This window comes from Ambystoma mexicanum, chromosome 11, assembly GCF_040938575.1.
Source record: "Ambystoma mexicanum isolate Mex_15411 chromosome 11, UKY_AmexF1_1, whole genome shotgun sequence".
Lineage (NCBI taxonomy): Eukaryota > Metazoa > Chordata > Amphibia > Caudata > Ambystomatidae > Ambystoma > Ambystoma mexicanum.
In genome coordinates, this window is record NC_090934.1 from 1054897051 (window position 1) to 1055041229 (window position 144179).

The 144179-nt window shown below is 45.9% G+C and overlaps 1 protein-coding gene across 1 annotated transcript; it reads right to left on the bottom strand.

Moving 5' to 3' along the window:
- Positions 1-11551: 11551 nt before the first annotated feature.
- On the bottom strand, positions 11552-99330 carry HAPLN3 (hyaluronan and proteoglycan link protein 3). The gene is made up of 5 exons (XM_069624297.1): positions 99198-99330; positions 71199-71389; positions 44069-44437; positions 17761-18063; positions 11552-13970 (listed from the first exon to the last, which is right to left on the bottom strand). Exons 2-5 carry the CDS (start codon positions 71341-71343, stop codon positions 13687-13689), a joined length of 1101 nt encoding a protein of 366 aa, XP_069480398.1. The 5' UTR covers positions 71344-71389; positions 99198-99330; the 3' UTR covers positions 11552-13686.
- Positions 99331-144179: the final 44849 nt, after the last annotated feature.

Here is a 144179-nt window from a genome sequence, read left to right on the forward strand (position 1 = left end):
TAAACTGCTACCAGAAGTAGTACAATGTGTAGTGCATTTTGCCTTATGTAGGGTGCAAGGATTGAGTCAGGCACACAAGGTCCTAGCACAATGTGTAGAAATTGACACTACAGCATACACAGATAACTACATCAAGATACAGAAGATGGCAGAGACAGAGAGTTCAAAGAAGTTTATACTGAACTATCAGACAACAGGACAGAGGAAAGGGGAAGTTGTCTTTATGGTACTACCCTTGACAGGTGTCCTGAAGACGTAGGACAGGAACAGCTTCAGTGCAAAACAAGACCTCAAATGCAGATGAAAGGTGATGTGTATTATAAATACGAGTGAGTCGAAACACTGATGGGGTGCAAAGAAGGAGGGATGGTTGGACTATCAAAGAGTGCAGTGCTGCAAATAAATGAGAGTTGGTATGCTGTTTGGAGGAAGTATGTTAGGAAATTGACCTGGATAGACCAGCAAGAAAAGCCTATCCAAGTACTGAAACTCACACAATTCACCTTGTGTTTCAGAGGCAACAGCAGTATGGATGTGGGTACTAACACGCAATACAACACGCAAACCATCAATCTCCCAAACATCAGAGGGGTAACAGCAGACCTCATTGATGTATATTGGACTTGTGGGGGTCTGGCATATACCCAATTGCCACCACTCTGGAAGGGCGTGTGTTCCTGGACAACTCTGCAGTCCCCATTGCTTTTTGTCCCAGATGTCAATCACACCACAATCAGTGAGCACCCCATGTCCAAACCAGGGGACCTCATGCATCTGAGGGTTCAGCGCCCTTTGGCTTGCCATGTATGCAGAAACTATTTTCCCCAGACTCTAATGACAGACTAAATTCTATTTCCGAGGAGTTTTAGCTATTTAGTAAAGCTGAGAAAATGTTTACTCTGTTCTTGCTCACTGGGTACAGGAAGCAGTAAATGTAAAATTGCTCTATTTAACCCAGTGGGAAATGCTAGATCTTGTGAACAGAGCATGGACTCAATGCAGATAAAGAAGAAATTAGAGCGATTAGATTTATCACATTCCAAAATAGATGTTTCCTCGATATATTCACCGCCATTGAGGGTGGTATCTGTGCCAAGACAGGTAGTTCCTGTTGTACTTAAATACCTTCCAATGATTCAGATAATGTTTCCTTAACTCAAGCTATTGTGCGTTATGATGGAGAAACAAGGGGGGTGATCACAAGGCCAGACTGGTTTTCATCTATGTTTTCATGGGTACCAGTGTGGTTGGGAAATATATTCAAAGTACTGACTCCTGTCCTTATTCTATTACTTATTGTTCTTTGCACCTGCCAGCTGGCTATGGGTTGCTGCAGGAAGACAGTGTCCAAGGGAATGTCTATGATGTCACCTACACTTAAAACAGGTGAGGCCACTCTCACACACAGACAGACAAATGGAATGGCAAGATTGAGCATCGCATGGTTAGGATATCAGAACCGATCGATCCACCGGGAACATGCTCTGAACCCCCTCCTGACCCAGATAACTATTGGGAAGAATAGATTGACTGCAGAGGGGAGGGGGATTTCTGTTTTCTGACCTGTACACCAGGGGAAAATGCAGTGTGAGGAGGCGGCCTGCGTTATGTTAGTAAGGTATGGGTACTGTGAGGGGTCCGAAATGAGAGGTGGACACAAAGCCAGAATGTTTTCAACATTTGACATTTTTATAAAAAATCAAAAGAATTTCGGATAAAGGCCTAACTGTCTCTATCCTAATAATAGTGTCCCTGCCTATGAAACTAAAACAAAAACAAGCTGACCTTGTGTCCAAAATATATTTGACCCTCAAACTAACATACACAATCAAAAGGTGTCAGGGAAATGTAGCTGTTTCCAACACAAAGAAAATGTACACAAATCCAAATGTGTAATTCTAATAAAGCAATCCTTGTGTCCAGGGGTTGATTCCCTTCCCCTGAACTATTCCAGAAAAACTGTTGAAAGTGTTTTTTTTTTCCAACAATGTTCTGTTAAAGTCAATGAAAATGTATCTTTCACAAATTACTTTCCTCAGGTTGGCAAAGTAAATGCCTCTTCCACAGAACACTTTTTAGAGTATGGTAAAACAAATGCCTTTTCAACAGAAAATCTTTCTCAGGATGGCAAATTTGTTTATCATCAACAACTCCTTCAAATGATAAAGTATCTCTTTCACACAACTGTTTAAAAAAATATTTGATTTCCTGGAAAATGCTTCTGCCAGGAATATCTCAACTGACTCTCAGGAATATCTCAACTGACTCTCTAGATATCCTGGTGTGCTCTCCTGCCAGGCATCTTTTAATGTATCTTTGCCAGGGATTGCCCCCTTCTGGTTCTCGCAGATCCCCTGGTGTACTCTCCTGCCATGTATGTCTTCCCAAATAGGGCTCACTGCCTGATGGGTATCTTTCACCAGGCCTTTTCTACAATGTTCACTTTCGTATAACGGAGTTGCAATTTTTCACTGTTTATACCTTGTTGACTCCAGGTAACACGTGTACCAGCTTCCCCCTTTTTGGTATCCTACATATGGGGGTCAGTTTAAGTTCTGTCTGTCAATTTCTTTCTTAGTGTCTTTCACCATTTGGCAATGCTTATTCTAGGTTTCCCCAAACTGGCCTCTCATATAAAGAGAATTGTACAACTTTTGCCTTTATTTCTTCTTTAGTGTCTCATTCCTTATGGCAATGCAGGTTCCAAGTTTCCCCAAATTGGCATCTCATATAACAATATGTGTACCACTTTTGCCCTTGTCCTTTAATTCTATTTAGTCAGTATTCAAAATAATTCCCCATGTGTTCATTCAGTTGTTGGCATGTCCCTGGGACCCCAACTCTTCTGGGTTGACTCACCGGTATGATGTGCACCTGCAGCAAATGTTTTTTGTTTGGCAGGCTTCCCCTGTCAGGCAGAGTCTTTTCCAGTTCCTGCATCTACTTTTCACCCTTTCACTGATGTAACATGGCCCCTACAGAAGACCGTGTCTCAACTGGTCTCGCGTCAAATGCCTCACTTCTAGCAGTCCCTCCAGGACATCTGCTATGACTTTACCATAGTTTCTCTCCTCTGGTATGATACGCACCCAGGCAGTTGGTTGCCTGTAAGTGTTTTCTTCTTCCTGCATGGCTGGTCTCTGTGAATCTGCCTCTGCCTCTGGGTTCGCATCCGGCTCCGCACTCTCTGCAGCTTTCCTATTCACTCCTTCCAGTTTGCAGGTGATTTTCAACTTAAATGTCCTGCACAACTGATTGTGAACCACCTGACAACTAGAATGCACATTGTACTTGGTATTACTTTCATTCCATATTGGCTCCTTGCTTCCCTTCTTCATTTCAGTACTTGAGGCTTTCTGGGACATGGAGTCTGAAGGAATTTTAGACTGTTTTAAGTTACATTGTTGGACACTTTTGTTAAAACAACAACCTTCATAAACATTAGATGTTAAATGTGTTTTAGAGGTGTTATGTACATATGAAAAGTAAATAGAATTCTGTTTGTTAGAAGTGGGTTTCTGGGTTTTGCAATAAAAGGGTTCTGAACAATGACAACATGTCCCCCATCTTGTCTCGCAGTAGGATTGTTACAATGTCAATATAACCATTTCTTTGTTGTATCCTTATGAATTTCCATCTCCCTCCCACCCCATCTTTTCTTGTTGCACCTCGAAAACACCTGTGTATAGGGCACCTTACAAATTTCAAATACATTAATTTTTTTGTAAAACAGAAACTTTGAAATTCGTGTTTCTTCTTCACAGGAAAGTGAAGAATACCACATCTCTCCTCTTGGAATCACCACTTCGCTCCAACATCCATCTCCTCCCATGTGATCCACCCCCAGGATACCACCCCTAGGGTAAGGATCAGGTAGCATCTGCCTTCCCTTGGCTACATGGGAGGAGACTCTGTGATGACTCCACAGGATTTGTCACAGTACCAATGTCTGATTTTGACAAAATGAAAGAAGCAAGCAAGGTGGTCAATGAATTAACTAAAGGGGGGAATTTTGGAATGCGGGTGCAACACCCTAAATGTGTAGGGAAGTACAAACTGATGAAGTTCTATTAGCATGGAGATGTAGCCATTTTTTTGTGTTAGTATTTCTGTCATTTGCCACAGTGTTTCAGGTCATTTTCAAATGGGTTTTCGTTTTGCTTTAGTTTTATCACATTTTAGTGAGCACTAGGCTACCAAGATCATGGTGCAAAGATGGGTGCAAAAATATTGTTTCTGGCATCCATTAGTTTAAGGGCCTCTTACCACATTAGCCAGGGACCTGCCATTTTGAAATAAGCAACGTCAGATAGTCTAGCTTTCTGTTATTTAGGGTACTATGATGCAGTTCTGAGCCTCTGTCTTTCCATTTAATTAAACTTTATTCCTGCTCTCCCAGCAAGTGTTCAGCAAGCCTAGGTCCATGGAGGAAGGTGAGGTGCAGCACACGTATTAGTTATTGTTGCAGGGCCTAGCTGTTCTCAAGATCTTTTAGTGAAATGTAGAATAACGGTTTGTGTTCTCAACGATAGATAAAATACAATAGTTGTGAAGAACATCTTTTGTTGTACATGAATCCGTGAGTTGAGACATTACCAAAGAGTCAAACCAGATCATGGTTATACTGCCCTCTAGGGAGTGTTGGGACAACTGGCTGTGCATTAGAATGGCTTTGTAGCACAAATAAATATGAGAAATTATTTTCCAAAGAGTGGAGCCCCAGTTACGTTTTTTTACGAAGCCACCTGGTTCCCAAGAGATAGCCAGAAGAATGTGTGCTAGGGATAGCAACATGTTTCAAAACGGGAGTTGCAAAAACTGTTGCATAAGTAAACTACTACAAGGCCTAAGAACTACCTGGGATTGCCAAATTGGATGAGCTCATTGGAGAGGATGTTTCTGTGTCTGATTTGCTGACTTCACAGTTCACACTCACTACATGATTGGGTCGTTTCGGTCGGACTGCACATCAGAAGTTACATGCATTTGTTTTGACCAATAATGGTATGCCATTGTAGTAAATGTTATATGTATAACTTTAGCCAATCAGGATGGAGTATTTTCTGCTGACTGCACGTTTAGTTCATTCGAGTGGGGCTGCACTTAGGATGTTCACAGGTAATGTACTAGCCAATGAGGAGTGCTAATGTATATTGTGTTTTGATTTTTGTATAGGTGAGATCAAATGGGGAATGAGGGATTAACATGTACTTGATATTTGTAATGTATTCAAACGTGGTTTTGTCTTTAAATACTACAACTCAATGCAGGCTGGTCCGGAGCATTTTCAGTTTTCACTTCTACGGAGCTGACTGACCCCCTCGCCTGTAATTTGCATGTATTAAAAAACAGTTTTTCTTGCAAATCATGCACTCTATTATTGCTTCGTTGAATAGTTTTTTCGGTTCCGTTTTTGGGTCAAACGTACAAATGTTTGAATGAATGAATTTGTATTCATTGTACTTTGCAGGCTTTCGTCAAAAGAAAGTTGTCATTAATCACAGACATGTTTAAGCTGCTGTCAGCTCCTTGGTGTGGGGCAGTGAATAAGCATATTGATTAATAAGGTCCAGGGGGGCTCATGTTGGGCGACCTCAGTGATAAACCTATTGGAACCTGCATTAGGGAGCACTCTCTGTTGGAATGTATGCCCCACACAGCTGCCTCCATCAACAGAGGTTATTTACATGTAATGTACTGAATTCATTATTTTCAATCAGTATAACGTGTTGTGTGATGTGATCAGAACACATGGCACCAAACTGCACCAACTGAAACTGCTTGTTCCCCCAATATATTTACCACTTCTGCAATGCACTTTTGCATTTTGAAGCACTAAACTGCACCACTTCAATGCATTTTTGTTAACGTAACACTGGAGGGTTTTCACTGCAGTAAGAAAAACATCATTTTGAAATGGGGCCCGGTACATCTCCAGCCAGGCCTGTTTCCGAGCCGCTTCGCGCTGTGGTGCAAGGGCACGGCACTGCACCTTAATTCTCAGTCCTTAACAGAGCGGATTCAAAATGCAAGGAGGAGGGGGTGTTCAAAAGCAGGCCAGCTGAACTGAGAGCCCACCTTCGGGCAGGACCGTACTTTCGAATGTTAATTGAGAGGAAAAACACATGCGCGCCTTTCCTTCCTCAAACTGCGCAATTGAGGTGTGAAGAAACAGTGACCTCTTGTGTGAGCAGCCCTGCAAGTTAACCTTCTCCGGTCACCTGTTCTGCGGCGCCCTGGCTCCCTTTGGACTTGGTCTCACTGAGTCTTCTGTAACGTACATTTGTCGGTTTGGCAACAGCAGGTCTCTCCACAGAGCCAGGTCTGTTGACGCCCAAGGGCTTTGCAGCTTACCCAGTCAACGTGTGCCCAGGTTTCAAGGCTGCTCAAATTCTCTGCCGCCTTCTTTCATACGAATAGAACGAGAACAGGGTCGGACTGGGGCATACCATTAGTTGGGGCACCAGTGAAAAAGTGGCCCATGGGGTGTTTTGTGGTAAAATATGTTCAACATTGTGCATTTTAAAGAATATTTGGTCAGTAACACTGGTCAAATCTACTAGCTGCAGTGTGAAGTAACACATCAAACTGGCCTACTTTGCCCAAAACACTGGCCCGGTTTGACCCAAAAAATGGCCCAAACTAGAATGTTGGGTCTGCAAGTTGGGCATTGCTCGATTGCTCTATAGGCCAGTCTGAGTCTGAGAGAATCTTCAATCAATACTGAAAATAAATGGTAGCTCGATTCATGATAAGATATGATGGGTTATTTATAACGGGCTTAATACCCAGAGGTTTCTCAGCGCGGACCCAGGGATAGAACCTGTGTTGCTCCATGTCGTCTTGCTTCCAAGGCTACATATGTAAGCTCAAATTTTCATCTAACAGCTTTGATTAGTGCAGGACGAACCCCTCCCCCGCCCCCACAAATGTGACCCCAAATATTCACTTACTACTGCTTCGGAACGTTGTAAAGATACCCATCAAAGAACTGCTCTGCCCACTCCACCTACCCCCATAGAGATGGCACATGACTTGCCTACACTCATAGCACACAGCCCCAATCCATAGGGTTCAAATAACCAATTCCCTCCAGGAGGTTAAATTCAGTCCAGAGTAGGGGTTTTGGGGCCCGCCTGGATAGGTGGCTCCTACCTTTCCTGGCAGGTCCCTAATTAGTGAAGCATGGCATAGGCGAAACTTCACCTTTTCCCGATGATTTTCAATAACAGTTCCAAACCTAACGGGACCCTGAAGCACCCAAAATTCAGGTGGTCCAAGCTATGCCCGAGCTAGCTGCTCAGCCTTGGCACTGCCCATATAAAGGTACTGGCAATGACACCTGGAAGTGTGCTTTGTGATATGGGTATTACTTACAAGCTTGTGTTGGAAGGAAAAGCTCTTTCAAAAATGAAGTAAAATAGCCAGGGGTCAAGACCTAAAAAAAAAGTTGGGGGACGCATTAACATACCAAGGGAATGTGGAGTCACCAGAAATTAGCACATCAAGGTGCCTTCTGAAAACAGTGGGGGGATACGGTCCACTTGCGTGTACCCTCGAGTTGAGCCTGAAAATAGCAGTATAACGAATACATGTATTCCAAATATTAGCAGTAGATGTAAAATAAATTACTGAATAGTATTGAGCAAATTCAGATTGCAAGTGCAAATGTATATTCTTTAACAAAACAGCAATTTGCATGTGTTAATGCCTGCAGACCATTTGTGACGACTCAAAACTGCATTACCTTAGCCAGGGATCTAGTCCTATCCAAGATTAATTACTTTAATGCTCTCTGTCTTGGTACTTACCAACACAACCTAAACAAGTTACAAACTCTCCAGAGTAATGCACTTAGATCAGCGACCAATCACTTCACATCTCAGAGTTGAGATACAGTGTACACTGGCTATCTGTCTCCCAAAGAATCAGACTCAAAACCCTATCAGTTACCTTCAAATGTCTATATAACCTAGCTCCTAAGTACTTCTGTGATAAATTCACACGGAAATCTTCGGACCGACCTACTAGATCCCTCTACTCCAACTGCCTGATCATTCCAAGGTTCAAGCTCCAAAAGGCAGGAGGCAGAAGTTTCCCGGTCCTGGCAGCTAAAATGTGGAACTCCCCACCAGCAAGCCTCAAGGGTGCAAGGTGTGCAACCATCTGCGCACACTCATATGTTCGACTGAATGGTCGAGGGGGAGATAGACCACGCCCTCCAAATGTACATACGCAGAATGGACGTAACTGCGGGAGCGGTCGTGGACAGGAAAGTTAGGGAGAACGAGTGCCACCAGCATACCCACGCTGAGCATGCCGGTACACTAAAAAGAACAAATCGCAAGCTCCTTTCTCCCTCCTCCAGTTTGCCTCCTTTTGGTCAGATTTGAGACTCGATAATTCTGCAGAGACAATTTCCACTTCATCTCAGCGTTTAACTCTGAAAGTGTTACACTTTCCCCTCAGCCCCTCCCCCCTTCTTAAAACACTTTTGGCTGAATTTGTGTCATTTAACTTTTGTCAACAATCCCCTTCTTCCTCACAAGCTCTCTCGCTCATAGAGATTTTCTCCTTCTTTTTAAATCAGGATTCTATGTGGCCAAAGTTTGCAACCGGCCCAAATCATTCACTATCCAGAGAGCAATTGCTGTGCACTGGTGCACTGGTGAAAATGATGGATGCTTGAGTTTGCTACTAATGGGGGTTGCTTGAGTTTGCTACTAATGGTGGATGCTTGAGTTTGCTACAAATGGTGGATGCTTGACTTTGCTACTAATGGTGGTTGCTTGAGTTTGCTACTAATGGTGGATGCTTGACTTTGCTACTAATGGTGGATGCTTGAGTTTGCTACTAACGGTGGTTGCTTGAGTTTGCTCCTAATGGTGGATGCTTGAGTTTGCTACTAATGGTGGTTGCTTGAGTTTGCTACTAATGGTGGATGCTTGACTTTGCTACTAATCGTGGTTGCTTGAGTTTGCTACTAATCGTGGTTGCTTAGACTAATGGTCTGCGCTTAGAAAACTTTGGGTATTAAGTGCGTTGTAAGTAACCTATTTTATATATGTATAGATCAAGTGATGAGTAGAGGTGAACTGACGTGTGTATTCGCATTGTTTATGTGTCGTAAGTGGAGAGAGAGAGATAAATAGGTCCTGTAGCCTGTGTCCCCACAAGTTGCTCTGTTGGGTAAGGTTGCTATAATGGTTCCCGCCGTGCTGCGCTTCCCCTTTTCTCACCTTCATAGGGATCATTTGGACTTTGGCAAGACTCTACTTGGAGCTACTCAACAGTGATGTCGGGCTTCGTCTTGGGATCCCAGTAGGTCCTCAGCTCTAGGCATTTGCTTTTATGGCAGCCTGTATTGTGATCCCATTGATGTTGAGGCACTCAATCCTGAAGCGCTTTCTATCATACGATGGGGTCTCGATGAGCCAAACATTCTATTGCTTTATAACTTCATTTCATAGTGGGGAAGAAACAGACATAAACCGTTTTAAAACGGCGTACACATGTTTAATTCTAGTACTTGTTGCCTCTCAATTACAACCAGTGGTTTATATCTGTCTCATATACAGGGGTGTGCGCCATTAGACCTCACCCGTCCTACTCCTTGAGTGTAGGAGGTGGGAAGGATATGTGGTGGGTTAAAGGATGCAGAAATAGAAGTGACTAGAGGCAGCATATCAACCCGAGCAGACAGGGGTGTGCGCCATTAGTCCTCGCCCGTTACCCACTGCTTGGGTGTTGGAGATGGGAAGGATGTGTGGTAAGTGAGCACATGCAGAAATAGAAGTCAGCAGGGGCAGCAGAGCAAGGGGTGTGCGCCATTAGTCATTGCCTGTAACCTACTGCTAGGGTGTAGGAGAGGGGAATGGTGTGTGGTGGGCGAAAGGATGCAGAAACAGAAGTGAGTAGAGGCAGCGGGTCAACCAGAGAGCACACAGTTGTGCATCATTAGTACTCACTCTATACCTATTGCTTCGGTGTTTGAGATGGGAAAGATGTGTGGTAGGTGAGCGCATGCAGAAACAGAAGTCAGCAGCGGCAGCAGAGCACGTGGTGTGCGCCATTAGTCATTGCCCGTAACCTACTGCTTGGTGTAGGAGGGGGAAATGGTGTGTGGTAGGTTTAATGGTGCAGAAACAGAAGAGAGTAGAGGCAGCAGGTCAACCCTGGAGCAAAGGGATTTGCCCCATTAGTCCTCACCAGTTATCTACTACTTGGGTGTAGGAGAGGGGAAAGTTGTGTGATAGGTAAGAGGATGCAGAAGATCAACCTCCAAATACACGGTGTGCGCCATTAGTCCTTGGCCATTACCTACTTCTGGGGTATAGGAGATGGGAAGAATGTGTGGTAGGTGAAATGACGCAGAAACAGAAGTGAGTTGAAGCAGATCAACCCTAGCACATAAATAAATGAATGAATGAATGAATTAATGATTGTTTATTTGTATAGCACCTATACACAATGTGTTTCAAAGCGCTTTACACAGGGGCCTGCTGCATTAGTCCTCACCCATTACCCACTGCTTTGGTGGAAGGGATGGGAAGGATGAGTGGTAGGTGAAAGGATGCAGCAGAAGCAGAAGTGAGTAGAGGCAGCAGGTCAAGACTAGAGCACGGGGTTCTGTGCCAATAGTCCTCGCCCGTTACCTACTGCTTGGGTGTAGGAGATGGGAAGGACGTGTGGTATTCATTTTGTCAGGGGCGTTGCTAGGCCTGGAAAAGATCAGGGGCTAAGCTAATGTCGGCAATGGTGGGATTCGGGGCTAGCTATAGCCTTTTGGTTGTAGCCCTTGAACTTCTAACCGGGGCTACAACCAAAAGACCCGGGACTATAACCCCGTCAGCCTTCCCTCCACCCCCCAGCAACGCCTCTGCATTTTGTTAACAATAGAATTCTGGATCTCGTGAAGGAAAACAATTTCCTTTCACCAGGATAGCTTCGTTTTGAAGAGTAGATGCTCGACAAATGATGTTTGTTTGTCATGTGTGAAGCTCTTTCCCCGAATTTGTCAGTTCAGGTAGACAAGTTATGATCATTTCCTGTCATTTCTTTTTTTAACCTATTTTTCAGAGTCACATGTCTCTTTATGACTACTGGCAAGTTGGCTCAGTTAATTACATTTTTTCACGGGTGTTAAATTGAATATATTAAATTGGATTAAAGGCATTAGTACAGTACTGAGATTCGTGGGCATACTGCATGAAGCCCTATTTACAAACAGGAAATTATTTGGGTAGTTCACCAACCCCCCATTCCCTTTCTGGTCATTTTGATGAATTAGGTGAATAAAAACATGATAGATCCATGCATCAGTCCTTGGCACATACAACCTATCTAAAAAGCATTCAGTGCCCTGGATGGGCAACCCACGGATACTAAGAAACGTGACCCGGAAGTAATGTAAACATCATGGAGAGTGTTATCAGGAGTTTCATTTAATAATTGCCCATAAAATAACTCTTTCATTAAAAAGGATCTTATGGAAGTTAACATCAACATCCAGGCGTAGTAGGACAACACGAATAGAAATGAGAAAACAAGATCATATTTACAGAACAATTTAATAGCACCATTTTTAATAAAAAAAGATATCATCACATTTGAGTCTGAAACAACACGCAAAGAACCTGCAAATTAGGAAAAGAGGAGAACGAACCAGGAGACAAGGGCCCATCATGAGACGTCAATTCTAGGGCGGAAATAGACTAGAACAATAAAAAGGCGGTCTCTGTTGGGAAGCTCCTCAACGACATTTAGAAAGGAGTGACATTGGTCTGCTTCATAAGAATGTTGACAAGGCCCATTCAATGTGTGCATCAAGGCTAGCTCTGCCATATGTATGCAACAGAAGCAGGTGTTCACAATGCAAAGTAGCCATTGATCGTATGCTGGCGCGCAGTCTATAAGACCTGATGACGCGCAATATGACCAGAGGCAGCATTCGTGCACCTCTTACCACATTGTGGGCTGGCATAACATCCTTTCATTTGATGCTCACATGAAGACACATGCCTATACTTGCTCAGATGGAAAATATTAAGTTAAACCCCGGCCTGAAGAGAGGGGGGGGCGGCATGGGGTGGATCGCAATGGATCATTTAGAGATCAGCATAAATCACTGGTAGGAAATCAAGACCACTTGATTTGTTTGATAAATATCTCACCCTGCTTTCCTTAACAATGGAATCCAAATGTAGAGTTTGGAGTTTCTTCTGCTAGGGGAAAAGTGACAGGACAACAGCTGATTCGTCTGATTTCTGAATTTATAACCAAATTGAACCGAGTAACGATGGAAAATGTTTTTGTGGTTATATCACAAACTTCCATATTGACTATATTACTAACTCAGCTATTACAAAACTGGTGGCGACACTGCAAGAATGGATTCCCCCCTGTGCACAAGGTATTCCACCCAGTGCCAAGTAGCATTGTGCTTCCACCGAGTCCTCTACCCTCTCTTAAAGGCAACATCTAATCCGTGTATGAGCAACATGGCGCCCTCTGCTGGTGACACCCTAGCAAGCATTTTACTCTGGTTTTGCAGTGAATAGCCCTTTTGCTTCAAAATAAATATGGGGGGGTGTTAATTCGACACAGAGCTGGTAATGATGAATGAAGGCAATGCCATGGTCACAGCACCTGTCCTTCGGAGACACGTAGAGGATCTGAGTTCTCTTCTGTCCTGCTTCAACACCCACCTAGACCTAGCGGTTAAACCATCTTTGCCAAGCCTTGCCAGGGCAGCGTTGTCAACTGCCTGCAGAATAGTTAGGGGAGACAGGGCCAGTCCACTCCCCCTTGGTCGCTCAGTGGCAGATAGAGCCCTGAAAGTAGAAAGGACAGGTGATGCCAAAACCGTGGACTCCAGGAATCCGGGGGTCTGCTTCGATTTATAGTACGGATGATGTGGCATGATAACAAGACCTTGCAAAGGTGGGATTCCTGTAATCACACTTCTGCTCCCATAAAATCTATCACACACAAATGCATTGTAAAGATCACATGGGGGAATTGCATGTCAGTGCTACTCAATGGACGAGAATCGCAGTTGGCTTCAGTAGGTCAGACTAAGTCCAGAAAGCGAGACATGACATTGCTTCAAACAAAACTGCGACAAGAGCCCAGCACCCCCAAATATTACATCCAGCTTTCATACACATTGCTTTGTTTTTGGGGGAACGCGGAGTAGAATCGCCACGTTCCACCAAGAGAAGGGTTTTCTCAGAGATCACTATTACATGGCAGGAATCTTCCCAAAACAGTCATACAGAGGGCGTGGCCTTTTTTTAAGAAGACCCCAAAGGAGCCCTCACGTCAATGGACGTCACTGTATTTTTCCTTTTTCTGCGTAATCATGCAAAACGACCAAATGCCATTGCCCCCCGTAGACCAAGCCAAAAATGAAACATATGTATGTTTATGTTAAATAATTAAATATTGAATTTAGAAGGTGGCGAGAAAATATGTAGGCTGCCTGCTACTTTCCAAGGTGCGCGCCCGCATGCGGGTCTGCTATTTCTGCTGCAGTGTGGTCTGGTCCGGGCGGTTGGGTTTCTTCAGCCCTCCAGGTGGACACTGGGAGCTTTCATTCAAAGCGACAAACAGTTTGCGTATCTCGGGAGTGGTCCCAGTACTGGGGGCCATTCAGGGAGGGAAATGTTCGCATAAAGGCAGCCTTTAGCTCCTCTTATAGCAAAAGACCCCGAATTTCTGGTGTTTATTCAGGAAACCAAAGCTCCTAACCCCGGGCTCCGGGGGACCGCAGTTAGGACGGGGGTTGGAGATTGGGTATCGTACACTGCCATCGGCCAGCCACGCGGCATCGCAGCGGTCCAGATCCACGAACTTCCAGGCAGCAAAAAGCTGCCCAATCTTGGCGATTTCTGCTCCATCCTCTTGGCAGGCGGACTTCGCCTCTTCAAAGTTTAGTTTCTCGGGGTGCTCCAGGTAGTACACCTTCCCTGAAAATACACAAAAGACCAACGTATTACATTATGCAACCTAGTACCGGATAACGAAGAAGTGACAACCCTTTATTTCATTTTAGCCATTCCCTTCTACCAGCACTGATACCAGGACGGGATAATTAGCCGAGAGGTCTGTCCACGAACACGTAACGGTGACCCGCTGACCCTAAAATGTTTTTATTTCATATTTATTTCTGTTTTCTGTTTTTCTCCCCTCTGCTCCGCACTTTCCACTCCCCCCACTTCCATGCACTTTTCCCCTTTTCCCTTTTCCATGCACTTGTGCTTTCTTAAATGTCACTGGGCCTAGTTTTGTTTATTTGTTTATTTACTTGTAATGCGCGCCAGACCCAGGGGTATCAGGGCGAAAAAGATACATGAATACTTTCAGCTTAGGGTTACACAGTTATTTACAAACAATAGGCAAAATCAATACATCATTACATAATTTAGCAATAATGTACATCATCAATAGGGCATTTACAGTGCAAGAAAAAGCGTAGTAATAAAAGGAGGGTGGCTGCGGTGCATTAGTGGTCGTTTTCTTTGAGCCACTTAGTGCAGTTATGCCTAAAGTTCAGATAGGTTTGGTCTGCCCTCAAGGAGGGCGGTGGGGAGTTCCAGAGCTGTGCAGCTTTGACTAGGATCGCTGTTTTCTATTTTGTTCTCCCTTGTTCCCCTCCCTTTTTGGCTGGTCGTGCTCTGAATCACTTGTGTACGAGCGCGATATAAATAAAATATCATTATCATCATCAAGGGTCACCTGCTGCCATTCCTTACATCACTAATCTGCTCCTCCCCCTGCCAAGCGCAAACAAGTAGGGGGAGCTTTGGGAAAGCTGGCCGGTGCCACAAGCAATGGCTGCTTGGAACCTGAATTTTTGCTGCTCACTTTTCTGCAAATTCCCCGTAATCTTCAGGCCATGTAAGGTGGAAGGCGTTGATAAAGAGCCTCATTACACGGAAGGCGGTAAGGGTTAACGGTCCCTGGTAAGGGTCCGTTAACCCTTACCGCCTTACTTCGAGGTCCCTTTGCGGGACCCGACCTTAACGCCTGGTTTAGACCAGCCGTTAAAGTTGGGACCCGCAAAGGGACCTTGGTGCTAATTACGGTACCGCAATTTGCGGTACTGTAATTGCCGCCTTCCCCATTCCCATTATGCCCTATGGGGCAAAAATGGGAATGGGGAAGGGCCATGGAGAAAGGAGGAATTACCGCCCCGCCAACCTTGGAATGGGGTGGTAATTCCCCTTTTCTCCATGGTGGTACCGGTATGGTACCGGCGGCAACCATGGTGCTAATAGCATCATGGTTTACCACCTTCTGTGTGATGAGGCCCAAAGACTTAAAGAAGAGCCTGCAATATCCTTTCCATCGGAATACCAGACACTCTCAGTCCCAAATGCTTCATATCTGTTTATCCCTCCTACACGCTTTCTTTTTTACAGCAAGGCCAAGATTTTAGAGACCGCTCTCAAGAAGAGGCAGCGGATACACACAGGTGTCTATTCGCTCCATATCAGCATCAGTGGTGTTGGACTTCAGCTGGGTTGCCTGCTGGTCAGCTGGCTGTCAATTCTCAGGGGCAGTAAGCGGCCGGCAAGTTGCACTATAATTGGCCCAGGCTGGACACACTTGTAAGATTGAGGATCCAGAACCACAATCAAATAAAGGGTCGAGGAAAAGAGCCCTGCTCGTTGTTAGGCCTGTTCCATCTATACTCATTTTACATATTTTAAATAGGGTTCCACAACACTAAGTGCGTAATAAATACAATTGAAAGTGTGTGTTGTTTTAGCTCAAGGGTAAATCTTTACAAATTTCGACCACATCTCCTCCCAAATTTTGGCATCAACCTCGATGAATACACTTTATTGAAAAAGCAGATATGGATCATGCCGTACAATTGCACTTAGGAACTGATATGATAGAATATAATATTTTATTTACAACGCGCTCATACACAAGTGTTTCAGAGCGCAACGAGGCAAAGGAGGGGAACAAGGGAGAATAAAAACAACAATCTTACTAGGCCCAGTGACACTGAGAACGCGCAAGTGCATGGGTTAGGGAAAAGGGGGAAAGTGCGAGGAGGGGGAGGAGTGGAAAGTGCGGCACAAAGGAGAGAACAGAATAAATAAATAACAGGTGCAATAAATAAATAAGATAAATACAGGCAGAGGCAAGTGCGTCATTTTTCAGATAGGGTGTATCTGATAAGTGCAGAGAAATCCCATTCTTATATTTTCCTTGCTGGCTTGGAGCCAGGTCTGAACCATTGGCACTTGCTCTTCTTTGCTTGCGCTTGATTCCGCCGTGTGGGAAACAGTGACGCAAGCCCTGCAGCTTGCCAGCGCTCTAATTGGCATGTGTTTTCATTGATATGTAATATAGTAATAATGGCGATCCAGTTTTTCAGGAAACACAGGCTGGCCCTGGCAAGGGAGGGGCAAGGGAGGGGCCCTTGTGGGGTGGGCTTGGTGGGATGCCGTCCTGACTTTTAGTGTCCCGAGGAGAATGTGGAGAGGCACAGAGAGGGGGGGCTGTGGAGAGGAGCAAGGAAGGACCTGTCAGTGGGGTAGAGAGCTGTGTAGCGTACGTGAGAGGAAAATGGAGCCGAATATGTGTCGAGTAAATCAGAAGGGGGGGGTGCATGCACTCCGAGGCAGCTGATTGGCTCGGCTTCAGCATCAGGATGCTAGTTAAGCATTAATAATGCACAAAGCCGCAAGTTGACTGAGTGGTTAATAGTGCCTTCGACTCGGGTTCCCAGGCATTACCGCCTGGTACAGCACGTGGAGGAGGGCATCGTTGCTAGCATTGCCATAAGCACAGCGGCACAGCGCCAACATGCAAAAGTGACTGGCATAAAAAGAAAATGGGGCAAGTGTGCAGCTCCTATGGAAAATCCCCCTCATGGAAATGAAATCCAGGTATGGGGGTGGGTTTCCATGGTGTGGCAAAGGCATTTTCAGTCAGAGACACTGGCCTGGTGAGGGGCTGGAGATACTAGGGAGTGGCTTGGCCCTGAGAAAAGGAGGGGTGATGGGTGGTGGGGCGGTGGAGATCGAAGAGTACGAGCGGGAGATGGGGCTGACTGACAGGGGGACTGTCTGGGACCCAGTGGGGCAAGAAGCGTGGAACTCAGGCTGGGATTATTCATTTCAGGGCACAGTCCAGGATTACTGTGAAATGATCAGAAAAAAATACCGACTGAGAAATTACCGAATTTTGTTTGGTCAAATTCTTTTTTATAATGTCGGGGTAGACCTCCCTCCACTCCCCCCTACCTTCGCAGAAAACCCTTAACCCACCACATATCTATAAATTATTTAAAATGTACAAAAATACCTAACAAATTCGACCAAATAAATGTGGTCCTTTCTCATTAGGTATTTTTGTATTCGATCATTTCTGCAGATACCCTCAATCCATGCTCCCTGATTCGCCAACTGTGTTCCAAATGGTGCATATATCTGCTATGGAACAAGAAAGGATTGTGGGTACAGGAACAGTGGTAGCTCCGGGTTCTATGGTGCTAAAATAAGGCAGAGAATCTGGTTCCTGTGAATGAGAGACATGTTTCGATTGTTATGCCTACTGATGGAATAGCCATGTCTAGGGAGGATAGCTCAGGGGCAACGTGCTTGCCTTGGAAGCAAGACGACAAGGGGCAGCACAGGTTCGATCCCCGGGTCCGCGCTTAGAAACCTCTGGGTATTAAGGGCGTCATAAATAACCTATCACATCATATCATAGCTGCGATCATCTGCCCACACTTACCTTTCAGTGAGGAGGAGAAGCAGAAGACATCAAATTGGTGCAGCTGCTTGTGACGCTCGCCATAGCTTCGGACTCCTGGCGCGGTCTCCTTTCCACCACAGGGCTCCCTAGGCAAAGCGATGGGGTACTGCACGGTGCCGTCAAGCACCCAGCCAGCGTTGCACCAGTCCAGGCCTTCCTCCCAGGCTCGGAAGAGCTGGTCGAAGGTTGCCATCATGGCATCTTGGTCCTCGCAGGCTTTCTTGGCCGCGTGGTAGTTCAATTTGTAACGCCCGTGATGAGGCTGGTAAGGGAACACAACACCTAAAAGGAAAGGACACAAAAAGATTGCCTGGGTGTTTATCAAAGTAACAGCTTTCTGGATAGTGTACATAATAAGATCATCCATGACACAGAAAGGTTCTCATTCAGAACAGTGCAGCAATGGGAGTGGATGAAGACTTCCTTCCAAGATAGTCCTTATCTTCTTTGAAATTATAGATATTTACATATACACACACAGTGGCATTCCTCTCCCCCTACTATCTAACAGTGGAATAATGGATAAGGGGGAAAGCATTTAGATTCTAAATGCTTTCTCCCTTATCCATTATTCCACTGTAAGGTGGTGAAGGCTGGGGGTTGCTACCAGCCGTTTACCGCTGGCATTATTACTGGTGGTATTCTAGCACCAGCATTATTGCCTATTATGATAAGGTATAAGGAGTTGCCATGAATCAAGATCTGTTCTCCCTTTGGGTAGAAATACAATATACTAAAATTGGGTGAAAACCCAACAGGATGAAATTCTTGCTTTTTCTGTGAACACACCTCTTCCATGCCTACTGGCTGTATTTTCTTTAGTAAGCGTTGCATTCGTTTCAGTCGGCACTGGTACAAGCCTAAGTGGTGATTATGGAGCGAGTGATAAAAGGAGACTTCGGGGGTCATGCCCTGATTGACGGTGTGTGCCGAAAAGCAGGTCTATTTGAACAGTCAGTCTCTCGGATCAGCTCATCTGTGGGAAAGGAAAGGCTGCCTTTGCTTTTCTTCTCCAGGCTTCAAAATTAGCTGTTGCAAACACGGATGTGCAACTTTCCAGCGAACCCTCCACCCCGTGCATCTCACGCACACCCACCAGCACTTCATTCCTCTACTGCAGAGCGTGGACTTTGCACAGCTTTTGCAAACTCCACAAAGCCCCAGTGTGCCTTCATGTAACGTTTGAGGAAAGGGTGACCTCCAGTTCTTATTCTTTTCATGCAGTTTCGGGGCGCATGCAGGAAGAAGACACTTTATTTATTTATTTATTTATTTATTTATTTATTTATTTATTTATTTCAAACACTTGGGGTCAGACGTTCTGTATTGCAGTGAAGCTGATCCATACGTTTTCAGACATGACTATGGAGAATGTGCGCCAAGGGGGAGGCAATTAGGATTGCGAAGCTATTACCAAATGATAAGGCCAATACTTATGATAAAAGCCATACCTTTCTTGTCCAGAAAATATTCCTGTTTGTAATAATTGTGTATATCTTTGACTTTGCCGATTTAACATATCATACACGGGGCAATAAAAGCACATTTTATCTGCACTGGAAAAACACAGTTGTCTGCAATATTTTTCAGGGAGTCAAATGGGAAAGCACTGATGAGATCAGATTCCACATTTTGTGAAAGCACTCGAAAAAAAAACACCAGCATAGTTTAAAGAAAATAAGCACTGGACACAGCAATCCATACATATGGCTGTGCCGTAAGTAGCTTCATGAAGCACACACGGGTTCAAGCTTAATAGGCCAGATGATGCAAGAACATTGCAAGGGCGCGCAACCCTGGCGTATGATGTGTGCCGCAGCCCATAGCAACACGTGTAAGTAACATTAGGAATGAACTGCAAGAACATTGCAAGGGCGCGCAACCCTGGCGTATGATGTGTGCCGCAGCCCATAGCAACACGTGTAACATTAGGAATGAACTGCAAGAACATTGCAGGCGCGCAACCCTAGCGTATGATGTGTGCCGCAGCCCATAGCAATACCTGAAACATTAGGAATGAACTGCAAGAACATTGCAGGCGCGCAACCCTAGCGTATGATGTGTGCCGCAGTCCAAAGAAACATGTGTAACATTAGGAGTGAACTGCAAGAATATTGCAGGTGCGCAACCCTAGCGTATGATGTGTGCCGCAGCCCATAGCAACACGTGTAACATTAGGAATGAACTGCAAGAACATTGCAGGCGCGCAACCCTAGCATATGATGTGTGCCGCAGTCCAAAGCAACTTGTGTAACATTAGGAGTGAACTGCAAGAACTTTGCAGGCACGCAACCCTAGCGTATGATGTGTGCCGCAGTCCAAAGCAACTTGTGTAACATTAGGAGTGAACTGCAAGAACTTTGCAGGCACGCAACCCTAGCGTATGATGTGTGCCGCAGCCCATAGCAATACCTGAAACATTAGGAATGAACTGCAAGAACATTGCAAGCGCGCAACCCTAGCGTATGATGTGTGCCGCAGCCCATAGCAACATGTGTAACATTAGGAGTGAACTGCAAGAATATTGCAGGTGCGCAACCCTAGCGTATGATGTGTGCCGCAGCCCATAGCAATACCTGAAACATTAGGAATGAACTGCAAGAACATTGCAAGCGCGCAACCCTAGCGTATGATGTGTGCCGCAGCCCATAGCAACATGTGTAACATTAGGAGTGGACTGCAAGAATATTGCAGGTGCGCAACCCTAGCGTATGATGTGTGCCGCAGCCCATAGCAATACCTGAAACATTAGGAATGAACTGCAAGAACATTGCAAGCGCGCAACCCTAGCGTATGATGTGTGCCGCAGCCCATAGCAACATGTGTAACATTAGGAGTGAACTGCAAGAATATTGCAGGTGCGCAACCCTAGCGTATGATGTGTGCCGCAGCCCATAGCAACTTGTGTAACATTAGGAGTGAACTGCAAGAACTTTGCAGGCACGCAACCCTAGCGTATGATGTGTGCTGCAGCCCATAGCAACATGTGTAACATTAGGAATGAACTGCAAGAACATTGCAAGCGCGCAACCCTAGCGTATGATGTGTGCCGCAGCCCATAGCAACATGTGTAACATTAGGAGTGAACTGCAAGAATATTGCAGGTGCGCAACCCTAGCGTATGATGTGTGCCGCAGCCCATAGCAACTTGTGTAACATTAGGAGTGAACTGCAAGAACTTTGCAGGCACGCAACCCTAGCGTATGATGTGTGCCGCAGCCCATAGCAATACCTGAAACATTAGGAATGAACTGCAAGAACACTGCAAGAGCGCAACCCTAGCGTATGATGTGTGCCGCAGCCCATAGCAACATGTGTAACATTAGGAGTGAACTGCAAGAATATTGCAGGTGCGCAACCCTAGCGTATGATGTGTGCCGCAGCCCATAGCAACATGTGTAACATTAGGAGTGAACTGCAAGAACTTTGCAGGCACGCAACCCTAGCGTATGATGTGTGCCGCAGCCCATAGCAATACCTGAAACATTAGGAATGAACTGCAAGAACATTGCAAGTGCGCAACCCTAGCGTATGATGTGTGCTGCAGCCCATAGCAACATGTGTAACATTAGGAATGAACTGCAAGAACATTGCAGGTGCGCAACCCTAGCGTATGATGTGTGCCGCAGCCCATAGCAACATGTGTAACATTAGGAGCGAACTGCAAGAACATTGCAGACGCACAACCCTAGCGTATGATGTGTGCCACAGCCCATAGCAATACGTATAACATTAGGAATGAACTGCAAGAACATTGCAAGCACGCAACCCTAGCGTATGATGTGTGCCGCAGCCCATAGCAACATGTGTAATATTAGGAGTGAACTGCAAGATAACTGCAGGCATGCAACCCTAGCGTATGATGTGTGCCGCACCCCATAGCAACACACGTAACATTAGGAATGAACTGGAAGAGCATTGCAAGCGCGCAACCCTAGCGTATGATGTGTGCCACAGCCCATAGCAATACATGAAACATTAAGAATTAACTGCAAAAACATTGCAAGCGCACAACCCTAGCGTATGATGTGTGCCGCAGCCCATAGCAATACGTGTAACATTAGGAATTAACTGCCAGAACATTGCAAGCATGCAACCCTGGCGTATGATGTTTGGAGCAGCCCATAGCAACATATGTAACATTAGGAATGAACTACAAGAACATTGCAAGCGCGCAACCCTGGCGTATGATGTGTGCCGCAGCCCATAGCAATACATGTAACATTAGGAAAAACTGCAAGAACATTGCAAGAGCGCAACCCTGGCGTATGATGTGTGCCGCAGCCCAAAGCAACATGTGTAACATTAGAAGTGAATTGCAAGAACATTGCAGGTGCGCAACCCTGGTGTATGATGTGTGCCGCAGCCCATAGAAACACGTGTAACATCAAGAACATTGCAGTCACACAACCCTGGCGTATGATGTGTGCTGCAGGCCGCAACCCTAGCGTATGATGTGTCCCGCAGCCCGCAACCTTAGCGTATGATGTGTGCCGCAGCCCGCAACCCTAGCGTATGATGTTTGACGCAGCCCATAGCCATGCATGTAACATTAGGAATGAACTCTTCAAAGGACCCATGCGAAAAGATTAGAAAAATTAAGATAAGTCAAATGTCTTGTTATTTATTCCAAAATGAATTTAAGGGCTTTACTTGTGTGATGTTGCAATTTAGTAGGACGAGGGATAAAAATAGCGCAATGTTGATACCATGAATCAATGGTGATTTAAACTTCTCATATAAGTGTCAACTCAAAACATGAACTGAACATCATTCCGCTGCTGCTGAAAGAGAACGTGCAGCACAGCAGGCACAACCATCTGTCCGGTTAGATATTATTCCCCAGCTTAGAGAAATATGTATGGTACTAGATGCCCGAAGGTCTGGACTGAGAGGAAATATGCAGACTGGCTTAGTGGGCTAATGTGGGCCTCGGTGATGGCCCAGTGCACTGATCAGCTGGTAGTTGTGACCAATTTTACTGACATGGACTATTGCTAAAAACCACCAAGAACGACTATAGGCCACGTGTTTTTGGCACCCACTGAAGGTAGACAGGAAGTGCACCAGTTTGACTTGGGGTATAAGACACGATAGGCACATAGATGGTTTTTGGGGGTAGGAATGGTGAAGCACTAAAATGCTCTTGGGGGGAATCAAACACAACGCACTTAGACGCTTGTTTCTTTTGTGGACAGGAAATTATACCATTGGTCTTAGGCCATCGGTGGCAATGTCTTCTTCATTTATTTGCCTATTGCACTCAAAGAATAACACTAGCCAGTTCCTTCCCAATAGTAGTATGCCAACCCCACCAGAAGATGCACTTGAATAACCAGCCTATCGCATTGGGATAAAACCTGACTAAGCGACATCAAAGATAAACTCTGTCCGAGTTTGAGGTGTGTGTAATTGCACCACATCTGTGGACACATGCCGCAGGCACCGTTCTCCATCCATGCACTCTAGAATGTAGCTATGGCTATGTCAAATTCGGTCTAGCTGCTCACATACCTACCACACTGAAACCCCTGATGGGACTCTGCCACTAGTATACAGCCAAATTCCGTCTAGCTGGGCACACACCGAGTCTTCTGCACTAGCACTCGGTCTTGATCACCGACAGCACCTCCCCACATACCTGACCTCTTGGGTTGCTTATTGGAGCCAAGCTGGTCCTCCTAAATCCTAATCCCAGCAGAATGCACACACGCATCTTTAAGTCCACTCTTAGAACGTTTTCCCATACCTGGACGTCGGTCCTCATGGGCTTCCCAACAACAAAGCACATTGAGGCCATTCAAATCAGAAAATGATGCTATATAAATGACGACTACAATACAATACCTGGGCCCATATTTTCCTCTAGTCCACCTCGGACCCTTGCCTTTATTTAGAGGGGCCTGTATTTGTTTTTTTTTTGGGGGGGGCACTGTTGTTTTATATGGTAGAGCTGAGGAAGTCGGTTGTGATGGCTGTGTAATGCACCCTGAAGCAAGGCAGCCGTCAGTGTGGTTCCTTGTCAATATCTCAATTCCCAGCATCCAGCAGATAATTCATCTCAGGTGTCCTGTGCCAGAACCCTTTCCCCATGTCCACTAGTCTCTGATGCCAGAACCCTTTCCCCATGTCCACTAGTCTCTGACCCCAGAACCCTTTCACATGTCCACTAGTTTCTGACACCAGAACCCTTTCCCCATGTCCACTATTCTCTGACCCCAGAACCCTTTCCGCATGTCCACTAGTCTCTGCCACCAGAACCCTTTCCCCATGTCCACTAGTCTCTGACCCCAGAACCCTTTCCCCATGTCCACTAGTCTCTGACCCCAGAACCCTTTCCACATGGCGTCTAGTCTCTGACGCCAGAACCCTTTCCCCATGTCCACGAGTCTCTGACCCCAGAACCCTTTCCACATGGCCTCTAGTCTCTGACGCCAGAACCCTTTCCCCATGTCCACGAGTCTCTGACCCCAGAACCCTTTCCACATGGCCACTAGTCTCTGACGCCAGAACCCTTTCCCCATGTCCACTAGTCTCTGACGCCAGAACCCTTTCCCCATGTCCACTAGTCTCTGACCCCAGAACCCTTTCCACACGTTCACTAGTTTCTGACGCCAGAACCCTTTCCCCATGTCCACTATTCTCTGACCCCAGAACCCTTTCCCAGGTCCACTAGTCTCTGACGCCAGAACTCTTTCCCCATGTCCACTAGTCTCTGACCCCAGAACCCTTTCCCCATGTCCACTAGTCTCTCACGCCAGAACCCTTTCCCCATGTCCACTAGTCTCTGACCCCAGAACCCTTTCCACATGTCCACTAGTTTCTGACGCCAGAACCCTTTCCCCATGTCCACTAGTCTCTGACCCCAGAACCCTTTCCCCATGGCCACTAGTCTCTGACCCCAGAACCCTTTCCCCATGTCCACTATTCTCTGACACCAGAACCCTTTCCCCATGTCCACTAGTCTCTGACCCCAGAACCCTTTCCACATGTCCACTAGTCTCTGACCCCAGAACCCTTTCCCCATGTCCACTAGTCTCTGGCGCCAGAACCCTTTCCACATGTCCACTAGTCTCTGGCGCAGAACCCTTTCCACATGTCCACTAGTCTCTGGCGCCAGAACCCGTTCCACATGTCCACTAGCCTCTGGCGCAGAACCCTTTCCACATGTCCACTAGTCTCTGACCCCAGAACCCTTTCCCTATGACCACTAGTCTCTGACCCCAGAACCCTTTCCACATGGTCACTAGTCTCGGGCGCCATCTTGGCCGGGACGTGCAGCCTTACCCATTATGCGCTCTTTGACAATTCTCAACGTAAACAAATAATTGAGGCGCAACCCTCATCTACACCTGGATGTTGTTTACACCAATCCGACGGGGGTATGAAACTTGTGTGTAGGTGTATATCTAATTAGTGTGAATGGAAAATGCGCCGATAATTGTGCTGTGCAAATGCGGCCGCACAGAGCGTTGGGTGACTTATTTGCACGCGGCGTATGAGAGCCATGGTGGGCGGGAGGCGGGGCAGTTCCCGCCGTTGTGCAATGTTCATCGCTGCCAGCTTGTTTCTGGACAATTAATGTTCAAAATGTAGAACTGGTCCCGTGAGAATAAGTCACTCAAGCATACTCCCATTAGGAAAACGTGTCTCCTCCGGCTGCGCGGACGGGCGTGTGTGCGCGTGCGTGCGTTAGCGTCGTGTTTCTTCCAAACCCATTAGTCCGTCGGCAGAACAACGCACTTATTGCGGTGAGACTCAGACTGCAGAGGACTGCTAGGTGATAAAGCTCAAAAATGTAGATTTTCTCTAATTTTAATCAACTATCACCCAAGTATGGAATAGCTCCTTATTTAATTAGAATACGCCACGGTCTTTGTCTGCTATTAAAGGCAGGGGTCCCCATTCACTGCTTCAAACGAATTCTCCTTGCTTTAGGGGTGATATAGTTTTAGCCGTTTTCCGTGCCGCAAATATTGTTTAAGACTGCCCTCTAGCGGACACAAAAAATGTTTGCATGTGTCTTCCTTCGACGGATTTATTCAGTCTTATGAAGCAGGACATGGATTGCAACTAGCCCTGCCATCTAGAAAATGGCGAGGTAGTTGGCGTCTAAAAGCACTGCACGACCAAATTCATTTAGAGTGACAACGAAAAGGGTGGTTGTCACGTGCCTTCGGCTACGACTGCCACCAGGAGTTATTTACCCGTCCCCTGCTTTAATAGAAGAATGTTATCCAGTGTGTTCAAGGTCTACACGAACGAAAGTTGTCTCAATGCGTGCGGCAACGGCGGGGGTGGTTCCTGAGCAAGAATAGAGGTTCAATTGCGTTTGAAATCAAAGGATTCCGCGTGTGTTCTTTGCAAGTATATTTAAAGTAACTGGGCCAATGCATCTTGCAACGTGTTCTTGGCCTAACTTGATGCCCCTCGAACTTTGATTTGCTTTGAAGACCTTTCTTGGGGGGATGGTGTGTTTCTGGAGTTTGGCTGAACTGCTCCGGCCAGTGCTCTATTTAATGTTTGATGGAGTGCAGAGAAATAAGGGGTGGGATGAGTTGGGGGGCAGAAAGTAAGTGAGCGATTGGAGGAGGAATTTAGTGCATGCGTGGGTTTGTGAGTGAGTGAGCAAGCGCAAATATGAAGTGGACAGCCTGTGCATTCAAGGGGACGCGCATAATGTGCACAGGTGGAGACAGGTCTACTCACCTCTGCATGAACAGCCTGTGCATTCAAGGGGACGTGCATAATGTGCACAGGTGGAGGCAGGTCTACCCACCTCTGCATGAACAGCCTGTGCATTCAAGGGGACGTGCATAATGTGCACAGATGGAGACAGGCCTACCCACCTCTGCATAGGTCACAGAGTGTTTGTTTTGCTCTCTTCGTGGTCTATGTCCCACTTTCTTCACACACCCCTAGACTGTCTCACCACGTGTTGTCATGTGTGTGCTATTGTATAGGCACCCGTTCAGGGAATGCCTCGTAAATGTGTTCTTGTAAGTCATTGCTGATTGGCATCCCTGTTGCTGAAATACATACAAATGCAAATTGGGTGCACGTGTGGGATGCAGATTACTAGCATATGAAAGGTTAGTTAGTCTTACATGTATTAGACTGGTTTAGTAACACCTCCACGTTGGCAGCACAATGAACTGGAGGAAACACCATCGTCAGTCATCGCATGGCCTAAAGGGGGGGGGCATTCTGTTGGCGTCTTTGGGACCTTTGAACCTTTCCACGGTGTTCTCGCATCACCCGTATGTGAGGTTGAGTGTGTGTGTTTCAATCACTACACTAAAGGTAGACCCACGCCACAAAGCATGACGGTCACAAAGCAAACACAGCACTATAAATTGTCAGGCTGACATCAACCAGCCTTCTCCTTCTAGATTAACTGCCATGGGTTACCCCCCCCCCATCCCCAGTGCCAAGGCCTTTTTGGTGATTTCGGTCTTTCACCATTCAAAGCCTTCTAACATGTTCTCCTTCATTAATCCAATTAATCCAGCGCTGCAGCTCTGAAACACGTGCCACAGCTGTGTAGGCAGAGTAAATACAGACTAACCAATCAAGCAGCCACAAAATAGACAGGTGCAGACCCTGAAGCCCAGACAGCCCCCAGGAGAGTATCCACTCACGCATGAAAGGGATGCCCCAGGAAGAGGAGGCGTGGTCATTTGGAGAAGGCTGCAGCATGAGTTTGGAGCAAGTTGACAACTGGAGAAGAAGAGTGAGGAAGAAGTTGATCGAGAGACAGGGAAAAGTGAAGATAGCTGGATAATAATACAAAAAGGTGGTGAGTGGTAGGGCAGAGTGGTGGTAGGAACATCCTTTTAAGGCAATCATGGGTCTGGCCATTGAAAGGGTCATCGAGCCAGAGCTTAATGTCTTGCAGTACGATGATCACTGATGAGGCCCAACATGGCCAAAACTGGGGATGCATGTGGTCTCGCGCAGAAAGGATGTGATCTAGCATTTTGGGCTGGACGGCCCCTTTAGGGGTGGGACCAAGCCTAATTTGCATATAGTCTGTCCCCTTTTGTAATGGCATGTCATGTGAAGACCGATGGTCTGGAGGGTTGCCCAGAGCAATGCCAGAAGGTTAGGATTCATTCCAAACCTTCCAGCCATCTGTTGTGTTTTTCTTTATTACGAGGATTGTATTCAGGATTTTATCAGAAGGTCTAACTCCTCTTTGAGGAAGATAATTCTGTAACCTGTTCCACCGATAAGTCTCACATATTGTTAGTGTTTTGTCTTCTGCTTCATCAGTGCATAAAGGTTGTCAAAAAAGTGCTAAGCAGCATTTGTCTGAAGGAAGTTGGAGGAAATAAGTGCAACCCTCCCATCCTCTTTTATATAATTATTAACCACACAAGAATTTTGTAGCTTTGGCAGAGGAGGATGTCGAGAGTGCTTGTATAATTATCCATCCTATATAATAAAAGGCCAGATATATGTTTGTCTAATGCCGTAATGTGCAGTAGAGGCTGCCCAAACGGCCCGAATGCTCCGCTAGAGGGAGCTGGTGCCTTAGGAAATACAGTGGTCAAATTTGCATAGCTTCGCCTGTTGTCACCACTAGAGGGAGCTGTAGGCTTAGGATATATCGGAGTACTACAGTGTTAATGAAAACCTCTGCTTTGGCCAGTGTACACAAGCTCTTACACTAGTGAACCAATAATTTGTCAATGCCAAGAATGTCGATGTTGCATTTGTCTGTGGTGTGGAATTCATCAGAATTGATCAAGTATTTAGGAAGCTGTGTGCTTACATTTTAAATGGATGAAACTAAATGCACAATAAAAATAAATTTAAAAAAATGTAGAAACCTGATACATGGACTAATTCCTTCTATGGGTATTTCAAGCTACGTGACTTCTTGTAGGTAGGAGCCTTGTTAGAGCTAATCCTACGAGAGAGAACCTGGCTGGATAAGGCATGGCAAATGTCATGTAAGGAGATCACCTAAGGTGCTTTAAGAATGAATGTGTCAGGGGGCGCTGTGGAGCAGCCTACAAAATGGCTGCCTAGTCGTGGAGCTCCGTGCCCAGCAATCCCTTATCTGACACCATCGGCAGCGAAATACCGTATCCTGCACCGAAAATACTTGCTAAGTGTAGCGCTGGTCCTGAGCTACACCCACAACCAAACCCGGGGAAAATCGGGCCGCTGAGGCCGAGTTACGGCACCCTGTCGTCGGGACCGAGAGAACTGCGTGGGTCCTTCCCCGGGTCGCACTGCGCCCGTGCTCCTGGGGCCTGTCAGGTGACCGCCTGGCGTCGTAGAGCCCCGGCCCCTCTGTGGAAGACGCTGCGGCGGTCCTTGTGAGGAACCCACCCTCTCCTCCCCCTTTCCTGCGATCTCTACGGGCCGGCGGGCTGTGTCCCCTCCGTGGCGGAGGGCTGGTCGCGTGCTCTGCCTGGTGGAGCATCGCGGGGGACCTCTGCCGGGCGCCGGCCCCCCCCCGCGCTCCCCCAATGGGGCTACAGGTCAGGCCGAACATCACGGGCGGCCGACGAGGAGTGGCCGAGATCACGCCTTGCCCTGGGTGGCCGGTTCCCGCGGTCACACCAACCACTGCGGAGCCCATACCACGCACTGCCCGAACCGCTGGAACTAGAGGTGAGGAGCTGGGGAGCTGCCGAACTACAACTGCATACATAGCATTACTTGAACGCACAGCCCCGAGCTCCCACACTCGCCTACTAGGGCTGCATTGAGACCCTGCCTCTCCAACATACACCGTGGTCTCTGGTGTTCGCTCCCCTAAGCTCATTCCACCATACGGAGCGGCCTGGACTCTCTGAATGCCTGCCTGACATGAACTAAAGTCCATGTAGCTGATACCACCAGGCGACAAATGGCTGTACTGTTGGAGGAGGGCTCCCCCTCTCGCTGCGCCATACCGGATGTGCGCACCAACCATCATCTACACTGCAACATCACCAGCTGGGGGGGGGCGCTATCCTGAGCCCGTGCCCTGCCCCCGGGTCACGGAAAATCACCATACCTGCTTGGCAGGGCTGACCCGGCGGTCTCCTTGTGCCTCACCTCCAGTGCCCTTGTCAACTCAAACCCCGTGCCAGAGGCCCACTCTGCCTCCAGCCTGAGATAATCCTGTTCAGCTGCCCTTCTTCAACTGTGCTTGGGCCCAGTGCTCCCCTGCTGACCCTAAGTGCCTGGTGCAGCGCCCTGCCCCCAACCTTGCGGCTCCCGCCTGGACCCCTCGCTGGGCCACAGTTAGGACGATCCAACTGAGAGTGCACCAGTGCTAACAGTCGCCTGGACTGCGTCCATTCCCCTCGCCGCCCAGCTCTGCTGCCCCCAGGGCCTACCAGACCTCTCCCGGAACCGCACAAGTAGCGCCTTCCTACATCTACGCTTAATACCACCCACCCTTGGGATGCCCAACAAGCCTCGCGGGGCAACCAGGGCAGGGACCATGGACAAGTTCACCAGACCGACACCCAGGGCGGATCAGGGTGCCGTCTCCTCGAATGACACCGACACAGAGACCCCACTGGACCCCCCTCAACCTGACCTGACCACAATGATGGAGACCATAGCAAAATATTTAGCTTCCTTTCATGATAAGTTAGATGATATAAACACTAATGTGGCCTCACTTAGGTCGAAGTTGGACCAACATGGCACCAGGATCACCGAGGCCGAAACCAGAATGGGGGTGAATGAGGACAGTGTACTCACCCTCCAAAATACTGTGTCAGTGTTGATACGTGACATGAAAAGTGTCAAGGCTAAATGTGACAATCTCGAATCGAGATCACACAGGAACAATATCCGCATTGTGGGGGTTCCAGAGTCCGCACTGAGGGGCCGTATGGAACTGGCGGTCGAATCCCTCCTCAAAGATCTACTTGGCGACCCTCCCCTTTCACCATTCTTCACAAATGAGCGGGCGCATCGCTCACTCGCTCCCTGCCCAAGCCAGGTGACTTCCCAGGCCAATAATGGCAAAAGTCCTCACCTATAGAGATAGAGACCATATATTGCGCCTCGCACATGAGAAGGGTGAACTGAGAATGGGCTCGCAAGTCATTAGAATTTTCCCAGACTTTTCAGTAGGGGTTCCAGGCGGAGTGCAGACAATTTAATGGGGTGAACAAAATGCTTCGTGAAAAGAACATCGAATATGCAATGTTATTCCCGGCACGTCTGAAATTCACCTACCACAATAAGCTATACTTTTTCACGGTTCCGGATGAAGCAGTCAAATTCATTGAATCACAGATCCCACTAAACGCACCTGTTAATGATTTGATGGACAATGACTGAAGTTGTCTACACTTCCAACATACTAGCGATGACCACACCTCTCCATCGTTACTACCATCCTTCACTAATTTTCCATCGTAACACAGTGCATTGAAATTCTGTCGCTGCCCTGGAGGCGCCTTTCGCGCCACACTACTTGCTTAATTGGGTACACGGCAGTGGCGTCCCCCACTGCAATTGCAATTCCAGTTTTTTTGCTTTGTTCTCAGTTTGGCCCTGGTTGTGCAAATGGGTCGGAGTGGCCAGATTGGTCGTGGCACCCTGGCATCTCTGTTAAGGGTGGTGCATACCGAGCGTTGCCAAGTTGGGGACGGCACGCAGTTGGTTGCTCCATGGGATTGTATTATCACACTGCTAGTCTACAACGGGCGGTGAGGGTGGGGGGTGGTAAAGTTTGGGAATGTTACACCAAAAACGGCAGGAAGGAGATGACTGGTTTGGCTGAAGGGCGGATTAAGCCGCCACAACATATATGCTGGCAATCAGAGATAGATCCTTCAGTTGGGATGTTCCTTAAATTATTAGCATGGCTATTAAAATGATGTCATGGAACGTTCGGGGGTTGACCAACTTCACAAAGTCCCGCAGAATCACTGCATACGTGCAAAGACATGGAATCACGGTACTCCTACTACAAGAGAGACATGCTCTGAAACTCCTATCAGCAAACCTAGCACAGTCCTGGGGCCTTAACAGATTCTATACCCAGTACTCCACTCAATCCAGGGGAGTCCTAACTCTGATTCACAAATCTGTAAAATTTACACTCCACACATCCCACATCGACACGGAAGGCAGATATGTGATTCTCCACTGCACCTTGGCCAATGAAGAATGTTTCCTCGTAAACTCGTACCGCCCCAACACTAACTCCCCAGAATTCATAGACGCAGTGACAACCATCCTTATGAGATATGTAGAAGTCCCCATTATATGGGTTGGCGACATGAATCTTATACTTGACAATGTCCTGGATAGAACAACCACTACCCGCAGAATCATGTCCAGAGCTGCCACACGACTCATTACACACATGAGGGCCCTAGACCTACACGACGCATGGAGAACACTCCACACCCAAGAAAGCGATTATACTTTTTACTCAATTGTGCATTACAGCTCTTCAAGAATAGATATGTTCCTGCTATCGGGATGCCGGGTGGGGAAAGTGACATACATCAAGATTCTTGCATGCACGCTCTCTGACCACTCTCCGGTACTATTGCAGATCCAACTGGGAACTACCCCGGCCACCCGCCCTGCCTGGCACTTTAAATCAGAAGCCTTAGCTGACATTGTCTTTAAAGCCGAGATCCTAGCGGATATAGACACCTTCTTCGAGAACAACAACATACACGATATGCCCGAGGGGACCCGCTGGGAGGCATTTAAAGTATACATCAGGGGGATGTGTATCTCGAGAGAGGTGGGGGTTCTCAAAGCCATAAAGCAGGCCCTAAACAACTCCGAGATTAAGCTTAAAACCCTAGAATAAGAATACTCCTCCGCGCCTACGCCGGCAACTCTGGCAAAGATTAGATCAGAACTAGAACTATACGAGTCTCAAGGCCTCAGCGAGGTGCGGTACTATGCTCGGCCCGTTGCTGCAGGACAGTATGGCGAGGGAGATAGACCTGGAAGAACCCTAGCTAAAATGGGGCATGTTGAGGGGGGAGGACCCGAATAGATTGTATTATAGATGAGCAAGGTTCACGACACTGGTCGGACCAAGCCATCATCGACACCTTCGCAACCTTTTACGCCAATCTTTATGGCCCCCAACGAGAACACACTGCCCACGACCTAGACGATCTGCTAGACCGTATTCCTATGACCCTCATCTCCCAAAGCACCAGCAAACAACTTGATGCCCCGTTCACCCTTGACAAGATAGTCCAGGTAATCTCAGACCTCCCAAAGAACAAAGCCCCGGGCCCTGATGGCATCACAACTGAGTTCTACCAGGAACACGTTGCCATTTTAGCCCCTATATTACGCAGGGTCTGGACCGAATCACTCCGGTCAGCCGTCCTCCCTCCTTAAGGGAAGCCCTAATAACCGTCCTCCCCAAGCCAGGGAAACCCCCAGACAAATGCGGCTCCTATAGGCCCTTGTCGCTCATCAACACGGACATGAAAATCTTTGCTAAAATAATAGCGAATAGGTTCCTCCCACTCATGCCCCATCTGGTCCACGCAGACCAAAGTAGATTTGTCCCAGGCCGCTCTACTGCACTTAACATCCGCCAGCTTTTTAATGTAATGTCCAGGATTTACCCTAAGGCTGATGCAGTGGCGGTCACACTAGACGTCCAGAAGGCATTCGACATGGTCTCATGGCAATACCTATGGGCCGTGCTGGGGAAAATGGGGGTGGGACCAACTATGATCTCTTATATAAAACTGCTATATTCAGGACCAATGGCCAGGGTGCTAGCTAACTCCCTTATGTCTTCTCCCTTTTCGCTACACAGGGACACCCGTCAGGGATGTCTGTTTTCCCCCATTCTTTTTGATCTTGCCATTGAACCCATGGCGGACCACGTCAGGGACTGACATACCCGCAAGGGCATCCGCCTACAAGACACGCCGGAAATTATTTCACTGTATGCAGACGATGTACTATTATATGTCAGAAACCCTTACACACACCTCGACCCGATCATCCGTGATATTACCTAAATTGGCAAGTTTTCTTGCTTCATCATCAACTACTCCAAATCAGAAATATTCCCCCTCACTGTAGCAACCAAGCAACCGTCATGCAAATTCCCCCTACGCTGGTCCCCCGGTGGGATCAAGTACCTCAGGGTCCAAGTGTCACTTACCAAGGCCTCCCTGCTGGAAGAAAACTAGGAGGCAACGGCACAGCTTATTGAATCCAAAATGACTAGATGGCGCAACCTCCCACTATCTCTCGCGGGCAGATTGTCCCTAATAAAAATGATTGCTGTCCCCAAGCTCCTCTATATCTTTGCTAACATGCCAGTGTGGCCCGGTAGACAATACTTTAAGAGGCTCCACGCGACGTACACCCAATTCCTCTGGCATTCCAGGGCAGTCCGCAAGAAGTGGCAACACATGACCCTACCCTACGAAAAAGGGGGTTTCACAGCCCCAGACCTAACACTGTACTGGATTGCGGCACAGGCCCAGCATGCCACACTGGTACGCACACTCGAATCCACCCCCACACGTCAAACTTGAGAAATTGGCGGGAGATGGGACCAATATCATAACCCTAATACTACACCGTACGTTCCAAGCAGACGCCCCTGTAGACCCGGTAGCTGCTACAATCAGGGCGTGGAACAGCATCCTGGACCCGCAACATGAGCAAAGTCCATACTACAAATGGCTCCCCATATGGCGCTTTCCCGGACTCTCCCCCACACATGATCAGCATATCCTACAACACTGGGAGAACCTGGGCTATCGAGCACTGATGGATCTATACCTGAATGGTAAATTTATAACCCCACAGACCTGGCGTCCCGAACATTCTAACTCAGCGATAGAGCTATTGCAATACTTCAGGCTGAGAGCGGCAGTCCACGAAATGTGGCCCTCCTACCCAAACGAGCCCCCTGACTCACCCAAACTCCAGTACATAGCAAATTCCACAGGTAGTAGGGGCATAATATCCTTTTTGTATGAAATACAGATGGGGAAATCAGGCGACACATCCCCCAAACCACGGGAGATATGGGCTAGGGAGCTGGAATTGGAAATCACAGAAGGGATGTGGAATAAAATGTGCGCACACATGCACAAAGTCTCACTTAACGCTAGATTCCGGTGCATACAATATAAACTCCTCAACAGACTTTATTACACACCTTACAGAGTAGCGAAATTCACACGCACCTCGACACACATTTGCCCAAAGTGTAAATCTGAAGAGGCAGATCACATACATATGTTCTGGTCCTGTGCTGCGCTAAGTGCGTTTTGGATGGAAGTGACAAAAGCGCTCTCAGAAATAATTGGGTCCCCAGTGGACCTCGACCCACTAGCTCTGTTGTTCGGAATATGGTCCGATGGAAATACAAAAAAAAGTCTAAATTTTTAAATATGAGTGCCATTGTCGCTAAAAGATGTATATTACAATGCAGGAAGCGCCGCTTCCCCCCCCCCCCACCCTCCAGATGTGGCTGAAATCCCTTACTTGGGTGCAGATGTGCGAAGAGGAATACATTGGTTCCCTCCCTGCGGCATCCCGCCCCGGGAACGGACTGAATTCTGTAGCTATCTAAACAACAGAGATGGAGTTGAGTGGAGCTCCACCCCCCCACCGGGTTCACCCGACGGACCATAGGTATCGAGCTGTGAACGCTCCTATGGGTAGTTGGTTCTCCCCCCCCCCCCCAGGTTACACTGTTCAAATTTTATGATACAATTCCTAAATGTGATTATGCGGCTCTGGTATATCTCTGTGAAATATATACTGTACCTCTTTTAACTTCCTGCCAATAAATAAAAGTAAAAAAAAAAAAAATGAATGAATGTGTCAGTCTCCATAAGACCAAAGATGTCATCTTCATGGCTGTTCCGCAATCATGCTCCATCCTGCTTCCCTGATGAACACTCATGATTTTGCTGCATTGGATGCACTTGCTGAAGCCATTTTATCGCCCACGTTTGGTAACTGATGCTCATTGGTTTGTTTCTGCATTAGTTCCTGTGTGATTCTCTATTATCCTAGCATTTTTAGCACTGTGATCGCTCCTGAATTCCAAATGGAGCGTGCTGCTGTATACTGGCCTGGGTCTTCCCATGTTCTTATCGACTTTGATACCTTCTTTACGATAAGTCACCAAGTAGGTGACTTTTTTTCCTGAACCCTAAAATACTTTCCCCAAATATTCCAGGAGGGGTATCATTTCATATTATAAACTCCAATCCTAGAATATTTTGGGAAATTGTTTGTTTTGACTGTGCATGCATTTTTGGGGCAATGTTACCCTCTGGCCGCCATTTCCCAGGTGACATTATCACTGGATGCCTCCTATGCTCCTGGATTTGGTTTTCGCATTCACTGGATCCCCTCTGGGGCGTCTGGCACTCGTTTCCCAGGATACAATGATGTACTTTCTGGAACTCAGGGATTGGGGTCAGTACCATACTCTGCCCTATTTTTGATGTCAAATCAGTTTGTTATTTTGTGTTGCACACCTTTTGGGTCTCAGACAAATGGGTTTGAGGCTGTGTTTTGACACGTTTTAGTTTCCATGTTTATTGCACGGAGCAGTGACTCTTTTGTTATCTACCTACAGCCGGGGCAGCCCTCCGGTTCCATTGGCATATTTAGTTACATATTTTTTTCATTACAGTTTGGTTTGGTTACTTCCAAGAGCTGATCAGGGTAAGCTGCCTGGGTCAGTCTTATGGTGTCCAACAGAAACCCTCAGTACTTGTAGTCACACTTTAGATACCTGAAGGTCCAGCACACCTGAGCTCCAGCCTCAGCCCCTGATAGCAGCACACACTCAGAAACAATTGCAGAAACAATTCCAGAATACAGCACCATATTTTTAACTTATTTAGGAAAACGTGATGACTTTTCATCATCCCCTTTTATGGCTTTAGGGGGCGACTACATTGTAATTGTAATTGGTTATTTATAACGCGCTTAATACCCAGAGGTTTCTAAACGCGGACCAGGGTATCGAACCTGTGTTGCTTTGCGTCCTCTTGCTTCCAAGATGAGCACGATGCCCTGAGCTGTCCTCGCGAGACACATCCAGAGAGAAAAGTTAGGGAAAGTATTAGCTAGGGGTAGTATCATGTGATAGACCCACCTCAAGGAAACAGATGGTTGTTGATATTTGTTGTGCAGGTGGGAAATACCTCACCCACAGACAACTGGTGGGAATGATTAAAATTGGGGGGTAAGATGATTTACAAGATATTTGAAGGAGCCAAATGGCCTTTAATCCCAGCAACCTCAAAACACAGCCCAGCCCTAAAGTGGAGATACCAAACTAGTAACTGGTGGCAGGCGAAAAAGAGGTGATACATGGCTACTGTACCAACAGAGAGAGAATGAAGAGTGTCGTTTGCCATGACCTTAGAGCAGGAAGAGTAGATTAACTGCAGTGTTTAGTGTCTGCAGGCCTCAAAAGGAGTATTGGTGAGTGGGGCAAAGACACCAAACCAGATATCTTGTATTTACTTTATTTTATTGGTAATTTATTATGCACCTATTGTGACGAATCAACTTCCAGGGCACCAGTGGTCCAGGGATGAATATCGGTTTCTAAACCATCAATCAACCCCACACCTCTAGTACACCAGAAGGGATCCAAACAGATTGGAATGCAAGTAAATTATAAGACAACCTTGACCCATTTTTGGTAACGTGGATGGAATGGCAGGCTTATCTCTGCAAGGTCGTGGATCATTGGTTAGTTGCAACAGTAAAAATACAATTATTATCTAATGATAAATGGGACTGTCCATCAAGGTTGTAATTATAGTCCCTAAATTGCAACAGGTCAGATCAACCACAATCTGAATGATTCACAAATTGTTTAGACCACCACTCTATTATTGAGAGCAAACATTTTCATTTATTTAATCCATTTTATACAGCATTAAAAACCTTTATTCAACCTACTTCATGTAGATTGAATAAACATTAACCTCCAGTTGGTCACTCTTTTTAATTTATAGACGGTGGGTGCTACTATGAGATTCACGAACAGCCAGACAGAAAGGAAATATGGCTGTCGACACTGAGGGCAGCACAACAATACAACCTCAACAATATCTGTTCCGGATTATTAATCTAAGGTATAATCTTTTTGCCGGTTAGAATCACAGCCCTTTTTTTGCATTAGAATAAATGAATGTTATGTAACGAACATGAATATGGGTACATATTGACCCACAGGTACGATGAATGACAACTCCAGTTAAAATAAGCACCCAGAGAGCAGCCAAATGGCACCTAGTTTTTCTAAAACGTCCCGAAGAAATTCAAGTACAACACAGGTCAGTCAATAGATGGGGGCAGTAGAACAAAATGCCTTTTCTTAAATAGAAACCACCTATGAACATGTTTTTAAAATATGTTTTTTTAACTTCTTCTAAAGTTTCTTGTAAAGAACTGTGAATTTGGGAAGTATCCACGGCACATGAAATAATTCCTCTGTCCTGAAGACGGCCTTAATCAACTAGACCAACAGCACTGTGAGGGTGAACTGTAGGAGTTATGTTGGCCAAAACATGTCAACTAGATCTGAGGGAACTGTTACCAGCTTGTGTTTCTTCTATCTGAACCTACTTTAAACATCATAAAGGTGTCCCTTTTTTCAAATGGTAACATCAGGCACACCCCAAAAGAATTTGGTATAGTGACACAGAGAGGCTGTACTAAAACATCAAAGAAGAAACAGCTGTCTCTATAAATAATAACGGTTGAATTTATTTGTGAAGGTGAAATCGTCAATCTGAGGGCGAACCTTACTAGTGTACAAACATCATAGATGAACAGCTTCTTTGACTGTATTCCCTTTTTCTGATAAGTTTTAACTGCGGTTGAATTTATTTCTTTTTCTGTGGCCCTGATTGCCAATATCATGGTGCACTGACACCGTTTAGAGTGTAAGTGCTTGTGCGTAAGTGTAGCAATTTCTGTTACTAGGTGAATATGTATAGATCCTTTTCTAAGGTCTTTAATGCTGTATAAGATGGATTAAATAAATGAAAATGTTTGCTCTCAATAATAGAGTGGTGGTCTAAACAATTTGTGAATCATTCAGATTGTTGTTGATCTGACCTGTTGCAACTTAGGGACTATAAGAAGGGGTAGTTGACCTATCTTTATTTTTGTGATATATAAGTCTCCCATTTGATAGTGTCACCCCCCGCCCCGATATCAAAAAATCCAGGAGTACCCCATTGTAAGCATTGTCAAGGTTGTATACAAATATCTACTTTATTATTACTACAACAGACAATTCTAAACACACTACAATTAAAACCCACACTGTAAAGGAACACAGAAGAGAGACAGTCTGACATAGGAAAGGGATGCACTCTGGATACTGAAAGGAGGGTAGTTGGTAAAGCAACCAGTCTTACTGTTCAAGGTTATTTTGGTCCCAGCAACAAATGGGCAAAGGGTCTTAACTGTCTCTAGGGACCTTCGTAGAGGGACCAGGGGGGCAGAACCACAATGTACCTGGTGTTGACGAATTTCTTGGTGCTCGACAGCGTCGAGGCAGTTCTAGGGCACTTTGCAGCCCGTGAGACAGAGTTAGTGGCAGGAGACATCTGCGGGTACCAGGCGGCAGACAGTTCGGCAAGCGAGGCTGGACGGACGTCTGCAGGCTGTCCAGTGGGGCGGTCTCGGGGGCCAAGAATTGTTGTCTCGGTACTGGTTGGCGGATCTGGAATGCTGGTCGATGCGTCTCGGGTGGCTCTGGTGACTGCAGCGTGACAACAGTCAGCGGTGCAGCCAGATTCAGTTTGAGGACTCGACTGTCTCGAAATTGTCCTTAAAAAGATGGATGCTGGATTGGGCTTGTGTGGCACTCCTCCTAACTTCTTCGTAGGGCTTGTGTCCTTTCAAGGCGAACAGCTGAAAGCTCAGGAGGGTGTTAGCAGGCAACAGCCTTGTCCTTTGTCCAGAGACTCTCCGGCACTTCCCACCTAGGAAACTTGCTGTCAGATCTTAGCAAGGCACCCTGTGTACTGGCTGGGAACTGTTTCTGGAACTGCTGGACGGGTCCTCTGAGTCTGGCATCTCCCTCTGTTCCCTCTGTGATGTTTAGGGGAGGAATCTTGCTTCCCTCTTGGAACTCCTGGCCTTCCTTCACTGGCAGAAGATGTAAGGTAGACTGTACCTTCAGCTTAGGTCCAAATGAGTCCTTCTTCTTACTCCTTGCAAAGTCTTCAGAAGATCTGATCAGTGAGGGGCTCAGCCCTCTTTTAAAGCCAAATGGAGCCCAGGGATTGGTTGAGGCCAAGCCTACCTTAAGTGAGCCAATCCTGGGTCTCCACCAACAATCTTTAATGATGCTTCAGGTCATAACTTGGCAACAGACAGGGGAAGGATGGCAACATATACTTCTAAGTCCTACCCATCTTCCTGTCTGCTGTACATCAAAGTCTCTCCCTAATTAACTGATTCCTATGCGGCGCTTGATCACAACATGGCCTCCTTTGAAGTAGGGGGTTGCAGGCAGACTTTGTCTCCTACAATTCACATACTTCCCTACTCTGAATGGTTCCAGACAGGACATTCACTGCCCTTTCCTACCAAGGAGGGGTGTTAGTACCAAGTTGGAACAATGCATTACAAAGAGGTGTTGGTCTCCATTTTCACTCCCTGCACCCAGAACTTCTCTGAGGTCTGCGAAAAAACATTCTTCAGTATTCGCCACCACCAGCAAGATTGAACAATGGGGATGCAAATCTATGGGGCCTTGAAATTCTAATCAGGCTGCCCACAGCCAAAGGCTTTTGATGTACCCATGGCTGTCAGGTGTCAGCTACACATGACAGTGGAGGGTGGCGCTGGTAAGCTGTGTCCTCCCAGAGTACATGACTATTTTTCTGCTGTGCGGTGAGCATGGAAAATATGTGCATCAATGGCCCCACATATTTTCTGAGGTTGTTCTCCCATCATTCATTCTTTTAAATAAACAAAAAAAAGCCCAGGCAAGCGCACTCTTCCTGTGCGGATGGTCGAATCCCTCACACCTATACAAGGCACAACAAGGCAAGGGTGGGGGAACGTTCCTACTAGGCCTTGCACAATTCGGATTGTGCAAGTGCAGGTTATTTATAACAAGCTTAATCCTGAGATCAGTTTCAAGCATGGATCCAGGATTCAAACCTATTTTGCCCAGCATGGTCTTGCTTCCAAGACCTGTGTGTTGCCTCAGAGCTATCCTCCCTTCACTTGTAAGAAAGTATTGTATCGGCACAGGGACGGGCTTGTTGTGTTGCTGTTCTGGAATGTCAGTCTACGCTTTGCCTTGCTGATTGTTTAAAAATGGCTTAGATGTGTGTGGTGTAGCTCCTTTTGAGGGCGTTTAGGAAGCAATTTGGCTTGCAGAGTACCGGGAACATTTCTCAGGGGTGTGTGGCCACTACGTACCCCAAATAGCTTGGGACTGAGAACGGGGTTCACCAAAGAGGGGTCACAAATGAAGTCTTAAGTGTTACCTGAGCATCTCTGTTGGATGCAGATACAATACTTCAGAACAAAGCCAGTAACATGAACCGTCCAGAGCACACTGCAGCTGGTTTCTCTTGAAGAAAGATGGGCAGTCCTAAGATAAGATGGCAGATCCCATCCTGGCGATATCCTCTCGGGAGTTTGGAGTTTCTCCAACCAACAAACTGTCCTCTTTTCTATATTTCTAAAAGAGTGTGTTCGTTTGTGATCAAATAGCATACAGGCTGTAAGAGTATTCTCTAAATGAAGGATGAAGGATTTTACAATATATTCGATTATTTATTTGTGGGTCACGTTGCCTGTAGTGTTAATTGCAAATAATAGTATTTTCCTCGCAATCACAGAGACAGAGTTATTCTCTGGATTATTTATTCAAGGAAATCAGGTAGCTCTCTAAAGTGTTGGGGGTGGGGTAAGTACAGTTATTGGGTGATTCACCTTTGACCATGTCATGAAATTTAAGTTCTAATGTCCCAGGAATGTGCAAAATAGCGGGGGATTACGGAAACACATGGTACTTAAAATTGCAAGCTACAGATACAGCCATCTAATAACAACAAAATAAACAAAAGGTTTAAACATATATTTCTATTTCTAAGAATTGATCTCTGTGTCTGGCAGTGAATTTTTGTGTTTACAAAAATAAATACCAAGGTGTGCCACTCTTTTTATTTATTTATTTGCAGAGTTTCTACTGCATTGCACCGCCATTTTGGTCACGATGGAGGATTTTGAATACCGATAGGAACGCATTGTCCTGGAAAGTCGGAAACCCAACAGTTAAACCTAATGCTTGGAATGACCCCCTGGCCGGCATTAGTTAATGGGTCGCCTGCAGCATCTGGTCTCTCGTCAGGAAGCCAGTTTGAAGAGATCTTTTTTACAGAGGTTTTCTGAACTGCATTCATTGGATCTGGCTCTAAGACTGCATTTGTATTGTATTTCTTGAATGCAGGGTGACATTTTGAACAACAATGGCATGCAAAGGAAAGCATGCAGATGACAGAGACAGAGCCTGCATACTGTGCCTTTACACTAGGATAGAAACATCTGCGTTCGAGTAACTGGTTGCTGCGAGGATTAGGTTAGATATGAAAAGATATCGTTCCCTACCGGCCCAGAGCTATGGCCGCTAGTGATTGAATCTTTGCAAATTTACTACTGGCACAAACGGGGAGGGGAGGACAGGCATTGGTTGTCCAACTCCAGGCCTCGAAGGCTGGCTCCATGTTGGATTTTCAGGGCACCTCTCATTAAAATTCATGAGATAAATTTGCATACAATGATTGTGAATTAATGCACATTTGTTCTCATGAATATTCATGAGGGATATCCTGAAACCCTATCAGGTTTCCGGCCCTCAAGACCTGAAGTTACACAACCCTGAAGGAAGAGAGAGGCCCCTTTGATTTTTAAGTTTAAGAAGACACTCAAGAGTCCCTGCTTACGGCATCTGATGAACCACGGATTAAGCAGGTTGGAGCTAAACAACCTTAACCATCTAGCCAGTATCTAGTTGGAATCCATGGGCATCAGGGCTTTCTGCAAAATATGATATGATAGGTTATTTATAACACGCTTAATACCCAGAGGTTTCTAAGCACGGACCCACGGATTGAACCTGTGGTCCTCCGTGTCGTCTTGCTTCCCAGGTGAGCATGTGGCCCCTGAGCTATCCTCCTGAGATAAATGCAAAAGGCTCTGAAGCACTAGCTCAGCCAACTTCTCATTTCAGGTGCAATGCAGAGGCACATAATAAGAATGCCTCGCCACCTAAACCAACTAATCTTCACGTAGAGGGACAAGTTCATGCAGAGGTTTGCAGAATGGAGATTCAGGATGGAGAGGTGGAAGATGCATTAGGTATATCATGTTTAAGCTATTGGTTATCCTCCTTAAGAATACAAAGTGAAATGCTACTGTAAGGCACCAAATCATTTAATTCATAAATATATATTGTGATTGCTATTTTTTTTATCATTTCTGGTCATTGATAAAGCGCCATCCTTTTCACCAGAATCTATGTCAGCATGAAAATAAGGCCTGTATAACCAGTAAACAATGCAGTGAATGGAATTCTGTCTATTATGCATAGTAAGCAAACCCTAACTTGTACATGTTTGTCAGCCGCCAAAGGTATTTTACTGGTTACATGGACATGGGCTCTATTTGAGTATTTTCGTCAGTTTACAGGGCATTTTGCGATGAGGACATTACTATCTCAAAATGTACTGTCATTTTACAAAGAGTACTAATTAGTGCTGAGATATGTAGTGCATACATCTGAAGGGTAGGAAATGTGCGCGCACAGTTACATTACGCATAGACATAGTAGAAAGACTTCTGTTCACTGCAGTGAATGGAAGTCTTTTTAATGTGCCTGCTTAATGTCATTAACTTCAAGCACTAACTTATATGCAGCCTCCTTGGCCGCATAACACTCCATCTCATTTATTTACCTGTTCATGCATGTCACAGCAGCCCTATAGCCGTCCCCCCAAGCCAGAACACTACCTACAAATGATGCCCCTCCCCCATAGGATTCAACCGAAGCTGTGCTTTTCCCATTGACTCCAAAGGCTGAAAGGTTTTGCGCATGCGCAGAAACAAAAAGAGTGGGGATCACAGCATAAGACTCAATAGCTTTGCAGTGACTCCTAAAAAAAAGTTAAAATGTCCTACTTAATAAGTCCAGCGGCCTCCCCTGCTTATTCTTTTATGTCACTGATTCTCCCAAATTGGTACAACGCAATGAAATAATGGAAAGGCCTCTCTGTAACTCTCCTCTTCTTACCTCGCAGTTCCAACTCCACAATCCCACTTTCGTCCTCCAGACCATCAATCACCTCGCACTTGTATTTCCCATAATCCTCCAGTCGCAGGTCAGAGATCACGAGGGATGCTTCGTGTGGCCCCTTCCGCTGTAGGTGCACACGACTGCGATACTCCCCGTAGCTGCGGTGTTTCAGTCCTATTGCCACTAACACGTCACTGTCCTTTGTGTTGTCTTGGTGCAACTTCGACCATTTAATCCGTATCCTTCGCGGTGTCTCAAGCTTCGGTTCATAGTGGAAATGGCAAGGGAGGGTTATATTGCCGCCACGGTGTGCAAAAAGAGCATCCTCTGGGGTCTTCACCACGAGCTTCACCCCATTGAAATGCACTAGAAGAAAACAAGAATGTTCAGTAAGGACTAACTAAGAAAAAAAGAAACAGAAATCATGCACTGAAATGGCAGAACTTTGAGGAGGAAGTGCATTCAAAATATATTTTTCATGTTGGCTTCCTGTTGAACCCTTGATACAAATAGTTTTAAAACAAATATTTTATGTAACAGCTCTATGGATTATCTGGTTGAGCGCCGAAGAAGCAAGTGGGTGCTTGTGTCCCATCGCCTGCAAAATACTAGACTGAACTGTGTGATTAGTGTTTCCTTTTACGGGGACAGCCCTAAAGTCTTTCTTCTATGTCCATCATTTTACAAAATGAGAAGGCTGAATAAAAGCCCCTGACTGTACCAGGCTCTGTAGGTGGAGTGTTTAACCTGCTACCCATTTCACATTTGGATGTGGTCAGCGTGAGAAATAATGTCCTTTAATAGTGGCCGGCTAGCAGGTGATTGAGGCATTGTGATTCTGTCCCCTGCAATCCCTGCTTAGTCTCTGGAGACTCTAAGTTTTGACACTCTTCTACGGATCTCTGGGGAAGAGCGTGGAGTCTCCTGGATTTCCGGCAATTCACAAAAATCTGCCCACTCCTCGATGTGATGGGCTACAAACACACCGTTTGCGGCCAATCACATTGAGGTGTGTGCAGAATCTAAGGATTGAGGACACATCCCCGCTTGGAATCACGTTATTTGGCATTGGGCTACATTACTGTTACAAATCTTAACACAGATGTGGGATACACTGTCACTCGAGGGAGTAGGCCTTCTTTGTTGTTTACAGGTGAGTTCATAAACCGGTCAGTGTTTTGTTGTCAAGGGAAGTAGCTTGCAGAGTGGAGTTCTGCAACCACCACATGCAGCCCTCTAGAGAAACCCAGATCATCGGCCACATTCAGAAATCAATTAACTAAAAGTGTTTTTGACTGCAAGTGGCTGCCTGGGAAATTATCTGCTTGGTACTGGCGTCCTACAGACATATGAGCTTGAGCACGGGGAACTGCGGCTGCTCAGTGAGGTCAGAATATGGGAGAAGGGGTGGGGGGGGTGATGTGTAGGCTGTGCAGGAAATCAGGATGTCATTCTGGTGCCCAGAACAGTTTTCTAGCGTTGGTCATGTTGATTAGTGCTCCATGACGGGATTTGAAGGATTCTGTCTCTTACATTGGACGAAACAGGATATTCCCAGGGCCAAATATGGATTCAGCCTGAATGCGTCCACCCCCACGCGGGTGGCTTACATTGTTTTTTTTTTTTATAAAGTGGTTGAGGCGGGTGGGCGGGGTCTTGGAAAAGGGGGCGGGCATCAGTGACATCATTCTCCGGGTTTTGTGTTTAGAAACGTAAGTAGGTATGTCCCCTGCACCTCACCCTCCTGTCAGGCCAGGGGATGATCCATACAGGCAGAGACCAGAGAGTGCATGTTCCCCCCTGTTCCCTGTCAATCACCTGAAAATCATGGAAGGCCGAGGAGCAGGCGATGATTAGGGATTTTGAGCCCCTGCACTGACTCACGCCTATCTGTATAACCCCTTCTGCAGTTGGTCCACTGGTCCACACATGTGGGAAGCGCAGGGACACCATGCTCCTCTACCTTTGCCAGTGAACAGGAGTGGAAGAGAAATGCATGAACCCAGCCATGGCCGGCCTTAGAAGCTGCAACCCCCCCGGAAAGCAAATCAAATATTTAGAGCCCCTCCCTCCATGTGCCCCTAATCATGCGGCCTGGGGTGTGGGGAAGCGACCACATTTTTCAATAGGCACGGCGGTTGCCCTATTGTTATTAAATGCACTCCGCTCCAGAGAGCGGAGCACATTTTATTTCAATTGGGCACCTGCCGCACCTTCTCACACCACGCCAGCCCAGGGGGAGACCTTGAATATCTCTGCTGAGCTGGTGTGGCGGTGGTCTAATGGCAGGGCGCCCCGGGCAGCTCCCCAGCCCACCCTGCCTTAAGGCCGGCTCTGGACCTAGCTTCCAGGTGCCTTTATAGTGGGGCCGGAGAGCGCCCCGGGCAGCTGCCCGGCTCACCCTGCCTTAAGGCCGGCTCTGGACTTAGCTTCCAGGTGCCTTTATAGTGGGGCCGGAGAGTTTAGCTTGACAAGGAAGAGTGGCAATGCTGTGCTTCTCCCTTGCTGACATGAGATGGTGGGAAGAAGCGCGTCCGTGATCTTCCCATGCCCAGCCTGGCTCCCAGGAAATGATGCAAGTACCTGCGCATTTGATAGCAATTCATGAAAATGACGTGCGCAATTAGTTACATAATAGCACTACCTGGGTAATATAATGGGAGTCTGAGTGTGACAATACCTGAAAAATGATAGTAGCACTTATGTACATGATAAGAATATCTGGCAAATGCTATCAATGTCTTGGCATATGATCAGAATAGCTTGCAACGTGATCAGTTTCTTCATTGAGCAACCCAAAAGTCCTATATTTGTCAGTTCTCATCTAAACTTTGTTATTTCTCTCTCAACCGGTGCGTCTGAGAATTTGAATGTTAGGAGCAGATTCAGTTACACGTCAAATGGACTTTCAAGATATACGACTGACTCTGCCCCGGCCCTGCTGTCCATCCACAGTCCTGTCTTGGAATCTCTCAATTTCTGAATAGGCCTGTATGCGGAAATCTCTTGGTATAATTCCACTATTTGCAGCGGTTGTATACGAATTGTTCTTTTCCAAATTGCTTGCGGGAGAATTGTCCGCGGGAGAATTGACCAAATTTAAAAGGTCAATTCAGACATATATGCAGGGGGCAGCCCCCCGCAACCCTCCACCCAATTCAAAAAACCCTGTAACCCCCCACCCAATAGCATTATACTAATTTAATTACCCAAACCAACCATATATATATGGGATACATTACTCACCGTAATCGTATTTCTGATGCTTGTATCTGCTTAGATTCACATGCTGTGCATAGGCCGAAATCTAGTGGAAGCTGCGGAGCGTTACAGTTTGTTTTTCGAAACTCGAAAATGGGCGTCGACACAGGCGTGCCAGTAATACTATCCCTAGTGTGACGTCCACTGTACCCAAGATCCCTCACGCGTCTAGGATCCTCAGATTGTATTTTTTCTGACATGAGGAAGCATGAGGAGTAGCGTGAGTACAGATAATCCAAGCAGATAGACAGAAAGGTAAGACTACAAGCAATCATGCGCCTTCTCTCGGAGGGGAGGAAGGGTGGGTCGCATGTGAATCTAAGCAGATACAAGCATCAGAAATACGATTACGTTGAGTAATGTATCCCTTACGAGGCTTGTGGAATCTGCTTAGATCACATGCTGTGCATAGATTAGCGAGCAGTACCAGAAGAAGGAGGTGGGATGTGAGAAGGGTCATGAGCAAACAGGTGTCTTAGAACCGCTTGTCCCACTTGTGTATCTGTCTTGGAATGAGTGTCAATGCAGTAATGCTGAGTAAAAGTGTGAATGGAGCTCCAAGTAGCTGCTTTGCAAATGGTGTCGAGGGGAACATTTGCAATGAAAGCCAGAGTGGCCCCAATGCCTCTAGTAGAGTGGGCTCTTGGCGTAAAAGGCAGAGTTTTCCCAGAAAGAGAGTAACACAGCTGTATACAGTTGATAATCCACTTCGAGATAGCGCCTTTAGAGACGCGATCTCCCTCTCTGCCTGTAGCTACGGAGACAAACAGTTGATCTGTTTTCCTTAGTGGTCTGGTTTTATTTACATAGTAGAGGACCGCCCTACGCACATCTAGGGTGTGTAGTTTCACCTCAGCCGAGCTTTGTGGGTTCTGGAAGAAAGCCGGAAGCTCGATGGACTGGTTTACATGGAACTTTGATATAAATTTAGGTGAGAACCTAGGGTGTGTGCGTAAAACCAGTTTGTCTTTATGGATAGTAAAGAAAGGATCCTGCACTGACAGAGCCTGAACTTCACTGACCCTTCTTATAGAGGTAATGGCTACTAAGAAGGCCGTTTTATAAGTCAGGTGTTTGAGACTACTTTTATGCATGGGTTCGAAAGGGGGGCCCATGAGCTTAGCTAGCACCACATTAAGGTCCCATCCTGGCGGTGGGTTCGAAATAGGAGGGTGAAGTCTCTTTACTCCTTCCATGAAGGCTTTAACTACTGGTACTTTCCACCACAACACTCTGTTATGGGATGTGGTGTAAGCCGAGAGGGCTGCCAGGTGTACCTTTAGAGAGTTAAAAACCAATCCTGCGTCCAGCAGGTGGAGCATGTATGTCACAATGTTGGAAGGAGTGCAATCAACAGGGTTGATTTGTTTATTCTGGCACCAAATAACGAATCTCTTCCACTTGTCAAAGTAACAGTGCCTTGTGTTTGGTTTCCTGGATTCTTTTAGGATGTCCATACACCTCTGTGGTAATTTGAGATGTCCAAACTCTATGACCTCAGGAGCCATGCTGCCAGGTTCATTGAGGTGGATTGCTGGTGCACTGTTTGACCTAGTTGCTCGGACAGTAGGTTGTACCAGGCTGGAAGTTTGATGGGCTCGCACACCGCCATCCTGCGTAGGTGTGGAAACCATGGTTGTCTCGCCCACATGGGAGCAACTAGGATGAGCGTCATTGATTCCTTGTTCATCTTGTACACCACTTTCCTGATGAGAGGAGTTGGTGGAAAAGCGTACGCAAACATCCCTGACCAGTTCATCCACAGGGCGTTCCCTTGGGAGTCTGGCTGGGGGAACCTGGATGCAAATCCTGGGCATTGTTTGTTTTCGCTTGTGGCGAATAAGTCTATAGTGGGGAAACCCCACTGAAAGAAGAGATCTTCTACGATCTTTCTGTGAAGGACCCATTCGTGTTCTTCTGGGAGGGAGTCTCTGCTTAGAGCATCCGCTAGGGAATTGAGCTCCCCTGGAACATGTTGCGATGACAGGAATATGTTCCGTTTGAGTGCCCATATCCAGATTTCCTGGGCAAGCTTGGACAGATTTGGCGAACGAGTCCCTCCTTGCTTGTTCAGATAGAACATGGCTGTCGTGCTGTCCGTCAGGATCTGCACCGACAAGTTTAGTAGATGGGGCTCGAACGCCCGAAGCGCTCTGAATACTGCCAGAAGCTCTAGCAGGTTTATGTGGTTCTTGGCTACTGAGTGAGACCAGAGACCCTGAGCTGTGTGGTGGAGATGGTGAGCTCCCCACCCAGTCAGGCATGCATCTGTAGTCACCACTGCTTGTACTTCGGGATCGTAAAAGGTTTTTCCCCTTGCGAGATTCTCTCTTGTCCACCAGTGTAGGCTCTGTACAAGTGTTGGCGAAACGACCACTAGATCGTCCCGCTGACCACTTGCCTGAGACCACTGTTTCGCCAACCATTCCTGCATGGGACGCATGCGCAGTCACGCGTGGGGGACCTGGTAAATGCATGACGCCATCATGCCCAGTAACCGCATTGCTTTGCGTACCGTTATTTGTTGACCGGACTGATAATGTGGAATTTGCAGTAGTATATTCCGAATTCTTTCTTCCGAAGGGAAGGTCAACCCTTTCTGAGTATCTAGGATTGCTCCTAGGAACTGTTTTGAGGTGCTTGGCACCAGGCTTGACTTCTTCTCGTTGATTGAGAAGCCTAATTCGTGGAGGAGGTCGATAGTCCTTTGAATGTTTGTCCTGCAAATCCCTGGGGTTTCCCCCGTTATGAGCCAGTCGTCCAGATAAGGGTACACTGGGATTGCCTCCCTGCGTAGGTGTGCAGCTGCCACCGCCAGTACCTTGGTGAATACCCTTGGTGCTGAAGTTATCCCGAAGGGCAGTACCTTGAATTGGTAGTGGCGACTGTCCACCTTGAAGCGCAAGTACTTTCTGTGCGCCGGGAGCATGGAAATATGAAAATAAGCATCTTTCATATCCAAGGTTGCCATGTAATCCCCCTTTTTTAGGAGGGGGATTACCTCTTGTAGCGTGGTCATACGGAATTTTTGGGGCTTGACATACTTGTTGGCAGGCCGTAAGTCCAATACTGGGCGCATTGTCAAATCTTTCTTTGGCACAAGGAAGTAAGTTGAATAGATACCCTTGTTTACCTGGTGTCCTGGGACGAGTTCTATCGCGTCCTTTTCTAGCAGAATGGCGATCTCCTCGAGAAGGATCTTCTGATGTTCTAAGGAGTGTACTCTTTGTCGTGGAGGATGGTTCCGGGGACGCTGCAGTAATTCTATACAATATCCTGTGGACACTGTTGACAGCACCCATCTGTCTGAGGTGATCCCTTCCCAAACCTGGGTGAAGTTGGAAATGCGTCCCCCTACTGGGGTTGCGTGAGAAGAGACCCTGAACTGAGCGTCACTGCTTTGGTGGAGGCGTGCCACCTCCCTTGTTGGGGCTGCCTCTGCCTCTCCCACGACCTCTTTTGTTACCCCTGCCGTAACTTTGGGTAGACTGCTGCTGGCTGTTGTTCCACTGTGTACCCTGTCCCTAGGCATAGTTGCCTCTTTGTGAATTTTGGCCATGTGGGCGACGAAAATTACTGTTCCCCCTCTGGTTAGGGGGTTTGTTGGTTAGTTGGCCAAGGGATTTCAGTGTTTCGTATTCTTCCTTGGCGTTTTTTAGTGCGTCTTCGACCACTTTCCCAAACAATAGATCTGGTTCCACCGGCTTATCTATTAATGAAGCCTGAGTTTCTGTTTTGAACCCCGACTGCCGTAACCACGCATGTCTTTTGATAACAGTACCTTCTGCTATCAATCTCCCTGCATTGTCTGCGACGTCGAAAGTTGCTTTTAATATGCAACCAGACACGGCTCTCCCTTCTGCCGAGATCCGAGCCAATTGGCCTTTTAACGGTTCAGGAGCAGAGGCTATGAGTGCCGCGACCTCTTCCCATTGATTGCAGTTGTAGCTGGCCAACAGGGTGGTGGAGTTAGCAATCCTTGCTTGGTAGGCGGACGTTGAGGCTACCTTCCTGCCAAACCCGTAAAGTTTTTTGCTCTCCTTGTCGGGAGGAGCTTCTGACGAAGATAAGGGTGTTCCAGCCCTTTTCCGAGTGTTGGTAACAACTAGGGAGTCTGGTTTAAGATGTCCTCTTATATAGAGAGGGTCAGACTGGGCTGCCCGGAAAAGTTTTTCGACCCTGGGGTTGACTGCTCTGGTGAGGTTTGGGTTCACCAGGTACGGATCTATTCTTCGTTGGATGGATTTAAGGATAGGGATGGTCTGAGCGACCGGCCTCCTCTCTCCCACCAACTCTTCTGCGAAGTCCCTTTCCTCCTGTACACCGTGGGTGTCGATGTGAAAATGTTCTGCCGCGCGAGCGAGAACCTCATTAAGGAGGGGTTGGTTATCGACTGGCGAGTCGGTAATTGGGGCTTCGTTCTCTACCGGGGAATCTACTCTGTAAATTTCCTGCTCATCTTCTCCCTCCTCCTGGTCCTCATCATCCGCATAGTATTCCGCCCCGGTTTGTTCCTCCATAGTTTCAAACTCCTGGTCCCCCTCAGGGAAAGGCTCTCCTTGGTACCTGGGGTGTGGAGTAGAGTATGGAGTAGAGTAAGGCTGCACCTCAAAGGGTTCAGGTCTTTCAAACCGGGCCTTTTTACTTAGGGGGATAGGATCAGTGGAACTTGAGGGTGTGGCCCCCTGAGGGTCATACGAGAGGAAATGCTCTGGATTCTTGTCGTAGAAATCTGCCAAGGAAGACATCCTTGACATGACCCTGTCTATGTCTTCACTGGACCATTCTTTGGAACAGGGGATGACTTTAGTAGGCAATTTTGGGGACTTATCAAGGGTACCCTTGCTGGATGTTGCAGTAGACTTGTATTTGTCTGTGTGCTTTGGGGGAAAGGATGGTCTTACAGGAGTGGAAGAATGTGCTTTCCGCTGTTTCCCCCCTTCCCCGTGAGTGGAAAAGTGTTTTCCCTGTCCCTTGGAGGCCCCGGAGACTTTCGACGTCTGGCGTCGAGGATCGGAAGAGGCATCTGTGTCTTTCGAGCGTGGGGCCTCTCTGGTGTTAACTGCGGGCTCCGTCTGTAGGAGCGCGGCCTGGGGGTGGAAGTCGTCTTCGTCCTCCGACGATCGAACTTCCGTTAGTCTAGGGAGCGAGGCACTCTTGGCAAGAGTGGATGATTGCCTTGCGTCATGAGGCGATCTTGATCGAGAGCGCCCAGAGGACACTGAGTAGGACCGTTCTATTTGTGCCTCTTTCCGAGAAGTCGACGTCGTCGAGGTTCGGTTGGACTTAGTGTGTTTAGTGTGTGTAGGGTGTGTAGCGCTTGCGTCGCCGGGGGTCTTCCCCATAGCCGCCCTGCCGGACGACCTTCCGAGGTCGGGGACCTGCGCTCGGCTGTCTTTCGACGCCGTAATGCCCTCGCCGTCCGAAAGTACGGCGTCGCTGCCATCGCTGAAGGCGCCCTCCGCTGCCATGGCCGCCTGCCTGGCGTGGTGGGCCCAACGCTTTGTCGAACGGTCCTTAAGTGTCTTAGGTTTAAACCTACTACACGCTCTGCAGTTCGCTTCGGGGTGGTCCCTCGGCAAGCAGAGATTGCACGTGGCGTGCCTGTCGACCCAAGGGTATTTGCGGTTGCACTTGGGGCAGAATTGGAAAGGGGTACCCTCCATACGCACCTTGAGGCAGCGGGCTGGTAAGTGTAGGAAATATATAAGGTGTACCTATATATCAAGAGTGAAGAGTATGTACCACCCCCCACTCTCCCTACTTGCAGGGCCGAGGCCAGCGGCCTACTATGCCCGGGCCGAGGCCAGCGGCCTTCCGAGGCCCCGATCCGTCGTGCAGCAGCCGACGGTCAATATCTTCTCTAGCCGTCGTCGAGTGTCGAGGGTCGACGTTGGGGTGGGGAAGGATGTCAATAAGAATTATAAATTTGATTATTAGCAAAAGTATGGCTAAGGCCAGGGGACTCCGCAAAATGCTTCCGACCAGTATGGCGGAAAAAAACAATCTGAGGATCCTAGACGCGTGAGGGATCTTGGGTACAGTGGACGTCACACTAGGGATAGTATTACTGGCACGCCTGTGTCGACGCCCATTTTCGAGTTTCGAAAAACAAACTGTAATACTCTGCAGCTTCCACTAGATGTCGGCCTATGCACAGCATGTGATCTAAGCAGATTCCACAAGCCTCAGAAATATATATATATTCAGTGACAAAAACTTTGTTAAAGGGACGTAAAAAGTTGTGCTACTAAAAACCTATGAAATTCAGTGAAAAGACTTTGTTAAAGGGATGTTATGATTCCAAGTAAAACCGAAAAACCCCTGAAATTCGCCAGTTATGGTAAGCTAAGCAACCATAACTCGTGCCACCACCGTGCACTGCTAAGACTAACACCCACGACATCAAAGATGACATCACAAATGTCATTGATGACATCACTGATGACATCACATGTCTGTCACCCTCTTTTTTCCTTTACTGACATATGTAGGCCACATGGTTTTCTTCAGTAACAGTCAGGAACTAAAAATTGTAAACGTACTATATTTGTAGACTTATCCTTCAAGTATGTTCTTACAGTAATTCTCTTAGGGTCCACTCATATCATATGAAACATATACATAGGGGAAGACACAAGCTTGAAAGACAGCAATCCTTTCTGTGCATGAAAATAATCAGTAGAGTTATCAACACTTTCTGATAATTCTGTTGTTTTTTTTCTTACTATACTATACTTTCCCTGTATATGTTCATATTTGTATACATTGTGCTCACACTACTTTCCTTAGGGTCCAGTCACATCATGTGATACATATACATAGGATAAATAGCAGCTTTGCAACAGAGCAATCATTTATTAGCATAAAGATAATCAGTTAGGTTATGAATTGTTTCTGCTACTACTTCTGCTTTTTTGCTTACTTCACTTTCCCTGTATATACACATATTTGTATGCGTTATTGTGTCTTTGTGTTTTGTCTGTAATAATGCAATTATGTAATACGTGGGTTTTATTTGCTACTTATTACATATTTCACAGTACATAAAACTCTAATAAGAAAACAGTTATCATTTCATTATTCAACATATCAACATTATGAATATTATACCTTCCTCATGTATGCTGTACACAATGCCTAGGTTTCTGCATGAGTAGCTTAGTATACTGGATAGAACTTCATAATAGAATGCTATTTATATCAATGCATTGCTTAATGCACTAATTAGCTCATAATATTTATTCCAATGGTCCTTGACACTTTTTTCTCAACATTTTAATAAGATTCCTTTGTACAGACATTTCATGAAAAGTAAATTCATATGTGATGTCATCAGTGATGTCATCAATGACATTTGTGATGTCATCTTTGCTGTCGTGGGTGTTAGTCTTAGCAGTGCACGGTGGTGGCGCGAGATATGGTTGCTTAGCTTACCATAACCGGCGAATTGCAGGGGGTTTTCGGTTTTACTTGGAACCATAACATACTTTTAACAAAGTTTTTTCACTGAATTTCATAGGTTTTTAGTAGCGCAACTTAACCATAACGTCCCTTAAACAAAGTTTTTTCACTGAATTTCATAGGTTTTTAGTAGCGCAACTTAACCATAACGTGCTTTAACAAAGTTTTTTTACTGAATTTCATAGGTTTTTAGTAGCGCAACTTAACAATAATAAATCTGACTTTATGTACAAGTGACATAGAACATACTGAACCCCCTCTACTGAATTTGATGTCCGCAAAGTCTTTTAATGTCCGCGGACATGTGCGGACAACAGCACCACTACCCAATAAGTCTGGGGGGTATGTTTAATTGTTATATCATAACATATGAACATTTGACAAATTCACAAACCAGCACACATACACATTATATGTAGTAATAAATAAGAATTGTAACCCATATATATAACACACTAACCATTCATTTAAATACAATGGGCCTCATTACGACCCAGGCAGTAAGGGGTTAACGGCGCCGTAAAAGGTGGCGGCACCGTTAACCCCTTACTGCCTAATTACGAGGTCCCTTTGCGGGTTCCAACCTTAACAGCTGGTTTTTACCAGCCGTTAAGGATTGGACCCGCAAAGGGACCTTGGAGGAATTTACAGTACCGCAATTTGCGGTACCGTAACTACCGCCTTCCCCATATCCATTGAGCCCTATGGGGGCAAAAATGGGAATGGGGAAGGGCCAATGGTGAATGGGGAATTACCGCCCCGCCAACCTTGGAATGGGGCGGTAATTCCACCATTCACCATGGTGCAATCGGTAAAATCCCGGTGGCAACCATGGCGCTACTAGCGCCATGGTTACTGCCTGAGTCGTAATGACCCCCAATATGTTCTAAAATGGAATATACCAAAAGAAGAAAGATAGGCTTCCAACATGATTACCTCACAGAAACTCCACAACTAAGAGCAACAGCAGATCTACAGACCACTCAGAACACACCTTACCTGAAGTAGTAAGTGTACTGCATTTTACTCATATATTTGTAAACTTTCTGTATTCAATACAAAAAAAATGTTTTTTTTCTCACAGAAATGTCTAGTACTCTGGAGTGGCTAGAGGAGCATTTCCCACGTGGGGAAATGTCAGAAGATTGTGAATCTAATGGTAGACACTTTACTATATAAACCAATTAATTAATATTATATTATATACATTTAACATATATATTTTTTTTGTACCGACCATACAAAAATTGAAAATACTAAAGAAAAAGCAGTATTGGATAAGACTCTTCAGCACACAGAAGAAAAAATGGACCTACTCTTGGCAAATTTTAATAATTTAAAAAACTTTGTGGAGGATCACTTCAAACAAACAACTACATACCATTGTCCCACATGTACCTGCCCCCCCTCACCATATCCCAGTCAATTATCCCCAAACCCTCTCCATGAACCAAAATGTTTTGCTGAGACTTCCCTTCTTCACCTCATATAAATCCTATTGAAACCCCCAATTCTCCTGTTTTTGTTTCAGTTTCTGCCTCACCTTCTCTGTCATAAATTTAACATACATGTAAAATAAAGTAAAATTATTATATTGTGTCCTAATTCATTTGTTGCTTTTGTTTTTTAAAAAGCAGTTGAGGTGTCCGCAGACAGCGCGGGTGTCTGGAATGTCTGTGAAGAAACGAAAATGGAGGTGTCCTAAGAACACTATATCTGTCTGTACTGTTCGCTAGCAAGTTCAAACTGTTCTAAGAACACACACAGTGTCCTGAAATGTTCGTAAAGAAACAAAATGGGAGTGTCCTGAGGACGCAATGCCTGTCCGTATTGTTCGCAGGCAAGTTGAAACTGTTCTAAGAACACAAGCTGTGTCCTGAAATGTTCGTAATTAAACGAAATAGGGGTGTCCTGAGGACACTATACCTGCCCTTACTGTTCGTAGACAGGTTGAAACTGTTATAAGAACACATCAAGTGTCCTAAAATGTTCGTAGATAAATGAAATGGGGGTGTCCTGAGGACGCTATGCCTGTCCGTACTGTTCGTAGGCAGGTTGAAACTGTTCTAAGAACACATCAAGTGTCCCGGGATGTTCGTAAATAAACAAAATGGGGGTGTCCTGAGGACGCTATACCTGTCCGTATTGTTCGCAGGCAAGTTGAAACTGTTCTAAGAACACAGTCTGTGTCCTAAAATGTTCATAAATAAACGAAATGGAGGTGTCCTGAGGACGCTATGCCTGTCTGTACTGTTCGTAGGCAGGTTGAAACTGTTCTAAGAACACATCAAGTGTCCCGGGATGTTCGTAAATAAACAAAATGGGGGTGTCCTGAGGACGCTATGCCTGTCCGTATTGTTCTCAGGCAAGTTAAAACTGTTCTAAGAACAAACGCCTGTCCGTAATTGTTCGTTACACTTGTGGCACACTTTTAATCACTTCAGGACCCGAACAGTGTCCGTAGAACACCAACGCGCATGCGCAAAACAGTTTCAGTGCATTTGGTGCCCTGCGGACACCCGCTCCCTTCACAAACATATTCGCAAACCTATCATGTGACCGCGCCCATGATCAGCGTATGTTCTGATTGCGAACACTGTTTGTGTCCCCGAGCAATTTAAAACTGCATTTTCAAGTAATCTACAATATTTTTCAATAAAGACTCACCATAGAACAAGTCCCACATAGTAATCCTGAGTTTCTACATACTTTTTGTGACTCTTTGAACCCTTTTTTCTGTTTGATCTGTCTGCGGACAGCGCGCATGTCCGTGAACCGCGCACAAGCACCCCTATAAAAGACCACGCCCTAGAGCTCATTCTCATTGTGTTTCTGGCTATCCTACAGAGCAAAGCGAATTTTGCTGCCAATTTGCAGATTTTCAACGCCAAGCTGATGGCTTCCGTGGCTCCACTCATGCCACCTGGTGCTGCATCTGCCTCAGCACCACCCCCAACCCCTCCACCACAACCACCTCCCCAAGGGCCTGAAGAGGGGAACAGGAGTGAGGATGCACAGGAGGATGAAGAGGATGATGAGAATGAGGTAGTGGAAGTCCCTACTACCAGCACTCGGCGTGAGTCTTGGGTGTGGCGGTTATTTACCATTCATGGAAATGGTCCTAAGGCGCGTGCGAACCAAGTGACCTGCAACAAGTGCAAAATGGTACTCAGTCGCGGGAGGCATGGTTCATACAGCTTTGGGACAACTACAATGAAGCGACACCTAAGGTTATTCCACTCTGGGGCCATTCGCAAGGTTGAACCTTGCGAGGAGCATAGCAGGTTGACTTCCTCTACTTCATCCTCTGTTTCTGATCCTGTCACCACAAAGAACACTCCTGTGGGACAAAATATTCCTCAAGCTGCCTCACAGGTCATACGCAATACTGATGACCTTTACCTTTCGAGGGTCACAGTTGAGTGTATGTACTGCGACGCAGTACTGTGCAGGGGGGAGAGACTTCATAGTACTTTTGAGGCTATCGTCTCAGAGCACGAGAAGGTCTGCTCACTACCCAAGTAAAACCCACTTTACATCTTCCTCTCTCAGCTTGCCCTTTCTAATCCCCGTGGTTGGTGTCCCCCCTTACCCTCCTTTCCCCTCCTCTCCTAGTGTGTCTTGTATAAAAAAACAAAAAAAATATAAAACAACAAAAATAAAAAAAGGCTCTTTTCAGAGCCGCCTTTCACAGTTAAAAAATAGAAGGGAAAATAAATGAAGCAGGTCCCTGTGTATTTTTTAGAAGTCCGCGGACAGTCCGCGGACATCTAAAATGTTGGGGTGCTACCCTATCATAACCATTGCAGTTTTATCTGGGAGGAAGTGTGGCTCTGAAAGAGCCTTTTGGTGGTGTTTGTTTGTGTTTGAAATGCTCAACACCTACTACAAAATTCATGCTGCAATTCCAAAAAAGGTTGCAATGCATTTTGTACATTTCTCAAAAGAAAACTGATTGCCAGCATAAGTAAGATGGACTCCATCTCTGCGAAAAATGTATATACTATGAAACATAATATTTTCATTGTGAAAAGAGGACATGCCAAAATCTCTTAGAATGGCACAAACAGCCTTATTGACATTGCGCCTTGCTTTCTCCATTTGTGGACCAAATGAAGAAGAACTAAGCCACATTTGTCTCTGCGCAATCCATGAATAAATTACTTGAGAATTTGGACACATGTCCATGACCTTCCCCAGTCCTTCTTTCATTGCAAATTGCAAAGAAATTCCAGACACATGTCCTAAACTGTTCCCTCCACAATGAATTACAATTATGTCTGGATGTTGCTCTGTCTCCAAAGTAGCACAGAGAGGTAGCAAGTCCAACCACTTCATTCCACGTACTCCATGCCTGTGCACTTCCACATGTGGGAATCCAAGATCTACAGCTACTCCACAGCTTTCTGCATGCACCTTCAACCAATGTATCCACAAGTCTCCCAAAATCCAAACAATCTGTTTTCTGAAACACACAGCCATAGCTATCTGTTCTTCTCTCAACAAAAAGAGTATCTGAGAAACTCTCTCCTGGCACAACACACCCACTAAACTTTCCTGACCAATCCCTTTATCTGCTCATTCTCATTTGCATGGCTCCCCAACCCAAAAATCCCCGGATGTAACACCCGATGTCCGCGGACCACCGCCATGTCCGCGGACATATCGTAACATGGACAGTCCTTCTACCATTTCCTTTTCACTTTCTGTGCCATTCCCTAATTGGATATAGCTAAGAAGGCACATGAACATCCACCAATCACATCCAAGACCTCTACATCTAACTGAATCATCATAGATCAGCACTTTAAATGTACTGTTAATCTATCTAAGTGCAAGTGTCATTTCATTGGAAAGCACCTTCTACCAGAAATACTGTACAAGTCCCCAAGATTTCTACTTGCAGCTGCATGCATATCCATATGCATGAACACAAACTGCAGGTATGAATAGTTTCTATATAGTACATGTACATTTTTTATAGATTCATATAAACAGATTAACTGACTTTTAGCTTGTATAATCTATAAAATGAATATACTGTCATTTTTTCCATCTCCTAAAATCAACTGTCACTTCCAAACCGATCTGCTATTTAATTTCTTTTTACACACACATTTTCAAAGCAGGTTGAACTAACATATTTAAAGTACAATATGAAGAGTTAACATACTCAAACAAAATTGCATGCACACAGTATGTTCAAAAATCAAACAACAATACTTGTACAAAAACAGAAACATGTATTTACTTATATTTATGTACTGCGCAAGCAGCCCATGGCATTGAGGCACTGTTACTTACAAGAGCTTAGTTACAGAAATATTGGTATTCAGTGGTACATTATGAATTCCACAAGGCATACAAATGATATTTTGGTTGGTACAGTTAGTCATTACAATACAGTTTATGCATTAAGAACATATGATATGTATTCAACTGGTGCGACGCATCTTATGTGAATAAGATAGTTTTCATGATTTTGAGGAAGGAGCTGAGGGTCAATGTCAATTAGAAAAATCAATGTCTAAATTAAAAACAGTGCTATATACAAACAAAATTAATTATTTGTTTCCTTTACAATTGTATTGAAGACCATTCTCCTGAAAAGAAGCAGCCGAATTTGAAGTACAAAGAACAACTAAAGAGAAACCTGCTCATTTCAGAAAACAAGTAAGTTGAATACCACCATATTATTTGTACTATTATTCAAATACACTGTAAGATTAATTCATGCTATTTCTGTGCCTACAAATAGAGATTGTGCACCATTCTGTCTACAAATCCCCATTTCTTAAACAGAGATTTACAGGCAGAATGACGCACAATTTCTTATTTTTCGACAAACAATTAACCCAACTCAACCCCTAGAATTTTGATATTATCGAACAAACAACTGTTTTAATTGTATACCATTAGCTTTACTATTTCTACTTCTCCACACCACCAGCTTACTTTCTACTATCATCTGAACCCCAGTTTAGTAGCACATAAATTCAAGAATACCCATCCCAACTAGTTGTAGTTGCCCAATGCACAATCACACACCATTACATGCATCTTTATCATCTTACTCAGGCACTCATGCACACAGCACACATACATTAAGAACACCCCAACCCATACCTTCTTTATTTTTTTCAACAGACCCTAAAGAATGCCTACCAAAAATCAAGTCCGTAGAAAGCAACGGAAAAGCAGAGCAAATGAAAATAGAAGTGTCCAAAACAAGCATCCATCTCTAGCAGAATTTGCACAAAAAGAAGTTAAAACAAAACAGCTAATACAGTCATTTAGCAAAACAAAACAAGCTTCAACTCCAGAAACGTTGCCTCCTCTATCAAAATGTAAAACAAACCACAAAACAATTAACAAAAAATCAGCTACCACTACGGATAAAACTGCTCCTATACATTTTGATATAGTGCAAACTAAGCATAACAAAAAAAGTCTTTTAGCAAAAATGTTCTGTCACAGAGTCCTTCAAAATCTGATAAAAACAGGAGAGAAATCAAGCTCAACCCTTAAAACGTATCGTAGGAAATGAATCTTAGAAGCGTTGATAGACAGTGCAATCCTTCTCAAAAGAAAGTTATTTATTTTAGTGTTAAACAAAATGAAACCACTAACAAAACTAATGACTAAATTACAATAAAGACTTCTCAATAAATGAAATAACTTCTTAAGTATCTGTGGAGGTGAATGGAGTCACACTACGAGCACAGAAACATACTTTAATGAAGAAGCATACAAACAAAAGCAAAGAAATACAATTGCCATACATAGCAGTGGACGGGGTTAGGAAAAAGTTAATAATACCATAATGGAACAAGAAATACTGCTTACAAAAATATCCCCAGAATTACCCCTCCATTCAACTGAATCAGAACATCTAGTGTACAAATGCCCATGCACGTCAATGTGTAACATTCCCAAAGAATCTTTCAAGTCTTTACGCCAATTCCTCAATCAATATGTGAAAGGCAAAGACAAAATCAAAATTAAACTATTGCAAAATATGGATACCTGTCCAGTGCGCAAGTACACAGGACTTCAAGGACATTCATTGACCAGCATTTCAGGACCTACTTGCAAAACCACCTTCCATTATATCAAAATGATATCAACACATCATTCAACTATAAGAAATCTAGTCTATAAACTGTACTATGCTAAAAGTCCTGCTTTAGCACTAGCCAATTTAAATAACATTCTTCTACATGGTACAGCAAAAGACCTACTTGAAGAAATCGACTATATCCAGATAAAATATTTTGGAAGTTAAAGCCACTTACAGAATGAAATAGCTTTAAAGCAAATTAGTAACAATTCTATGCCTGGCAACCTTTTACTACACACATACAAAAAAGAAATACTGAAATTTAAAAGTACATCTGCTGAAATACCAAACCATGTGTGTGTATGTTGCCGTAGAACTTTTTATAAAAGTAACACAAAAAATGTAGACCTAACATACAAAATAGAAGACAATGAAGATTCTAAATGGTTTGAATTAGCTCTCTACCTTACAGCAGAAAACAAATACGAAATAACTGACCCCTTAATACTTTGCAGTTACTGCACTAAAAAACTTGACAACAACCAAACTCCTTCACGTGCTATCACAAATAATTTGGAATTATTTCCACTACCAAAACCCTACAACAACTGAATTTATATGAGAGCATCATAATTCAAACAGTGCACCCATTTCAAGCAATAATACGCCTTCAACCAAAAACAGCAAAATTACCTCCCTCTGAATTAGTGAAAGGTATTCAGGGAAAAGTAGTGTATTTACCATTAGATCTAAAAGAAAATGTGCACACTCTAGGAGTGCAACATCCAATGCAGCAATCTTTAATAATCTTAGTAAATGGTGTACCTACAAACGACAAAAGAAATTGGCAACAACTGATAGATTTACATAAAGTTAGACAAGCCTTGCAATATCTAAAAGACAATAATGAATACTACAAAGAAATTAATATTGAAGAAAACTTGAAATAATTCAAGAGGCACAAGAAGCTGGTCAATTGAGCTCCTAGATCCTGCCACAATATCCAATACTTTAGACCATTATACAATTCACCCATTGCACTCTAATGACACCGTAGAAGATGCAATAGAAACTTACCAAATGCGTCAAACAAAAGGATTACCAATCAGCATATGGGAAATTCCTCTACTTTTTCCTACTGGCGAAGGAGGAAGGTACGATGATAGACCTATTGAAATAACAGCATCAGAATACCGCTCATTACAGATGTATTCTGAAGATCCCAGATTTAGACAAAATGTGGAATACAAATTCCACCTACTCTTTGAAAGTGAACTAGCAACTTTATGTTACGGAGTTGCACACACATTAAAATCAGGATCCCACTTTCAAAATATGTCAGCTACACAATTATTGCAAAAAGTGCAACAAAAAGATGAGGTTTTACAATCAAATATTACAAATCTATTAGCAAAAATGCGTGGTACTAAAGAGTACTGGTTTCGACGTCATGGAGATGTACGTTGTATGATAAGAAACCTTGGCCCACCCACTTGGTTTGTTACATTAAGTTGTGCAGAATATGCATGGGAAGATTTACATGATTTCCTACACATATCAAACAAAAACAAAACAAACATAGATATACTAACACCTGGAGAACTTTGTTCTCTAGATCCTGTTAATGTTTCAAGATATTTTCACCATCGCTTCATTGCTAAACTACACCTTATTTTTCATAAAACTGCTCCTCCCCTCGGAGAAGTGCAACACTTCTTTTGGAGAAATGAATACCAAGCCAGAGGAGCACATCATATCCACATGCTTTTATGGATTAAAGATGCTCCTAAATTTGGTCAAGACAGTGATGCCAAAGTTTTACAGTTTATTGAAAAATATGTCACTTGTGAAATTCCATAATAAGCCAAAAATAGTGATTTTCATGCACACATTTTACAATTTCAAAGACACAAATGTGGCAAATATTGTCGTCGCAAATACAAAAAGAAAGGGAAATACTACACCAAATGCCGCTTTGGTTTCCCTAGACCGATTACAAAAACAGGTCAAGTGAACAACTTCATGTCTTCAGTTAGACATAGTCTTAAAGGTAAATCACCTAAAAATACATATTACATAAAAAGAACAGAAGAAGAAAAATATATCAATGATTACAATGCAATCACTGCCCACTTATGGAATGTAAACATAGATGTGCAGTACATTGCAGACAATTCCACTGCAGTTGCACGATATATTACAGCATACTTAACCAAAGCAGAAAAAACAGAGCTCCAAGACCTCTGGAATGACCTGTCATCAGACAAAACACTGTCTCAGAAATTATACAGCTTGGGCATAAAAATGCTCTCCCATAGAGAATGTGGCTTCTATGAAGCAGCAGATTGTTTAACTGGTACTGCTTTGTATGGAAAATCTAAAAATATAGTATGGCTAAGTCTTGGTCCTGCTAAATCTAGAAAAAGAGTTCTAAAATCATACGAAGATATAGAAACAATAGCCAAACATGATCCCAACAGCCAAGACATTTTAAAAAACAAATTACTGGACACATACTACCCAAACAGAAGTACCACTTTGGAAACCATGTGTCTATACCACATAGCCCAAAACTTCACATACAAAAATAATATAAAACCCGATGAAAAAAGGTCAATACAGAGTGACGAATTGTGAAGGCAGCTTAGTAAAACTCACCAAACCAAATTTAATTAATCATATCAAATTGTCATTAAAGACTCCTCAACATAAAGAACTATATTACATGTCCCTGCTACAACTCTTAAAACCATGGAGAAAAGAAGAAGAAATACTAGATAACTAGGACTCCTATGAAGACGCTTTCAAAGCAAATGAAAGCACTATAACTGATGTAAACTTTACACAGTACAAAACAATGTTGCACAATGAACAGCAACACAAAGAAGAACTGCAGGCCCAATTAGATTAGGGCACTCCTGACAGTAGTCAACCTTCTGTAACAGGAAGCCAAGAACCACTGGGAGAGCCACTAATAACAAATGAGGCAGAATTTGCAATGACAGAAGTAGAAAACACCATGTGTCAGTATGAAGATAAAGAAGACTTAACTATACTACAATCAAAACTAAACAATGAGCAATGTAGCATTTTTGATGAAGTAACAAAAGAAATTGCACATTGTGTACAACATGAAACCAAAGAATGCAACTGCCAAAATTACAAACCTATACTACTGTACATCAGTGGTGAAGCTGGTTCTGGAAAAACATTCTTAATCAAAATCATCAGTAAATTCCTTCAACAATTGACAAACAACAAACTGTCAGCTGTTGTCACTGCCCCCACAGGTTTAGCTGCCTACAACATAGGCGGTGTCACTTTACACCGATTACTACTCCTGCCAGTAGAACACCAAACAAATTAGACTATTACAAACTTTCTACAGAAGCTGCAATGTAACTACGCAGAGTATTAAAACAAATGAAAATGCTACTAATAGATGAAGTGAGCATGGTCTCCAACCTAATGTTGGCCTTGATTCACCTCAGATTACAAGAAGTACTCAAAACAAACTACAAAAGAGCTCTTTTGGGGAAAACACATTATTGTTTTCGGAGATCTTCTTCAATTGACACCAGTGAAAGGTGAGCCTATTTTTAAAACCTTAGGACACAAACTTTGCGTAAAACTGTTGGCAGCATTGGAAATGTCAACCTTTGGCAACATTTCCAATACAGAGAATTAACAGAAAACACGCGGCAATCTGCAGATTTCACTTATGACAACATCTTAAAAAGTATTAGAGTTGGTATATTATCTCAAGAAGCACAAGCAATATTGAAAACCCGGCACATGCATGCACTTTATGGTGATAATGCATGTGCTATGAATGTTATCGAACAATTAGCCCACAAAAATGTCAATTGTATGGCCTTAATGCCAACTCTTGCAAGCCGTTTCAAATTCAATGGAACAATGTTAAAAAAAAAGAAATGCAACCAATAATTGAAATTAGCACCACAGACCAACTAGACATACATGGTATGACACTACCCATGTGTGAACAAGCCACAACAAGACTAAATAGTTTAGAAAATTCAATCTCCAACACAGCTGGATTGGAAAAAATATTAAAATTATCCTTAAATTGCAGAGTAATGCTTAAACGTAACCTTGACGTGGATCAAGGACTAGTTAATGGAGCACTGGGTACAGTTGTTGGCTTTCAAACATACCCACGTGACAACAACATTCAGTTTGTCAATATTGTCTTTGACAAACTTTCAGAAGTGAAAAGGATAGGACGCTCAACAGCTCGATTCCTTCTCTTCAAAGACATGTATGTACGAAGAGAACAATTTTCTCTAACTCTTGCATACGCAGTCACCATTCATAAATCACAAGGTCTTACCCTAGACAAAGCATTGATAGACATTGGTAACACAGTCTTTAAAGAAGGCATGAGCTACGTAGCTCTATCACGCTTACGTACACTTGTCAGTCTATTTCTAATCAACTTTGATGCAAGTAAAGTAAACGCTGATATTCCTTGCATTTCACAATACAATAGACTTCGTTCACTATACACCCCTCATCTAAAAACATATCCTATTCCACAAAAAGTAAAATGTTCTAAAAGAAAACTAAATCAAACAGAAATGCAACAGGACGTCACTGCAAATCCTCCAAAGAGATTAAAAGAAACTAATACTTCATCATGTACCACAATCAAAAAAGAACCTATTAGGGAAAGTAAACTAGGTACTTCTTCAAAAAAGGAAGACAAACTCCAAAAAAAGCACTCAGATACAGAACTACCTGGTCCATTTAAACTTTCAAATGTAATTGGTGTAAGTTGCTACGCAAATGTAGCAATGAATATTCTATTTCAATTACCACCAATAGTTGACAACATTTACTTACACAGTACAGACCAATTGTGTTTGCAAATGTGAGTACTTCATGGAAACGCAACAAACAAAACTGACAACACGTATAGTGTTTATGGAATAAGACAACAATTGGACTACTGTGCTGGAATGGTGAAATTCACTATAAACTCACAGGAAGATCCACAAGAATTTCTAATGTACTTACTACAAGTACTGGAAAACAAAAACATACCTATAAATGAAATCTTCAAGATTTCATACATGTTGAAATATACATGCAGAATGTGCAACAATGTGACACAAGAACAAATCCCCAATGAGCGCTTTGTGTATGTATCAATACCTAATTGTGAATCCGTTCCATTTCAGCAACTTGTACAAAATGCAAACCATGGTAGATTATGTACTGCCTGCAATTCCGTTAATCGCTCCACCTTACTAATACAAACACATAGTAAATACGTAATACTAATGCTTCTACGTTACAATGCAGATGGTACCAAAAACAACTGCAAGCTGACTGGATTCAAACATGGTCAAGTATCACTTGGTAAAAAAACCTTCACAACAATAGGTATAATCTACCACACAGGAGCCACAACCAATGCAGGTCACTATACTGCATATATAAAAAAAAATGTGGATGGTTCGAATGGAATGAAAGTACCATTACTCTAAAGCAGAGATTACCTGCAAATCTTACAAACGCTCATTTAATGTTCTTAAAACCAAAATTTATTAACTAAACTGTAATTAAACATTAATTAAACTTCTATTAAAAAACTATAAACTGTTACAATATGCCAACAGCTATATAACAGCCCCAAGATTCTACAACAACTAAACAGATAAATGAATACCACTAAATTATATCAAACAATAAACAGTTAGAATACGCCAACTGGTATCTAACTACCCCAAGATGTTCAATAACCAAACAGATAAATCATTACCACTTCATTATAACAAAAAATAGACTGTTAGAATATGTCAACAGGTATCTAATTGCTCCAAAAATCTGCAACAAGCCAATATATAGAGCATTAGCCAGAAACAAGTCAACACTGAAAACAAACAAACAAATAGACTGTAGCGTAACAAAAAAAGGGTTTCTTTTATCCAGCATGGATTTTTTTTCTCCCACAGACTCAATGATTTTAGCAACAAACACAGAAACTGAGCAAATTGCACAGCACACTGGTTTGTAATCTACTAAATATGAAAGTAAAAAAAAAAGTTGATTATTCAATGTTATAAGTTGTTACAAAATACCAATACCAACATGATCTCTTCTTTTATCACAAAAATAAACAAGAAATACATGTACTCCAGTTACTAAACTAAACAGTAAGTATATTATATTAAGTACAACCATCACAGCAAATCACACCCATAGTGACTTATAACTTTGCTGCCTATAAATTTTATCTTGTCCATGCACCCAAGACTATAGGCCCTGCCCACAAGCACCACAGCATATCACACCCATAGTGGCTTACAACTTTGTTGCTTATAAATGTGTTCTTGGATCCCAAAGTTATAAGCCACCATGGGTGTGATTATTTGAAAGCTTTTTATTTTTTTCTTTACAGTAAATATTCAATATTGAATTCATAAATTAAACGTATGGCCATGCAGCCAAGACTCTATGCCCTGGCCACAACCACCACAGCATATCACACCCATAGAGTCAAACATTTTAACTAAGCCATATTGGCACTTTTAATGTCCGCGGACATGAGTGTTCTTAGAACAGTTTCAACTTGCCTGCGAACAGATAGGCATAGCGTCTTCAGGACACCCTCATTTTTATTTACGAACATCCCAGGACACATAATGTGTTCTAAGAACACTTTCGTCTTGCTTGCAAACAATACGTACAGGCGTAGTGTCCTCAGAACACCCCCATTTCGTTTATTTACAAACATCCCAGGACACTTACGAACATTTCAGGACACTGCATGTGTTATTAGAACAGTTTCATCTTGCCTGCGACCAAAACAGACAGGCATACCGTCCTCAGAACACACCCATTTTGTTTATTTTTGAACATTTCAGAACACCTTGAGTGTTCTTTGAACAGTTTCAACTTGCTTGCGAACAATACATACAGGCGTAGTGTCCTCAGAACACCCCCATTTCATTTATTTACAAACATCCCAGGACACTTCATGTGTTCTTAGAACAATTTGAACTTGCTTGCGAACATGTGTTCTTAGAACAATTTGAACTTGCTTGCGAACAGAACGGACAGGCATACCGTCCTCAGGACACCCCCATTTTGTTTATTGACGAACATCCCAGGACACATGATGTGTTCTTACAACAGATTCAACTTGCCTGCGAACAAAACGGACAGGCTTACTGTCCTCAGAACACACCCATTTTGTTTATTTTCGAACATTTCAGGACACCGCAAGTGTTCTTAGAACACTTTCAGCTTGCTTGTGAACAATACGTACAGGTGTAGTGTCCTCAGAACACCCCCATTTCGTTTATTTAGAACATTTCAGAACATCCGCTTTGTCCACGGACAAAGCGAACACAACAGGGGGATCTACCACCTAAATAAATACAACATTTAACCCATCTCTTACTCCCCCGCCCTCCCCAAACACTTTTACACACCAACACACTCTACTAAATACTATTTTTTCCACCAAGTTTCACAGCGATGTCCGCGGAGGTCCGCGAATCCAAGATGGCGGGCGTTCCGGAAAATCTGACGTGCTTCACGCTCTTCACCGTCCAATCAGCTAACACGTTGCATGTCCGCGGACATGACGCAAGCCGGTTGGCCAATCACGACACTACCTGTGGAGTGAACAGGGAAATGTGTCCGCAGACCGAACATAGATATCACTAATTTTTTGTGACCCCCTTTTTGGTCATTTTAAAAAAAAAACTACTGGATGGATTTTCACCAAATTTGCAAAAGCATGCTTTCGGGAACAAGCCGCTGCTCCTGGTCCAAATTTGGTGAAAATCCATCCAGCGGTTTGGGCTGTAGGCGTGAGCAAAGTTTTTTCCCCATTCAGTCTATAGGAAAAAAGAAGTTTTGGGACCCCCCCTATAACTTTGTCCCCCCTGGACTAGACCTCACCAAACTTTGCAACTAATTCAGAGTGACCCATATACTTTTTTTTGCAAAGTTTGGTGAGGATTCGTCCAGGTGGAGCAAAGTTATAAGCCACCCAAAAAGGGCTCTTCCTATGGAAACAGCAACTTAACCATAACTACACAGCCACTACCGTGGCTGTGTAATATATATATATATATATATATATATATATATATATATATATATATATATGGTCAATTGGGTAAAAGGTCAATTAGAGCCTTTCAAATTTCGGTGAATTTGGGCAAATGGTCAATTCTCCTCAATCAATTTGGGCAATACCTTTGCAGCACTAACCATAGAGTTCTCGCAATGCCCGTTTGCCATTAGCTTTTCACAATCTCCACGCTAACCTCTGCCACGTTCCTTCTTCCCTTCCCTCCTGACAAGAAAAATGTCAAACTTTTTGGAAGAAGATCCTACTTAAGACTTGAGAGTCCTGATTGGATACAGATTTTACGCTGATGTCCACGGGAAATTTAGGTACTGTGATCTGTTCGAAAAATCAGCCAATCAGCTCAAAACTCAGCAGAGATTTGAAGAGGTCTGCAAACCTCTGGACAAGAGATTTGTTCAAAAATGCTCCCAAAGACCTGCCAAAGAGTAGCTACAGCTCCCCTCAAGCCACCCTCCACCCGCTCCTCCGATGCCACTCTCTCGAATCTCCTGGTGCCCGTTAATAAAACTCTGTAACCTTTCACCTAACAGACTCTATAAACACATATTTCTAAATGTAGTTCACAAATATAAACATATAATAGTGAGCAAGAAAGAAAAGTAACATCTGTTGGTGCCAAGCCTGTGTCTCGTTCATTTTTCCAGCAGTTTGCCAAATAACTGTTTTTCAAGTAAATAAATGCCGAAATGCCCAGCGGTAAGACAACAGCTGTGCACATTATTTCATGAAGTTGAAAATGCCTTGGGGCTTCGGCGTGCGTCGCCGCAAATGGTCAACTCTTAAGCACCAACTCATTTTTGAGCAAATATTACGAGAAGGGAAACATGGCGTGATCATCCAATACACATGATGTAGGCTGGAAAGTCTGTCTGTGAAACCCACATAGAGGGAGCAGGGGGGCCAGAGCGCAAGCAAATTGAAACAGGAAATGTTGTGACATGCTCCGCAGCTGTTGGACCTGGATGCTAATCGGAGCCACGCCGCGATATCATCGGAAAACACTTTGGCGCAATAATACAAAGATTTATACCCCAGCCATTTATTAGAACGGCTCGTGCTCCACTGCCGACTCAATAACAGCTCGGCACAGCATGCAACCGGTAAATGCCGACAAAAGTGAAAGAATGTGTATCGTGCAGTGGCTGGATCTTTGCATCGCAGTAAATCCTTAATTGCACACCAAAACAAATGATTTGGGCTACACTCACCTTCGCCGTTTCCGTTTCCGTTCCCAGTCCAGTTTCCATTGCCATTCTGGATGTGGTCATAATAGAATCCGTTGTAGAATGGCAGGCCGTTACAGCTGAGCGACAGCTGCAGGGTCACCACCACCACCACCGTCGCCAGGTGCATTCTTCGTGTGTTTTGCGCAATCTCGTCGACCAGGATGCAGAATATGCTGCAAGGGGAAAGGAAAGGAAAGGAAAGGTAAGGGCAATCAATCAACACTGTTTCCTGAGAGTTGAGCTTTGCGTTCTGGGTTAATACCTATCTAAATAATATAATAATTTAGCATTTATATAGCGCTACGAACCCTCAGGTATCTGAGCGCTGCTTATTATTACCCAGGCTGTGTGGTGCTCATTTATCGACCTCGGAAGGATGAAAGACTGAGTTTGGCCCTGCCGAGATTTGAAATTGCGTCAGCAGGCTCTGTAAAATGTTAAAGGAAGCGCTCTACTCGTTGTGCTATTGGACCAATGTCAACTCACTTCTTGAACTATCATCTCCATGTTACTATGAAGGCATGTGCGTGTATATCTGCATCCTCGATTACTCTTGATCGCATATTGATGCAAGTTCATCAGTGAAATGGCTTCATAGGCCTGAAGCATTGGCAAAGCCAAAGGTTAGAGTTTTCTAAATGTAATGATATGATATGTTATTTATAGCACGCTTAATACCCAGAGGTTTCTAATCGCGGACCCGGGGATTGGGCCTGTGTTGCTCTGTGTCATCTTGCTTCCAAGGAGAGCACATTGCCGCTGACCTATCCTCCCGAGACAAATGTAGAAGGTGACACCTCCTTTGTCATGTGGGGGCTTTATAAACACACTTGTGCCCTCTGTTTTTGCAAAGCCAGACCTATTGGCATTGCCGATACATTTTACGGTGGCCATGATGGATTGGGAACATGATAGGGCTTATATAGGTGGCCCCCAATCCATCATGGCTGTATTCTTTAGCCACACCAACAGTGGTGACCATAGTTATCAGTAACAGTAATTATTACCACAACAAAAATAACAACGCTAGGTAATGCAGCACAAACGTAGGAAGCACATCAATGTACTAAACATTATGAAACAAAAGAAGCTGTTAAAAGTAGGACTCAACAACTCTCTTCACAACTTAAACAGCTTAATTCGCTTTTATGCAATGCATACCACCATAACAGAGCATTTAACATAATGCACTTTTTTTTTCATCACACAGCAGTTGATTAACAAAAAGGTCCCTCGGGTATGTATCTTCAGGCGCTCAACCGGAGAGCTAAAGATTTTTTAGAAGGACCCAACCAGGAACAGGACTAAATACATAGGTAGAATTGTGAGCGTGTCATAAACATTCAATGCACCAGGGGGCATCAAAGCTCACAGTTGGTTACATTATTCTATGTGCAGTACAGCATGTAATAAGGTAGCTGTGCTTTCAAAAACGCCCCTAAATGTTAAGAGGATTTAGATTACTCTCAAGAGACCCAGGTTAAGAACAAAGACCTTTGCACTAGTGGAAGGGTGCCTCCAGCCAATCAGATGGCTGAAACAGCGGGAGAGAATACACAATCCCGCCCGCTGTCCCAGCCACCGGAGGCCCTTCCCTGGGTGGGGCTTTTTTTTCTTCTTTTTTTCAGTGCACGGAGGCTCTCCCTGCTGCCCCCCCCCCCCTTGTCCCCAAATCCCCTGATTCCCCTCCCCACCCACTTCACTTATCTGTGGGTCCCAGGGCTCTTTCCGTGTGACCACCTTTTTTTTTTTTTTATTAGAGGATCGACTGCGCATGCAGCGTGAATCTCCCGATGACATTTTTTGATAAGCCATTCGCACCCCGGACAAACCCTAGGGTGCAGATAGCTTTCATGCCCTTCCAGGAGGGCGGACATGGCCTTTAATGGCCCACAGCCCAAGTTGAGGCCCTCGCTTCGCTCCGAGCTGCCTTAGCTCGGGCTAGCAGGACGTTGAACGCCATGTCCGCTCTCCTGGCAGGGCACGAAAGCCGTATTGATGCTAAAACAAAGAAGTGAGACTGGACAGCCAATAGTTTGAAAGTTCGATATGCATATTCAACCTAAGAGCTCAGAACCGGTAGTACTTGCCAAAAATCATACGGTTATGCCGCAGTGCACAACGCCCACCTTACAGTATTTACTGCTTTCGTCCATATGAGCTACTAACAAGGCACCCTGAATGGCTTCAGATGGAGACAAGGAAGTGGGCCTTGGCAAGCATTGTGTACACCTTTCTCAGCACCCCAGCATAACACATCCAAAGCACTGCTCATTGCAGCCCTTCACTTTCCACATATGATAACATTGAGGGGCCTCAAGCCACAGAGGCCAACAGAAGCGTGCAGTTATGAGAACAAGGCCATGTAAAGAGGTGCTGGACTCAGGAGTGGAGTGGACTGGCCTATAGGGAACTCTGGAGATTTCCCAGTAGGCCTCTGCATCCTGGGCCTCTTTTGTGTGGTAACTATTTTATGTACACATTTTCTCATAGAAAAAGGGGCTGGGTTTGCTGGAAATATGGGGCCACTTTGAACATTATTTACAAGGCCTCTTTTGGTTCCCATTCCATCCCTGGCACATTTCACTATGGTACAATTCAGCTCCTCCAAGGGCAGTTGCAATTTAGTGAAGAACCTGTAAAAACGGATTCTCACTCACTCATGCCCTGGAGACACTTTGAAAACAGTATCCCACTATAGTTCAAACTGTCCATGGTGGGGCCCGAAGCCCACTGTGCTTCACTGAAGACAGGGTGAATGACAGCCTGCAGCTGCAGCCTGTATAGACGCTTCCACTGCAGGGCGGGGCATTAAGCAGGAACGTCAATTCAACAAAATGGGGGGGGGTGGAAGTGATGTCCCACACATTTAGGACATTAAGGGATGTGACATCACGGGACCTTTCACCCTGATGACATCACAGGAAGTATCTCGATTTGGCCGTTTCCCCTTGTAACAGGAAACGGCTTTGCAGATGTAAGAAAAACTTAAACAAGCTTACGATTAATAGAATTATAATTATAATTGTTCGTTTATAAGGCATTTTGATACCAGAGTGGTTTCCAAGCACAAGAACGGGATTCGAACCTGTGTTACTATGCATTGGGGGTCATTACGACCCTGGAGCTAAGGGGTTAACGGCGCCGTAAAAGGCTGCGGCGCCGTTAACCCCTTAGCGCCTAATTACGAGGTCCCTTTGCGGGACCCGACCTTAACGGCTGGTCGTTAAAGTAGGGACCCGCAAAGGGACTTTCGGGGTAATTACGGTACCGCAATTACCGCCTTCCCCAGTCCCATTGAGCCCTATTGGGCAAAAATGGGAATGGGGAAGGACCAATGTTCAATGGGGAATTACCGCCCTGCCAACCTTGGAATGGGGTGGTAATTCCCCATTGAACATTGGCGGACTCGTTACAATACCGGCAGCAACCATGGTGCTAATAGCGCCATGGGTTACCGCCAGTGTTGTAATGAGGGCCATTGTCTTGCTTCCAAGACAAGCACGTTACCCCCGAGCTATGCTCCTGGCCCAATAACAAATATCCTGAAGACTATTTTAGTTACCAACCACATTTTCATAGTGTGCTCCCTTGATGGACCATTGATGGTTTCATGATATGGCACAGGTAAACATAGAACACCACAGTCCATGGGCACCGCCCCCAAATGACATTAAAGCCGCTAGTTATCTTATGGCATTTACAGCATCACATGGCAGGTATAGTCGACATACAATAAATACTGCTGCACATTCCAATGCGCTGCCACATCTATATGTGCCATAGCCTCACTTATGCAAGATACAAGTGGACAAATCCCCAGGAATCCATCGCATGCCTGGTGCTGCCTCACGTGCTTCAGAACGACAGTGAAAGGCCCATATCTCGGGAGGATAGCTCTGGGACAACGTGCTCGCCTTGGAAGCAAGACGACACGGAGCAACACAAGTTCGATCCCCGGGTTCGCACTTAGAAACCTCTGGGTATTAAGCGCATTATAAATAACCTATGTTATCGCATGTAAATATGCCCGTTAATAGTGACCATGTGTAATGTGCAGCCTCATGCCTTGTTGCTGCCATCATATAGCAACAGAGACTCCCATGTGGCCCAACACATCATGAACATGATATCGGAACCATATGCAATGGGCAGACACACTTGACATAATTTGGCAGCTATTGGCAGCTAATGGCAGATACAACCTCGAATGCTGCAGTAATGCCATCCAAGCCCAGTGAAGAAGCACGGGTCCTGCTGTCGGCATGAAATGCCAAGCGAATCCTCAAATGCCCATCCAGTGCCTCCGGTGCATGGCATAGCCCCCACATGTAAGCTGCAGCCTTCCATGTACAGGTACTCACGTTATATGCCAAGTGAAACTCCAAACGCCCCAGTAATGCCATAAAAAGGTATCCGGTAATATCCCCATAAATGTGGTCGCTGGGAAAATGTAGTGGCAACATTATATATGGTAAGCATATATATGGGGTCAAGAGGAGCAGGGCCCCCAGTGCGCTTGAAAAAAATAGGGTTTGAGGGTTTCGGGGGTGGCCCCCGCACGTTCAATGTCATAATGTCCCTGCAAAGAAACAGCCATTTTTAGGCGACTTTTTGGCGGGGACATTATCACATGGAACCCATAAAATGACTCATGAACATAGTATAGTCATCATATGTAATGTGCACCCTCATGTCCAGGTGCTGCTATTATAAGCCAAGTATAGCCTGAAATGCCTCATCAATGACATCCAGTGATATTTAATGGGATATGTGCATAAGCTAGACATCCTATATAATGTGCAGGGTTACATGTAGAGTGTCTGCCATCCCATGCCAAGTGCACCCTCAGATGGTACAGAAATGCCATGCAATGCCAGTTAATGTCGTAGATGCATAGTTTAGTCCCTAGATATCAGTGGTCGAAGTGAGCGGGAGCAGTTGGGAGTGGCGCTCCTCTACTTTTTAAAAATGTTTTACTGTTCCTATACTTTTATTTTAAAAAGAAACCGTTCTGGAATGGTTTCGTTTTAAAATAAGAGTGTAGGAAGAATTTGAAATGTGCACTTTTTGAGTGCACTGCACTGAACATTCCCTTAAACAGCAGGTGCATTTGTTTAGGGATTTTGATTGCGCGTGGGAGGGGGGTGGCAATGGGGTTTGTGGGGAGCGGGGGCAGGTCACATATCCATGCCCAGTGATGTTATCCAAACCCTCACATATCCAAAGTCTTCCATCTGTTATGAAGTCCCCTGTCTGACCCGGAAAGGATGGGACAGCCACCGGGGCCTGGCTCCACCCCAGTGCTGTGGTGCTGGGCCTGTGGGGGACAATACCCTGGCCATCCACGACACCCTGTGTGATGCTAACTGGCGCTTGTCATATCTGTCCGCTTGAGGCTATGCCCCTTTAATAGATTCAGTGACTGAAGCCGAAAAGAATAACTAAAATGACTGATAACCTGACCATCCCTGATAAGAGGTTTGCATGAAGACATTCTTGGCCCAACAGTTCTCAAACGGTATTGAAGAAAAATAGACTCAGGCTACAATGATCCCCCTCTGTTGTAAACTCTCACCATATCCACAGACCTAAAAGCCAGTAGGGATGAGGGCAGCCAGCAACAGTGGCACGTGCTTAGCACTAGGGCTATCAGCCCATTCACATGCATAAGCAGCGTATCATTTCCAAGCTGGTAGATGAACCTCTTACAGGCTTGCTTTGAGTGTCCTGCAGGCTTCTTGCCCCACGCCCCCACCCCCACCCCCTCCCACACTTAACAGGTGTAACAAGTAACCTGCCCATAATTCCCAAATCACACGCCAGGAGTAACTATAAACCTCAGGAGAAAACCCTTATGCGGCGCCTATCCCTGTGGGAAGGACCAGAAGCCTATTTAAGCCAGGGAAACGACACTGAATGTGTGGGTTTTTACAGACAGAACAGGAGAAGCTAGAGAAAGCTAGAGGAACAGAGATTGGCAAAATGTTGGAGGAGGTGGCAGGAGAGAGGAAAGAGGTGATTTGGTGGTGGAGAGCGAAGGTGGTAGAGAATAACAGCGGGAGAGAGGTGGTGGCTGGAGAGAGGAGAACAGTGACTAGGAGGAGGAGAATGGAGGCCGAAGAGAGGAACAGCAGGTGGTGGCAGGAGAGAGAAGAACAGTGACCAGGAGGAGGAGAATGGAGGCCGAAACCTAGCGGGCTAATAATTATTTACCAGCTAATCACCAGTCCAGTCTTTTTGTCTTTGCCATCTCTAGGTGTCAAATTCCTTTTAGAGGCTTATGTGAGGACTGTGCCCCAGATAGACCTTCTCTTTTGAGTGACTCCCCCCAACAGGTAGACCCATGCTCTCTATTGTCAGATAAGAAAGCATAGTGTTGGGTCCCCTCTCCAACTGGTATTGAGAGGTCTGTGAAAGCCTCGAATGCAGAGACCCCTGAAAAAAGTGTTGCTTATGGGCATGATGGCGGCGCTCTATGTTAATGTGGTACAGCTTTTAACACTTGCCAGATTTGGGGGCTTTATTCTCTTGAAACAGTACATTAACATTTCAACAAATCTTTTCACTGAATTTCAAGGATTGTGTTGCATTTAACTAATTTAACCTGTATCTTGACTAAGGATGTTGTTTTGCTTAAACTTGGGGAAATAAAGTTTTTTCTTTTAGTATCATAACTGGTGGCATATGCCATATTGTAAATTTGCACACCATGAGGTTTTTCTTCCCGTTGCCGAATACCATGCTGCATGCCTAACTTTGCCACCCGACTAGGAAGGGGACAAGGGACTGGGACAAAGAAGAGGGACCAGGAAGTGGAACAGGGACTGGGATGAGGAACGGTGTCATGACCATGGCAATAGAATACAGAGGGGAACCCATTGTGGACTGGGACTCCAAATTCATCACCATCATATTCCCAGGACAATACCATCCAAATGACTCACTTTACATTTCCTGTGCAAGGCTTTGTAATTTCTCTATTTCATTTCACAAACTACATATCCCATAAAGCCACTTCAGGAAGTTCTCAATACTGGCTATTCTTTTGCAGCGGTCCGAGAACTACAATGCCCAGACGTCCTATAGATCAGGGCTGCTTTCATTTTCTGAGATACAGAGATGCAGGACAGATAACCTTCAGCTGTGGCAGGCCAGGTCCTACTAACAAGCCTGTCAGTATTTAAACAGCTGGCAGGAGGAGCACAGTGCTCTTGCTTTCACTTACCTCCCTGCCTCCCCTGCTGTGAACCTTGGTGTTACGCTGTGTCATGTTGCTGATGTTTTCAAATCTTGCTCCTGTGCCAGCCCTGTTCCCTCTGCTGTTTCCGGACTCCGCTCCTGTTTCTACCCTGTACTAGCTGCGTGCAGCCCTCTGCCCACTACCTCCAACCCTGTGCGCTCTGCCTACAGAGTTTCAGTTCCTGGTTACCAATCTGCAGCACAGTGCTTGTTATTCTAGTGCAGGGATTCTTTCTCTTAGACTATAGTGCAGTTTACTGTTCCTTGATTCTGGCCCACAGTTTTCTCTCTGCACTTCCAGTCCACAGCTCCCTTGAGCTTAAATTGAGTCCTCTTGCTTATGCTCGTACTTCTTATTCTCTCTCTTGAACCTTGCTTACTTCGACTTCCTTTTCTTCCCTAGATATTTCTGTGAGGGCTTGTGCTGCTGTCATTATCCTCATTGCTGCTTGTGTAATTCCTTTGTCCAGAGTACGGCTGCTGGCAATCTTTGCCCTTAACTTTCTCACATTTTTGTATTGTCCATCATGACACAGACGTTGACAGAATTCTTGTTTCGGTTTCAGGAGGTAGCCACTGTTCTGTTCCTGCTGGACCCATACAGGAATCAGCCTTGTGACTATTGTTTTCTTGTGTGTGGCTTAGGGTCCAGACAGGAAGCATTTAGAGTGGTTCCCTCTAATATCAATCTGCTCAGAAGGCTAGAATTGCCATGAACTTGTGGGAAACTATTCCCCATCCCATCTGTGTGCACCCAGAGTCGGAACCAGATATGTTTTCTTGTTTCTGTGCCCTGCCCCTTTCTGTTCACTGCCTTTGCTGTCCATCTATAGTTATTGCCTGTCCTTTCTTGTTTGCAGGATTTCTTCCACTCCTCCCTCTTGTGAACTATTATCCCATCCGTTTGGGGCACTGGTCTGCCTTCAAGCCTCTGGCAAAGAGGGACTGTTGTGACGAAGAGAGACTGGGACGAGTGAGAGGATGGGGATTTGTGATGAGGAAGAGGAAGAAGAACAGGTATGATGAAAGGTTGAGAGAATGGGAGGTGAAAGAGTAGATGGGACTGGGACGAGGAAGAGCATGAAGTACTGGGAAGATGAAAAGCATGAGGGACGGGGATGAAAGAGAGGATGAGGGGCTGGGATAAGGAAGAGCATGAAAGACTAGGACAAGGAAGGGCATGAGGGACTGCGGTGTGGAAGAGCATGAGGCACCGAGGCAAGCAAGGGCATAAGGTACTGAGATGAGTCTGAGCTTGAGGGACAGGGATGATGAACATCATGAGCAGCTATAATGAGGAAGAACATGTGGTATTGATATGAGGAAGAGCATGAGGGGCTTAGATGAGGAAGAGAGTGAGGGACTTGGAAAAGGGGGAGCAAGAGGAACTTAGATAAGGAAGAGTATAAGGGACTGAAACGAGCAAGAGTGAGTGGGATGAGGAAGAGCATGAGGAATTGGAATGAGGAAGAGCATGATGGACTGGAAAGGGGAAGTGTATTAGTAATTGGAAAAGCATGATAGTACTGAGACTAAAAGGAACATCATGGACAGGGGATGAAAAGCATAAAGGACTCAGATGAGGAAGAACATGTGGCACTGGGACAAGGTAAAGCATGAGGAATTGGAATGAGGAAGAGCTTGGTGGACTGGTATGAGGAAGTTCATTAGTAACTTGGAGAGTATAAGGGACTGGGAAAAAGAAGAGCATTATGGGTACGGGTGACAAAGAGCATGAGAGACTGAGATGATGAAGAGCATGAGGAATTGCGACAAAGTAGAGCATGGAGGACGGTGGGAGTGGGAGGGACTGATGTGAAGAAGAGATTTAGGCACTGGGAAGAGGAAGAGCATGAGGAAGAGCACTCTTTCTTGACGCTGTTTTTCTATGTTCTTCCTCATCCCAATCCATCATCGCTGAGAGTTAAATGTAATCCATATTTAAATCCTTTTGGTTGCTATCAAATTATTTTCCATTGAATCGTTTTCATACTGATGTGTGTACTGACAAAATTATTTCATTAAATACGGGGAAGAACAATGTTCTTTTGATTGCAAAGGAACTTACCATAGATAAGATATTGAATTTGACAGGAAGCCTTCAGCTACTTACAACGAGGTGAGTTTGAGTGATATTCTGACCAAGTTGTGGTGGAGAGTAAATGGAACAGTGGACTTATATAAATTAAGGACAACCAACATTAGACATTTTTAAGTGCGGGCAGGTGGTACGGTCAACTATGTTAGGGTTGTGACAATGCTGGAGGATGTGTTAGAGTAAAGGCAGAGAAAGTGAGAGACAGAGGCAGGTTAGAGGAAAGGAAAAAATATCAGGACAAATGCAGATGAGAGGTAGTTCAAGAGAATAATTTGCAGGCAAGGAGGTAGGGTTTAATTTGGCTTTGAACAAATCAGTGTGGACTGTTTCTCGGATAGCCAGGGGAAGAGAATTCCATGCAAGTGGAGAAAGAAGTGAGAAAGAGCGGAAGCCAGAGGAAGCACAGGGAGGGCAAAGTGCCACAAGCGTAGTCAAGGAGGCAGAGCAGAGATTACGAGAAGGCTTATGCAGTTGGCTAGAGAAAGTTGGATCCACAGTGCCTTACTGTGGAAAGATGTGTGAACCAGGAGAAGACATTTAAATCGGGCCCAATTTTGCATCATCAGTCCTCCAGCCTGGTGACGGTATGGGGAAGTAGGTGTCAAGTGAGGGAGTTCAAAGAGAGTCCTGGTCGCAAAGTTAATGATCTTATTGAGCGGACAGAAAGCATAGGTGGGGAGACCAAAGAGGATGCTGGCACAGAAGTCCAGTTAGAGAAGAAAAGCGTGGCAGTGTTGAAAGGAAGCAGGTGCCTGATTTTCCAAATATTCAGGAAGTTGGGTCAATCCGCCAGTGCAGTTTTGGAGTTGGAAGTAGAGAAAGTGTGAGAAGAGTCATAGATGTTGCTGACGTTTCTAGCTGACGAGGAGTAGGGGAGAGTGTCAGGTGGGAACTGGGCAGGCAGGGGAGGAGATGAGAGAGAGTATTTGGCAGGGAAGAAGCGTCCCCTGTGGTGGAAGATTTCAACATCTGAGAGGGCAAAGCCTTCCAAGATTTAATGGCAGACAGACCGTTTAAAATGTTTATAGAGAGATTAGAGGAGAGTTCATGAAAAGAGAGGAAGATGTGGGTGACGTCTACAAAGAGTTGGTATGAGTTCCCAATGGGTGAAGATTAATGCCCCAAGAGCATAGGTGTAGAGGGTAAAGAGGAGAGAGCCCAAGACAAAGATTTGTGGAACACCAACAGTCGAGGTGTGAATTTAGAGGTGCTGTTGTTCAAGGATACATATTTGGCAAGGTGCTAGGTAGGATTCAATCCAGGCAAGTGCTGATTGGTGAATCCCAAGAAGAGAGAGAACATTAAGGAGATCAGTGTGATCAACAGTGTCCAAGATAGCGGACAGGTCAAGGAGAGTCAGGATAGAGGGCAGGTTGGAATGCTTAGCAGAGGCAATAAAGTTGAATAGATTCTTGAGAACAGTTTCTGTGGAGTGACAGGGGCAGAAACCTGCTTGCAGGGGGTCTCAGATGTTGTGGATGTCTAAGAAATTGGTAAGACGGTTGAACATAACCCTTTCCAGCACATTAGAGTAGCACAGAAGGAGAGGCACAGGGCAAAACTTTGACAGCAGGTTCGGATCAGCCCCTTGATTTTTAGAAGAGGGATGACCGTGGCCATTTGGAAAATAGAGGGAAAGCAAGCAGAGTCGAAGGACAGGTTGAAGAATTTAGCAAGATGAGAGGCCACTAATGAGGTGGTTTGACTAGCTGAGGATCAAGAGTGTCTGATGGGGCACAAGAGTGGTTATCCTTCATCGATAGAGCTAGTACTTCTTCAGTGTTAGTGTGACTAAAGTGGGAGAGGGAGGCAGAGGTTGATGGTAGAGTGGGCAGAGTGTAGAATATATGAGAAAGGAGTGTGAGCAAGGTCAGGAGAGTGTTTCTAATTCTGGAATTCTTTGCAGCTACGTATTCAGCTAGTCATTACCTGTGAGAGTGGAGTTGTTAGCCATAGATTTAGGAGGAGTGAGTTTAGAGTGACCCTTAGCCAGGGAGGATGGATGGAGTGAGAGTCAATGAGGGTAAGGCAGAATTCCCCTTTCTCTATATCAAGAAAGGACTTGATAGTGTTCAGGGCAGAGAGGTAGAGTTGCATGTCCTCATGCGAGTGAGTACACCTCCATTTACCCAGCAGCCGACACATGTCTGTGTAGAGACACCATATGAAAATGGTGTGGCCCCTGGTTGAGGACCATGAAACTTAGGGATGAAAGTAAGCAATGGGAAGCGAGAGAAGAATGAGACATATAGGATGGATTGAAAGCTGGAGAAGGCAGTGATAGTGGAAGAGGCAACAGCTGTGAAAGAGGGAATTGAACCATAATGTTGCCACAATTGTAGCGACATTACTACAATTGCACCAGAGCGCAGTACAAAAATCCTGACTGCCATTACTGCGCCCAAGCAGAGCAGGGGTTGAAGAGGTGTCCCCGCTCTCCTTGGGCTCAGTAACGGGGATCAGGGGTTGTGCGGGTGTTCCTGGCCTACCATTGCGGTAAGCGGGGATAAGATTTCTTTTCAAAGAACGGTGCGGTGTCAGCACCGCCCCACGTAAGTGGGAGAAGTTGACGCTGCATGGGTACACGAATGCCAGCAGCACACACAGGAGTGGGCTGAAGTAAAGGTAAGTTGTAGGGCATGGGGGTTGTGGTTTTAGGGATTGCGGGCCTTGGCAGGTGGGCAGAAGTGATCTATCTGATCACTGAGCCATGCCATAATTACAGTTGACATTTTCATTGGTGAAATTACGGGCGGCGCAGTGATCACATAGATCCCTGAGGGAGGAGAGTGAGGCCTGTAGGTCAGAGAGAAAGGGAGGAATGGCAGTAGGATTACATTTCTTTTTAGTAATGGGTAAAACAAGGGGTGAAGAGAGGTCACAGGGTGGAAAGGAGATGGTCGTGGAAACAATGGAGTGATCAGGTAGGGATGGTGTGACAGTAGAATTAGCGGCTGGGAGAGAGAATGAGATGAATGAGAGATCCTAAAGATTACCCCCCATGAGGGTTGGTATGTTCTGGATAGAGTAGAGAGTGTGGTCACTAAGAAAAGACTGAAGTTAAGATTGCTGAGGCGTGGTTGGAGAGGCAAGGTTAAAGTCAACTAAGAGAATGAGGTGATGTTTAGTGACAAGAGAATCAAGGAGTTGCCCAAGTTCATCAAAGAACAGTCGAATGGGACCAGGACGCCGATAGATGGAGATGATGTGGCACAAAAGTAGAGAGATGAGGTAGAAGAGAACGTGGCATTGGAGATTTGTGACGTGATGAGGTGGGAAGCAAGTAGGTGTTCGACACCTACACCTCAGCAAGTAAGACGAGGAGGGTGAATGAAGAATAATTCAGAGTTGTGTGCGGCTTCCAGGGTGGCAGTGTCAGATGGAGAAATCCAGGTTTCAGTGATAGCAAAGAGGTCTAGGGGAGGAGAGCTCCCATGTTTCGAGATGTGAGTTGTATGATAAGTATGGGAAAGGAGAAAGTTGTTTGATGATTGGAGAAAGTGTAGGGAGAGTTGTGTAGAGTGAGCAAAAGGAGCAGCGAGAGCAAATGCATTACAGGTGAGTACCGCTGTGTGGAGAGAAAGCACAGTAATTTGCAAGCTAAGCGTACTAACAGGTGAAGCAGGTAGGAAGGCAAACCAAAGGCGAGGAGGCAAAGAGGCTATGAACCACATGCTAATACTTTAACCACAGACACCTCGATCAGTAAAGATTGAGGTAGAAATATGAGACATTCTGTGATGAGTTTAGTTATCTAGAAAGTATACTTAGTTCTGACACTATTGATTGAATAAGAAAATGATAGGAATTGCATTTGTTAATTTCAGCACTCGACAAAAAGAGTGTATCCTGAAAAATGTTAGGCATGTGCAGTATTTGATTAGAGCACAAACATTCCCACGAATTAAGAATATCTGAGCATGACAGGACTGTGACGATTTAAAGCATTGTAGGAATTGTTTTTGTAACCCATGAAGCCACGACTACCATTTGGTCTTTGAAATATAAACAATTTGCATAAGCGTGTTAATATTTGAATATGGTTCCTTGTTGAGAGCGTGCAAGCGAGGTTGGGAAAAGATGTTAGCCGTATAATTTAGAATAAGCGTCACATAAGACAAAACAGTGTGGTTTCTGCTCCTCTCAATACTTACCCTTTCCCATTCCTGCGTCTTTACCCTGCTCTTTTCTTCTGCAGACTAAGATCTGGATACTCCTGGTGCGTGGACACGCGACCTTCGGGCAAGCCTAGGCACTCTTAATACACTACGGTGGAGATTTGGGGCAGTACAAAAAATAGTAACATAGCATAACTTTGCTGTGTCTACCCAGGATTTATTTATTTGGCCGTTTTGTCGGCATGAAGCTTCCCCAATAGGGGAACATGCACTACCTAGAGGTCAAGGTCTCTGCCTAACATTACTGAATTAGACCTTCAGAGCGCATGGCCATTTTTTTGGCCGAACTTCTCTGCAGGGTATTCTTAAAGTAGGACCATATACACGTGATGTCAGTTGAAGTCATCGGTGACATCATCAGTCATTTGTGATATCTTGTGTCGGCAGGAGCAGTGCATGCTGGGGGCGCGCGTTATGGTTGCGCAGCTTACCATAACTAACTGCTATGGTTTTCAAACTTTGCACTGCAACCATAACGCTACTTTTGCACCGAATTGTCATGGTTTTCAAAGTGTAAGTGGTCCAGTGGCACAACACCATTGAGCTGACCGTGCTTCAGCCCCCCACTGCAATTTTGGGCTATGTTTACTCAACATGGCTGACCTATAGAGCCGTGGCCGGATGGGACAGGATGCAGATGTTAAACGGTACCTGGGCTTCGCTGTTAACAAAGGCTGGGCAATAACTAACATAAAGCATGTCATTGTTAGCACCTGCACTGATATGCATACGTTTTCAGGCAAATGGAATCGTGATGTGGTGTTACTACTTGCATGCCATGGGAGGGATTAGTAAGGGTAGGGGGGCAGGAAACCGCTCATTGTCACAGCAGTCCTTAAGTGGGTGCTTTCAGACGTAAAGGGGAGAGTTAACTGTTTGTAACATTAAAGCTGCACTAGAACAGTCTCTCTAGAATGTGGAAAGAAGTTAGATGCCCCCTAAGCAAATAAGTTTGCCCCTCCCCCACTGTCTCCGAAGTTTGCGCTTAACTGGACATTTGAAGGGTTAGCCGACCCGACACCCCCGAAATGTAGGTTTTGTTGCGCCTCAAGTGGTCCTCTTAACAAAAATACTTTCCACTGTATATGTATGATAGATACTATGGAGACTGCAAACAAAATGGATGCTCCGTTTTATATGTGCGTATAGAACCTACAAACACTCCTAAATTAAAGAATGTTTTCATTAAATAGCGGAAAGGCTTTGGGGGGGGAAGGAAGGGGGGCTTTTTCCAATTTTGCAAATCTATGGTGTCCATCGGAAATAACGTAATCAGAGAAAGCGTCTCAAAAGTGACGATACACTCCTCTTCTTGTTGTGTAGCCGGAATCTTTTGCGCGCAAACAACACGCCGAAGAACGTGCCCTGGAAAATATGAGCGCGCGGGAATGCGCGCGCAGAGGCGCGCATTTCATGCAGATGTCATTTCCAAGGGCGGCGGAGCGCCCGCGGCCTCTCGTGCACACACGCGCCTTTGTCTCTGCCTGTCAGTGCGACCCCAGAGCCTCTCCAGGGCACAGAAGCTTTGTTGTGGGGCAGCACTAACATCAAAGCAGAGGAAATCTATGTAATTAGGAGTTGATGACGGCGAGACTTGAAACAACGAGCCCTTTTGTACTTTCGTGACCTGTAATTTGCGTCCCGCTGACCCAGCTGGTACATAGGCCTGTTTCTGCAGGCATCTACGTGGCTTCCTGCACGTGGGACGACACCGCTGCCGGTAAGGTAGTTCAGTGAGTTAATGCACCTGCTTGGGTGAGTGTAACGTGAAAGGAACGCGCTTGAATCATACAGTTGACCCAAGCTTCTATACTTCAAACGTTGCTAAATCAATTTGGCCTGAGTTTGACCATAGTAACTCGGTTTCTAATGGCGAGATATTATATGGCATTTATAACGTGCCTGTACACAAGTGTTTCAAGGCGCAAAACTTTGTTCTAGGGAACAATTAAACAAGAGCCGCTTATTATATTATTACGTGTATATTGTCTTAAAAGGGTTAACTGGTCGCAGTGAAAATATCCAGAGTAAGCAATTGGCATTGATCCCTTCTTAAATGGAGATTACTCATGTATAAACGACCAGAAAGACAGGGCCCATAACCATGGTAACTGGGTGTTTACAAAGCGCCTTGAAGCACAGGAAATAGCCGTACCCAATGTATTGCCTCTTATGTTATTAACACTGGAGAGATCCCAACAGAATTCCAACCTGCAGGTTTCGCACAGCTCTCTGCAACATGTGGCTGAACCCACTGAGTTATCGTGCCCTATTGTTTAGCATCCAACGTGGAAGTTAGGCTGAACTCCCCCCAAAGCCTTGGAGGCATGCTTGCGGTGGCGTGTCCAGACTCTTTTGACTGTGTTGGCCCAAGTGGGGCACTGACTTATGCAGGGGTGGCATGAAGTACATAATGATCATAGTTTCGGATAATGGGGTGGCCAATCAGATTCCAAGGGACACCCCGTGAACACGCCACAGCATGCTTGCAATCGCCCAGGATCTAGTGCGGTTTAAATAGGAGTTCCACAGTAAATCCAGAACCTTGAGGACAGCAAGGCACTTCTCTGCATCCAAAGACTATGAAAGACTTAACCCATTGAGCTCCGACTGTCTCCCATCGTCTTCCAAAGAGAGTGCACGCAAGCCTTCCCTTTTAGGGTGTTCTCAGCCACTGAGCACTAACACCCACCTCCCACCCCCCATCCAGTTGGCGTCACCGTCATGTAGCAATTCTGATATCCCCAGGACAGTGATCTAAGTGGGGGCGGCAGCAAGCACTGGGCTCCACCCTTTGATGGACCTAAGGTTCACCCATTGAAGTCCTGCCCGAATCAGGACACTCACTCCTTTATGTGTGTTTGAGATTCACCAGGATAAGCCTCCACTAGCTCCCTTACTCACCGTACACATGACCGCCGGCCCCGGGCTAACCCCGCTGTCCTCCATATACCATATATAGTGAGGCACTTCCTGTACCAGAGTCTCCCCTCCCCGGGGAAACATAGAAACGATGTACAGGAACCACCACCACTCCACCCAGTACCAACGCAGTCTTTCTTCCCTTTCCACTCTCTCTCAGCCATGCCAAGATTCCATAGGCCAGTGATGGTGAGGTCATCCCTCCAAGTTTCACCCATTGATGGGCCCATGTCTCCCCCAATTCCAGACCTACCGGTGAAGGACTACTCGTCTTTACTGCATCACCCCTCATCTATCGTGGGCCGTTGGAGCAAGTCTCTCAATCCAGCAAGTCGTTAACAGTGACATTCGGCCCGCTGTCCTTGGCTGTGCACTAAAACTCAACATTGATTGGTTACTCTTCATTCAACCAACCTTGAGAGGGGAAAAAGTCTCCTCTCATCAATGTCTCGCTCAACATCCCTAGTGATCATCTGCTGAGCGCCACCCTGCCGGCTGGTCCCTCTGCATCTGGGTACTCTTCACATTTGGTCTCTCCGTTACATGCTCGGTGGCGAGGCAGGCGGCCAGGTAAGGGCCTTGTGTGGTGGGGGGAAGTGGTGGGGCAGCAGGAAGCCACGTAGGTGTCTCTGTTCCCTGGGCGGTCAGAATGCAGGACATCATGTGGAGTCTACAGCTTTGGGGGGCTAGGGGTGCGGCAGCAGGACGCTAATTATCGGGTCTTATGGGGTGAGAGAAAGGGTGGGGAGGAAGGCTGGCAGCTAGGGTTCTTGTGCTGTTGAGAGGTGAGATGAGAAGGCGTCTTTAGATGTGGGCTCTGCCTCACCCTTGAATTCTCCGGCTACCCCGCCCCTACCCTTCTGTTATGATACATTTCAGGAGGTACTGCCTTTCACTTCATTGTCCCAATGACCTGAAACGTTGTCAAATGTTACGATTAGCCGAGGAGCTCATGCACCTCCTGTCTTAGTCTGCAGGCCAGACCCTTGAGAAACTTCACGAGTAAGTGAGTGAGTGACGTGAGTGAGAGAGTGAGTGAGCCAGCAAGTCATGAGTAGAAAAAGAGATTCACATTTAAGGTAATGTACAGCCTACCGTAAATTATAAGAGTATTCCAAGTTAGCAAAACTTTTTGTGACAAAATAGGGGAATGAGGCCGAAGGTGACTTGTGATATTCTTTTTAGGGGGCGCAGGGTGTATTTTATATGTTTTAATCATTCCCCCTTTTAATAGTTGGACTCTTGCTTAATCGAATGCAAGAGATTTTCCAGTATTCACAGAATTAATGCAATCTACTCAAGTGAGAAAATGCACTAGTAGGCAGTGAGTAGCATGCTGCAACAAAAGTATGCCGTTGAATGCGATGCATGTTAAAGCTGTTTTGTGGTTTAAAATAACTGATACAAATGTACATAGAGTCTTGCTCTCCTGTGGTACACCCCAGGAGTGCAGAAAACAAACACATTACAATGAACAGTTCCTTGAATTAGAGAATGTAAATTGTCCCTGAAAACTATTTAAGAAGAAAGGAATCAGAAAGCTAGTTTATAATAAAGTGCTGCAGCGACAGTTGGAGTTCTGCACCGTGCTGCCTCCAGCAGTAGGCACTGTGATGTTGCTGCTAACTGCAGTAGTGTTCCCGGGACATCTCTGGCTCCCGAATGATGGCCATAGAAAGGGAGAAGGGACTACGAGCAGTTCCCCGATCCATGGTGGCCATCTTATTTTGTAGTTGTATCGCAAGCTGAGGCACGTTGCCGTTTCTCTGCTTCTGATAAAACACTATTAATACCCTGGTGCTACATGCCGGGGTACTAATGGTAATATAAACCTTGGATGGGGCATTAACAGTGAGGCAATATCGCCGCACTCACATTGAAGCACTCGCTTCGCTCGGACTTCTTACTGCTTGCCTGGGGCATACCTCACCGGTAATACCCCCCTCCTCAGGTGATATTGCTTAAGTAATGTCATTTTCTTATTACAGATCAGTAGTGATGTCATAACTAGCCTTTAACATCAACATTTTTTATTGGCTTGTATACTGGTATGCAGGCTGTCCTGAATTATAAAGACATTATTTACATATTTTATATATCGTGCCGGCTGGTAATTTCACACTGCCCTGAGGCAATGGCCTCAGGGAAGACAGGGCATTACTCAGGGTGGCCGGCCATTGCCCAGATGTTAGAGCCTGTCCCCAAGTCTATTATCGTCATTATGATCCTTGGGTTGCCAGTAAACCGGCAGGTGAGGCATTGTGGATAAAGGAATCAAATCTGGAAGAACAGTGGAATGTGCAGACATGCACGCCTGGCATGGGTGGCGCAACTGAGGCTGGGCAGAGTGGATGCAGAGGATGAGGAGTAAAAGCGTGAACAGTAGCTGCGTCTGATGAGTGTTCTGGGGTGGAGAGGGGATTGTGAAGATGGAAGAAAGCAGATCGGAGAGCAGAAGTGAGGCAGGGAGGGGAGTCCCTGCGTGTGAATATGGTGGTTGCCAAGGAGGAGAAGACAGACTTATACAGGCAAATACAGCCAGTGTTCCCTGCAAGCTGACTAGCACCGAGGGCCGTGACAGGATTTATGGACCCAGAAAACCGAGTCAAAAGCCTGCGAGCATCGAACACGTTTAAAGAGGTTCTAGCCCATAACTCCCAGAACTGCCTGAGGGTTGGTCTATAAAGCTCTTATAACCCACAATGCTCTTCAAAAGATTTGGGGAATGTACAGATATATAGTGGTTAGTACACAAATCTGCTTTGGTGGATGCAGGGAATTGGCTACATATCCTCTTTGTGCTGCAGGTATGACATGATATGTTATTTATAACACGCTAAGCGCAGACCCGGGGATCAAACCTGTCTTGCTCTGTGTCATCTTACTTCCAAGGTGAGCACATTGCCCCTGAGCTATCCTCCCGAATAGCACTGGTAGCCATATATTGGAGCATTCAAAACAATCAACAGGCTATACCAGTTATTATAGCCTTCAGTTTATCCAATGAGAATGCTCTCTCAGCAGTTCAAGAGTTATGATTTAAATTCTAGTCATACGGGACTTGTATTTGGACCATGGAAGAGAAATAGCACAGTGACGTGCCAAATACCGTCAATTACGAGCCAAAGGATCCATCTTTCCAATAAAACAGCACAATGAATAAGTGCATCAACTAAGAGCATGTTTATTTGTTTTTGTGAAAGGTTTACAGTATAAATAATTATGTAATTGCGAGCTGATTAAGTATGTCCAGTTGGGTTATGCCTTCTGCCAGGGCATTAACTGCTTGTTTGGAATAGTCTGTTGGCATTGCCTGATTGAACATGTCAGGGGCCTCTTTATGAAGAGTACCCCCTTAAAAGTCCTCTCAACCTGTACAACCTGTACAACCTGAAGAGTACCCCCTTAAAAGTCCTCTCAACCTGTACAAATAATCAATGGCTGCCCCATGAAATGGAAAACTGCTTGCCACGCTGCCTCTTGTCTGAGACTGGGCTTCGTGCCCGGGTCAGTTCATTGTGACAGGAGACAATGCAAACTCGGAAAAAGAGGTCGGGAGAGAAATTCAAGACCCAGTAGGCAATGATAGGCCGTGGCATCGATCGTACATTCACCTATGGCTGCCAGGAACACTCAAAGACTGCTGGCCGGGGAATCCTTCCTAATGTGCCATGCTCTCCAGCAGGAGAGTAATTGTCTGGCAATCGAGGGCCACAACCACGCTAGGTTTTCAGGTTAATCAAGGACTATGTAAATATTTCCCCATAGGATTCATTGTAGTCACAGGTATTTGTATGGTTGGATATTCTGAAAAGGCAAGGGTTGATTTGGTTCCTGGGGAGCGAACCTGCAGACTCTTGCTCGAGAGAGAGAGAGAGAGAGAGAGAGAGAGAGAGAGAGAGAGAGAGAGAGAGAGAGAGAGAGAGAGAGAGAGAGAGAGAGAGAGAGAAAGGGTGAGAGAGTTTGTGTGAGCATTTGTGTTTGCACAGATCTACACTTCACCCACCGCCATGTGTTATGTGGAAGCGTTTCCTGGCAGAGACGTCTTTACAGGAGGGCAAAGTGTCCCATGCCCTGGGGGCCCACATGGCTAACTGATTTGAAGAAGTCAGTCCTCACTATTTACAAAGATGCCAGGAAGTTTTTATAATGCTCTAAAGCTTTGAACCTGCTGCCTGAATGTTCTACACAACTACATTCAGTTCTGATCAATTAATTCTGTAAAGTCTTCTGCGTTCACTGTAGAATACACAGTGGCTCATATTCTGACACTTTTTTTGGCACAGGTGATGAAATGCGCTAAAGCATCTTTTCACTTGTGCCCAAAAAAATGCATCCAATTCATCAACCGGCCTCTGAATGTTGCCAAATGCCATGTCGTACTCCTTTGCTCATTTGCACAAATAAGGTGGAATTTTTTTGTGTTTCAATGCGCATCCAGAATCCACAAACGGGGGGCGTTTTTCAATGCGCACAAATGTACGATCTTCAAATGCACCTCATTGAACTAGATGCTGGGGAAGGCCCAATACACGATAGGTTAATTTCTGACCTTTTCATGCATTTTCTTTGAAGTGAGAGAGCAGTGGTGTTAACCTCTGCTCACTCACTTGTGTTTCTATCCTTCAAACAAGGATAGAAATGCAGTTTTATTTTTACTGCATTTCACAGTGACAGGAGTGCCTGTCACTGTCACTCTGCAATATGCTCCAAGCAGCCACGTGGCTGCTGGAGCCTCCAATGCATTAGTGTTGGGAGCGTGCTCTGACACTAATGCATTTAAGGGTGGTGGCCAGAGCATCTTTGCTGTTGTCGAGCCACATCTGGAATGCACAAGTCACCTTTGAGAATAATGTATGTGACCTGCATATTTCTAAAATGAACACAAATGAAAAAAGTGCATCCTCTGCACTTTTTTACATTTGCACTCAATTTTGGGAATCTTTGCCAGCTGGTATGTTCCCTATAGCACAGCTCCTGTAGAATGTGCACGCTTCTGTGGGGAACATATTGATCACATGCAATCCTGAAAGTTGAAATGCGTATTGGTAAATTTGAATGCCACGATTTTTCAGAAGATAGCTCAGTGTGATAAACACGGTTTACAGATATTTGCGTTCATATGCCAGAACCAAATTCTAGCAAGGTAGACTCAGCCTAAAATGTCTGAGGTTTATAATCTCCCATGTGTATATATACTTTGGTGATAGTAGCACCTGGTGCTCTACAAACAAAATGGACCTCAACGGCAGTCAACAAGTGTGAGCGCTGGGTGTATGTAAAACTTTTAAAATACAATAGAAACCTCCAGATTAAATCTTTTAAACTCACATCAATTGATTTCCTGGTACATGTATACCTTGATATGCAGAAAAAGAAGCTGGAATCATTCTCCTTTTGCATAACATGTGTCTATAACGTTTTGCTTTTAAATATTGTCAGGTGAGATTGTTATGTGATTTGTGTCCTTTCCATGTCAGCTGTACAAAACAAGGTATTGTTTAAGTTAATGAAAGTCAATCATTCACAAACAATTGTGGGCTATATGATAGGCACTGGGAAACAATGTGTCAAGTGCAGAAATTGCAGATTGGCTGAAACCAAAGCTGTACCTTATAACCACTGTATGTGATCCTTGGCGATTCATTTAATTGCTTCTCGAAACAAACACATTGCGTATAGGTGCATTATAAAATGTAAAAACAATTGTGTGGTGCCTAACCTGTCCAAGTTGCTACTATCTAAAGTGATGTAGTTCTCAGCATATGCTCTCCAAAAAAGAAATCTCACTCCTGGTTTAACTCGCTATAGTGTAGCTTCATGTATAATGATGATGGCCTCGATATATTGCACATCAGAAAGTCATTCTTTTTTTGCTGACTAATATCACTAAGGCTTGGAAACCCTAGTCCTCTCATACGCCCAGTCTATGTAACATGCATGCACCTCCACGGGAGCTTCTGATCTGCCTCCGCTGTCTCTTCCATGCAATGCTCCACGCCCATTGGCCATTGCTTCCAATCCGCCTGCACGCTTACCTTCTGCTAATATGAGCCCGAAGTCTACGCTAGGGTATTTTCCTGGCACTGCTTTCATACACCCAGGGACTCACACCGTTTGCAGCTATCGCCATCTTGTGGACAGGTGGCACCACTTTGTCAGTGTGTGGCATAGGCCTATCTCTTGCCTATACAAAAGTGTTGACTTTGCCAGTGCTTGTTAAACTGTGTCAGATGTGTCCTTTCACCTCCTCGTGGACTGCTGATGTTGACCTTCCAATGCCTCTTGCGTATGGCTCTGATTCTGACGTGGACTGGAAGGGAGTGCCCACGCATACGAGTATTCCTGCTGGAAGCCAATCAAGCTATGGCTTGTGATCGCATGGGGAGCTTGGGGGCGGTCTGAACAGAGATTCTGGATCTCTTCATTTGTGCAGCAGGCCCCCCAACATGCCTTAAGATGACCCTTCTTCCTGAAAGCAAACACTGAGGCCTGTTCCTTTAATATGGGGCTGAGTTCATCACCGAATAGTAAAATCCAGCCACTATTGAGGATGTTTGCAATACATGTGCACGAGAATCATTTACAGTCAACGTTATTTATTTGTTGGTGATTCTGAAAATCAGACTGCATTGTATTGCTCGGTGGGTTACGGTGCCCGCACCAGGCATCAGTGTAGCAAGTGAACCGGGAACAGTGAGTGCAGACTGGCGTGTGAGCACTGCCTCTGTGTCCAGCATACCTCCAAGCATGTCCGTGTGATGCCATATCATGTAACAGCACGGATTTAACCCCGTGTGCTTACGTATGCTAGTGGGCGGCCTTCCAGCACGCCACCACGCAAGGATCTACAGTACGTGCTATTATCGGATGTGGGCAGAATCTTATCTTAAATGAGGCGCCTGGTTTTAGTATTAACGAGCCCCAGATTCCGGGAACGCAGGGCAGTAAAACAGATTCAGGCCGCGGTCACCTGAGTCCCGGTTTATTCTGGGAGGCGCCACCCAGCCCCCCCTCTATGTCACAGCTTTCCCCACCAGACTAATGACTTCTGCAGAGATTGGGCGAAGCTTAAGCCTCTGGTCCGTCGGATAGTCGCTGCTTAGGATAGTCCTGGCTCAGGATAGTCCTGGCTGAGGATAGTCCCGGCTCAAGAGAGTTGCCGGCTCAGGAGAGTTGCCGCTCAGGAGAGTTCCAGGCTCAGGATGGTCCCGGCTCAGGATAGTCCCGGTTCAGGAGGGTCCCGGCTCAGGATAGTCCCGGCTCAGGATGGTCCCAGCTCAGGAGAGTTGTCGGCTCAGGAGAGTTGCCGGCTCATGAGAGTTGCCGGCTCATGAGAGTCCCGGCTCAGGAGAGTCCCGGCTCAGGAGAGTCCCGGCACAGGATAGTCCCGGCTCAGGAGAGTTCCGGCTCAGGATGGTCCCGGCTCAGGAGAGTTGTCAGCTCAGGAGAGTTGCCGGCTCAGGAGAGTTCCAGGCTCAGGATAGTCCTGGCTCAGGCTGGTCCCGGCTCAGGATAGTCCCGGCTCAGGATAGTCCCGGCTCAGGCTGGTCCCGGCTCAGGATAGTCCCAGCTCAGGATAGTTGCTGGCTCAGAATAGTCCTGGCTCAGGATAGTCCCGGCTCAGGATGGTCCCGGCTCAGGATGGTCCCGGCTCTTGAGAGTTGTCGGCTCAGGAGAGTTGCCGGCTCAGGATACTTCCCGACTCAGGATAGTTCCCGACTCAGTATAGTTCCTGACTCAGGATAGTTCTCGACTCAGGATAATCCTGGCTCGGATATTCCCGGCTCAGGATAGTCCCGGCTCAGGATGGTCCCGGCTCAGGACGGTGCCGGCTCCGGGTGGTCCTGGCTCAGGAGAGTTGGCGGCTCAGGAGAGTTCCCGGCTCAGGATAGTTCCTGACTCAGGATAATCCTGTCTCGGGATAGTCCCGGCTCACAGGGGTGTTGCTAGGTCTGGAAAAGATCAGGGGCTAAGCTAATGTCGGCACTGGCGGGACTCAGGGCTTGGTAGCATTTTGGTTGTAGCACCTGAGCTTCTATCCGGGGCTATAACCAAAAGACCCGGGGATATAGCCCCCTCAGCCCCCCACTAGCAACGCCTCTGCCGGCTCAGGATGGTCCCGGCTCACCGCGGCAGCTCAGGCTCATGGAAATGTCGCCTCTGCCATCTCACTTTCACCCTGAGCTCCCGGCTGATCGGGTGTCCGAGCCCCAGATCAGCTTTCAGGCGTTACATCCGAGCACATGTTTCCAGGAGGTGCTCTCATCTTTCGGGCCGGGGCCTGAGGCTTCCATGCGGTCCTTTGCAGCAAGTGGCCAAAGAATGCAGGGCGCCCAGCTTTCAAATTCTACTTTAATGGACCATGTATTTGACAAAAGGGAACACCTGCCAAAAGAGGCGGAATCTCGGGAGGATAACTCAGTGGCAACGTGCGCGACTTGGAAACATGACGACACAGAGCAACACAGGTTCGATTCCCGGGTCCGCGTTTAGAAACCTCTGGGTGTTAAGCGCCTTATAAATAACCTATCATATCATATCACTACCTGCCACCCAGGACGCTGAGCAGATGTGTTGCTGGGGATGGGGGTAGCTGGAGGGCTATAGCCCCGTGTCTTTTGGTTGTAGCACCGGAGAGAATCTCAGAGGATACATCCAAAAGGCCAGCTAGCCCCGAGTCCCGACAGACCCGGCATTGGCGTAGCCCTGCACTAGCAACACCCCAGGGCACCCGTGGGGAAAGGCAATCTGCACTAAATGTTCCTATCCTTTCAATGGAACGCCCCTAAAATCTGGCCACCGACAACCTCAGCGAAATTCTAAACTTGGCTGCCCTAACCAATGTGGCTACCTTATTTACAAGCTGTGAGGTAACTCAGTGGGGTAATGTGCCTGCTGCAGGGATATGGGCCCACCTTGTAAACGAATCCCAGTGCGTTGACCCTGCGTTACATCTATGGCATGGTTACACATGGAACTTATCCGTGCAGAGTGGCTCCCTTTTCAGACTCCCTCTGGCCATGACAGAGAGCCTACCCTATGCCCCCACCTCGCTGATTCTCCACTCTTCCCCCCTCCCCCCAACATCCATTGCACTCAGGCCTCCCATAACCACACCGGTCCGCGCCCACCCAGGGCCGCCTCTCACTTTCTCTCCTTCCCCCTCCTCACTGCTCACCGTGTCTCATTGCCCTCAGCAATCAAGGGCAGTCCCAGATCGCCCTCTAGGACCACCTGCACGTAATTGGGTGGTCGCCATAATCCCCGTGCCCTCCTTTAATCGGCACCACCGCACCCAGTGTTCTGGACATCTCGCAAAACTGAGCGTGTGTTTTGTCTGCGATTCAAAACCCCTAAGAAGAGGGCTTCGCCTCAAGCGTCACTGCACATCTGCTGTGTCACCCTGTTCCCTGGTGCACCCATTTGCTTTCTCCAGCTACCCCCTCCCTCCGACCCCCTCACATGTCGATTCATGCACTACCCACATGCCACTGACTAATAGTGTGCCTTGCGCGCAGTGCTTCTGGCCAAAGTACTCCTATCGTAATAATAAGAAAAATGTGTGTTCTCGTATAGCGCTTCGTGTTGGATTCCCGCCGCCTCTAAGCGCTGTAAAAGAGGTATCTATGGGCATAACTGTACAGCTCAGAAACGCAAGGGCTTCGAAAATGTGGGCGAATCTCTTGTCATAGCAACAGAGGAATTCATGTGATGACCCCGCGTGGCCTATGCAAGCCTGGATGAGAGCCCGGCTCTAACAGCCCACCTATGAAAACAGCCAACTGCCTCTATTCGGGGGGGGGGGCGGGAAGATTAGCACCCCCCCAGAGATAGTCGGTGAGTGGCAGTGATTGATGGGGGACGGGGGGCGGGGGGGGTTGTTAATGCAGTGTCATACAACGTGCTTAGACGCCACCAATCACAGGCGCAGCACATTGAGTGGAAATGCCCCTCATCCCCAACTCCGGAACACAGGTTGCTGGGCACCCGCATTGTTTGTGTACCTTGCCAGGCCAACAGATTCGAGGTGCACAGAGGCTTGGGGTGTCTGGTTGCATCGCCTTTATTCGTTTTGTAGTTAGAAAACTGTCTCAGCGTGTGCAATCAGGGGAACATGTTTATGGCGTCCTTTCTAAATTGCAAGATTCAGAAACTGATAACACGAATTTGAAATCCGAGCGTCTTGTTTAGCACACACAAAAACGCCCCAAAACTGCCCTTACGTCTTTTTTGACTTCTAAGCAGAATCTTCAAACTTGCTAGTAGTGAGGAGGTTATGAGAAGCTGTGTTAGGTCTGTGGGTGTTGTAGTCTGTATTTGCCAGCAGAGGGCAGCCCCCACCAAGGCGTTAATCGCCCGAAAAGGGAATTTGACATCTGCGCCCCTGTTTAGGCAAGGCTTCAGGCCGTCTTTGAAGTGACCAGAGTCCAGGGAATGTTAGAATTATGAAGCAGGCGTGGGGGTGGGGTCGGAGCCGCGTAAGCAGCAATTTCCATTCCTCGGGCCAGCCGTACCCACAGGCAAATTGCTCCACAAATCGCCTGTGCCGCATCCTCTTTCATTACCGCACAATAGCGCTGCGACGCCTTTCCCGGGGCATCTGGGGTCACGTCCTTAGCGGACACCTTGCATCAATCACGTGCAACAATACGAAGCAATCACGGCTAAAGACGAATCGCCTTTATTATGGTGCCTAGAATTAACATCCAACGCCTGCCTCGAAAGTCAAAAAGACACATCAATGTGAATACAGGGGAACACCGCAAATAAGACACGCAACGGGCACTTGACACACACTTTTGGAAAATGCGGAACCTTGAGGGATTATCCCAGATAAAGCTATTCAAATTCAAAATGCGACCCCCCCTCCCCCCCTCCGCCACCACCCAGACCCCTAATCCCACCGCCTAACAAAGCTTCTGAACTGATGTGTGCTGTGAATGGGTGCCCATCCACCCGCAGGAATGCCTTTGTAAAATAGTGACGGGAGGCATGAAAGATGCCCTCCTGCAAAGCGGGATGTCAAAGTCCGCGGACTTTCGAGTGAAGTTGGGGGTGACAACATTAGCGCTCAAGATTTCATTAATACATCTCTCATAAGCCCTGCAATAATACAATGAACCATTCTTTACCTTTCCTAACAAGCCATAAATACACTTTGCACTTCTAAATACAAGCGCCCAACCATTGCAGAAACCTTTGCGAATGTCATTAAGAGAAAGAGGGTTTACAGTAAACTTAAAACGAGAAACCCCAATATACCTGAAAACCAGGTAACCTTTGCAGTATTCTTTAAAAACGTCCACATATCGAACTCGAAATAATTAAATTTGCACTCAGTTTTAAATAAATCTAGTAGAATACACGCAGGTTGGCAGTGCTCTTAAAGGGGAAAACGAATGACACTTCACGGGAAAGGTGTTTCGCCCATTTACACTGAAGCAGAACGCATAACCCCACGTGCAATGGGAAAGGGTTGCAGCCCCGTATTAGTGCTGCTTGCCCTGGAAGCACCACCGAGTCGTGCTGTGGTCTTACTTCTGTGGAGACGTCCTGCCCTCGCCTTCCTCTCTCAGGAGCACCTTCTGAGCACCGCGGCCAGAGCTCTGTAGTAAAATGCGCCCCCGGCTCGTGCCCTAATTACTCTGCACTGGCCAGAGGAGGAAGCGGTGGGCGGGGCAGGGGGTCGAGCCCACCTTCTGCTGCTCCGGCCTCTTAAAGGGGCCACGCGCAGCCTCGCAGGATGCACTGTGCCTTTCATCGCGGGCTTTATGAATGGGGGGTCAAGGGGGAGGCTAGAAGCCTGAGTCATAGCATTGCCAATGTCGTGATGTGATCATTAAAATCAATGTCCCGTTTTGTGTAGAGCGATTCAAGTTGGGTTGGCACAAAAGCCCCCGACTTTGCGAGGTACGTGAGGGGCCACATACGGGAATTATGCCATTTTGTGAACTTGGGAGGAAAACCAGTATTGGGAAAGTTCCGCCCTCACCCAGTCCAGCATTAGGCATTCCCGCCGCATTTCCACGTCTCTCCCTGGCCACACTATTTTATGCCACATATTAGTTGAGACCAGACTCGGACTGGCCTGCAGGGCAATAGGCCCATGCCCGAACCAAAAACACAAAATGCTGGTGTGGGTCCGTTTTGTTGGTCAAAATGGGCCACTTATTTGGTCAATGTGGGCCAGTTTGAAGAGTTCATTCACTCTGTAGCTAGTAGTTTTGATCAGTGTTGCTGAATAAATATTCTTCAAAATTCTTGCACTTCAGACTCAATATCGTCAACTGGATTAAAGGTAATGCAAGGCACATGTCACCCTGCTCACCCTTCTGCATGATTTATAACTCTACGTCTTGCAACGCCTGCTGCCTGTCTACCTTAATCTATAATACCTAAGATTCTGTGTGTTTACTGTATACATCTGTACACACATGCAACGTAACCTAAGCTGCACACTCGCCTGTTTCCTTAATCTGCTTGTACATAATACCTTAATACTCTGTGTATATATTTACTGTATATATCTGTACATATATGTTACGTAACCTAAGCTGAACACTTGCCTGTTTCCTCTGCACCCTGATACCCTCGGGTCTGGCGCACATTACAAATAATCAAACAAACAAACAAATTGCACAGTTTGCGTCACACTTTATCAAAAAACTCCCCCTTGGTTAGTATTCAAACAGTGTCACAAAAGGAATGAATAGCCATTTGCAAATGTGGGCCACTTTTTCAGTCGTGCCCCAGACAATTTTATGGCCCAGTCCGACCCTGGTTGAGACAGTCTTGACCAGAGCACCTTGCCACTAAGTCAAACTCCCTGAAACCTCCTTTGCACTGGGTCACTGCTCCAGTTGCATGGATGCCTCTTGCTATTGGCCCATGGGTCGAGAACTGGAATGCTATTTTCAGATTGAACTGCTTTCTGTCCGAGTGATAAGACACAGGCTTCTGCAAGTCCTTTGTGTGTTGTACTCAAAGCCACAAAGCTGCCAGATCTGTAACACCTGGAGAGGAAATAAATCCCACAGCAAAGTGTGTGTTTGGTGCGCGGGCCGGGGGGGGGGGGGGGGGGAGGATACGTTTTTGGTGCAATCTTGTGATCTAAGGCAAATCAGGGGCAGCTCCCCCATAATGGTGAAAGGGCACTTGACATAGGTACAATATGAGGACACAGTAAAAGAATGGTTACAGACATTGCTCAAACTGGATGAATTAATGTATATGAATGAGTGTGTGTGTGTGTGCTGAGGAGAGGTACTACCTCTATGCATGAGGGAAGGGAACAGGGGTTGGGTTGGACTGTGGCTGTGTTGTCATTTCTTGGCACACACCCCTCACCTTCATAATGAGCTTAAGAGGGCATGCCAGTGCATTACATTGAATGTTTTTAAGACTATCAAGAGTAAAGCAAACATGATTCATGTTTGCTTTACTCTTGATGCCCATTTTGTTATTAAACGCCAACAATGGGCTATGTTGGTGGGCCAGTCTGTATATATTTTTTACTGTGTCACAGTAAAAAATAAACATATCCAGACTGGCCCACCAGCATAGGCCAGTCTTACCACGTAATTTAAAAATGGGCATTAAGAATAAAGCAAACATGAATCAAGAGTAAAGCAACTATTTATTTATGACAGTAAAACATATATCCAGGCTGGCTCGCCAATGTAGGTCAGTCTTGCCACGTAATAACAAAATGGACATCAGGTTTAAAGCAAATATGAATCATGTTTGCTTTACTCTTGATGCCTACACAAACATGCAATGCCACAGTATCACAATATACACAGACGGGCCCACCAATGTAGGTCAGTCTTACCACTTAAAAACACATATCATGTTTGCTTTACTCTTCATGCCTTGCGTGGCAAGACTGGCCTATGTTGGTGGGCCAGTATGGATATCATTTGAAACTATGTCACAGCATGTTTTAATTGTCATTAAGATCAAAACAAGCGTGATCAATGTTAATACGTGGTAAGACTGGCCTATGTTGTGGGCCAGTCTGTATATATTTCAATACTGTGGCATATTTTAAATGGCATCAAGACTAAAACAAACATGAGTCATATTTGTTTTACTCTAGTTAACCATTTTGTTATTTCGTGTCAAGACTGGTCTAAGTTGGTGGTCTGTCTAGGTATATATTTTTTTATTCTGGCATGAATTAATGGGGAAAAAGAATAAAGCAAACATGATAAGTGTTATTACTGGGCAGTTTTTCCAGCCAGCAGAAAAAATGCGTCCTTGGAATCCTCTGACTGTACCGCCCGGGAAAGATGAACGGACGGGACCCATTGGCATGAGGGCATAATATGTGCTAATCTGGGTCGCCCTCATGCAGTGCCGGGTGCAGAGCTGGCGTGCAAAGAAGAACTCCATGAATTTTCAGACTGGCTCCAGGCTGCCGTAGTCTCTCTATAATGATTGAAAAGGTAAACTTCCTATTAAAAAGACACGTTTGTGAGGCTTACAACGTTGGCATCCATGGATGACATTGCATGAAACTTTCTAAACAAAAAGTTCAGCTCATTCCGAATATTTATATGTTTGCAAAATATTGTGAAGTTCCATCTAGGGAGAGAAAGATGAGGGAAGGGGTGTCCCCATATGTCCTATTCGCCCTCCCACTGGCAATATCTGCTCTCAAGGAGAATAAAATAGACTGAACAGATTTACAATAAATAGCATTAAAAGTCGACATCTCGGACAGTTTAGAAACTTCATATGGTCTGGTGAAAGGTTGCATAGTGTTTAAAAATAAATACAAATTGGACCTAGAAAAATAGACAGGTGACAGATTGACAGCTCGTGTCATTAAAATCAGAACCAAAAGCTGCAACTGGTGGATGTCCGGCTAACATTTTGGGACTGGTTGCCATCTTGGATTGGGGAACTCGAGTCCAGATTCGCGAACTTCTCACTGCGAGCGCTTTGGGAAAGTGAATAAAGCCTTCTCGTGAGACATGTTTTGGCCCTGGAGTGTGCAAAAGCGTGCACAAGAGGGACCCTTAAAACAGGCAACATTTGTCAGCAGTGTTCACAAACCTGCGGGTGGGTCTGTGCAAATAGTTTCATCCTCTGACACACAGAATACAATTAAAATATTAACAAGGCAAATAGAGGAACCTTTCCAAAAGCAAGCAGATACAACAGAAGTTTGTGAAGCCTAATCGGTTTGGTGGCTGTCGATGATCTGAGCTGGCTGAGACATATATCTTAGAAATAGTGGGTGATATAGCAGACCCAATGGCACACTACACAAGGGTTCCGCGACTGGTGCACCACACTCGGTTGCTCGCCAGCTAGGTTTATGCTTTATAAGTCCCACACACACACTTAATGAATGCGTATTGGCTTTGATTGCCAGCTGGTAGGATGGTTGCTTCGTATAGAGGGGCACCAGCTTAACATAGAGCCTTGGTTGCTTAAGGTTGATTTGTGGCAATGCAACGGGATATAATATGATAGGTTATTTATAACACGCTTAATACCCAGAGATTTCTAAGCGCAGACCCGGGGATCGGACCTGTAGTGCTCCGTGTCATCTTGCTTCCAAAGCAAGCACGTTGCCCCTGAGCTATCCTCCCGAGACTGTGGTCAATGGCGTGGTCAATGGCTTCAAAGCAGCAGAGAGATTGTGAAGCAACATGGTGCAAGCATGACCCTCCTCTTGAGTTGATAGTAGTTCTTGGAGGGCACGCGTCGGGGCTGTTTTGCTGCCCAGTGCCGGTATTAGTCGTTACTTGGGCAGTTGCATTCAATGTGTGCAGCATTGTCAGGTAACCAAAGTGTCATGGGATGTATTGGCATTCAGAAGGCCATTTAGTGAGCTCACTTTGGCTAGGACCTCTGGGTTTAAGATAAACCTTCCAAGAGTAGGAGGATAATGGCGTGTTTGGGGAACCTTTCCACCTCGCAGGGCTACAGTTATTGGTTGACTCATGGGGGTAAGGGACAGCTAGGATCCCTTCCAAGTTGCAAATGTTGGTTAGGGTGCTACGTATGGCATTTCCACATCTTGCTCACTCTGGACGAGTTCAACTCTGTGGAGGTGTCTTGAAAAGGTGAGTTGGGGTGAGACAAGGAGTGTAGGGGCTGATGTGGCGGATACACGGGTGGTGTACAAGGCTAGGCTTTCATTGTGGAGTTACTGCATGAGACTGTAGCAAAGCAATCGAGAAGGGGCACCATCATTTACCCCAATAGAGCGGGTGAAATGCCAGTAGATGGGGATGAGTTCCTGGCACGAGTTATCGGCACCTTCATTGCTCCATTGGCAATATTGTAACTTTGCTCTCCGAATGCTTTGCTAATGGTTTCAGCGGGCGTGCAATCAGAGGTCAGCGTAGCCTTCACCCAGTGCGCTCCTAGAGTTCACCCACTGTTTGATCTCACAGAGGTGGTCTACCCATTCGTTTTCCCTTTGGGTAGTCTTGGGTGGATCTCTTTCAGGAAAATCACCCTATTGGGTATCAGTATCACCACAGATTCAGCGTCCATCAGTATGATTTAAGTGTAGCGGGGGGATGGATCCATCCCACTTAGTGAGAGGCGGGTGTGGGCGGGCACAACAATGCACGTTTTCTTATTTATAAGTACTTAACCCGCCTCTTACCTATCTCCGGCAAACCTTGCTTACTTGAGCTTCTGAATCACCCTGGGTGTGATGCTGTAAGAACAAGACTATGTATAAGGATTCCCCAAACCTCCGGGAAGAAACACTAGGTTAGGATAACAATACCACACAAGAAAGGCGGACAAAGGAATGCTGGAGTACAGTCTTTTTACTTACTGGCTTGAATATATATACATCTTGACTCAATACCATTACACCAGCAGTTTTATAGTTTCATATAAAAAGGGGGGACGTATTGCACACTATAAAACAATATTCCTAAGAAGCTGCATTAACCCCTTAAGTGCCAAGGGTGAGGTATCTCGTCCTTGGGATTACCTCCCTGTTGCCAAGGACGAGATACCTTGTCTTTGGCACTTAAGGGGTTAATGAAACAGAAAACGTTAGAAGGCATTGAATGGCGAAATACCAAAATCACCAAAAAAGGCCTTGACACTGGGTGGCGGGGGGGCCCATGGCAGTTAAAAGATTAAAAAAACTAGAGTCTTTTAAAAATATATAAAAAATTCTTATAATGTGCACTTTATATTATAAATATATAGAAAATCCTTACTCAAATTCGTTGTGCTGCAGGGCATCTTCTCAGTTGCTTGGGGCTCTTTAAAAGGGCAGGCAGGGCAGCATCAGTATGTAGCGGGCCACAAAGGTCTCTTAAACCGGGCTGAGCATACCAGGAAAAGCCTGACATGAGAGCAGCAGCATGGAGGGACCCTGTCGGGAGTCCTGGCCCTGTCAGGAGCAGGCCGGGGTTAATTGCAGCAGTGGAGGGCCTCAGGTAAGTCTTTTTTTCCTGGGCCTCATCTGCCAGCAGCTGCCTGGGGATTCAATCTGAGCCCGCCGTAGCAGCAGCGGGCCTAGCACCAGTAAAGAGGCCCTCTCTTGCTATTGCATAAAATAGCGCAGTGCAGGCTGCGGCAGTCAAGGCGCCGCGCTAACCATCCCCACGAGAAGGGCCCAACAAATGAGCTGGGCCAAGGCCTTGAGGAAAGGTTCAGTGCCCCCTCTGGCAACGAGGTGCTGCGTTAACAAAGTCCTGAGCTGCAGCCGTGATTTTATGGAGCAGCGCCCCTCATAGCACCAGGGCACGTCTTACTGGCAGGATCAACCAGGTAACAGTGTTTTCTTGGAGGTGTCGAGCATAGCCCTGGCTCGACCGTCTGGTGTGAGGGTCGGGTTTTCTCCAACTATTCCAACGAGGCTCCGCTCACACCACCTCCAAAGCTGTTTATTTCTGTTTGTTTCAGGGATCATCCACGCTGCGCACACGCCGGGGGACCCTTCCATTCATTATTTTCACACATACAAGGTATAGTGTATGAGGCAGCATAACCTTTGACAATGTTTGAATGAATGCCTCAGGGTCTACATATGGAGCTTCTCTGAACGGGCCAGTGGCCAACTCAGTGATTTGGGTATCGATAACGGTCATCCTTTCAAAAAACACTTCAAAATCCATTATAGAAACATTTGATGAAGGGGTATTGGTATATTTCAAGACTTACTTGCATTTTTACAGAAAGAGGGACCGAAATTCCAAACTTTAGAACTCCTGTATGCAGTGTGAAGAGAGTAGTGTTGCTGTTAGTGCTGCTTGAATTTCTATGTGAGTATGCATAATGAGGGCAAAGGTTATACAGCATGCGCAACCCACATGTTTAATTCAAGCGTGCTAATGGTAAAAATAGGAGTTCCTGATTCACAGGATCTGTCAGGTAAAATACAGCCTACTGTATATTTTAAGGATATTGCAAGTCACAGAGAAGATTCGTGACAAAATCGAAGAAGAAGGCTGAAGGTAGAATTCCTTTAAAAGATCAGGGTGCTCCGAGGTGACTTTCAATATCCTTTTTAAGTATAGTAGGTAATATTTAATTCCTTATAATACATGGCCATACAATATCAACTCCTTTAATACCTGGCGTCTTGCTTAATACGGCAATAAGCCCTGAGCCGGTGGGCCATTACCAGATAAGGTAATGCCCCCGGGGCCTATAGTTACAGGTCCTCGTGAGGGCTTTAATGAAGGGCCCGGGGGCATTACCTTATGTGGTAATGGCCCACCAGCGAGGGGCTTATTGCCATTTGTACCCCAGCCCATTAGACCGAGGTACTATGTTTTTTTTTCCCTGCTGCGAGATGTGTTGCATTTCGCAGCCGGAAAAAAAGTTAAAAAAAGTTTTTTAAAAATGGCCACCGCGGATAGAAAACATATTCCATTTTCTCTTTCTGTGGCAGCCATATTACACAAAGAAAATGGCCGCCATGGAAGGGGAGAAGGGACTATGTGTAGTCCATTCTCCCCTTCCATGGCGGCCACTCCGGAACAAAAATGCTGTCAGAGATGAGAGCGAGTTGCATGCCGTTGCGTGATTGGGGTTACCATGCAGTAAGGCTTGGAATCCAGCCAACCACGGATAAGGGTTTTTCTTTTATTTTGCGCACCGTGTACTAATGAAATGTAAGAGATATTCCATATAATGCTAATACATAGAATCAAAGGAGCGTCTGTTAAGATTTTAAAAAAAAATAGTATGCAGTTTCTAATGTGTTACAGAAAAAAAGATTAACCAGCCCTTTTTTGGGAAAAGGCTGTACATTGTCATGGAAAGCGATTTTACAGGAAAGTAATTTGAAGAGCTTGAGCAAGTTTTAACCAAGTGCTGCATTGACAACTGGAATTCTATTCTGCGCCGGCTCAAGCAGCAGGCGTTGTGATGTCACAACCGAAGCGTAACATCTGATTACAGAGCAGCAGTGATGCCATTTTATTATGGCAGCTCAGTAGCAATCTTACATCTAGCATGGAACAGGAACATTCCCTATTGGTGTTCATGCTGGCATTGCACTCTGCGTGTATTCTAAAGCTCAGATTTTTCTGATGAGTCGGTAAGATGTATGCCTTTGAGAGACTGGCATTAGCCGCACCTACCCAAAGTAAAAATGGGGGAATACATGTTATAATCTTGGACAAATTATATAACATCTTATGCCGTCCAAAAGTAGGATTGATTAGACAGAGATGACCTCCAGCAATTTGCACTGTATCAAATATTGGATACGTAAATCAAGCACCCCAAAATCAGGGGAGTTGTTCTTATACCAGTGCATGCCCGCTTCTCAGGGTGCTCATTTTCCTGAAATCATATCAGAATTAACATCTCTGGATAATAGCTGGTCTCGGGAGGATAGCTCAGAGTCGACGTGCTTGCCTTGGAAGCGAGAGGACACCGAGCAACAGAGGTTCGATCCCCGGGTCCGCGCTTAGAAATCTCTGGTTATTAAGCGCGTTATAAATAACCTATCATATCAAAGCATATTTTCAAGCCCATCCAGAATGCAAGGTGCCAAACGCTTGTCGTGCCCGATTGTGTGCTCCTCATTGTGTAATGCATGTGGGTGTTACTGATCAGTAAACATATCTGCCAAAGTAGAGGATGCTTGTTTAGATGGGGTTGAAAGATTGGCGGACTTGGTGCTTTAAGTGGGATGAGAAGTTGAGGAGGGGCTCACAGTGCAAAAGCTAAAAATGCACGGCGAAAAGAGATGGTAGTTTTTTTTAAAAAAGATCAAAAGGATTGGCAGTGGCATAGCTGGCATTCATTTTGCTGCACACGCCTCCCTTTCTTTGCTTAATCTGTTGTGCCGTTCCCTGCAGGCAGCCCTTTCGCCAATCGTGAAAGGGCTGTTAAGAAAGAAAAGAAGAGGTGGGTACAAAAAATGAATGCTAGCAATTTGTTCCCGTTTACCAGTGACCTTTTGTAAAAAGGAAGTGTCAGTTCCCTTGTAAGAGGTCACTGGGAGAGGTGTCTGTATTGCTACCATTCTTATTGCTGCACCCGCTTCCCATTTCATTACTTAATCTGTTGTGCCAATCCCTGCAGGCAGCCCTTTCGCCAATCGTGAAAGGGCTGATTAAGAAAGAAAAGGAGAGGTGAATACAAAAAATGAATGCTAGCAATTTATTCCCCTTTACCACTGACCTTTTGTAAAACGGAAGAGCCAGTTTGCTTATAAGAGGTCAGTGGGAGTGGTGTTTGTATTGCTAGCATTCTTATTGCTACACCCGCCTCTCCCTTTGTTTCTTAATTTGTGGCGCTGACCCCTGTATGTATCCCTTTCACTGCATGCCTGGTGAAAGGGCTTCCTGTAGGAATTGTCACGACTGGAGGAAACCCGGGCAGATCCCTGGCTCAGGAGTACTTTTTAGAGACTGCCAGGGTTGCGACCCTTCTAACCCCACCCCAATGAAGGCCCTGGGAGACTGGTATTATACATTTTTCGTAGTAAAACACAAAACTGTTATGTGGCAGCCACCTTGCAATGGCTCCATTTTCAGTAAATACAACTCTGTTCATAGTTTACCAAAGTGTTGCTGGTAATTGAATGAGACGCAACTAGAGTTTTGGAAAGGTAGAAATCAGTTGTCCAAGGCCAAAGGACACCCCAGGAAGGGATTCTTGGATAAGGGTTTTCTAGGAAAAACTGCAAGGTGGCTTTTAACAAAACAGACAGGTTTGACGGCAGGCCGTTCTTGTTCACTCCAATATAACTGGTGTGAGATTACAGAAACTTTGCACCGTTGCAAGTGTAAAGTTGCATAGTATTAGCACTACAGTGAAGTTTAAACGGGTGCAAAAAAAATATGGGCCATATTACAAAACATTTACACCATAGCAAGTGCCATTTTATCAGGCCATAAGCACTGGGCCAAAAATTACCCTAGTGCAAAAACCATACACTATCAATTCGTTTTTGACCTGGGACAAAGTTTGCACTAGTGCTAATTCCATTGCGTATTAGCACTAGGGGAAACTTTGCCCTGGTGCAAAAATGCATTAAAAGTGCATATTTTTGGTAGCACGCCCTAGTGATTTCACCATGAAAAAATGCACTTATCATGGCAGAAAAGTGTGCTAATGTGGTAATGGTTGTTCGTGCCAAAAGAAGATGCAAACTGATCACTACTAAAGAAAACCCTACTCATAAATTAACATATGCCAATGCAGCACAATTTAAAGTGGTTGCAATCATATACATCGATGCCACCATTGGCACACAGAACATTGGAGACAAGAAGTCCGACTACGAGTCCCTCGGGTCCGGAGACTCGGGCAAGGGCAGAGCCTTCTCCTTGGTTCCATGCATTTAACTACTGAACTTTGAGACACTCTAAGCACATGACATCATCTGCTCGCTGGCATGCGGCGGCCACCATGCCAGCTTTATGTGGGCAACTGAGCCTGCACTCACTTGGCAAAAATAGAACCAGTCCCAGAGAAGGAGAGATGTGGGCAGAGCTCATTAGGAGGCTTAGCCCAGTATGGGGTTAACGAAAGCTGCCTCCAGCCCTGCCACACAGTGGTATAAAGTACAGTCCAAGGCTTGCTGGCTCCTTGATCTGTAAGCATCTGTGCCTGGTGACCCAGAGTGCACAGGTGGCTTCCTTTTTATATTTTACAGCAATTTATCAGCTTTCATATTTTTCTGCATTTAATAACTTGAAACTAAAAACGAACGTGCTTGAGAAAGCCAGCTTGGACAACCCTGAACTATTCGGCAATAATGCCCTGGTGTAGAAATCTGCACATTTCTTCTGCATCTTGGAGCTGGTTTCGACTGTTGTCAGTGGTTTCAATTTGTGTGCAACGTGATTTATTAGTCTCGGGTGCCATTTTGATTTGATTTTGGATTTTGAAGGCGCGGAGGCCCACAGGCATCAGGGCGCCAATGACCCATCAAGAGTGGGAGACAGGAAACAGGTAGCCTAACACAAAGGACCAGACTAACTAAACAGAATAATCTTTAACCCCTTTCTAAATCTCAGAAGGTTTAATTTTACGATATCATTTATATCATTTCTCTTTTTTGTTGCAATGGACATCAATATTTCAGATCATAATTTGATTGTCAGCATATGACTTAACTGGATCCAGCGGGAACCATTGAATAAATTCCCCCAGAGCTGCCCACGTCCTATTCTGAGGTAGTGGGTGTGAAGATCGTGGGTGACATGCTCTTGGTGAATGAGCGAAGCAGTGATGGGGAATGTGTTTCCAGATTTTACAGTATGGGCAGGGGTGGACTGGCCTATAGGGAACTCTGGAGATTTCCTGGTGGGCCTCTGCACATTGGGCAGGGGTGGACTGCCCTATAGGGAACTTTGGAGATTTCCCGGTGGGCATCTGCACACTAGACAGGGGTGGGCTGGCCTTTTGGGAACTCTGGAGATTTCCTGGTGGGCCTCTGCACCCTGAGCAGGGGTGGACTGGTCTATAGGGAACTCTGGAGATTTCCTGATGGCCTTCGCACACTGGGCTGGGGTGGACTGGCCTATAGGGAACTCTGGAGATTTCCTGGTGGGCCTCTGCACCCTGAGCAGGGGTGGATTGGTTTATAGGGAACTCTGGAGATTTCCCGGTAGGACTCTGCACCGTGGGCCTCTTTTTTGTGATATTTTCCCATTTTCTCATACGGAAACTGTTGGCCTTGCTGAAAATGTGTAATTTGGGGCCACTTTTGGTTCCCAGTCCAACCCTGAGTATGAGAGGTAAGAAAGATCTTTCTTGCTGGTGAGAAGAGAGCGAGTGTGAGTCCCTTCCTTCAGGATCTGTGCATCCAAGAAATTGAACCAGGACATTATTGACTGTAATTGTGGGTGAAGAGCTCATCAAAGTGTTGGTGGGAGGGGGGAATATTGCTTTGAGGGTAAAAGGGGACTTGTGAACGAGACACCAACTGTAAATACATGAAGGCAAACAAAGCTTCATACTGGCACATACACGCACGAAACACACACACACGGTGGAGACTGGCTGAGCCCCACCTAATTTCAGCCACCACCGTGATGTCCATGAGTGAAATAGGCCCCCCCACACCATTCCTCACTGAACATCGTCTCTGTAGACTGTGGATGTTTTCTGGGGTGCCTGGCCAAGGCAACCAAAGTGCACATGCGCAGTAGCAGATTGTCTCAAGCTTGTGCAACAAGGCTCCACAAGCTGAGGACAAAGGGCGACCTGGGAGGGCTAAAATTGAAGCTCTTCTATTGGCAAAGTGTGACTTTAACCCCTCCTCCACCTGATCTCTCAAACTGGCTGAGGGTGGGGCCAGAATTCAGACCGTCACCCCAAATCTGTGCAGTAGCAAGGAACAGTCGGGTTAAAATGAGCACCCAATGCTAGGCCACGCCCCATCTAGTCAGGGCTGATATTCTAACCCTTTCCAGACAAGGAGCAACTTAGAACTTCATGTCAATGGGTGCACCCATCGCCATGCCGAGGATTACAGACAGTGAGAACTCTCGACTTGGATGCTCATTAAGTCTGATGCCCAACCAAACTGTGGAAATCCTACTCCCTGGCAGAAGACAGTAAGTCATTCCTTTTGGTGTGCCAGCGATGCACGCCTCTCCTTTTGTTTCTTAATCGCAGGATCCAACTTTGGTACTTGTGGCGATCGGAACCTGTGATTAAGGGACTAATGAAGAGGGTTGCACCAAAAGGCATGATAGCAGTGCACTGTGTTTCTCCTTTTGTTTCCTCATGAGAGACTCCAACCCCCTTAGGCAGTCCTTTAACTCAAAAGAGCTGCACGGTTTAAGAGCTGTCTGTGTGGTCGGCCTTTGATTAAGAAACAAAAGATGGGGGCACTGCTATCATACTTTTTGGAGATCCCGTCTCTCCTTTTTTGTAATCTGAAGTGCTGAACCCCACAGACAGCCCTTTAACCATGCAGCTTTGTGGAGTGAAAGGGTAACATTTCCACTCCACATTTCCTGATAAGTTAATAAATTTACTCTAGCTAAATATTGGTAAAGGGAATTCAAAAGTTCATAAGAGGTGGTATCAAATAGTCTGCCCACAAGAACTTCCAAGGTGATATTCTTAAATTCTTGATAAAATTGCCAGAACAAAGTAACCGGAAGTTCAATAATGCTTCACAATCCACAATCAGATGTTTTAAAGACTCCATATCCTCTGAGCAGTATCGACAACACGGGCTCCACTCAGCATCTCCTGCCCATGGAGTATAGTTTACTTAGGTAGGTAATATTTCCAAGCAAAACCTTAACATTGAATGTACAAATCGCCACAAAGGGTATTTAGCCAGATACAATTCATGGCAGCCCGTCATATAAGATTTTGCCAAATCTTTATATTTTTTATAAACTCCCAATTTTTCACATGTATTGCACGAATCCTGCCGCCAGAGATACTTTTTATTCGTAACCTTATTGGCAGGGAAATCTCCCATTATAAATCCCCTTTGCCTCAATTGCACCTCACATATAGCAAAGAGAGAAGCATCAATCTGCACAGCATCTCTCCTAAAAGATTTAAAAAGAGATTGCATTGCTGAGTTTGTAAATTTCAGACGTTTCCATAAAACCCTCACATTGCGGGAGACAAGTTCTAGTTCACACCAGATCACTGTCATGGACACTGATTCGGGTAAGTCTAGTGCGCCTCTCCAGAATATACCTTCTACAATATCTAGATCCAAATCGGCCAGTTGATAATGCACTTCCAGTCCATCGCTGATCGCACCAATCTTTCTCTCATAAAATTTTATAGCTCTGTCTCAGTGAGAATTTTCCAAGACGTCTCTGAAAGTCCTTCATTTGTGGATGTAATGTTTTAGCTTCTGCTTTCAAACCATCCATCTACACTTTTTTATATTCTGTTGGGTGAATATATTAAAACCTAAATATTTAAATTTATCTGCAACCTCAATTTTTTGTTCCACTAACCACCAAACTGGTTTAACCTTCCTCTTGCCAGCCGTAAAGACCAATACCTTAGTCTTAGCTGAATTAATCGCAAAGTAATTTTCCCTAGCGTACTGATCGAAAGCTTTTAATATGTGGGTCAGACCTACCTTGGCACATTCAAATAACATTATATCATCCGCATACGACAGCCAGGAATGATTTTTCTCCATAGATTGCGGGGTGAGGGGGCAATCACTTCTTTCCCTAGCTGTTGCTCGATATCCACACGAAACAAATAAAAAAGAAATGGTGCCAAAATGCATCCCTGGCGCAGCCCCGTATATGTTTGGATTTTCCTTGTGGTCTGACCGAAACCATTCCTCTAATATCCCGCCCATTTTTTCACAATTCACTTCCTTATTTACCTCTTCATAGTTACAATATAGATTGACCACTAATAAATCTATATTTCTTTTTGCTACACACACTTTCACCAGTAGGAAGCTGAGGATTGAACCGTCCATCATCTGTATGTTCCAAGCCCAAGTGATATTTGCTACAATCAGCAATCCTCCGCTTGTGTAACTGCCTTTTGCTGCACTGTGTAATAGCCGTTGAATGTAACCGTATCAATCAAAAAGTTTTGTGAAGCAAAATAAGCTTTGCTCTGTGTATTTTTGTACAAACACGCTTATCAGGGAAAATATGAGCAAAACTCAGAGAATTCCAGGAAATTATACTAAAAACCTGCCCTTTTACCAAATGCCTGTGTGCCAATGGACATGAGCGAACCCCCTACCCAAGACCGATCTTCAGTTGTTTGGGACAGCGTGGGGGCCAAGGTAACTTTCCTGGAAGATTTTCTCCGAACTTACAATATATAAGCATAGATTGAGGGCCCTTCTCAGTTATTGTGTCTGATCTCCGGATAGCCCAATCCGCTAAACTAAATCAATTGAAACCTCTTTGCCTCATATCACCAGTTGCTGTCAAAATGGAGAAAGAATCTTCATAACCGCTGTGTCTGTTTTTAGATCGTCTACTCGTGCAATATCTTTAGAGGTGATTATCCGCGGTGAAGGAATCTCATATAAAAGCGCAAACATGTTCCTCGTATTTAAAACAACATTGTCCTCTTGTGGGAAGACTAGTTCTAAAATTAAACAAGAATTGGCTTGGGAACAATCTTGCCATGAATTGCCCAACTCCAGCAGCACACTAATTTTTATTTAACTGCCATTACGACTCCAGCCGGCCAGCACCCAAAAGAGCACCACAGTTCGTGGCAACTAGGGGCTTTATAAACGGTGGATGGTCACGTAAACATGTCACTGAATTATTGTTATTGGCACGCTGCAATTCAGTCACCCTCAGGAACCCAGATGCCTGTCCACAGGGTCCTCCAAAATTCCCCACCGAAACCAGATTCTGAACAGGTCGCTGCACCGTTGGAGTCGAGATATGCATCTCAAGACAACGCTCCATTCGGTGTGTTTCTTCTTTGACGTCCACCTGCGGAGTCAGCGAGTACGTCTCCCTCCATTGACGGATCAAACCCTCTGGAGGCCCCTAGGCAGTCGAAAGGTTGGGGCTCCCTCTCACAAATGATTTCCTAATATGTTTTTAATTTTCTGTACCGCTTTATTTTGATCAGTTGTCGCAGGCCCCTAAAAGGAGCAGGGCGCATAGGCTGGTGCCTACTTGGTCTAATAGATAATCCGGCACTGTCTCCCTCTCTATGATATCTCTTTGTATTATTCCAGCCCCATCCACTTTTTGCAGATTTTAAAAAGATGGGTGCTTGTTGTTTTCTGCTTTCTCTTTTGATACATCCTTATTTTTAGTATCACCTGTCACACCCAAGTCCTCCAGTACATTTAGAGAACAAAGGAAATTCATAGAAAAGCTTCTGTTTATTCTCTTGCTTTTCAGATTTGTTGTCTTTTTTCGGCTTGTTTGCCACCAGGCTTAGATTTCCTTTTCCCACTCCCCCTGACAAGTTCTTATTTGGGGGAGTGTCTAATCATAATTGGGGAAACACAATCATCTTTCTCACCACAAGGGAGAGCTCCCAGGCTAACAAATTCCTCCATCATTTCCGTCGAGGGGGGAGTGTCGGGTACATCTTGGATATGATATGATAGGTTATTTATCATGCACTTAATAGCCAGAGGTTTCTAAGCGCAGACTCTGGGATCGAACCTGTGGTGCACCATGTTATCTTGCTTCCAAGGCGAGCACATTGCTGCTGAGCTATCCTCCCGAGACAAAACATACAACGGATCCTCTTGAACGTTTTCATTATTTGCTACCAAGGAGCCCTTCAGACATTTTAGACAAATGTGCAATTTACTTTGTATCCCACCCAAGATTAAATAATTTTCTTGAACCTCCAATTTGATAATGTCATATCCTTGCACCAAGGAGTTCAATACCAAATTTAAGGCGGCCACGGTGGGGGGCATTCGCTTCAGCTGATGTTACAGGCTGATGCAAGCATTCTGTCAAACTGGATGAAAAGTACAAATCAATAGAGTCAGTATCTTCCTCCGAGGCTTGGGTATCAAAAGGGCTGGTGCATCGGACCACGAGTTTAGCGAGCCTTGCTTCTCCTCAGGCAAAGTGGGGGCATGTTCCTCAGAATAGTACGAAGACCCTCCCGAGCTTGCCATCTGACCGCTTCTCAATTTTTCCATTTCACCTCTACTGGGACCAAAAGAGGTTCCTTGTAAGTCTGAACACAAATCCCCCCACACTGACAGTTTTGCCCCTCTGAAACAAATCTGTAATCTGTAAGGTATAATCATAATCAATATATTCATGCAAACCGCCTGTAGGCAATGCTGTCATGCTTCCAAAATGAAAAAACAAAACAAAAACTTCAGGGTGAGAGGTCACACAGTTCCAACATTATAACAAAAATAACAGTCAATTCTTACTGCATTTCTTTTCACAAAATGTATTTTAATGACATCTAGATAATGTTGGTGGGGATAGAGCACCCAGAGATATTTCGAAAAAAGAATACATATAGGTGTGATCCAGTAAGACAGGCTGGATCTCAATGCAATAACAACAACAGAAAACTGCTACTATTGGTTGATCATTTCAATTGTGCAGTCACAGGAATAAACATAAACCCACATAAATGGACATATATACAAAAATCACATTAACAATGCTTCAAATGTGCACTGTTTAAATGGTGATATCGTCGACACAAAGGTGTTTCGGCCTAGAAGAGCTGTATAGTGCAGCTTTGTGAGCAGGCCTTCATCAGGACGTGTGATGGAATGGATGGTAGTCCAGGGGTCTCTATCAAAGACTTATCCAGTGCAAGGGTAAGTAGAATAATCCATCATGGGTATAGATATCTTTAGGGCATTCAATGCACCGTTTGAGGGAACAAATGTTTACCTCAAATGGTTCAGAATGGTGCAGACACCCACTAAGAATAGTGGTTCCTATCCCAGATTGTCCAAACGTGACAGTATATTCGTAGCTTAATGTGTTCGTCTGGGCTAGGCGAGGCGGTGCAGCGGCTCTGGACACAAACGTCTCATTTTCACAGTGTTCGTGTCCAGAGACGCTGCACCGCCTCGCCTAGCCCAGACAAACACATTAAGCTACGAATATACTGTCACGTTTGGACAATCTGGGATAGGAACCACTATTCTTAGTGGGTGTCTCCTCCATTCTGAACCAAGAAGACACATCTTACCATTTGAGGTAAACATTTGTTCCCTCAAACGGTGCATTGAATGCCCTAAAGATATCGATACCCATGATGGATTATCTTACTTACCCTTGCACTGAATAAGTCTTTGATAGAGACCCCGGGACTACCATCCATTCCATCACACGTCCTGATGAAGGCATGCTCACAAAGATGCACTATACAGCTCTTCTAGGAAGAAACACCTTTGTGTCGACGATATCACCATTTAAACAGTGCACATTTGAAGCATTGTTAATGTGCTTTTTGTATATATGTCCATTTATGTGGGTTTATGTTTATTCCTGTGACTGCACAATTGAAATGATCAACCAATAGTAGCAGTTTTCTGTTGTTGTTATTGCATTGAGTTCCAGCCTGTCTTACTGGATCATACCTATATGTATTGTTTTTTATAAATATCTCTGGGTGCTCTATCCCCACCAACATTATCTAGATGTCATTAAAATACATTTTGTAAAAGAAATGCAGTAAGAAATGACTGTTATATTTGTTATAATGTTGGAACTGTGTGACCTCTCACCCTGAAGTTTTTGTTTTGTTTTTTCAAGAATACCTTCATTTGCAGATATGTTCGCCCTCTGTGGTGTGTTCGAGTTAATGAGGCCACGCAAGGGTAACAAACAACATTCTTCCAGGCTTGCTTCATTCATATTCTGCAAGTCAGCTGGATTTGCACTCCTTAAATAATACGTTATATCCCAGTACTCCCAATAACTCTCAGGAACTCAACCAAGAGGTCTTGGGCTTCCACCCGGAACAGTAACACCAAAGGTACTTACCAGCATGGTGTCCGACCTCCAAGCCTATCTCCTTCCTCCGTCTTCTGTCTGTGTACTGCAGATTGTCAAATACTTGGCCTACATTTTGCGCACACTTCGCGCTCCTGCTCCTATTTCAATGTGGAGGCAAGCACTGCTCATGGTAGCCTAGGGTCGACGGGTCAAACACACAGCCGATACAATAAACTGCAGACTGCCAAACACTTTCCTTCCACTTCATGCACACTTCGCGCTCCAGCCCTTATTTGAATGCACCTGCACTGCTCACAGTAGCATAGCTCAGACAGGAAAAACACACAGCCGATACAATAGACTGCACACTGCCAAACACTTGGCTTCCACTTTGTGCGCACTTTGCGCTCCACCCCTTATTTGAATGCACCTGCACCGCTCACAGTAGCATAGCTCAGACAGGAAAAACACACAGCCGATACAATAGACTGCAGATTGCCAAACACTTGGCTTCCACTTCGCGCGCACTTCGCGAACCAGCCCTTATTTGAATGTGGAGGTGCCGGCTGAGCAGCACTGCTCATGGTAGCCTAGCTTTGACAGGAAAAACACACAGCTGATACAACAGACTGCAGACTGCCACACACTTGGCTTCCACTTTGACATAAAGCGCTATATAAGACAACAATATTATTATTTTCACTATACATTTATTATAAAAGCACCTCTCATCAACTCTGCCCCAAAACAATCATACTGACACTTTTCCTTCTACTTGTTCTGCAAAGGGGGTGGGCGATCTATTCCTGTTGCACACTGCGGTGAACTGGCCTGGAGAAAAGGAGGCAACCAATCCACTGGACCGGCAGAGAGTATGGGATGCTCAGAGGCCAGCCCGTGTAACCTTTCACCGTCACATTATTGCAGTTTAGACAGGTGGTGCATTTTAATCTTCAACTGCACAGCACGCGGCAGAGGAGCATGCCTGCACCTCTGGCATGTCCCTCAGAAGCGATACCAGGAGACCCAAGATGCTGGACCTGCACCCAATGCCTCCTGATCCAGCTCCCCCAAACCCTGTGACGCTCCTGGCCCAAAGCCTTCTGGCTAACAATGGTTTTACCACTTTACTGGCCAACCCTGGCAATGGGGCCCCAGGTAGGGGCAAATCACCATCCTATGAGACCACCAACACCTGCCAACAACCCAAATGTAGGGTGGGTGGGAGGTAACATTCTGGTGGTGAGCGGGACCCTGCAGCAGCGCAGCAGCGGTTGGATCTGGAGGTGATGCTGTCCTCTTCTCTTCCACGGGTGGCCCCATATGCCGGCCATTTCCACCAGAGCACCACCACCACACACCCAAAGCCTGTGAAAGCGATCTCTCATCCTAGGCCCAGCCCCCTCTGTGCTGGAGCCCCCTGAGGTGGGCACACCACATCGCACGACGCCGCCGGAATGATGGGAGAGGAAGGAGAGTGATGGGAGGTACCTGGTCATGCACCTTGCGCTTGCTTGCCTTTGCTCGACCAATCTGGCTACCCCACCAGGATGCTGGAGTTTGTTGTCCGGAGGAGGATTGTCACTTTAAAGAAATAATTTTGTCAGCACCTAGTCAATAACATTCAGGCTTCGGATACTGACACAAGTGCAATGACATCACTCGCACATGTTCCCTACACACAATTAAGAAGAGAATCCGCAAGGCCAAAGACCCAAAGCTAGATTGAGTTGACGAAATATCCAATTTGCATTGAGTCCTGGAACAAGAGCAACAAAACCCGGGCTACTTTTATTATGAATTGGCTTGTCAGGACAAGCTGGAGATGGCTTTACATCCAGCAAATGCAAAAATCAAGAATAACCTTACTTCAACAGTCAACTTGGCTTTTTAAACACACTCGGTTCCTAAACTGTGAAATTCCAATAGAAAGCTCTGTGCATTGCCAATGTCACCAGACCCGGTGGGGACGGGGGGCTAGTTGGCTGCCATTACAGCAGGCCAGGGGGCATTCTGAGCTTTGACATTCATTTAAACTGCGCCGATACAGAGAGTACTAATTAGATATTTTACCTCGCAAGCATAGCAGATGTGCAGCGGGCGACCCAGGGCAGACACCCAGACTGCCTCAGGGTGCCGCCCGCAAAGAGGCTCTATTTTATCGGCTGGCAAGTCCCTTTTTTTTACGTTTGGGACCAAACTTCAAAAACACACTGATGCTCTTAAACGAATTCCTGTGTAATGCACACCGCACTCTAGGCGAAAGTTGTGTAATTGTAGCTGTCGTCCGGCTAAAAGTTGCAGACGTCGTGGGCAGGATGCCCTTGTAAAGAGCCCCCCTTGGTCTGACAGGTCATCCTGTACAAATATTTTCAAAGACTGACACAACAACATGTCCTCTTCAGTCCGCGGCTTCCTTTCTCCACTTCCACGGACCCTTTCAGACTGTGGGTCTCTTTCCATGCGGGGGGGGGGGGGGTGGTCGCTCTCCCTTAGGCCTGTTGCTCTGCCGATGGACGTGTATTGTTAGTTACTGGTTCTTGGGCCTGGCCATTCCTCAGACCCCCCAGAATCGGAGGACAATGATGTCAAAGGGCGCATCAAGAACAGAGGAAAGCAGTAGCCCAAGTCTGTAACCACTCGCTTAACTAACCGTAATTACACCGTGATACCTTAGGGCCCCCGTGATACCTTAGGGCCCGGGCGTACAACAAATGCAATGAATACAATAAATAAATAAATAAATAAATAAATAAATAAATTACAATCAGTGTCAGGTCTCCAGACTGGCCTGGATCTGGAAACATGGGTTCTTTTGAATTGTTGTGGTTGTATTTGTTTCATCCGCTTATAAATCTCTGTTCTAAGTGATGTTGCATTTTTGGAAATTGAAAACATAAAATGTGTAAAAACATTAACAGATAAACCGAAAGACAGATGAGCAACGACCCACCTTTACTGTGGCACTTGTGACATTTTGGGCCTCAGCTACAAATGGGAGGGGTTGTGTTTTTTTGTTGCACAAAGCCTAAGGGTCTGATTGTGCTGTGTATTGCACGTGTGTGGTTAGCAGGCACAGACTGGCATACAGGACAATGCCTCTGTACCAAAAAAAGCAAAATGATAGTGTGGGCCAGTATTTTTTGTCAAAGTGGGGCACTTTTTGGTCCATGTGGGCCAGTTTCATGAGTTACTTCACTAAGCGGATAGTAGTTTTGACCATTGTTGCTGAATAAATATTCTTTAAATTGTACAATTTGCATCACATTTTATCAAAAACCCCCCCCTTGGGTACTATTCAAACAGTCTATGACAAAAGGAATGAATTGCCATTTGCAGCTGTGAACCACTTTTTCATTTGTGCCGAGACAATGTTATGCCACAGCCGGACCGTGGCGGTCAGGCCTTTGTGGAGATTGTAGACCCTCGAGGTTTGTGCGTAAGTGACCCCGGGTCCAGCTGAGGCAAGTGTACGCTCGAGCATTTGCTGGGAAACCAGTCTCTTGAACCTGGCCCCTCTTTCACCTGCTGCCCCCGCCATGAGCAAACAGCCCGTGGGCTAAAAATTCAGAAGCCCTGCTGGGGGGCACGGGTGGGGGGTCCACACTCTCCGATCTCCCTGCCAGCTCCTCTGCCACCCAGATCCTGGCCCCCCCACCCCTTCCTCTAAATGTAGCCACACAGAGGTGGGCTTTGAACAGAGAAAGATGAGCTTCTGCACTCCACACCAGGGCATTATGGGTATATAGGTCATCCAGGTTTCTTTAAGCAATCCATGTGTCTGGAGGATAGCTCAGGGGCAACGTACTCGCCTTGGAAGCAAAATGACACGGAGCACCACTGGTTCGATCCCTGGGTCCACGCTTAGAAACCTCTGGGAATGAAGCGCGTTATAAATAATCTAACATATCATTGCATTGAATGCCCAGCAGCATGTCGTGACGTATCGGACCACCAGGTGTCGACATATCGGTGTCACTATGAAAAAATATATTCAGATTGGGTGAAAGATTCCATTTGATATATGTGACCTGCAGGGCGTCGCGGAGAGGGGTTACGCAACCTTTGTTTATTTCTGGAAAGGGTTAATGAGATGTAGGCGAGAGGGTCCAGCACTGTTTGTTGTTTTTTGGTGGTCAGTACTTGCTCTCCTAGGATCCCTCAGAACAGGATCCAGGATGGCATTTCCAGGTGAAGACTAAGCAGAGGCGCCCACAGCATACTTTGGAACCATAATTAATTTAATTACTGTGTGCATTGCCCATTTCATATCAGTTATATATTATTCTGCATAGCTACAGATTTTGTCTCTAGTTGCTAAACCCTTCTCCATTGGGCCAGACTGCACCTCACATAATGGCACCAGAAATGGGCGTGGTAAAGGGATTACTTGACGGTGAGGACTGGGGGGTGCTTTCATAACGCAGCCGCGTGTATTCTTTTCCCAATTAAAAACACATCATAGCAAAAAACCCTATTCGTACCCAAGCCCTTCTCTATATATGAAAAAAAGACAGGTAGGATCGGTTATTTACAATAGCTGGCTGTTTCTAAGCGCGGACCCGGGGATCGAACCCGTGTTGCTCCGTGTCATCTTGGTTGCAAGGCGACCACGTTGCTGCTGAGCTATCCTCCCTGATCATGGCTTGGTTTGGTTTGGACGGTGATTCTTAACGGGGTGCCACTTTGCAAATGTTTTGGTTTAGGGTGTTGAAGTAACCATTGTCAGCACCTTGGGCGATGAGTGTACCATTGTCTTATAGACAGGAATGGTTGAGTGGTGTATTACTTTGCGGTAGTAACTTTGCAGTGGTAAAATTGGTAAATATTGAGGGCTAGAGGCATGGGGGCTGGGGAAGGCCGGAGACTAGCGAGTATGCAGGGTACCCCGCATTAAAAGAAACACATCCATAAAGCAACTACCACAAGGTACATTTTGACTCTGTGATTCATGTTGATGAAATCATGCAGTGGGTGGCAACATGCAAGTATGTGAATTAGCTGTTAAATGGACACTCACACTCACTCCTGTGGACAGCCAGTTTAGAATACATATTCTTCTGCTCTGCATCAATTGTTACTAAGTAACACAAATATATGAATTACTGACAGCCTGACTTACTTATAGTCTGGCTACATCTTGTCCAAAAGGAAACAGCAGGTCACACTGACGTCCGTTCACTGCATCAAACTTGTAGCACCATGCTTGCTTTTACATCATGACTGTGTGTTGCCATATGCATATCTATTACTTTGTGCTACTTGTAAAATCATGCCTCCTGACTGCATCATACCAGCAGGTTGCATATTGCTTCCGGCATAACACATGCCCCCTTCCAATTTCATGCCCATTGCTTGCTTAAAGCCTGTGACTGGGTCCTGCGCAGGGGTGGAGCCAGCTATTTGTGCCACAAGGGACTGAAAGATCCTGAGGGGGCATGGGTGTTGTAAATGGTTCAAGGTCAGTGGGGGCTCATGAATATATTCAGTGGAGGGTCATTAACATTTCCGTGGGATTAGTGTGAGGGACGAAGCATAGCGGGAAGACTCAAATGATGTAAGGAGTTCACAGGGGCTCTCCTCCCAACACATTTTTAAAACAATGGGTTGAACTGATGCACTTTGCAGCACAGAAAATGGGGAACAAAGCCATGCAGTTTAAAATTGGTTATCTAGGGTAATTCATGATAAAATCTAATAGATGCTAGATTACAACCATACAAAGAAGCATTTTAAGACATTTGCTTAATGCATGTGTGCAAAATATATGCCGGAATGGCCATTGTAAATAACATGCATGAACCTGCACCCACAATATATGCCAGCTTTGCCACTGTATATCACATTTCTGATGCTGTGCCCACAGTATATTCCAGCATTCCCCAAATCAATCCCTTGGATGCTGTGCACACAATGCATGCCAGCTTTGTCACTGTAAATCACTTTTATAATGCTGCCCCTACACTATATGCTACCATTCATACTATAAATCACTTTGATGTTGCACCCTAAATATGTATTGCCACTATAAATTACTGTCATGAAGATGTGAACACAATACAAACCAGAATTGCTACTGTAAATTACTTAATTTACACCCACAATAAGTACCGGCATTGCCACTTTATATCAATTTCATGAAGTGTTTCCACAATATATGCCAGAAATAACACTTTATATTATGTTCATTCTGATGCACCCACAAGATACTCCAGGATTCCTTCTGTAAATCACTTGAATGGCACACATAATATATGTCAGCATTGGGATTGTAAATCATTTTCATGTAGGAGTGCCCAAAATATATGCCAGCATTTCCACTGTAAATCACTTTCATGAAGCAGCCGTGTCCACCATATATACTGGCATTGTGTGTCAGTCAAACAACTTTTATTCAGTGTTCAACCTTCAAGTGCACAACAAGGCACATTAAAAGAAATTCATTTAATTACAGTGTCCAGCAAAGACACAGGATATGAAAGCCATAACAGGATACACATTTAAACAAGGGAAAGCAGAAGCATTAATGCGTAAAATACTGTTCAGCATTTCATTAAAAAAATGTGTAACAAAATAAATAAAGTACTCTTCAACATTTCAGGAAAAGAAGATAAATAAATCAACACTAATATACTGACCAACCAAACATTTGGGAGTTAAGAAATCTCGCAGCATCGCATCAGGGATGGGAAAAGGGATAACAGTAATTGAAATAGCATCTGAAAGTAAGCACATCATGATGCTCGACAGCGCTGTAGTCTTTACTTACCTTTAAGGCCATCAAACTCTATAACTCTTTCTCTTAACATCCAGACTCTATGTAAATAACATGCAGTTGTAAATACCACATGAAGTGCCAATGAGTACAAAAGAAAATTAATTGCTTCGTGAGCAGTGCACATCCCATCCATCCTAACAATGGGTCTCAAGATCTTCTCAATTTGATGGTCACAACACTTGTCAGAAAATAGTGGATCACTGTTTCGCTTTCAGCCCCACACAAGGGACATTCACCTTTACCCATGCTACTCCAGGCTCTAATAAAGGAAGGTAGGGGTAAAGTCCCCAGTTTAAGGCGGACAAACAGTGACCTTTCAAATGGTGGTACAATAATGTCAAGGTATGTTTCAGATCCGGATCTCTGTAGTTTGGGGATAATTCTGCCACTGTGTTTCTCTCTGCCTCTCTTTCTCTTTCCTGTCCCCTCTGCTTCCTGTAGCACAAAGCACTTTGGGAGTGATGTCAGAAGGGCAACGTCCACTCATTTCAAGTGCAAGGATTGGACTCCTGAAGGGGACCTCCAATCCCCTAGGGATTTTTCTCTATGAAAGAAGGGATCTCCCACCATTTCTTTAAATCATCTGGAATCATGTTGAATGATCCTGAAGATTTCATTAGACCCTGCTGAGACCCCAGTCCTCTCTAAGGCCCTTCAGTGAGGGGGCATAAGTGATCTAAGGCAGAGGCCAGCTCTAACCCCTAAACATCCCCAGAGACCATTGGGGGTGAACTCTGCTGGAATCGGACCTGCCTCTCTGCCAGCCACAGTAGCACCCAAGTCCTCACAATGTTGCGGGACCCCTGCAGTTGTGTGCCAGCCTCCCCTGTATTTGGGAGCCCAAGAGCAACAACCCATCTTGTCCTTGTGTCCCTGGAGTGGGACTCACAGCAACCTAAGAAGTGAATGGCTGCAGGAGCAAGACCGCCTTTCTAGCAGCCACAGTGGTAGCCAGGGCCTTGCTGTGTTGGAGGACCCCCCGCAGTCGTGTGCCAGCCTCCTCGGTATTTGGGAGTATAAGAAAAGGTCTCATCTTGTCTCTGAACCCCTAGATTAGGACTCACAGCACCCTAAGAACCAAGACAGATTCTAGTGTTGGACTGCATGGAGCATGTTTAATGAACTTTTCAACACATTTGAAGCCGCAGGACCCACCGTTGCTGCCTTTTGTTCTCTCCTGATCTTTGCACAGCTCCATGAACTCTGGTTTAGTGCTGCCAAGCCACAAAAAAATAGCAAATAAGGTGTTATTGACTGCTAACTGCCCCGTTGATGCATTTATTGGCCCTAGGTACTAATTAGGTCACTTTTAACCCATTCTGCTCAAAATAACATATCCTTTTTTACAACATTGTTGCTTTTGCTTGCCTTCCACCCTTAATTTATTACCCAGAGTGATGCATCTACTATTTCTGCTTATTCAGTATTCTTTCATCCGGGTTTGTGTAGCATTTTCTCTAGTTAGTTATTGTTGTACATGGTGTGTTTAATTAAAGTGTATACATTTGTATAGACCCTTGCTTCGACATTCCTTTATTTTGGACTGTTATACTTCGCTGTTTGGGTCTGAACCACATTCATACCCTTCATAAGAGTATTGCCTTCCCTCAGCCCATGTTACCACAAAAGACAAAGGAGTATATCTCTTGACTGTGCCTTTAAGATATGATATGATATGTTATTTATAATGCGCTTAATACCCAGAGGTTTCTAAGCATGGACCCAGGGATCAAACCTGTTTTGCTCCGTGTCGTCTTGCTTCCAAGACGAGCACGTTGCCCCTGACCTATCCTCCAGAGACCTGAGCTGTTCTCCCGAGAGGCTTATGATTGTGTTGGCTCTTGGTTTGTAGAGGTGTGTGGGCTGAGTCAATTTGTCACACCCATGGAGCAGACCATGACTGCGTCCATGAAGGTTCAGTGGTCCACTCTGGCAGACTATAATTATTTTCCATGTATGGTGGAAAATGACGAGGGAATTTAAGTGGCCTTAGGTTCTCTTGCTATTATCCACTCAAGGTGGAAAATGGCCTTGAATTACCATTTTGTGTATTGTGAGAAACCAAAGGGTGTTTCAACCGCTAGTCCTCAGGAACTTGTCATCCAGGTGGCCAGGGCACAGCCATCGCTTTTGGATCCAGTTCCTGGGGGTGGACCAGTGCAGGAGGATCACCTGTGTGAGGGGTCTTCAGGGAGTGGGGGTGAGGCAGTCGATGGTGAGATGCGGTATTCACCCCTTTCCCGTACGCATGACCCATCCTATTTTATAGGATTCTATAAATAGACAAACACTGTGTCGAGGAAGACGGCGACTGAGACTAAAGAGGCTAACCCTTACATATCTCCTTAGACATGTCCCGCTAATTGAGTCAGGCAAAGTCTGGCACTTGACTTTAATTACCTACATCTGATACCTTTAGCTCTCCCCACACGGATATAAGCCGGAGCATAGAGAACCACTCTGAGTGGGGTGGAACATGAGAAGAAGCAGAACCTCTGGGGTGAAAGCTAACCTACTGGAGCAGAGCGACCAACAGAGGGACGAGAGCAAAGGGTAGAGAAACCCAGGAGATTTCTGCAGGAGGTTGTTGCCTCCGAAGAGCCATGAAGGATACATAGAGAGGGCCAAATCCCAGACAAGAAGACTGCATTGTGTTTCAAGGGCCCCTGCATCCCTCCCAGGTAAACAACAGAGTTGGGGAGGCCAGGCCATGCCTATGGTATTAACCTTGACTTGTGAATTAAAAACTGTAAAGACAAGAAAGGAAAAGCACACAGCAGCTGAGTTGGCGAGCAACATGGAAGTCCGGTGTGTGCTAAGGAAAGATTGAAATGGCAACAGTATATCTCACAATTGAAGGCTGTATGCGTGTGGATGTGACGCGAAGAGAGGCAGACCTATAGTGAACTTTAAATTACTGATAACCGTGAAGTCAGTGATACAGAGTAGCATAGTGGTCAGGCAAAAGGAAGTAGCCCACTCGAAAGTCTCCCTGAAATGTTTTTGTTATAAAACGACAAAGTGAATGAACTCTAACGTAATTGTCAAGATTTACCCTGGCAAAAGGGGAAGTGAAAAAGTGAATGTTGAACTTTTGTGCTTATGATGCTGAACTACACAGTCCAAGAGACACTGGGGCAAGTAACCCAAGAGTGTGAACTGATGGGAAAGTCGAAGTGGTCCTGCAGAGGTCTATAGTAGAAGCCTTGCACATTCAAAAGCCTTCGACATCAGAAAAAGGTCCGAGCCCGAATGAGGGAGACCGGAAGTGTGATAAGCTAGGGGAAGGGAACCCCTCTAAGTGCGATCAAAAGGGTTGAGCCTGACTGAGGGAGATTTACGTGAATTTGTTGCTTTGAACTTTTGCTCGGTGAGGTCCGTGGGAGACCTGCGTGAGCTTTTTGTTGAACGGTGAAAGAACTTTTGAAAGCTTTGGGAAATTATATTAAGGCAGAGTTGCATTGGTGCACATTTCGCTGGTGTATTCGACACGAGACAGTGCCCTGCAGTGGGAAGGACAGTGGGACTTCAAAAGCATGTTAGTCTCTAATTTACAATTAAGTAGGATAAAGGGTATAGTTATTTGGCCTTCACGGTGGCCAAGCTGGTAAGATATCTCAATAGGCTAATGCAGCTACTAGCACACATGTATGTTCAATCGTCAGGTCAAAGTCAGCACTGAGATGATGGGGCATGGAGGGGCTACTTTTGGGGTTGGGGTCTGCCCAGTGCACTAGCTGAGTGGAACCCCAACTTCCCACCCGACACAGAGTCCATTCTTAGTGGGGGTTTCCGCGGCACAGAACACGACTTTCCCTGGGTATTGCTATCACCTTGTAGTTACAGAGCTGCTACACGGGCAGTGGCACTCTGTGGCAGCGAGAGGTACACTGTGGGTGGACTTAAATATTAGATCAGGCTTGTCGCCTGCCATGCCCGTGCCTGAGAGCCAGACAATGCCTAAGTTGATTCCTGCCTACCGGTCTGCCGCCTGCGATCAATCCTGGCCACGAAAGCAGCTCACCGCTGCAACTTGCGGCAGCACTGGCTGCTCTGAGAGCAGAGTCTGTAACAAATCACGGGGAGGGGTAGGGTGGGTTGAGGCAGCCTTGGCCCTGCCCAGCCCTGCCACTCCCTCCCAGTGTTTTGAAACACTGACTGTGCTGCTGGCGCCTTCACTGGTACCTTTCTCTGCAGCGGGCTGGCGGGGCTGCAAACTGCAAAGGATCTGTAAGTTACAGAGCCTTTGCAACATGCGTCCGGCGAGGCCCAAGGGGCCAGTTCCTGAAGTGAAGCCCATGCCTTGGCTTCAGGAACCAGCCCCCAGTGCCTGAGCATGATTTCAGCCCGGCTACGGGCTGAATGGCTGACAGGTCAATCCAACCCTGTTGGTAGGGACCCCAGGATTTGTTCACTAAGGTAGGCTCAGACTACACCAATCACTGTGTCCCACTTGGCTTTAAAAGAGGGGTTGGAGACCCTCTTTAAGGAGATAATCTGAAAACTTCAATTGAAGCATAAAAAATAACTCATCCTTCTGTCCCTGCTGAAGGTACAGTCTTGCCTTACAGCTTCCACCAGCAAAGCAAAGCCAGGAACATCCAAAGAGGGGAGCAAGATCCCTCCCCTTAACTTCTCCCAGGGATCAATGGAAGAAAAGAACTCAGAAGACCCTCCATCCACTTTAGAACGGTACCCAGCAAGAACACAGTGTGCCCTGCTAGGCTCTGCAGCACGTTCCCTGTATAGGGCCAGAAGGTCTCTGAACCCGAAACCAAGGACAAGGCAGCCGTCTGTAACACAGACCCTATCTCTGGGCTGTCCTCCTTGAAGGGCAACACAAGCCCATTAAAGAGGAAGGGAGAAGTGCAATGACAAGCACCTACCACCATCAGCCTTAAAGGACATTCTTGAGCTAGTCAAATTCCTCAATCTGCAACCACCTGCAATGCTGACCACCGTCAAGCCTCGAGCTACCACTGTCAAGCCGCAGTCACTGAATAAATTGAGACATCTCGACAAGGACTTCAGAACCACCGATCAGCACCGAGACAAGGATTCCTGCACCCTGTCACCATGAAGGCCAACCTGCAGGCGTTCGCCAAGCTTTGCTCACCGAACCATCTTGCAAACTTCATTGTAGAAGCCTGAAAAGCACCCAACGCCGACTCAATGCTGTTGAGCACCAAGAAATCTAAAGCAAGAGGTACATTGTGGGTCTGGCCCCATGGTCCTTCCTAGAAGGCCCCTAGAGACATTTTAAGACCCTTTCCCTCTTTTTGCTGAACCAAAGAAGCCTTTAAAAAACGTTTGTGGGTATTAACCATACCAACTGCCCTCTATCAGTATCCAGAGTGCACCCCTTCTTAGACACTGGGCCTCATTATGACCCAGGCGCTAAGTGTTTAACTGCGCCGTAAAAGGCTGCGGCGCCGTTAAACACCTAGAGCCTAATTACGAGGTCCCTTTGCGGGACCCGATCTTAACGGCTGGTTTTAGAGGAGGTGCTGTTCCATCCACATTACCAAAATTGGACAAGGAGGTTTATCATTTTAATTGTATGCTTGGTTAATGCAATCTGTTCAGATCCATTCTGGTGTATTAGAGGTGTGGGACTGATTGATGGTTTAGAAACAGATATTCACCCCCAGACCACTGGTATGCCAGAATTTCATTTGTCACACAACTTGTGGCCATTAGCCCCACACAGGAAAGGGATCACAAGGGCTGAGTGGGTGCTATACTTCCTGACTTTGCAGACAATACACGCAGAATCCAAGAGAAAGGCAAGGTGGGATTGAGTGGGGAATTCGAGGTGTTGGATAGGCTTTGCGTGAAAAAGAGGGGGGAAAATAAAGGATGGGCTTAGTGGCTGGAAAAGGGCAAAAACACGAACACAGGAATGAAAGGAAAAATCGTAGCAAGAAAATCACAAGAATGCCAGAATGAAACAAAAGAAGGAGGGAAGGAAGAAAGTGAAAGTTGCATGGAAACGATAGCTAAGTAAGGACGTTGAGAGCAAATTGTCAAATCAGATAAAAAAAACAGTGAAGCAAAGGGGATGAAAAAAGATTAAAAGAAATGAGGAGATTGAACGAAAAGAAAAAGTAATGCAGAATGTAATTAAAAGAAAGAAATTATGCAAGAGGGAGAAAATGCTGGCCGGATGTCAGAATGTGTAGTAGAAAGGGATAAGAAAAGGTAGGACTGCACACACAAAAAAGGGGTACAAGATAGAGGAAGAAATGCTCTCACGTCTCTCTGGATCTAGGGTGCCTCCTAATGACACTAAGCTAGTGGACAGGTTCTAAGTTACCCACTTGGTGGCGGTGTCAGACTTCAGCCCAATCTGACAATTACTGATATTGGCATTTAGGTTGGTGCCCATCGGTTCCTGAAAACATATTCCAATCGCCATGTGGCTGGCTAACATCTGAGCAATGTCAGGACATGTTCCAACCCACAAATCACCATCCTGCACGCCAAAAGGAACTTGCTCATGCACCATTTATTGTCTGCACTATTTGTATACATAGGCCCTCATTACAAGTCAGGCGTTAAGGGTTTAATGGCGCCGTCGGTGCCGTTAACCCTTACCGCCTGATTCACACTTTAACGCCTGCTTTTTGCAGGCGTTAAAGTCCAAGGCGCTAAGCGACCTTGCTGCTAATTACGGCACCGTAATTTACGGTGCCGTAATTAGCGCCTTCCCCATCCCCATTATGCCCTATGGGGCAAAAATGGAAATGGGGAAGGGCAAATGGTGAATGGGGAATTACCGCCCCACTCACCTTGGAATGGGGCGGTAATTCCGCCATCCACCATGGCGGAATCCGGCATGGACCATGGTGCTAACAGCACCATGGTCCACCGCCTGACTTGTAATGAGGGCCATAATGTTGATCGTTTGTGTGACGTGTACCAGGGGCTGATTCGCCCCTTGTCTCACGCACGGAATCATTGCATGCAAGCTATCTGCCTTTCCTAACAGAAAGGTGCGGCTTCTCAAATGGCATGCATTTGGCGCGTGTCACCAGGCATACAGCCCATTCATAAACAGAGCTAGCCTGATAGCGTCCATAGACTGAAATGAGTTATCTAAGCTGAATCTGATTAAGGGGGACTCTAAAAGATGTAGATGTCTGGGTGAACTGAATACTATACTCCAATGTTTCCTGGGTAGAGTTGAATACTATACTCCAATGTTTCCTGGGTAGAGCTGGATCTGGCTGGGACAAGGCCTTTAACTGGGTGGGAAGCCAGCCTGCACAATTGCTTTTGTCAACCCCAGTTCGTTGTGCCCTTGGCAGTGGAAGCTTCACCTGCTGCTATGAGATGCCTGAGGCAAGCAGGGTGCCCTGGTGTTGGGTATGCTGCTGGGAATGGTTGCGCATGGGCGCAAGTTTGCAGCATGTGAGGGAGCTGTGTACAAGCGGAGGGAGGGGCCCTTCAGCCGATTGTTCTGGACGCCATTTTGCCTAGAAACTACCCTGATTGGGACTGCCTCCTGGACAATTCTCCAATTGTAAACATATATCGTTGGTAAAATAAGGCCTGAGTTAGGGTGACGAGATGTCCCGGTTTGGCCGGGACGCCCCGTCCCGAGAGTTTTTTAAAGTTCAAAGCCCTGTGCTGGTTTTGGATAAAGGGCGGGTGACTACAATTATAATAGTAATTATTTTCACAACTGTTTTAGAATTTTGAATTTGGAGGCTAGGCTCGAGCTCCCAACCTTTCAGGTATGAGCCACAACACTTACTGTGCCACAGAGACTAGCTTGAAAATTGAATGTGCAGCATGCCACATAATATCTTTTACAGCAAAAGCTTGTTTTTAATTAATATGCCAAGATTCACAGACAAAAATGCACAATTTAGATCATATATCATTTATAGAAAGGAGAAGTGCTGGAAATAGTCTTGGGTGATGGTTGTGGGGGCGTGTTGGGGAGCGGTGGTAATGGGTGGTCTGCAATGGGGTAGTCCTTCCTCTATGTTGTTGGCGGTCCTGGTCACCTTAGCCTGAGCTAGGGGGAAGAGATGCCGGTGTAAAGACAGCAAGGTAGGCGAATCGTGCTTCTCCAGGCCCTTCTTTTATTGTTGCCCTGAATGTCTTCCTCCCTAACCACCATTTCTAGTAGAGTGGCAATGGTATGCGGAAGTAACGTGCAGGAATTCCTTTTAGGGCCTAAAAAAGGAGGAAGAAAAGAGTTGCCTCCATGTTTTGAGAGGTGGAGCAGAAAGGTTGCCGGCCGCCCACTGCCAGGAATGATGTCTCCCCTTGCCAGGCGCATTCCCCGGAAATGTCTTTCTGTTTGGGCGCGCGGGATGCCGTGAACAGAATGCACACAGGAATCCACCGCCCCGAGGCCTCTCTAACTGCGCCCAAAAGGCCTTCGGGGAGGGCAGACAGAAAGGCAACGCTGGCACAAGGCAGGCTGATGTCACAAAGCAGCAGTTATGTGCCTGGCAGCGTGTGGAGGTGGGTTAATCTGAGGATGTGGGGGTTTATTAAAGGAAGATTTGTGAATGGCAAGCAATGGTTCAGGATATAAGAGCATCTATGAAGCACCTGGAGCTGCTGGGCGGGCTGTGGGTCTCTGAACATCGTGCAAATTGTGTTAAAAGGCAGATGAAGATGGTGTGCATGGGATCGGATGGAACACAACAAGCTCTTCGTGCAATAGCAAGGAAACAAATGCAAACACAGGTGCAAAATCCTAGTCCAGTTTACTGATTGGCACAGCCTTTTGCTCACAAGCTAGTCTAGGCCTGAGTGGCTCGCAGAGAACTCCCAAGAAACACAGCCTGTTCAATACAGACAGATGTTCATGCTAAGGGCATTGCTGGCAGCAGTGCTTTAAGTGGGGTGAGTGTTGCGTAGTGAAATACGCTGTGTGTACGCATGCGTGGCCCATAACGAGACTCGCACATGCGCGTGTGTAATAAAGACGGTCCCGGCCGGCAGTTGCAGCCGGGACCTGAGCAAGCAACACGCGTCCCATGTGCGTTCTTGTGCTCCGCATGCCTGTGCACGTGTGAATGCCGGCGGGTGCACGGGAGGTCCGGTGCCCACACAACACTAACGACGAGGAGCGGCGGCATTGGAGGGACGAGACATTGCTCCGATTGCGTTGGAGATAGTGCCTTTTCTCCGTGTCGTCACGGACCCACGCACTTGGCCGGTAGCCATTTTGTTACATCGCGGATCGCAGCGGTTGCGGCCCAGGAGGGTGCTTGTGCACCGGCTGCGATCCTTTGGCAGTAATTTACAATTTTTGGGACATTCCATGGCCCTCTCTGTCTGAGGGCCCGTGGGTTAAAAAAAAACAAAATAAGACCCAGGAAGTCGGTGGAGGCGGCTGGAGACTGTGCCATCTACTACTGCAGGCCCATTTTCTCCATCATCCAGTGCTGGGGAATCTGTGCACCCATCCTGAGGCTGAGTTGCCCCTTACAACATTCAGGGGTTACCTGGCAGTGAGAACCTCATACTATCGCCATCATGGGTGAGGAAGAGGAAGAAGAGGGAGCCCCTGCGCCTGTTCCACGAAGAATGCACAGCACCCTTGCACCTATGCCCGAATTTGACACCACTGGCCCACCATCTAAGCTGGGGCCGAAGTGGCTTCTATGGGTTAAGAAGTTGGAAATGTTTTTCAGGGCATCTGGGGAGACGGATGATGATACGAAAGTTGCCACCATGGTGTACGCTGCGGGCACAGAGGCCACAGGATCTATGACTCTCTAAATCTTCAGGTGGTTACGTTTGATGCAGTAAAACAGGCCCTCCAAGACCATTTTCTCCCCACGGCGAATGTCGATTTCAATAGATTTGTTATGTGTTCGGAAAAGCAGCAAGGGGAGGAGTCACTGGACCAGTTCTGTGCTTGGCTGAGGCACCTCGCAAGTACCTGCAGTTGGGTGAATGAGGAGGAGATGGTGCGGAACCAGCTGCTTCAAGGGTGTAGCTCGGGGAAGCTGAGGAGGCAAGGGCTAAGGGAGCCGGGCCTGATGCTGCAACAGATCCTCGACACAGGGAAAGCATATGAACTGGTGGAGTCCAGAGGGGCGAAAATGGACGCTGCCATGCACCCGGGGAAGGGTGAAGACGCTTTTGCCATTGGGTGTTCTGCCCCAGGGAGGGCGCGATGGACACCTAGGAGGGTGGACAGTCCCTCTGCCACTAATACTCCGCAGTCATGTCAGTATTGCGGTTATGACCTGTCGCATGTGGGGGAATGCCCGGTGAAGACGAGGGTCTGTGGCCAGTGTGGCACGCCAGGACACTATGCAAGAGTGTGCAGGGCCTCCACCCCAGGAGAGTGAGGGGCGTGTCGTCGGTTGAACAAGACATGCAGGATCTGGACATAGCTGAGCAAGAAGAAGAGGAGGACATTTTCTTCATTTCTAGCATTGCTACGTGATCCCGAGGGAACAGACAGCCAACTTGCACTGTGAACATTGGTGAGGTGCCCACCCCCATCCTGATAGACACTGGTGCGTCAGTCTGCATGCTAGCGGCAAGACACTATGAGGCTCTCCCAGGCCCTCCCAAGCTGACAGAGTCAAAGGCCCAGATATATTCTTTCGGTGGAGACACGCCACTACCGATTCAAGGAGTGTTTGTGGCTCCGGTGTCACATGGGCCGAACAAGATCAAGGCAAGGTTCTTTGTGACGAGTGGGAGCCCGCACTCCCTCCTGAGCTGCGCTGCCTCCGAAGCCCTTGACATTGTACATTTTACGCTGGCTGTGTACCATACTGATATTGACCGCCTCCTGCAGTGTTTTGATAGCATCTTTCAGGGGGTTGGAAAACTAAAGGGTGACCCCACCAGGCTTCACATTGATGGTTCTGTGAGGCCAACAGCCCTCAAACACCGGAGGATACCCTTCCACCTGAGGGCACAGGTGGAGAAGGAACTTCTGTCGCTCATTGACTTGGACATTATTGAGAGGGTTGAGGGCCCAACCTCGTGGGTCTCCCCAATCGTTGTTGCCCCCAAGCCCAAACAGCCAGGAGCCATCCGCATCTGCGTGGACATGAGACTGCCTAATATTGCCATCAAAAGGGAGCGTCACCTCACGCCCACGCTGGATGACATCATCAGCGAGCTGCAGGGAGCGAAAGTCTTCTCCAAGCTGGACATGAGGTTTGGCTACCATCAACTGGAACTTCACCCAGAGTCGATATATATCACCACCTTCATGACTCACGAGGGGCTGTACCAATTTAAAAGGCTCAGCTTCGGTGTCTCATCCGGGGGCCCTGGCAGGACTGAAAGGGGTGATCAATATGTCCGATGACATTCTGGTGTTCGCACAGTCGGAGGTGGAACACCTGAAGCGTCTGGAACGAGCACTGGAGAGACTCAAAAGCCCAGGGCTGACCCTGCACCGAAAGAAATGTGAATTTCTTAAGGACTGAATAGAATTTTGCGGGTTTGTATTCCATGCAGGAGGCATCTCGCCTGATTCAGAGAAAGTGAGAGACATTCGTAAAGCGGTCCCGCCAGAGTCCCCTGCAGAGATAAGGAGCTTCCTCGGCATGGTCAACTGCTGTGGACGATTCATCCGTGATATGGCACCTCTGTCAGAGCCATTGCGGGCCCTGATAAGGAATGACGCGGCGTGGGCCTGACAGCAAAAGAACAGAGAGTATTCAATGAGATCAAGAACACCTTGTCAGGTCAGGAGACCATGGCGTATTTCAATCCGGACAGGGAATCAGAGATAGTGGTGGATGCCAGCCCGGTGGGGTTGGGAGCGGTGCTCATGCAGGCAGATTCACAGGGGACCATGCGCCCCATCGCCTATGCTAGCAAGGCGCTGATGGAGACAGAGAAGCAGTATTCGCAAATTGAGCGCGAGGCCTTGGCCATCCTGTGGGGCTGTAAGCACTTCCGGATCTACATCCTGGGGAAGCCCCTGGTTGTGATAACTGACCACAAGCCACTGATTCCGATTATGGCCGGCACCTCATCCAAGCCCCCACCGCGCATCGAGAGATGGATGCTGTCACTCATGGAGTATGGGGTCAAGTTACAGTATTGCCCGTGCACTCACAACCCAGACTATCTGTCCCGTCACCCCGGGGCAGGGCGCCCTCGGGATTCTGCCGAGGTAGTAGACTGCATTGAAATGGTGCAGCACGTGGTGGAGGCTGCCTTGCCAGTTGCCCTGGCGCACCAAGAGATTGCGGAGGCGTCGAACGTGGATGAAGTGTTCCTGGTCATCAAGGAAGCCATGGACAGTGGGGAGTGGCGTGAAGTGCTCACGAACAATGCCAGAAGGGAGAGTGGGGCACTAAGAGATCTCCAAGCACTATGGAAGGTGTGCAATGAGCTGTCGGTTGCGGATGATGGCCTTCTGCTGAGGGGGTGCCAAATCGTCATCCCACGAGTCTTGGTGGGGAAAGTGCTGCAGCTCACCCATAAAGGTCACCAGGGGAGGGCAAAAACGAAGGCATGCCTAAGGTTGAAGGTGTGGTTCCCGGACCTGGAGAGAAGAGTGGACGAATTTGTGCATGCATGCATACCGTGCCAGGCGGCTAGTCCAGTGGAAAGAGGGCTGGCCATCCAGGCAATGGAAAGAAGTGAGCAACCGTGGGGGACGGTGCATGCCGACTTCGGGTCCACGGGCAGAGGAATGTACTTTCTTGCAGTGGTTGACCAGTGATCGTGTTATCTCGAGGTGGAGTTGGTGGAATCCACTGCCAGTGATCACACCATTCTGGCCCTGGAGAAGATGTTCGCCACCCATGGGTTCCCCACCGAGATCCGTTCTGACAACGGCTCGCCATTCCAGGGGCAGCAATTTGCCCGGTACAGTGAGGAGAGGGGGATCAAGCACAATAAGGTCACCCCACTCTGGCCCAGGGCAAATGGGGAGGTGGAGCGTTTTATGCGGACCCTCAACAAGATCTTCAGAATCTCGTTGGATGGAGGAGAGGAACTCGACCGAAACCTCTTCGAGTTTCTGCGTGAGTACCGCACGACCCCGCATCAGTCCACTGGGGTTGCGCCAGCCGAGGCCCTACTCAAGCGGACTCCAAGAGGACTGCTACCGGAAGTGGAAGGACGTAGCCCGGGAGTAATTGACAACAACAGAGTACGCATGGAGAGGGCGATCCAAAACGAGCAGGAGAGCGCCCGCCGGAACTTGCCGGAGAAGTCGATTGCAGTAGGGGACACTGTGCTGGTCCAGAACCGGCAGCCGAAGGGGAAACTATCTCTTCCGTATGAAGCCCAGCAATTAAACAGAACTCACGGGCGGGGCCTAAGTACTTGATGCAGAAGGGAGGTTGGGGGAGATAAGAGGTGGCAGTCTTATTTTGTGAGAGGTCAATAGGAGAAATGAGGGTGCATTGCTAGCATTCATTTTGCTGCACCTGTCAATAGTTTTTGTGTGTTAATCTGAGGCACCAATCCCTGCAGGCAGTTATTTCACCACGCACATCTCCCTAGAGAAATGGTCACGCAGTATCAGGAAAGGGCTGCCTTCAGGGGTCAGCGCCACAGTTATAAAAAACAAAAGGAGAGGCGGATAATACAAAATGAATGCAAGCAATGCATCCACCTCTGCCACTGACCTCTTACAAAGGTAGGACAATAGGTGACAACGCCTTTTTGTAAGTAGTCAGTGGGAGAGGCGGGTGCATTGCTAGCATTCATTTTGCTTCACCCGCCTCTCCTTCTTTCTTAATTTGAAGTGGCACTCTCTGCAGTGGGCCCTTTCACCGCTGCCTGCAGGGCTTGGCACTAATGAGGAAGCTCTGGCAGAGCCCTAGCTCAGGGGGTACTTTTAGGAGACTGTCATAGCTCCACCTCGGCCGACTCAATGCCCTGGCCTCCAGCGTATCGCAGGTGAGGCCTTGTGCCTCCATTCCACCTTGAGCAAGCACGAGCTGCTCCACTCCATGTGAAAGGGTCGGACCTTGACCTCAGCTCCCATAACTTCAACGATGGTCGAGGAATGGGTGTACTGCACAGTGTCTCCTCCCTTTCTTGATTGACAGCAGCATCCGCCTACAATTTGTCATCTATGGTCCCTTCTGCTTGTGTAGGCTTTCAGTGGTGGAACAGCTCCCTGCAAGTTGGCAAACTGTCAAATCGATGGCAATGCTACATGTGAAAGAAACAATGTCCCTCCAATGGTCTATCGATCATGGTTCTTCATGAGCAGAGTGAGGTTTCTTTATACGTGTGCAGGGCTCAAGTCGAGGGTACGCACGGGTGGACGGAGTCCACCCACTTTTTTCAGAGGGTGGTCTCAGTCCCCGTACCAAAAATTAGAAACATGGAGGGGGTAATTCATGGATTATTTGCGCCGAAAAAGACAGCATTTGTGCGCCATTCTGCCCACAAATCCCCATTTGTTAAACAGGGATTTGCGGGCGAATGGCGCACAAAACCTGTTTTTTTTTCGTCACAAATAATCCAAGAATTACCCCCGGAGTGTCTTCTTTGAGTTTATGAATTAACGCCAACCTCAGGGGTCGCAACCAAACTACGGTGTTTAGGTTCGCAGGCAGACACTTCACCACTGCACCATATAACCTGACGAAAATTAACATACAAATAAAGGTGAAATCTCCCATTTCGGGACTGCATGCTCCAGTGAAAACATTGGTATTGGTTCTTGGAGTTTAAAGCACACACACATTTAAACGTTTTAAAAAACACTTTTAGAAAAAAATATCCTCTCTTGGTTGTGTGTGTTGATTTTATGAAAGACGAATGCATTTGTCCCTTGCAATTTGGGTGGTTATTCAAAGCCATTTCAATTAATTGTGCATATTTCACCTTGATATGCTCATTTCTGTCGACGTCGCATCAAATTGCATTTGTTAATGAGTCCCCCCACTTCTTTTTTTAGGACTTGACGTGTGTGTATACAATGCTGTCTGGGATGCACATTTCCTTTCGCTGCAGCAACATGATTGCAATCGAATTGCATTTGGATAAGCATCACATGCCCTAGGCCAGTGGTATTTATGCCAAGCCCCCCCTTGAGTAAAAATGGTGTTGCAAAGCCCCCCCTTGAGTAAAAGTATTGCTGCTGGGTCCCCTGGTTGCCATTTCTACTTATATGTTCTATTAAAATCAGTCACCGTACTCCCTTTTGGAAGATCCTCACCACCCACACCCCGGACACCCTTTGGGCACCCCCAGAGGGGGCCGACCCACAGTTTAGAGACCACTGCCCTAGGCGTTCCCAAGCCCCTCTTTATTCAGGCCAGCACGTTTGTTAATGTGGGATTATACTGGACGAACATGTTCGACGATTCCCTGAACAACCCAAATTTGAGGAGAGCAGGGTTTAGCTCCAAAATTGTTTTTAGAACTTTTCTGGTGATTCTTTCTGGGAATTTTGAGGTCAGTGATGAGGACAAATTCGGGACTTTCATGGGAGGGCAGATGGCTTCCTAACGTCTTGTGGCCTTGAAGACCCCTGCTGGGCAGCCAGGCATCTTATAAGTCTCTAATTCTGGCACTCTTTCTCTGGCAAAAGAACTAAATGAACGCATTATTCGGGTGTTGCGTCGCGGGACGCGTGATGGAGGCCCGGGGGAGCAGTGGGCGTGTCGCAAGAAAGCTAGTCTACTATTCACCGCTCATCTCCTTGGCAGATAAGGGGCCTGTAGTACAGGAAGATAACTTTATTGACCTCTTTTCATGAAGAACTGAACACCTCCTCGTTTGCAGTGACGGGTACTTAGTTCTAGTTACTTGTCTGGATTGGGTGCACTGTTGGCCTCTATATTCGGTCATATATGAATTATGAACTTTTGCGCTTTCACATTTATTTAGGTTTGCGCTACATTAAATGTTGAAAATAAAATAAATAATAAAACTAACATGATTTTCCTAGAATGTAAAATCCAGGGGCTTTTCTGAGCTTAGAACCCAAGTGTCCTGTCCTACAGCCAACAAAGCTTTCACTTGACCATCTATACTTTTTGCATCCCGTCCGCCTTGGACCGCTGACCACAAAGTGAAGGACCGGCATCAGGGCAGTGCACCTTTGGCAGACCTTCACTGGCAGGGGTTGTATTTTCATAGATGATTTGCCTTGTTATTCTGGCATGAAGGAAAAAGCTGCAAAGTGCCCCATTCCAGGAGACAGGCATTTCCTGCAGCCGCCCAGGCTTCACAGCTGTCTTTTTGCTGAGCCACTGGAATTGGTTCACAGTGTTCTCCAAGAAATGGGATTGAGTTTGCGCTCTTGTGTTCTTACATTTTAAATATTCTTAACTTTCAGTACAGTGGTGCCTTCACGCACAGAAATCAAGGGTAAAGTGGGACAACAATGACCGGGTAACCATACAGTTCTCCATGTGCAAGTTGCTCATGCGTTAATGACATTGCATTGCGTAAAAGGCATTGCACCAGCGTAAATGTAAGGCAAGCAGTCCCCAAGTAACTTCTGCAGGCCCGTGATAAGGCACAATGGATGGTGTGAGGGGTCAGAAATGCAAGACGGACACAAAGGTATAGTTTTCTCAATGTTTGCCATTTATTAAATGAAAAGGGATGAGATAAACACCTATATTTCCCTATCCTGACATGGATGTCCCTGCCTTGCAAAATAAAACTTAAGAAAAATGACCTAATGTCCCCAAAATCTATGACCTTCATACTAATGCATACAACAATATACAAGGAATAATTGTCTGTTTTCAATTCAACAAAACATTAGAACAGTTCAAACGCATAAGTTTTAGAAAGTACTCCTTGTGGCCTCTGTTGGACTCCCTTTCCCTGGATCAATTCAGGAATATTCTTAGAACAGTTCTGATTCAACAAAGTTCTGCTCAGTGTGGCACAAAATGTATTTTGCCTCCACTGATAAAGCAAATGTCTCTTTCACACAAACCTGTAAAAAAAAATCAAAGCAGTTATTGTTTGCCACAATATCGTTGTTGGTAAGGCAAGTCGTTCACAAATCAAGACAACTGTTGTTCTCCACAGTATCCTTCTTGGTAAGGCAAATGTCTTCCTCTCTCAAAACACAAGCTTAAGCTTATAAACCAAGGCAATTGTTCCTTTAGGATGTAAAGCAACTATTAGCATATCAGACTTATTCCTCAAATGGAATTCTTTTGTCAGGATAGCATATCAACTACCATTAGTGATGCAACAGTTTGTCAGAATGTTAATAGAGTTAACACGTTCTTTCCACAACAACTTTTTGCCACAAACACACTTCTGCAAATCAGCTTCTTCTTTCCTGGAATACTCGCCTGCCAGGACTAATTACTATGATCCCTTTCCTAGTGTACTTGCCTGCCAGGAAGAAAACTCCTATAACTACAGTAGATCCTAGTGGCAATATGTGTTCCAAGATTCTCCACCAGTATCCTAGGTGAAAACTTGAAACTCAAGAAAGGAGAATTACGGCCAAGTTGCCTCTTGACTGCTTCTTTACAGCCTCTTGGCTGTTAGCAATGTGGGTCACAGATTTCCCCCAATTGGTATCCCGTAGAAGGGGAGTTGCATCCTTGTTGCCTCTGCACTATAGTTCTTTGGTGCTCACAATTATTGTTCTTTCGGTATGACAAATTATTGTTTGTTATCAATCGTCCTGCTCGGAGCGCCCCAGGGTCACCTTTCACTTCAGGCCAGCTCACCAGACTTCTTTGGCATCTCCACTTCCCTTCCCGTTGCTGTGGCGGTCCTCCTGTGTCCTGCCAGCTTCCTCGTACATTCAGCAGACTGCACCGTTTTTCTATTGAATCTATGACAGCTCTGTTGATCCTCTGTGACAGCACACCCTCCAAAGTGCCATGCACTGGGTTGGGAGCATGTCTCCCCCTCCGCTGGCCTTCCCTTCTTGATGCCACTTCTTGCTGCGCGCTCTCTGCCATGTTGCATGCCTTCCCTTCTTGCATCAGCATCAGCTAGTGCTCTTTCCTCTGAAGCAATCACAGCACTCCGGTCTTCCTCTGCCTTTGGTACTGCTCCAGCATCTCTCTCTTTCAGCTGCAACTCACTCTGCAACAACTAGACCACACATTATGGTCAATAACACCTTTGATCTTAACTAACTCTGAGCTCTTCTTCCTCATCCCAGTACCACAAGCATTATGGATCCTGAAGCCCATAGTGTTTTTGGTCCTTTGACATTTAGTTCGTTTTAATTGCTTTGTGAACTGAGAGTTGTCAGAGCTAGAAGACATTTTGGAAAAGGTTTGTGATTTAACATTAGGGTTCATAACTCTGCCTATAACAGAATCATATCAATTAGAGGATGTCACATTCAGTTCCTGAACTCCTAAGGTATCAACCATATTCTGTTTAGATGACTTTTCAAAGCCTTTCTTTGGGGGAGTTTCATGGAAGGGACTTGTAAAATGGCAACATGCCATTAGACATTGGGGGATTAAAGGGCTCCCATCCTTATAAGAAGATGAATATTGTGTCTCTCCCAAAGGAGTCACCCTTTCTTCCTCAGATCCATCTCCCCTGGCCACATGGGAGATGTTAGGCTGGGGTTTAGTGATGACTGCGCAGGATTTATTACAATGAACATAAAGGTCTTTAACTCCCCATAAAGGTTGTATTCTTACATTTGTTTTGTCCCGTCATAAAATAACAAAGTATTAATAATAACCTTTCTGGCATCAAGGGCCAGGCTTTTTAAAATGTTGCCCAATTAGTTTAGCTACTCCATTCTCTTACTAGCAACATTCACCTTCATCCACAGCCTATCCTTGACTGGCCCACTTGGCTCAGTTTGGCAAACCTAGAATTAAGATGCTGGTGTTTAACGTGGGGTACAAGGCAGAGATATGCTTGAACAAATAAGCCACCAAACATCCAGGTCTGCTGAACATGGTCACACGTCCCTCACGCATCCAACAACATATTTTGTACTCCCTTACAATTCTTCAAATCTGCCTTGTAAGCACAACACAATGATCACAGCACTTAAGGACATATCTACCTCTTCTCCTTTGCAGAACCTTGGTCCACCAATCAGGACGTTCTCACAACCATGACATCACAAAACATTCTCCCCGCAACATCCCCCCTCCCTGTCTTTGTAGAATCTATTGCCTGCTTTCCCGTCCTCTTTATCTTCCCCTCGCTCATTTTCTTTCCTCCAGCAGAGTACACCACCCCACTGACAAACCAAGGGGCTCTGATACTACAACAGTGTTGGTTTGGCAAAGTATAAAAGCCTATTAGCATAACTCTCATATATTCTGCTTACTACTTAGACGGTGGTGTGGGAACTCTTGAAATAATGAATAGTCTAGTCAATGAACGGTTCAGAACGTGCTGCACCTTTGAATATAGAGGTATGTCTCAATGCGCTTTTGAGTTTTTGAAGCTTATCCACAAGGTAGGTTTCCCATCAGAAGATCACTGCATGTCAGTTACAAAGAAAACACATGCTGGGTGATGGTGCGCAAAAATGAATGTGCAGTATCAGTGGGGCCTGTTCATACACGTTCTGCCAAGAGCAAAAAGGGCAGCAGTGGGTTAGGGGGTAGTCTTGTACTTCAGTGAGTTAAGGGGGTACTGCAGTGGGTTATTGGGTAGTCATTGAGCTAGCTGCAGTGGTCTACGGTATAGTCATTGTGCTGCAGTGGGTTGGGGTAGTCATTGAACTGCATTGGGTTAGGGGTATTCATTGTACTGCAGTGGGTTAGTGGTATTCATTGTGCTGCAGTGGGTTAGGGGTAGTCATTCTACTGCAGTGGGCTAGGGGTAGTCATTGCACTGCAGTGGGTTAGGGGTTAATCACTGTTCTGCAGTGGGTTAGCGGGTAGTCATTGAGCGGCAGTGGGCTAGGGTGTAGTCATTGTGCTTCATAGTGTTAGTTGGTAGTCATTGTGCTGCATTGGGTTAGGGGGTAGTCATTGTGCTGAAGTGGGTTGGGGTAGTCATTGAGGTGCAATG

What these genes read in the sequence shown, in the direction of transcription:
- HAPLN3 (XM_069624297.1), bottom strand. Translation starts at nt 71,343, where the DNA reads ATGCACCTGGCGACGGTGGTGGTGGTGGTGACCCTGCAGCTGTCGCTC. An exon ending in TGTGGAGTTGGAACTGCGAG is followed by an intron (nt 18,064 to 44,068) that starts GTAAGAAGAGGA and finishes CTTTCCTTTTAG; the next exon opens with GTGTTGTGTTCCCTTACCAG. An exon ending in CTTCTCCTCCTCACTGAAAG is followed by an intron (nt 13,971 to 17,760) that starts GTAAGTGTGGGC and finishes GTGTATTTTCAG; the next exon opens with GGAAGGTGTACTACCTGGAG.